Below are 144,179 nucleotides of genomic sequence, written 5' to 3'. Positions count from 1 at the left end.
ACTGCACCCATTCTGAAAATATTTCAGAAGGGCATTTCCTTAGCATCTCTCTGTACCTCTCCCAGGCATTATAAAGAAATTCATTATCCTCTTATTTAAAGCCTTGGATGTCCAGCCTTAGCTGTGTCATCCTTTTTGGAGGGAAATATTGATTCAGGAATTTGTCTGATAACTGTTTCCATGTTCTTATGCTTGCTGTGGGTTGGTTATTTAACCACCTCTTAGCTTAGTCCTTTACAGCAAATGAAAACAGTAATAATCTGTAGACATCCTGATCTACTTTTTTTATCACGCACTGTGTCAGTAATTTGTAAGAACTGTGCCAGAAACTCAGTAGGTTCTTCCTGTGGAAGACCGGAATACTGGAAATTTTGCTACACGATCATAATGAGCTGAGGGTTTAGCTCAAAATTGCTGGCCCTAATGGGGGGTATACAGATACTACTCCCATATGAAGCAGTAGTGGGGTTAGCATATGACCCTAGAGTCCTTCTGAACTGTTCATTTCCACTTGGGTCCATGATGGAGAAAGGGAAATAATGTGGATGAAGGATTATGTTTTGAAAAATAAAACTAGAATAAAAGAAAAATTAAAATATTTTTGTTTTTATTTTATTTATTTAATGCTAAGTTGAAATTAAAGAAATTAAAATAAAGTAAATGGGAAAAATGGTATAAGTTTCGAAGATTAAAAGAAGAGAAATAAAAGAAAATTGAAAACTAAAATAATTAATTAATTAAAAATTTGAAAAATTTTGAGTGTGATTTTTGAAAAATGAAGAGAGAGAAAGTGGTTAGGAAGTTTTGAAAAGGATATGTCTTAAAATTAAAGATACTTGTAAGAAAATAAATAAATAAAAGAAAATATTTGAAAAAGATATGATTTTAAAATTTTAAAGGTTGAAACTTTCTTAACAAGAAAACACCAAACTTAAAATTTTTCAATCAAACTAATAAAATAGGACAAGTAATTCGAAACTTAAAAGAAAGAAAAAGATTTTGAAAAATTTTATAAAATATTTTCGAAAAATATAAAAAGAAAATTGAAAAAAAAATTGTTTTGAAAAAAGATTTAAAAAGATAAATTCTTAAAATTGAAATTTTAACTTGACTAACAAGAAACTACCAAATTTTAAAAGTTTTAACTAAGTCAACCTAAGAAATTCGAAAATGATGAGTAAATAAGGGAAAAGCTATTTTTTTTAATTTAATGAGGAAAGAGAAAAATAATAAAATGACACCAAACTTAGAATTTTTAGATCAAAACAAAGAAAACAAACAAGAAAATTTTGAATGTCAAGATGAACACCAAGAACACTTTGAAGATCAAGATGAACACCAAGAACAAATTTTGAAAATTTTAAAGAAAATAAAAACACAAAGGACACCAAACTTAAAAATTTTTATACTCTAGACACTAATAATTCGAAAATGTATAAGATAAACAGCAATAGATACCAAACAAGAAAATTTAAAGATCAAATAAGGAAAACTATCAAGAACAATTTGAAGATCAATAAAGAACTAAGAACATGTAATTAAAAAAAATATGAATAAAAATAAAAACATGCAATTAACACCAAACTTAAAATATGAGACTAAACTCAAACAAAAGATTCAATTATTAGTTTATTGGTTTTCATTATTTATATGGAAAATTTTGAAAAAAAAATCTAAAAAATGGAAAACAAGGATTTTAAAATTTTTAACCAAAAATAATAATAGAAGACGCAATTTTAGTGACTCTAAACCAAAAAGATGAATTTTTCCTAATCTAAGCAACAAAATGAACCGTCAGTTCTCCAAACTCGAAAAATCCCCGGTAACGGCGCCAAAAACTTGGTGCACGAAATTGTGATTAAACTTTTCACAAATCCGCACAACAAACCAGCAAGTGCACTTGGTCGTCCAAGTAATACCTTACGTGAGTAAGGGTCGATCCCACGGAGATTGTCGGCTTGAAGCAAGCTATGGTTATCTTGTAAATCTTAGTCAGGAGATTAATGATAAAAATAATTTTGTTTATGAAAAGTAAATAACATGAAATAAATGGTACTTGTGATTCAGTAATAAGAAACAGGTTGAGGTTCCGGAGATCTTCTGTCGTCTGAATCTTTGCTTTCCTACTATCTTCTTCCAATCATGCGTGCTCCCTTTCATGGCAAGCTGTATGATCCTCTCGGATGAAAAATACCAGGTACGGTCTCTGCATGGCTAATCAACTGTCGGATTTCTCATCTCGGATGAAAAATACCAGGTACAGCTACCGCACGGCTAATCATCTGTCGGTTCTCACTAGCGTCGGAATAGGATCTCTCTATCCTTTTGCACACTGTCACTACGCCCAACATTCGTGAGTTTGAAGCTCGTCACAGTCATCCCTTCCCAGATCCTACTCGGAATACCACAGACAAGGTTTATACTTTTCGGATCCCGGGAATGCTGCCAATTGGTTCTAGCCTCTACCACGAATATTCTAATCCCACGAACTCAGTCTAAGGAATAGAGACCCAAGAGATACGCACTCAAGCTGTCGCCCAATGACTACGTTGAGCTCAGGTAGAACGGGAGTGGTTGTCAAGCACGCGTTCATAAGTTCGAGAATGATGATGAGTGTCACGGATCATCATATTCTCTATATTGAAGTACGAGTTAGTATCTTAGAATAGAATCAAGCGTGATTGAATAGAAAACAATAGTAATTGCATTAATCCATTGAGACACAGCAGAGCTCCTCACCCCCACCTATAGGGTTTAGAGACTCATGCCGTAGAAAATACAATATGAGATATAAAATGTCATGAGTTACAAAATGAATCTCTAAAAGTAGTTTTTATACTAAACTAGTAACTTAGGTTTATAGAAAATGAGTAACTAAGTGCAGATAATGCAGAAATCCACTTCTGGGGTCCACTTGGTGTGTGCTTGGGCTGAGCATTGAAGCTTTCACGTGAATAGGCCATTCTTGGAGTTAAACGCCAGCTTGGGTGCCAGTTTGGGCGTTTAACTCCAGTTTTGGTGCCAGTTCTGGCGTTTTACTCCAGAAAATGTTCACTGGCTGGCATTTAACGCCAGTTTGGGCCATCAAATCTCAGGCAAAGTATGGACAATTATATATTGATGAAAAGCCCAAGATGTCTACTTTCCAACGAAATTGAGAGCTTGCCAGTTGGGCTTCTTTAACTCCAGAAAATCTATTTCGAGTGCAAGAAGGTCAGAATCCAACAGCATCTGCAGTTCTTTCTCAGCCTCTGAATCATATTTTTGCTCAGGTCCCTCAATTTCAGCCAGAAAATACCTGAAATTACAAAAAAAGACACAAACTCATAGTAAAATTTAAAAATGTGATTTTTGCATAAAAACTAATAGAAATATAATAAAAAGTAACTAAAACATACTAAAAACTACCTAAAAACAATGCCAAAAAGGGTATAAATTATCCGCTCATCACATCCCCACGTCCAATTTGATTCCCATTGACGTGCATTGGAAAAGAGTAGTTGAGGAATTATTTAGCGGTTTTCTATGTCAAATAGCCCTCACTTCGCTCATTTGAACCTTTTTGAGGCTTTACTTTTCAAAATAAGTCAAATGCTTTTTTATTCGAACTAAACTTTACATTTGACTTTAACCTGCAACCTCTCTAAAAGGCTCATTCATTTCCAATAATTGGTGATTTTCACTAGTGTGATATTCTTGATTCAAATTGTTTCAACTCGCTCTTTGTTACACATAGTGTATATTCCATATACTTACACCAATTATTGCAAACCTAATGACCATGGCATTGTTTGATGACTTGCTTTCAATTAATTGCTTCTTTTGCAATTTCATATTTTATCATCAATGACTGCACTTCCCTCATGATTATGAGCATGCTTGTTTTCTTTGCTTTGTGAACTTCTCTTGATTGAGACCATGACCATCATACTCCTAACCTTTGAACTCGATTTTCTAACTTCTAACTTGTTTTACCTTACTAACCTTCCTTTTTGGCTTAGGCTAACTCATTGACCATTCTTTTGGGTATGATGCTCATTGAACTTAATAAACAAGCATGATGTGTTTAATGTTGAAATTCTTGGTTTGTGACTTATCTTCTTCTCTGGTTGTGATTACTTGCATTCCAAGTTTTCATTCTTTTAACTCCCTTCATGAATGTATAATTCCATGCTTGCTACACCTCTACTTGGCTAAGTGCTTATATATCATATTTGCTTTCAGGATGGCCGATAGAGGAAAAGCAAAGGCTACTACCTCGAAAAAGAGGACGAAATCTTAAGCCTCCACCCTCTCTCCTTATGCTAACTATGCAAAGAATCCACTTAATGAAGTGGATAAACAGAATCAGCTGCTACCGCCCATTGACACATACACATTCCCTAATCTTTACTGTGAGCTGCATTTCCCCACCTATCGAAAGACAAAGCTGAACATTGAGAAGAAACTAGCCCTTCCTAACGACCTGAGGCACTCCATTAATGCTCGTGATTGGGCTTAGGGTTTGTTGATAGAGATTTGGGAAAGATAAACATTTCATGGGTTAAAGAGTTTTAATGCAACCTCTTTGGCACGACTCTTGAGTCAGTCCACCTACGGGGTGGGCAGGTTTTAGTGACTGAGGCTGCCATTGAGGGTGTTTTGCATTGTCTACCCCAGACCGGTGACGCATGTGCTTATCAGCAGGCTGAGATAGCAATAAATGCTATGACCTTTGACTATGAGGCGCTAAAGTGCGTTATTGCCACACCGGAAGCCCCTTGGGTGATGGACTCTAACAACTAAAGGCCCAAAGGGATGCTATTTGCTTATTTGTCTAGGGAGGCTAGGACTTGGCGGCAGATATTCGCCCACTATGTCCTTCCTACTACCCATTTTTCTGAGATTCCGATGGATATGCTTCTTCTGATTGGCTGTGTCATGGAGGGGAAGGAGGTTTATTACCCTCGATTGATCAGGAGAGGCATGTGGCGAGCACACATCCGTGGCCTTCTACCATTTCCCACCAAGGTCACTACGATGATTGAGTTAGCCAGTGTCTCATGGAAAGACGATGATGTGATACCACCACCCCCAGACGATGACAAGAAGGAAGTTACTATTCCGTGGGGTACGTGGGTGCACGAGAAGCCCCCTTTCAGGCACCGCTCTCGAGCTCGAGCAGTAGTAGAAGCAGCTAGACCTTCATCTTCCACAGCAGCAGCAGGACCCTCTTCTTCTTCAGCAGGAGGCTCCCCCACAGACGCAGGCTACTCAGGAGACTCAGTAGCCTCCTGAGGAGCCAGTGCCTCAGATAGTGCCCCAGCCAGAGCCAGATACGACTGTTGACCCTCACCATGAGCCTGACCACTAGCATCAAGGATGATGCTTCATCTTAAGCGTGGGGAGGTCACCGTCGTAGCCGTCGGTGGACTTGGTGAACATTTTCAAACACTATCACTTAGTTTATCTTATTTTACTTTATTTTGCACTATTTTGAGATTATTGTATATATTTGCTATTGTGGATACTTCTATTTTGGTTATTGCACACTCTTATTATATATATATATTGCATTTTAACCTTGTGGTTGTGATTTGAAAAATGTTTTAAATTGTTGAAACCTTAGTTAAAACCCTTTGTGCATAAAAGAATTTGTTTTTGATAAAAAGGGTAAACTAAGGAAATTTAGAAATTCTTAATCACAACATTGCATTTAGAATAAGCTTAATCAAAACAATGATTTTTTCCAAAGAATTTATAAAGAAAGGGCACCACCCCAATTGAGTGAAAAATTTTTTGTGGAACTTGCATGGATTTATACCTTTGTGGATCATGTTTTGAGCTAAGAACACAAGATTGTGAGTTTTGAGCCTATTGTGTGGTGACATTTTATAACCACTTATTTTCCTTCTTGTGTGAAATTATTCTTTTCTTATGATTGTGATCATTAATTTGTTTAATTCTTTATGTCCAATTATTCCTTGTATTCATGTATTTATATGAATGAGGCCATTATTTTATTAGCTCACTTACCCAAATAGCCTACCTTTTACTCTCCATTGTCAACCAATTTTGAGCCTACGCTTAACCTAATTTTTCTTTATTTTAGCACATTACAAGCCTAAAGCGGAAAAATAATAAAGTCCCTTGTTTGGATCTTTGATTAGCTTAGGCTAGTGAGAGTATTTTATATTCGAGTTTGGGGAGGTTGGGAACATTGGTTGGGATAAAAGGGTGCTTTGTAATTGTATATTTGGGAATTGGGTGCATACTCATGTATTGATGAAATGTATAGACCTTATGCATTAATGTTCTTGTATGTAGCTTGAAAGAAAGAAAAAAATGAAAAAAAAGAGACAAAAGAAAAAATAAAAGAAAAAAAGAAAAGAATAAATATATAGAAAAAAAAAGAAAGAAAAAGAAGAAAAACAATAAAAAGGGGACAAAATGTCCCAAAGTAAAGTCCAATAAGAGTTAATGCATAAGTGTTGGGAAAATCAACGGAAAATGCATGAGTATGTGAAAAGTGAAGGATGGGTAGCTAGGTTAGAACTTAATTGTATAGGTCATTACATTGGTTAGGTGAAAAAGTTTAAGTTGATAAAAGATTCAAATTCTAATTCACTTGACCATATATGCAATCCTACCTTGACCCTAGTCCCATTACAACCTTATGGAAAAGACCTCATGATATTTGTATGCATGCATTGAATAATTGTTGATTGTTAGATGAAGAAAAAATTTTGGAAAGCATGATTAGGGAAGAATTGAGTGAATAAACCCCTAAACACTTGAGTGAATAGAGCGGATACACATCCGGTGAGGGTTCGATTGCTCAATTACATGTATTCACCACTATCATCTATATTCATGCAAGTTTGTAAATCCTTTTGGTAATTCAATACAATTGTGGGTTGGATTTGATTTCCATTGTTTGAGCCCTTGTGCTTACATATGTTCTCTTGGAAGTTGATTTGTTTTGATCAAGCATTTGCATTCATATAGTTGGTTGCATTTAGATAGTTTGCATTGAGATAGTTTGGTTGCATTGAATAAATGTCATACCTTTTGCTTCATTCTTAGTTTAGCATGAGGACATGCTAAGGTTTAAGTGTGGGGAGGTTGATAAACCCCTTTTTTAGGATTTATCTTGTGTTGAATTTAGAGCATTTTGATAACCTTTCCTCACATTTATTCAATAAATTAGCATAGTTTTGTGATTGTCTCCTTATTAATGCTTAAATGTGAAAACATGCTTTTTAGACTGATGGTTAAAATTCACACCCCATTCAAAAATTGGTGAATTAGTTTTTTTGGCAAGCGCACCAAAATTATTGTCAAGTAATAACCCACAGTGGAGTGGGATCGTATCCACAGAGATTGGCAAATTCGAGCAGTTTTAATTAATTGATGAATTAGTCAAGCGGATCAATAAGATTGTGAAGTGCACAATTGTAAATGACATAAATATAAATGACTAGAATATAAAGAAGGGCAATAAAATGTAGAAATAGAAATGGCAGAATGTAAATTGCAGAATCATAAATGACTTGAATGTAAATGGGAATGGGGAATTGCTGAATGTAAAATTAAGCTATAAAGAAATGGATAGATAAGAATGGGGAAATTCATTGAGATTGGGAGATGTTGTCTCTTTGGATCAAATCTACCTTATATCCTCTTCAATCATGCAACTCATTGACCTCTTGGTAATCATGATTGATTGAGCCTCAATCCCTTGGGGACTCAATCTCTCAGATCTTGATCAATAGCCAATTCCTTGGTCTAATTGCTCATGAAGAGAGATATGCTTGGTCCCTGATTATACCACACACCATCATAGGTCCAAGTAGAGGGAGGATTATATGTCACATATCCAAACACCAAAACCTAGATTCTACTCAAGTATGAGAAGGGATTTCAAGCATGGTTTCATGTTTCCTTTCCCAAGGATCCCATGAAACCCAATTGCATTCAATCTCTTTCCCAAGATAATTGAACACTAAGCATTAAGAACGAAATTCCTTCTAGCAAATCAAAGAGAAGATGAAGAGAAGAAGAATTTCACTATTATCAATCCATCAAGTACAATAGAGCTCCCTCTCTCAATGAGAGGGAAGTTAGCTACTCATAGCTCAAAAAGTACTCAAAAGTGAAGTGTAAAAGTGGATCTAAAACTGACTGCTTAACCCCCTTTCTTCAATACTCCTTGGGGGTATTTATACTACTCCTAGTAAAATAAAAGAATTACAAAAATGAAAAAGAAAAATTACATTTTGGAGGGAAAAGAAGCTCAATAAGTGTGATCTCCCAGCTGGCGTGTGATTGGCGCTCTAGTGGCGTGTCACGTGCCCTTTGCTTTTAGCTTGGCGTGCCACGCCCAGCCCTTCAAGTGGCACGCTCGTCTCTTTAACAACTTTGGCGTGCCACGCCTTCGAGCTCAAGTGGCACGCCTTAGCCTTTTTCCTTTTCTCTTGTCCTCTGGAAACCTGAACTAGCGTGGCAAGCCAAGGTTCTGTCGTGCCACGCCCCTTTATGAGTGAGTGGTTCCTCTGTTTGGCATGCCATGCCACAAACTCAAGTGGCACACTCCAATGCTTCTTTGCTCTCTGAATGGCACTGGCGTGCCACGCCTGGGATTCAAGTGGCACGCCTAAGTGAAGAATAGTGAGTGGCGTACCATGCCTTCGATACCAAGTGGCACACCCCATGTAATTGGCCTCCTTCATCCTCTCTGCAAACTTATACCAGCGTGCCACGCCTAAAGGTTGGCGTGCCACGCCCATGATTTTGTCTTGGTTCCAGTAGTTGGTGTGCCACGCCTCAGCCTTCAGGTGGCACGCCATAGTTACATGCTTGGGTTGGCGTGCCACGCCTTCGACACCAAGTGACATGCCCAGTCCTTGCTTTTGTTATCTTTGTGCATTGGCGTGCCACGCTTGGTTGCTCAAGTGGCACGCCTAAGTGAGGTTGAGAGGTTGGCGTGCCACGCCTTCGACTTCAAGTGGCACGCCCAGTCTTTAATTGCCTTCAGTCCCTTCTCTGGATAATTGTACCAGCGTGCCACGCCATGCTGTTCAAGTGGCACGCCCTTGGATTTGTGAACTCTTCAAGCTTGGCGTGCCATGCCTGGGTTCTCAAGTGGCACGCCCAAGTGACTTCTTGGAGCTGGCGTGCCACGCCTTCGATACCAAGTGGCACGCCATAGTGGAGGTTCTTCTTGGAATGGCGAGTTGGCGTGCCATGCCCCTTTGCTCAAGTGGCACTCCCATAGTAGTTGATGGGCTAGGCATGCCACGCCCAACCTGGCATGCCACGCCCCTTTCATTTCCTCCATTGTTGCTTTCTGGAACTTGGTACTAGCGAGCCACGCCCAGTCCCTGGCGTGCCACGCCCACATGCATGCTTGGATCTCCCCTCTGAAATTTAGTACTGGCGTGCCACGCCTAGCTCCTGTTTGTCTTCTACCCATTTTTGATGCGTTTTTCACCTGAAATTTAGCATAACTTATCTCAAAGTAGTGTACCATAATATTCATCAAATAATGCATGAATTGTATTGATCAAATGAGATTTATGCTCTTTTATGGTCTTCTTTATGCAAGAAACAAGGGTAGATGATGCAAGTCATCACAACACCAAACTTAAGCTTTGCTTGTCCCAAGCAAATCAATGTGAGTAAGTCTTTATAACTTGAGGCCTTGGCATTGAATGATTGCAATACAACTAAGAGTAAAACTAAGTGTTCAATTAGCACTCCCAAACCAGTTGGTTTTAGGGTACTAGGTGTTGAGACACCCCTAAGAATTTACTTGCCCAGGTCTCTTCTTGACACATCTTCACCACAAGCATCTACTAAGATCTTTAATTCTTTTTGAGCTTTTTAATGTTTCTTTTTCCATCCCAGTAGTTGATGCTCAGACCTTTGGGCCTTTATTGTTTACTACCTCTTGGTTCTATGGATATTCTAGGAACACCCCTTGACCTTCCCTTGTTACACCTTCTAGGACTAGTTGCTCTCCATGACTCATTTTCTTTTTAGTTCATCCAAGGTTCCACACTTAGTTTCTTATTTCTTAGTTTGTTTGATGATCTCTCTTGGCCTTGGTCCCTCTCATTGTTTTTGCAAAACTGACAGTAACTCTTATGGAGACAAGCTCTACTTTTATTTATGTTGAAATGAAGACTTGAAATACATGGCATTTTCTTTCTTGTAAAAAAACTCATAAAGACTTCAAATAGGAATTAAAACTAAGCAATAATCACAAACTATCCTAGCATGATTATTTATTCAAAAAGTAAATCAAACAAAAGCTTAAAACAGGATTTCAAAACTTAGAAAATGTCAACCATGGGACTCAACAACCTTGAGCAGCTTCATCTTTAGTTCATTGGCCCTTTCCCTTTGTCCTTCTTCTTGGAAGGAGAGGAGCCACCTTCATCTGGCTTGGAGGGTCCTTCTTGTGCTTTGGCATCCTTGGGCTTCCAAAATCCTAGCCTCCTTATGTAATTCCTTTCATCTTCCTTATGTTTGGCTAGGATTTCTTCTTTTCTTCCACTTAGCTCTTCTATTCCTTGCATGAAGGTTGGGTATCCTGGGTTTAGAGCGGCCACAGCATTGCACAAGTGATTCAGCTTCGCTTGTGTATTGATGTCATACTGCCTTCTGGATATGGTTCTAGCATCATAGAGATTTCTAAATTCAGCCAAGTTCCTCTGTTGCCACTTGTCTTGCTCTACTATTTTGTCCAGTACACTTCGTACTTCTCCCTAGTTAAATTGTTCTTGCTGCTCCTTGAGGTTCTCAAAACCTCCTTGGAGTTGTTGAATGTTCTGGTTGACTTGGCTCCATTGTTGTTGTTGAGTCTCCTTGAGTTGATTGACATCTTCCCTCAAGTAGTGTAAGTCTCCCTTCATTTGGTGTACATCTCCTTGCAATTGTTCCCAGTTGAATCCTTCTGGGAATTACTGATATTGGTATTGTAGTGGTGGTTGAAGTGCCAAGAAGTGGGGTTGCTCTTCTGTCTCTTCCTCTTCTTGTTGTTGTTGTGGTCAATGAGCATGAGCTCTTCGTTCTCTGGCCCTGTTGAGTGGGTAAATAGCCACCACTTTGGCCATCTTTTTGGCAGTTATAAATTTATCTTGCTTCACAAGCACCTCATCAATGATCTTTTCATCTCAAGCCTCATCACATAGCCTCTGTATGATGCTGGGGAAGACCAACCTTGTGTTGTCACTGGTGCTTTTCAGTACTTTGTTTATGTTGTTGGCGATCATCTCCCCCACGTTGATGTTCTCTCCTTTCATGATGCTGTAGATGAGCACAGCTCTCTCTTTGGTAACCTCTGAAGTGTTGGATGTGGGATTAGGGACCTCCTCACAAATTCTAACTACCCTCTAGCTTGGGGGTTCAAATATCTTCTCCTCAATTGGTTGGGCATCCCATCCTTATTATTTATCCATCGCACATTCAGCACACAAATTTCATTCAGGATCTCATCAAACCCAGGGTCTTGCTGCTTCATTCTTTCTTCATAGCTCCGAGTGGAGCTTGTCCTCTTCACCATTAGCATTCTTTCTATGCTAGAGGGGCTATAGTCAATGGACTTCCCCCTTACATAGCTAAAGTAGCCATATTGTTGCCCTGGTTGAGGTACTGCGTTAGCATAGAATTCCCTCACCAAGCTCTCTACCACTTTTCTTGGTGGATTGCATAGAAATGACCAACCCCTATTGTTGATCTCAATATTGATTTCAATATGCTCATTCCTCCCTAGTTGAAACCCAACTTCTGGAATGATCTCCCTCTCACTCACCCAACCATAGAATTAATTTTGGTTGAATGCGGAAAGGAACTTGTAGTCATTGAAAGAGCTTGAGGATCCAGATGTTGGTTCTTTGGTTTTTCTTTTCTTTGAGGCTGAGCTTTTTGGTGGTGCCATTAAGTTGAGAGAGTGTATTTGAGGTTGTTAAATGTGGGTTGCAAGAAAAAATGTAGGTTACAAGAGAGAGTAAGCAAAATAAGGTTTTGCTCCAACACTAAACTTTCGGTGGGGAAATCAACAAAATCACAACCAAGACCACAACAAATTGGTTAAAATTCACACCCCATTCAAAAATTGGTGAATTAGTTCTTTTGGCAAGCGCACCAAAATTATCGTCAAGTAATAACCCACAGTGGAGTGGGATCGTATCCACAGAGATTGGCAAATTCGAGCAGTTTTAATTAATTGATGAATTAGTCAAGCGGATCAATAAGATTGTGAAGTGCAGAACTGTAAATGACATAAATGTAAATGACTAGAATATAAAGAAGGGCAACAAAATGCAAAAATAGAAATGGTAGAATGTAAATTGCAGAATCATAAATGACTTGAATGTAAATGGAAATGGGGAATTGCTGAATGTAAAATTAAGCTATAAAGAAATGGATAGATAAGAATGGGAAAATTCATTGAGATTGGGAGATGTTGTCTCTTTGGATCAAATCTAGCTTATATCCTCTTCAAACATGCAACTCATTGACCTCTTGGCAATCGTGATTGATTGAGCCCCAATCCCTTGGTGGCTCAATCTCTCAGATCTTGATCGATAGCCAATTCCTTGGTCTAATTGCTCATGAAGAGAGATATGCTTGGTCCCTGATTATACCACACACCATCATAGGTCCAAGTAGAGGGAGGATTATATGTCACATATCCAAACACCAAAACCCAGATTCTACTCAAGTATGAGAAGGGATTTCAAGCATGGTTTCATGTTTCCTTTCCCAAGAATCCCATGAAACCCAATTGCATTCAATCTCTTTCCCAAGATAATTGAACACTAAGCATTAAGAACGAAATTCCTTCTAGCAAATCAAAGAGAAGATGAAGAGAAGAAGAATTTCACTATTATCAATCCATCAAGTACAATAGAGCTCCCTCTCTCAATGAGAGGGAAGTTAGCTACTCATAGCTCAAAAAGTACTCAAAAGTGAAGTGTAAAAGTGGATCTAAAACTGACTGCTTAACCCCCTTTCTTCAATACTCCTTGGGGGTATTTATACTACTCCTAGTAAAATAAAAGAATTACAAAAATGAAAAAGAAAAATTACATTTTGGAGGGAAAAGAAGCTCAATAAGTGTGATCTCCCAGCTGGCGTGTGATTGGTGCTCTAGTGGCGTGTCACGTGCCCTTTGCTTTTAGCTTGGCGTGCCACGCCCAGCCCTTCAAGTGGCACGCTCGTCTCTTTAACAACTTTGGCGTTCCACGCCTTCGAGCTCAAGTGGCACGCCTTAGCCTTTTTCCTTTTCTCTTGTCCTCTGGAAACCTGAACTAGCGTGGCAAGCCAAGGTTCTGTCGTGCCACGCCCCTTTATGAGTGAGTGGTTCCTCTGTTTGGCATGCCATGCCACAAACTCAAGTGGCACACTCCAATGCTTCTTTGCTCTCTGAATGGCACTGGCGTGCCACGCCTGGGATTCAAGTGGCACGCCTAAGTGAAGAATAGTGAGTGGCGTACCATGCCTTCGATACCAAGTGGCACACCCCATGTAATTGGCCTCCTTCATCCTCTCTGCAAACTTATACCAGCGTGCCACGCCTAAAGGTTGGCGTGCCACGCCCATGATTTTGTCTTGGTTCCAGTAGTTGGTGTGCCACGCCTCAGCCTTCAGGTGGCACGCCATAGTTACATGCTTGGGTTGGCGTGCCACGCCTTCGACACCAAGTGACATGCCCAGTCCTTGCTTTTGTTATCTTTGTGCATTGGCGTGCCACGCTTGGTTGCTCAAGTGGCACGCCTAAGTGAGGTTGAGAGGTTGGCGTGCCACGCCTTCGACTTCAAGTGGCACGCCCAGTCTTTAATTGCCTTCAGTCCCTTCTCTGGATAATTGTACCAGCGTGCCACGCCATGCTGTTCAAGTGGCACGCCCTTGGATTTGTGAACTCTTCAAGCTTGGCGTGCCATGCCTGGGTTCTCAAGTGGCACGCCCAAGTGACTTCTTGGAGCTGGCGTGCCACGCCTTCGATACCAAGTGGCACGCCATAGTGGAGGTTCTTCTTGGAATGGCGAGTTGGCGTGCCATGCCCCTTTGCTCAAGTGGCACTCCCATAGTAGTTGATGGGCTAGGCATGCCACGCCCAACCTGGCATGCCACGCCCCTTTCATTTCCTCCATTGTTGCTTTCTGGAACTTGGTACTAGCGAGCCACGCCCAGTCCCTGGCGTGCCACGCCCACATGCATGCTTGGATCTCCCCTCTGAAATTTAGTACTGGCGTGCCACGCCTAGCTCCTGTTTGTCTTCTACCCATTTTTGATGCGTTTTTCACCTGAAATTTAGCATAACTTATCTCAAAGTAGTGTACCATAATATTCATCAAATAATGCATGAATTGTATTGATCAAATGAGATTTATGCTCTTTTATGGTCTTCTTTATGCAAGAAAGAAGGGTAGATGATGCAAGTCATCACAACACCAAACTTAAGCTTTGCTTGTCCCAAGCAAATCAATGTGAGTAAGTCTTTATAACTTGAGGCCTTGGCATTGAATGATTGCAATACAACTAAGAGTAAAACTAAGTGTTCAATTAGCACTCCCAAACCAGTTGGTTTTAGGGTACTAGGTGTTGAGACACCCCTAAGAATTTACTTGCCCAGGTCTCTTCTTGACACATCTTCACCACAAGCATCTACTAAGATCTTTAATTCTTTTTGAGCTTTTTAATGTTTCTTTTTCCATCCCAGTAGTTGATGCTCAGACCTTTGGGCCTTTATTGTTTACTACCTCTTGGTTCTATAGATATTCTAGGAACACCCCTTGACCTTCCCTTGTTACACCTTCTAGGACTAGTTGCTCTCCATGACTCATTTTCTTTTTAGTTCATCCAAGGTTCCACACTTAGTTTCTTATTTCTTAGTTTGTTTGATGATCTCTCTTGGCCTTGGTCCCTCTCATTGTTTTTGCAAAACTGACAGTAACTCTTATGGAGACAAGCTCTACTTTTATTTATGTTGAAATGAAGACTCGAAATACATGGCATTTTCTTTCTTGTAAAAAAACTCATAAAGACTTCAAATAGGAATTAAAACTAAGCAATAATCACAAACTATCCTAGCATGATTATTTATTCAAAAAGTAAATCAAACAAAAGCTTAAAACAGGATTTCAAAACTTAGAAAATGTCAACCATGGGACTCAACAACCTTGAGAAGCTTCATCTTTAGTTCATTGGCCCTTTCCCTTTGTCCTTCTTCTTGGAAGGAGAGGAGCCACCTTCATCTGGCTTGGAGGGTCCTTCTTGTGCTTTGGCATCCTTGGGCTTCCAAAATCCTAGCCTCCTTATGTAATTCCTTTCATCTTCCTTATGTTTGGCTAGGATTTCCTCTTTTCTTCCACTTAGCTCTTCTATTCCTTGCATGAAGGTTGGGTATCCTGGGTTTAGAGCGGCCACAGCATTGCACAAGTGATTCAGCTTCGCTTGTGTATTGATGTCATACTGCCTTCTGGATATGGTTCTAGCATCATAGAGATTTCTAAATTCAGCCAAGTTCCTCTGTTGCCACTTGTCTTCCTCTACTATTTTGTCCAGTACACTTCGTACTTCTCCCTAGTTAAATTGTTCTTGCTGCTCCTTGAGGTTCTCAAAACCTCCTTGGAGTTGTTGAATGTTCTGGTTGACTTGGCTCCATTGTTGTTGTTGAGTCTCCTTGAGTTGATTGACATCTTCCCTCAAGTAGTGTAAGTCTCCCTTCATTTGGTGTACATCTCCTTGCAATTGTTCCCAGTTGAATCCTTCTGGGAATTACTGATATTGGTATTGTAGTGGTGGTTGAAGTGCCAAGAAGTGGGGTTGCTCTTCTGTCTCTTCCTCTTCTTGTTGTTGTTGTGGTCAATGAGCATGAGCTCTTCGTTCTCTGGCCCTGTTGAGTGGGTAAATAGCCACCACTTTGGCCATCTTTTTGGCAGTTATAAATTTATCTTGCTTCACAAGCACCTCATCAATGATCTTTTCATCTCAAGCCTCATCACATAGCCTCTGTATAATGCTGGGGAAGACCAACCTTGTGTTGTCACTGGTGCTTTTCAGCACTTTGTTTATGTTGTTGGCGATCATCTCCCCCACGTTGATGTTCTCTCCTTTCATGATGCTGTAGATGAGCACAGCTCTCTCTTTGGTAACCTCTGAAGTGTTGGATGTGGGATTAGGGACCTCCTCACAAATTCTAACTACCCTCTAGCTTGGGGGTTCAAATATCTTCTCCTCAATTGGTTGGGCATCCCATCCTTATTATTTATCCAACGCACATTCAGCACACAAATTTCATTCAGGATCTCATCAAACCCAGGGTCTTGCTGCTTCATTCTTTCTTCATAGCTCCGAGTGGAGCTTGTCCTCTTCACCATTAGCATTCTTTCTATGCTAGAGGGGCTATAGTCAATGGACTTCCCCCTTACATAGCTAAAGTAGCCATATTGTTGCCCTGGTTGAGGTACTGCGTTAGCATAGAATTCCCTCACCAAGCTCTCTACCACTTTTCTTGGTGGATTGCATAAAAATGACCAACCCCTATTGTTGATCTCAATATTGATTTCAATATGCTCATTCCTCCCTAGTTGAAACCCAACTTCTGGAATGATCTCCCTCTCACTCACCCAACCATAGAATTAATTTTGGTTGAATGCGGAAAGGAACTTGTAGTCATTGAAAGAGCTTGAGGATCCAGATGTTGGTTCTTTGGTTTTTCTTTTCTTTGAGGCTGAGCTTTTTGGTGGTGCCATTAAGTTGAGAGAGTGTATTTGAGGTTGTTAAATGTGGGTTGCAAGAAAAAATGTAGGTTACAAGAGAGAGTAAGCAAAATAAGGTTTTGCTCCAACACTAAACTTTCGGTGGGGAAATCAACAAAATCACAACCAAGACCACAACAAATTGGTTAAAATTCACACCCCATTCAAAAATTGGTGAATTAGTTCTTTTGGCAAGCGTACCAAAATTATCGTCAAGTAATAACCCACAGTGGAGTGGGATCGTATCCACAGAGATTGGCAAATTCGAGCAGTTTTAATTAATTGATGAATTAGTCAAGCGGATCAATAAGATTGTGAAGTGCAGAATTGTAAATGACATAAATGTAAATGACTAGAATATAAAGAAGGGCAACAAAATGCAAAAATAGAAATGGTAGAATGTAAATTGCAGAATCATAAATGACTTGAATGTAAATGGAAATGGGGAATTGCTGAATGTAAAATTAAGCTATAAAGAAATGGATAGATAAGAATGGGAAAATTCATTGAGATTGGGAGATGTTGTCTCTTTGGATCAAATCTAGCTTATATCCTCTTCAAACATGCAACTCATTGACCTCTTGGCAATCGTGATTGATTGAGCCCCAATCCCTTGGTGGCTCAATCTCTCAGATCTTGATCGATAGCCAATTCCTTGGTCTAATTGCTCATGAAGAGAGATATGCTTGGTCCCTGATTATACCACACACCATCATAGGTCCAAGTAGAGGGATGATTATATGTCACATATCCAAACACCAAAACCCAGATTCTACTCAAGTATGAGAAGGGATTTCAAGCATGGTTTCATGTTTCCTTTCCCAAGGTTCCCATGAAACCCAATTGCATTCAATCTCTTTCCCAAAATAATTGAACACTAAGCATTAAGAACGAAATTCCTTCTAGAAAATCAAAGAGAAGATGAAGAGAAGAAGAATTTCACTATTATCAATCCATCAAGTACAACAGAGCTCCCTCTCTCAATGAGAGGGAAGTTAGCTACTGATAGCTCAAAAAGTACTCAAAAGTGAAGTGTAAAAGTGGATCTAAAACTGGCTACATAACCCCCTTCTTCAGTACTCCTTGGGGGTATTTATACTACTCCTAGTAAAATAAAAGAATTACAAAAGTGAAAAAGGAAAATTATATTTTGGAGGGAAAAGAAGCTCAATAAGTGTGATCTCCCAGCTGGCGTGTGATTGGCACTCTAGTGGCGTGTCACGTGCCCTTTGCTTTTAGCTTGGCGTGCCACGCCCAGCCCTTCAAGTGGCACGCTCGTCTCTTTTACAACCTTGGCGTGCCACGCCTTCGAGCTCAAGTGGCACGCCCTAGCCTTTTTCCTTTTCCCTTGTCCTCTAGAAGCTTGAACTAGCGTGGCACGCCCAGGGTATGGCGTGCCACGCCCTTGCTCTTTGCTTGGCTAAGCTTCTCTGGAAAGTTAAACTAGCGTAGCATGCCCAGGGTCTGGCGTGCCACGCCCCTTTATGAGTGAGTGGTTCCTCTGTTTGGCGTGCGACACCACGAATTCAAGTGGCACGCCCCAATGCTTCTTTGCTCTCTGAATGGCACTGGCGTGCCACGCCTGGGATTCAAGTGGCATGCCTAAGTGAAGAATAGTGAGTGGCGTGCCACGCCTTTGATACCAAGTGGCACGCCCCATGTAATTGGCCTCCTTCATCCTCTCTGGAAACTTATACCAGCGTGCCACGCCCATGATCTTGTCTTGGTTCCAATAGTTGGCGTGCCATGCCTCAGCCTTCAAGTGGCATGCCATAGTGACATGCTTGGGTTGGCGGGCCACGCCTTCGACAGCAAGTGGCATGCCCAGTCCTTGCTTTTGTTATCTTTTTGCATTGGCGTGCCACGCCTAGTTGCTCAAGTGGCACGCCTAAGTGAGGTTGAGAGGTTGGCGTGCCATGCCTTCGACTTCAAGTGGCACGCCCAATCTTCAATTGCCTTCAGCTCTTTCTCTGGATAATTGTACCAGCGTACCATGCCATGCTGTTCAAGTGGCACGCCCCTGGATTTGTGAACTCTTCAAACTTGGCGTGCCACGCCTGGGTTCTCAAGTGGCACGCCCAAGTGACTTCTTGGAGCTGGCGTGCAACGCCTTCGATACCAAGTGGCACGCCATAGTGGAGGTTCTTCTTGGAATGGTGATTTGGCGTGCCACGTCCCTTTGCTCAAGTGGCACGCCCATAGTAGTTGATGGGTTAGGCGTGCCACGCCCCTTTCATTTCCTCCATTGTTGCTTCCTGGAACTTTGTACTAGCGTGCCACGCCCAGTCCCTGGCGTGCCACGCCCACATGCATGCTTGGATCTCCACTCTGAAATTTAGTATTGGTGTGCCACGCCTAGCTCCTGGCGTGCCATGCCAGTGCATTTTTGTGGCGTTTGCTCCCAAGTGGCACGCCAGTTTCACATGCCCAACTTCTTATTTGTCTTCTACCCATTTTTGATGCATTTTTCACCTGATATTCAGCATAACTCATCTCAATGTAGTGTACCATAATATTCATCAAATAATTCATGAATTGTACTGATCAAATGAGATTTATGCTCTTTTATGGTCTTCTTTATGCAAGAAAGAAGGGTAGATGTGATGCACGGAAAACTTGTCTCATAACAAATTTCCTTCGGCAAGTGTACCGAATTTGTCGTCAAGTAAAAACTCACAATAGAGTGAGGTCGAATCCCACAGGGATTGATTGATCAAGCAATTTTAACTAGAGGAATGTTCTAGTTGAGCGAATCAGAATTTGAGTTGAGAATTGCAGAAAATTAAATGGCGGGAAAGTAAATAACAGAAAAGTAAATGCTGGAAAAAAAGAGCTGAATGTAGATGACGGGAAGTGAATTGCAGAATCTTAAATGGGAATGGGGTAATTGCTCATAAAAGTAAATGACAGAAATTAAAGAGAATGGGTAAGATCAGAAATGGGGAGTTCATTGGGCTCAGGAGATGTTGCATTCTCCGGATCAATTTCATTTTCATCTCTTCCTCAATCAATGCACTCATTGATCTCCTTGGAAATCTTAAGTGATCGAATTACAATTCCTTGTAATTCAGTCTCTCAAATCTTGATCAATAGCCAATTTCTTGGTCAATTTCTCATGAGAAGAGATGAAGTATGGTCACTGATTATACCACATGCATTTCCCAAATCAAGTGTTGAGAAGATTATAGTCACATATCCATCCAAACCCAATTTGGTCCAGCATGAGAAAGCATTTCTAGCATGATCTCTTCATTCCTCTTTCAAGGTTCAGAAGAGATCCAAGTTTGAATAGCTTCTTTTCCAAGATAACTACCCAATTGGATGAAGATCAAAAGCTTTCAAGTAAAATCAAGAGAAAAGATAGAAGAAGAATAATGAAAACTAGTATTGATCCATCAAATTACAACAGAGCCCCCTAACCCAATGAAAAGGGTTTAGTTGTTCATAGCTCTAGAAAATGAAAACAAAGATGGAGAATACATTATGAAACTAGAAGGCCAGAGAAGGTAAAATACAGAGAGTAGTTCTATGCCAAGAGGCTCCCTATAATTTCCAACTCTCTTTTCAATTCAAAGCTACTACTATATATACTACTCTTCTAATCTTCTAGTTGGCTCTTCAAGTCTTGGGTATGGGCCTTTGGATCTTCAGTTTGAAGCAGTTATCTTCTTCATTGGGCTTGGCTTTACTTGCAGAGAGAAAGTGTGAAGTGGGCAGAGACTTTTAGCTCAGGACGTTAGTGGTGTTAACGTTCAGTGAAAATATGGGTTCGAGAACGTTAGTGACAATTACCTTTTTTACTAACGTTCCTCACCAAAGTAAGAGCCATGTTAACTTCAACATTAGTGGCACAAACATTGCCACTAACGTTGCCTCTATGTCCTTCGCACACGTTATTGGGACTCACCTTTCCCAGTAACGTTGAGAAGTCTCCCCCTTCCTTACTTTAGAGTCCACGTTAACTTAGTTAACGTGGCTCTTTTAACGTAGGCTTGCCAACCTTCGAGAACGTTAGTGACACTTACCTTTGTCACTAACATTCCAATGTGCCATTAGCTCCCACGTTAGAGTCCACGTTAACTAGGTTAACGTGGCCTCTAACGTGGCTGTGCTAGCCATCTCCAACGTTAGTGACAAAGGTGAAGGTCACTAACGTTGGCTCATCATCTCTCTTCCTCACATTAGCTTCCACGTTAACTAAGTTAACGTGGGAGTTAACGTGGCTCATTGTGGCTTGTGTGGGCTCCTTCCAACGTTAGTGACAATGTTAGGTGTCACTAACGTTGGCGATCACCTTCCTTCTTCACGTTAGCTTCCACGTTAACTAGGTTAACGTGGGAGTTAACGTGGCTTATTGGGACTTGTGTGGGTTAATCCCAATGTTAGTGATAATGTTTGGTGTCACTAACGTTGTCGACCACCTACTTTCTTCACGTTAGCTTCCACGTTAACTAGGTTAACGTGGGAGTTAACGTGGCTTATTGTGACTTGGCCAACGTTAGTGACAAAGTTGAATGTCACTAACTTTGGCTTCCCCTTTACTTCTTAACGTTAGAGGCCACGTTAACTAAGTTAACATGGCCACTTATGAGCTTGGTCCAACGTTAGTGATAATGTTAAGTGTCACTAACGTTGGCTCCCTTTCCTTTCTTCCACGTTAGAGTTCACGTTAACTTAGTTAACGTGACTCTTAACGTGGGCAATGATGGCTTCGAGAGCATTATTGGTGATTACTTTTCTCATTAACTTTGCAAGTTACTCCCATTCCACGTTAGTGCCCACGTTAGTGTAACTAACGTAGCCACTAATGTGGTTCTTCTTTGCTTCCTTTGTCCTGAAATCAAGCAATCAAGTGCATCAATGTTCTGGTCCAAGTCATGGGAAATTCAACATCAAATTTGTCATAAAATTCATGTAAAATCCTCATGAAATCATGTAAAGTGCACAATGTATGCTTGAATCAAGATGTAAGTGAATATCTATCCAAAACTAGCTTATTTTCTAAGGAAATGCATGAAACTACCCTAAAAATAATAAAGAAAAGGTCAGTGAAACTGGCCAAAATGCCCTGGCATCACAACACCAAACTTAAAGCTTGCTTGTCCCTAAGCAAGTATTGGAACAAGAGAATGATGAATGGAATGCCAAGAGAAATGAGTCATTCTTGTGCAGGTCATGCCCCTGGTTTTATGGTGGTTTCATGCATAGCAACTTAGGTTCATTCCTGGCTTTCAGACCTTTATCATGTCCTAGAATACTCACTGTGATTGCATCCCATGAGACTTTTATTCATTGATCCTTTTATTGTTATTTCAGGGCTTATTTGTGTTCTTAGGCTAAATGCTCTGTAAGGGGGCGACTTTTTAAGATAAGCTTTTAGCCAACACTCCCGAACCAGTTGGTTCAAGGTGCTAGGTGTTAAGACACCCCTAAGGACTTACTCCCTCAAGTCTCTTTCCCCCATACATACACACCACAGGCATATAGTTTATTTATTTTCTTTTCTTGAGACCTTGGTGTCCAGCACCTCTTTGGGTTACTAAATGCTCTGTAGTGAAGGTTACTCTTGATAGTGGACTTTCAGCTAATAATCCCGAGTTAGTTAACCCAAGTTACCAAGTGATAAGGCACCCCTAAGAGCTTATTCATCCAAGTAGATCCCTCACACAGGAGCACCACAGACACATGCCTCAAGATTAAAACCATTGGTGCCTAGCCTTATTGCTTACTCTTTTTCTTTTATTTTTCAACCTTTATTATTCTTTCTCTTTTTCTTATTAGGAGCTTCTTATTTAGCTAGTCTCATGGGGTGTATTCAAAGCATATGATTCAGGACAGATAGTTGTCTTCCCACCTTATGGTTGAACCAACTTAGCTAACTTATGACTATACCATAAACTCATGAACTTACTCCATAGTATGAACTCCTCTCTGGTCTTTTGAAACACTCATTCTCTTTTTCATTTGATTCAAAGGGACAAGCATACAAGTAAGCAAAGTACGGATGCAGTGACATAAAGACTAACAATCATAGACCTCTTCAACCAAAAATTTAAAAGACAGAATTGAAAAAGGTTCCAATTAACGAGTCACTATTGATCAAAAGTGCATTCGGACTTCCAATTTTCAACATTCTAAGTACAATGGAATTAAGTAACAATACAACCTTCGGGTGATGATTTCTAGTTGCCTTCTTTTTTTTTTGTCATCATCTTAGTCCTTGCTACCTCACTTCCTTGGGTGAAGGTGCACCATTTCCTCATAAGATTCTTGCAAAATTATTGGAAGTTGCTTGTTCCCAAAGCACTTGAGAAATAGTTAGCTTGCATGTATGCTTGTGACTTCTGAACTTAATTTGGTGTGTGAACACCAAACTTAGTTCCTTGCCCAGTGCAAAATATTGCATATATGCAGAGAACCTCATATCTTGTTATTAACAAACAATGATTACCTAAAGTCTAACTACATCTAAGTGGTTTCCCTTGATTGGTTGGAGCTAGCAATGTTCTTTGGGAGTGGAGTGTGATTCTAACTAATATCCTTTGGTGGAACACCAAACTTATAATTACACTTTCAGTCTTGGTTTGTGTTGGTGTGGAACACCAAACTTAGCTCCTCGCAATACAGGGGAAACAGCTTGTGACCTTTATTGAAATAAAGCTGAAAAGGAAACTACCTGAGGTTGGGTTGCCTCCCAACAGAGCGCTCTTTTACCGTCGCTAGCTCGACGATTCCTCCTTTACCTGAGATGATACTGTACTCTGGGGTTTTCCCCCATGTTGCCCAGATAATGCTTGAGTCTTTGTCCGTTCACTGTAAAAGTCCTCTCTGAACCTTCATCCATGATTTCGATGTGTCCATATGGCGAAACTTTTGTGATAAGAAAAGGGCCGGACCACCTTGATTTGAGTTTTCCTGGGAACAGTCTCAATTTGGAATTGTAAAGGAGTACTCGCTGCCCCTTTTCGAAACTCCTGGGTGCAAGATGCAGGTCATGTCTTCTCTTTGCCTTCTCTTTATACATCTTGGTATTTTCATAGGCTTGTGACCTGAATTCCTCCATCTCTTGCAACTACAAAATCCTCTTTGCACCAGCAGCAATGCTGTCAAAATTTAGTATCTTGATAGCCCAGAGAGCTTTGTGTTCCAGCTTCAGTGGTAAATGACAAGCTTTCCCATACACCAGTTGATATGGGGACATTCCAAGTGGTGTTTTGAATGCTGTTCTGTATGCCCAAAGAGCATCATCCAGCTTCTTCGACCAATCTTTTCTTGATGCACCCACAGTCTTTTCCAGGATCCTCTTAAGCTCTCTGTTGGATATCTCAGTTTGTCCACTTGTTTGGGGATGGTAAGGCGTGGCTACCTTGTGTTTTACCCCATATCGTAGGAGAAGAGCTTCTAGTGGTCTGTTACAAAAATGGCTCCCTCCATCACTGATGAGTGCTCGTGGGACTCCAAACTGACTAAAGATATTCTTCCTGAGGAAGTTCATGACCACCCTGTTATCATTCATTGGGGTTGCAATAGCCTCTACCCACTTGGAAACGTAATCTACTGCTACCAAGATGTACTTGTTTGCATATGAGGTTGGGAATAGTCCCATGAAATCGATTCCCCACACATCAAACAATTCCAGTTCCAAGATGAAGTTTTGTGGCATCTCATTTCTTTTGGGCAAGTTTCCTGATCTTTGGCATTCATTGTAGCTCTTTACTAGTTCTTTGGCATCCTTGAAAAGGGTGGGCCAGAAAAATTTGCTTTGTAACATCTTTGCTGCAGTTCTGTCCCCTCCAAAGTGGCCTCCATAGCATGAGCCGTGGCAATTCCATATGACCTCTCGTCCTTCTTCTTCCGAAACACATCTCCTAAGGATTCCATCTGAACACTTCTTGAAGAGATATGGCTCATCCCAGACAAAGTATTTTGCATCATTCATGAGCTTCCTTTTTTGATGTTTATTGATCTCTGGAGGTAAGGCCCCAGTTGCCTTGAAGATGGCAATGTCTGCGAACCATGGTGCTTTGTGAACTGTCATCAACTGCTCATCAGGGAAGAGCTCGTTCACACTCGTATCATGTGCTCCACCTTTATCCTGAGGAATCCTGGATAGGTGATCTGCTACCTTGTTCTCCACTCCTTTCTTATCTCTGATTTCAATATTGAATTCCTGCAGCAATAAGATCCATCTTATTAGTCTTGGTTTTGATTCTTGCTTGGCAAACAAATATTTAAGTGCTGTGTGATCTGTAAAAACAATCACTTTAGCACCAATGAGGTATGATCTAAACTTGTCAAATGCAAAAACTATTGCTAGTAACTCCTTTTCAGTAGTGGTATAATTTCTTTGAGTATCATTAAGGATTTTGCTAGCATAGTATATCACATGGACTAAGTTGTCTTTCCTTTGTCCTAACACTGCCCCAACTGCAAAATCAGATGCATCACACATCAATTCAAACGGTAATTTCCAATCAGGTGGGGAAATGATAGGAGCAGAGGACAACCTCATTTTCAAATTTTCAAAGGCTAACATGCATGTTTCATCGAAGATAAATGGTGTATCAGATACAAGGAGATTGCTTAAGGGTTTGGCTATCTTTGAAAAATCTTTAATAAACCTTCTGTAAAAACCAGCATGCCCCAAAAAGCTCCTAATTGCCCTGACATCACTGGGTGGAGGCAGTTTTTTAATAAGTTCTACTTTAGCTCTGTCAACCTCAATCCCTTGGTTAGAAACTTTGTGACCAAGGACTATTCCTCCTGTCACCATAAAGTGACATTTCTCCCAGTTCAAGACCAGATTGGTCTCTTGGCATCTTTTCAATACCAAGGCGAGGTGATGTAGGCAACTAGGGAAGGAATCTCCGAATACCGAGAAATCATCCATAAAAACTTCAATGAATTTTTCTATCATATCTGAAAAGATAGAAAGCATGCAGCGTTGGAAAGTCGCAGGTGCATTACATAGCCCAAATGGCATGCGCCTGTAGGCAAACACTCCATATGGGCAAGTGAATGAGGTTTTCTCTTGATCTCTGGGATCAACCACTATTTGGTTATATCCGGAATAACTGTCGAAAAAACAATAATATGTGTGCCCTGCAAGTCTTTCCAACATCTGATCCATGAATGGAAGGGGCAAATGATCTTTTCGTGTAGCCTCGTTGAGCTTCCTGTAGTCTATGCACATCTGCCATCCTGTGACTGTCCTTGTAGGAATTAGTTCATTCTTCTCATTGGGAACCACGGTAATTCCTCCCTTTTTGGGACGATATGCACGGGGCTAACCCAGGGACTGTCTGAGATTGGGTAAATTACCCCCCTTGCCATAACTTCATAACTTCCTTCTGTACCACTTCCTTCATGATTGGGTTCAACCTCTTTTGGGATTGAATGGATGGTTTGGCATCATCTTCTAGCAGTATCTTGTGCATGCATATGGCCGAACTTATCCGCTTCAGGTTAGCAAGTGTCCAACCAATGGCATCCTTGTGCTGTCGCAGTACTTTGATCAGTTCATCCTCTTGATCTTTGCTGAGGCATGAGCTTATGATCACTGGGTAATTTTTATTTTCTCCTAAGTATGCATATTTGAGAGTGGGTGGCAGTGCTTTGAGTTCAAGTTTAGGTGCTTCTGACTTTTCGTTCTCTTCCTTTGGTGCACCTGGTATGCCAATTTCTGTTGTTGCAACCTCTTCACTTGATGTACACTCTTCCTCTATTATTCTTTCGGGCTCTTCAGACTCTTCTTCTTCAAAACTCTCCTGCACCTCCTCTTCAAGTGAGTCCAACCTCATACATTTCCCCAGTTGTTCTTATGGGTAACTCATGGCCTTGAACACATTGATCGTCATCTTTTCATTGTGTAATCTCAGGGTGAGATCTCCTTTTTGTACATCAATGACAGCTCCAGCAGTGGCCAAGAATGGCCTTCCCAGGATGATGGAAGCCTTGGCTTCCTCCTGCATGTCCAGCACTACAAAGTCTGCTGGGAAGATAAAATCTCCCACTTTCACCAGCAAATCTTCTACGACGCCATGCGGGAACTTGAACGATCGGTCTGCCAATTGTAAGGCCATCTTTGTTGGTTTAGCCTCCTCAATCTTCATCTTTCTCATCATAGCTACCGACATCAAATTGATGCTAGCTCCTAAGTCACAAAGAGCCTTTTCCACTGTGATTAACCCTATAATATAAGGGATCTGAAAACTCCCGAGATCCTTCAATTTCTAGGGTAGTTTGTGCTGAATGATAGCACTACATTCTTCGGTTAATATTACAGTCTCGTTGTTCTTCCAGCTTCTCTTCTTAGTCATTAGCTCCTTTAAAAACTTGGCGTAGAGTGGCATTTGTTCTATTGCTTCAGCAAAGGGTATGTTGATTTGTAGTTTCTTGAAGATTTCCAAAAATCTCGAAAACTAGTTGTCATCCCCCTTCTTCTTTAATTACTGAGGATATGGGACTCTTGGTACGTCTGGCTTCAGTACTCCTTCCCCTTTTTGTGAACTCAGATTAGGAACTTGAGCTCCATCCTGCTCTTCTTCCTCTTTATCTGAGTCCTTTTCTTGTGGTTTCTGGGGGGTTTCCTTCAGTTCCTTCCCACTCCGAAGGGTGATAGCCTGACACTCCTCCCTTTGTGTTGAGCTAGTATTGCTACGAAGGTTGTGGCTGGAAATTTTATTGAATAAGTAGCCAATTTGTGTCTCAAGTTTCTTGATGGTAGCATCCTGATTCTGCATATTGGACATCACTTCTTCTCGGAATGCTTTACTATCTTGAATCTCTTTGCCTATGCCTTCAAGTAGATTCTCAATCCTTGAGAGTCTGTCATCAAATGATTGTAGATTGGGATTAGAGGTGGAAGGATGAGGTAAGTTATTTTGGTTTTGATATGGATGTGGAGAGGTGTTGTTATGGGAGTGTTGATATGGTCTAGATGTGAAATGTTGGTGAGCTGCATTGTTGGGATTTGGGCGTCTTTAATCAAGGCTTTGGTCTTGTTGATTTCCCCACCCAAAGTTTGGGTGATTCCTCCATCCAGGGTTGTAGGTCTTGGAGTATGGATCATGGTTTTGCCTAGGTGAATTCCCAATGTAGTTGACTTGCTCCTGACTTCCCTCTGCTTCTTCATTCACTCCTTCTTGGGTTGTTGATGAGTGGATATTGCTGCTACTTGGTTCCTCTCCATCTTCTTGGTGAGGTCAGCCAGCTGCTGGGTAATGAGCTTGTTTTGGGCCAGCAGAGCATCTACATTGTTTAGCTCCATTACTCCTCTAGTGTTGCCTTTTTCAGAAGCATAGAAATAATCATTCTCTGCTACTGTTTCAATGACATCTATGGCTTCCTCAATGGTCTTCTTCTTGTTCAAAGATCCTCCGGATGAATGGTCTACTGCCTTCTTTGATTCATAAGGTAGCCCTTCATAGAAAATGTGCAGCTGCACCCATTCGTTGAACATGTCAGGTGGACACCTCCTTGTCAGGTCCTTAAACCTCTCCCATGCTTCATACAGAGTCTCACCATCTTGTTGTCTGAAAGTTTGGACCTCAGCTCTCAGCCTATTGATTCGTTGAGGAGGGTAAAATCTTGCTAAGAATTTGTTCACCACATCTTCCCAAGTTGTCAAGTTCTCCCTTGGGAAAGACTCCAGCCACTTAGCTGCCTTATCATTGAGTGAGAATGGAAATAAGAGCAGTCTATAGGCGTCAGGATGAACACCATTAGACTTCACTGTGTCACAAATTCTCAGGAAGGTGGTTAGATGTTGATTGGGGTCTTCTTGGACACTTCCTCCGAACGAACAGTTGTTCTGAACAAGGGTGATGAGCTGTGGCTTCAGTTCAAAATTGTTGGCGTGGATGGTTGGCTTTTGAATGCTACTTCCACAGTTTCCTGGGTTTGGATTGATGTAAGAGCCTAAAACTCTTCTATCCTCCCCAGCATGATTTGCTCGACCTCCTCCGCCATGGTTGTGAGTCTCTTCTTCATGATGGTTTTCCATGTTTTCTTCCATGTTTGGTTCAAAGTATTCCTCCTCTTCCTCAGCACCAACTACTCTTTTTCCTCTTGCTTCCCTCCTTAATCTCAAGAAGGTCCTCTCAGGTTCAGAATCAAAGAAAGTTGAAGCCCCGCTTCTTCTCCCTGTCATACAACCAACAAGTACAAGCAAGGAAAATAGATGCTGAAAGTATTTCTGTCAGAATGACTGTTAGTGTGAGTGATGCAATATATCAAATAGTTAGTGGGTTAGTGAAATGAATGGTAAATAACTAAAAACGAAAAAGTAGGGGGAAGGGAAGAAATTAACTAAAACTGAAAGTAAATTACTCAAACAGAAAATTAAATCAAACAAAAATAAAATGCTCAATCTAGTGATCCTTGATAACAAGTCATCTTAGCTAGTTTCACTAGCCTTTTTCTTTTGTTTTCAATTGATTTTATGCACTTTCTTAAGCCATAAGCAAGCCAATTGGGTAGATTTCCATGTTTCCTTTGATTCAATCAACCATGTATGAATTCATGCACTTTCATGAGATTTTATGCTATAATTTCATATATTATGAAAGAAACACAATCTCATGATTTGGGGCATAGCTTTGATTATTTTGATTGATTGATGATAGGTGGAAAGAGTTTTGAAGAAGGTTGAAGGAAGAAGGAATGGCTAGGAGCAAGAGAGAACAAAAAGTTTGAGCCAAAGTTTGCCTCAAACTTTAGCTCAAAATTTTAGAAGAGTTGAAAACATGCCAGAGAAAAAAAGCTTGAGCCAAAGTTTGCCTCAAACTTTAGCTCAAACTTTTGGAAGAATTGAAAACACTCCAGAGGAAAAAAGCTTGAGAAAAAGTTTGCCTCAAACTTTAGCTCAAACTTTTGGAAGAATTGAAAACACTCCAGAGGAAAAAAGCTTGAGCAAAAGTTTGCCTCAAACTTTAGCTCAAACTTTTGGGAGAAAAGCTTGAGCCAACATTTGCCTCAAACTTTTTGGCAAACGTTGGCATCACAAAACCAACACCCTGGAGGAGAAAAGCTTGCGCCAACGTTTGCCTCAAACTTTTTGGCAAACGTTGGCGCCACACATATACACAAGGGGGCCAACGTTTGAGCAAAAGTTTGACCTCAAACTTTAGCCCAAACGTTGGTAGCAGCAAGTGAAGCCATCTGGTATAAAAAGTTTGAGTAAAAGTTTGCCTCAAACTTTTACTCAAACTTTCATGATTTCAACCCGGTTCACAATGGATCTTTCTCCAACTCCAAGAGCCATCAACCAAGGCCTTTATCAACCCAATTCTATCAAGAGCAAATGCCCAATTCAAAGCTTGAAGGCCATTTGAAGAAAGTGTATAAATAGCTTAGGATTTAAGTTTTAGGGGAGCTTTTCTTTTGGAGTTTTGCTGAGAGTTTTGGAGAGCTTTTAGTTTTGAATTATTTTGAGTTTCTGAGTTTCGGAGAGGAGAATTGAATTCTCTTCCTCTTAGTTTTCTTGTTTTCAATTTCAATTACACTTGTCTTGAGTCTTGGGTGTTGAGAATTGGGGAAATTCTGTCTCAATCTCACCTTGAGATCTCTTTCTGTTTCTTTTACTGCACCATTGGAGAATTGAGATTTACATTCAAGCTTTCTTCGGTTTTGATCTTTAATTTCTTGCAATCGAATTCTACATTTGGATCTAGGAAGGCATTGAGATCTAGACTCGGTTATCTAGTCTCTTGGGTCCTGAGATATGGAGTTTGCATTTTAAATTCTCTGTTTAAAGCTTTTCAAGTTCATTTACATTTCCGTTTGAGATTCGGTTCAATTCAAGTCACTTTCTACTTGTCTGATTTATGCAATTTACTTTTCCTTGTTTAATTTCTGCAAATCCACTTCCCGATTCCCTTTATAATTCAAGCCATTTACATTTCTTGCACTTTAAGATTTTACAATTTACATTTCTTGCAATCTAAGTTTCTGTAATTTACATTTCTTGTTCTTTAAGATTCAGCACTTTATTTTCTGTTCTCTTTAATTTCATGCAATTTACCCATTCCCTTTACTTTCCATGCAATTTAAATTCTGTTAATCACAAATCACTCAACCAAATCTTGATTCGCTTGACTAAATCAACCACTAAACTGAAATTGCTCAATCCTTCAATCCCTGTGGGATCGACCTCACTCACGTGAGTTATTATTACTTGATGCGACCCGATGCACTTGCCGGTTAGTTTTGTGTGTTTGGAATTCATTTTCTGAAAATACACATCAATCCTCCAATTTAATCATTGTTGATGCACAATCAATCCCCGGTAACGGCGCCATAAACTTGATGCACAGAAAACTTGTCTCATAACAAATTTCCTTCGGTAAGTGTACCGAATTTGTCGTCAAGTAAAAACTCACAATAGAGTGAGGTCGAGTCCCACAGGGATTGATTGATCAAGCAACTTTAACTAGAGGAATGTTCTAGTTGAGCGAATCAGAATTTGAGTTGAGAATTGCAGAAAATTAAATGGCGGAAAAGTAAATAACAGAAAAGTAAATGCTGGAAATAAAGAGCTGAATGTAGATGACGGAAAGTAAATTGCAGAATCTTAAATGGGAATGGGGTAATTGCTCATAAAAGTAAATGACAGAAATTAAAGAGAATGGGTAAGATCAGAAATGGGGAGTTCATTGGGCTCAGGAGATGTTGCATTCTCCGGATCAATTTCATTTTCATCTCTTCCTCAATCAATGCACTCATTGATCTCCTTGGCAATCTTAAGTGATCGAATTACAATTCCTTGTAATTCAATCTCTCAAATCTTGATCAATAGCCAATTCCTTGGTCAATTGTTCATGAGAAGAGATGAAGTATGGTCACTTATTATACCACATGCATTTCCCAAATCAAGTGTTGAGAGGATTATAGTCACATATCCATCCAAACCCAATTTGGTCCAGCATGAGAAAGCATTTCTAGCATGATCTCTTCATTCCTCTTTCAAGGATCAGAAGAGATCCAAGTTTGAATAGCTTCTTTTCCAAGATAACTACCCAATTGGATGAAGATCAAAAGCTTTCAAGTAAAATCAAGAGAAAAGATAGAAGAAGAATAATGAAAACTAGTATTGATCCATCAAATTACAACAGAGCTCCTTAACCCAATGAAAGGGGTTTAGTTGTTCATAGCTCTGGAAAATAAAAACAAAGATGGAGAATACATTATGAAACTAGAAGTGCAGAGAAGGTAAAATACAGAGAGTAGTTCTATGCCAAGAGGCTCCCTATAATTTCCAACTCTCTTTTCAATTCAAAGCTACTCCTATATATACTACTCTTCTGATCTTCTAGTTGGCTTTTCAAGTCTTGGGTATGGGCCTTTGGATCTTCAGTTTGAAGCAGTTATCTTCTTCATTGGGCTTGGCTTTACTTGCAGAGAGAAAGTGTGAAGTGGGTAGAGACTTTAGCTCAGAATTTTAGTGGTGTTAACGTTCAGTGAAAATATGGGTTCGAGAACGTTAGTGACAATTACCTTTTTCACTAACGTTCCTCACCAAAGTAAGAGCCACGTTAACTTCAACGTTAGTGGCACAAACGTTGCCACTAACGTTGCCTCTATGTCCTTCGCACACGTTATTGGGACTCACCTTTCCCAGTAATGTTGAGAAGTCTCCCCCTTCCTTACGTTAGGGTCCACATTAACTTAGTTAACGTGGCTCTTTTAACGTATGCTTGCCAACCTTCGAGAACGTTAGTGACACTTACCTTTGTCACTAACGTTCCAATGTGCCCTTAGCTCCCACATTAGAGTCCACGTTAACTAGGTTAACGTAGGTTAACGTGGCCTCTAACGTGGCTGTGCTACCCATCTCCAATGTTAGTGACAAAGGTGAATGTCACTAACGTTGGCTCATCATCTCTCCTCCTCACGTTAGCTTCCACATTAACTATGTTAAAGTGGGAGTTAACGTGGCTCATTGTGGCTTGTGTGGGCTCCTTCCAACGTTAGTGACAATGTTAGGTGTCACTAACGTTGGCGATCACCTTCCTTCTTCACGTTAGCTTCCACGTTAACTAGGTTAACGTGGGAGTTAACGTGGCTTATTGGGGCTTGTGTGGGTTAATCCCAACGTTAGTGATAATGTTTGGTGTCACTAATGTTGTCGACCACCTACTTTCTTCATGTTAGCTTCCACGTTAACTAGGTTAACGTGGCTTATTGTGACTTGGCCAACGTTAGTGACAAAGTTGAATGTCACTAACGTTGGCCTCCCCTTTATTTCTTAACGTTAGAGGCCACGTTAACTAAGTTAACGTGGCTCTTAACGTGGCCACTTATGACCTTGGTCCAACGTTAGTGATAATGTTAAGTGTCACTAACGTTGGCTCCCTTTCCTTTCTTCCACGTTAGAGTTCACGTTAACTTAGTTAACGTGACTCTTAACGTGGGCAATGATGGCTTCGAGAGCGTTATTGGCGATTACTTTTCTCATTAACTTTGCAAGTTACTCCGATTCCACGTTAGTCCCCACGTTAGTGTAACTAATGTAGCCACTAATGTGGTTCTTCTTTGCTTCCTTTGTCCTGAAATCAAGCAATCCAGTGCATCAAAGTTCTGGTCCAAGTCATGGGAAATGCAACATCAAATTTGTCATAAAATTCATGCAAAATCCTCATGAAATCATGTAAAGTGCACAATGTATGCTTGAATCAAGATGTAAGTGAATATCTACCCAAAACTAGCTTATTTTCTAAGGAAATGCATGAAACTACCCTAAAAACAGTAAAGAAAAGGTCAGTGAAACTGGCCAAAATGCCCTGGCATTAAGATGATGCAAGTCATCACAACACCAAACTTGAGGCCTTGGCTTTGAATGATTGCAATACAGCTAAGAGTAAAACTAAGTGTTCAACACATGTATGAATGTTTTAATGTCATGAAAAGTTCTTGGATCCTTGAGGGTTCTTTCAGGTATAGGCTTTAGGGGTCCTTTCTATTGATTGTCACCTTGAAGTAGTAAGGGTTGTTTTGCTTTCTTGACCACGACTCTAAATGTTTTGTCTCAAGACAACCCTTTAATTAAGCTTTCAATTAGCACTACCAAACCAGTTGGTTTTAGGTTACTAGGTGTTGAGACACCCCTAAGAATTTACTTGCCCAAGTCTCTTCTTGACACATCTTCACCACAAGCATCTACTAAGATCTTTAATTCCTTTTGAGCTTTTTAATGTTTCTTTTTCCATCCCAGTAGTTGATGCTCAGAGCCTTGGGCCTTTATTGCTTACTACCTCTTAGTTCTATGGATATTCTAGGAACACCCCTTGACCTTCCCTTGTTACACCTTCTAGGACTAGTTGCTCTCTATGACTCATTTTCTTTTTAGTTCATCCAAGGTTCCACACTTAGTTTCTTATTTCATAGTTTATTTGATGATCTCTCTTGGCCTTGGTCCCTCTCATTATTTTTGCACAACTCACAGTAACTCTTATGGAGATAAGCTCTACTTTTATTTATGTTGAAATGAAGACTTGAAATACATGGCATTTTCTTTCTTGTAAAAAAACTCATAAAGACTTCAAACAGGAATTAAAACTAAGCAATAATCATAAACTATCCTAGCATGATTATTTATTCAAAAAGTAAATCAAACAAAAGCTTAAAACAAGATTTCAGAAATTAGAAAGTGTCAACCATGGGACTCAACAACCTTGAGCAGCTTCATCTTTAGTTCATTGGCCCTTTCCCTTTGTCCTTCTTCTTGGAAGGAGAGGAGCCACCTTCATCTGGCTTGGAGGATCCTTCTTGTGCTTTGGCATTCTTGGGCTTCCAAAATCCTAGCCTCCTCATGTAGGATTTAACATTCTCCTTGTGTTGGTATGCTATTTCTTCTTGCCTTGAGCTGAGTTCCTCCAATTTCTGCATATAGGTGGGGTAATTGGTGTTCATGTTAGCTATTGCATTGCATAGGTAGCTCAAATTTGTTTGTGCATGGCAATCATATTCCCCTCTGGCTACAGTCATTGCTTTCTAACGGTGTCTGAATTCAGCAAGACTTTTCATTTGTTGAAATTGTCATTCCAGAATCATTCCTAAGCTGCCTTGCATCTCTCCCCAGTTAGATCGTTCTTGCTGCTCTTTGAGCTTCTCAAAACCCCCTTGGAGTTGTTGAATATTCTGGTTGACTTGGCTCCATTGTTGTTGTTGAGTCTCCTTGAGTTGATTGACATCTTCCCTCAAGTGGTCTAAGTCTCCCTTCATTTGGTGTACATCTCCTTGCAATTGTTCCCAGTTGAATCCTGATGGGAATTGCTGATATTGGTATTGTGGTGGTGGTTGAAGTGCCAAGAAGTGGGGTTGCTCTTCTGCTTCTTCCTTTTCTTGTTGTTGTTGTGGTCCATGAGCATGAGCTCTTCGTTCGCTGGTCCTATTGAGTGGGTGAACAGCCACCACTTTGGCAATCTTTTTGGCAGTTATGAATTTATCTTGCTTCACAAGCACCTCATCAATGATCTTTTCAACTCCAGCCTCATCACATAGCTTCTGTATAATGGTGGGGAAGGCTAACCTTGTGTTGTCACTGGTGCTTTTCAGCACTTTGCTGATGTTGTTGGCGATCATCTCCCCCACGTTGATGTTCTCTCCTTTCATGATGTTGTAGATGAGCACAGCTCTCTCTTTGGTCACCTCAGAAGTGTTGGATGTGGGGATTAGGGACCTCCTCATAAATTCTAACCACCCTCTAGCTTGGGGGGTTCAAATCTCTTTTCCTCAATTGGTTGGGTATCCCATCCTTATCATTTATCCAATGCACATTCAGCACACAAATTTCATTCAGGATCTCATCAAACCCAGGGTCTTGTTGCTTCATTCTTTCTTCATAGCTCTGAGTGGAGCTTGTCCTATTCACAATTAGCATTCTTTCTATGCTAGAGGGCTGTAGTCAATGGACTTCCCCCTTACATAGCTAATGTAGCCATATTGTTGCCCTGGTTGAGGTACTGTGTTAGCATAGAATTTCCTTACCAAGCTCTCTACCACTTTTCTTGGTGGGTTGCATAGAAGTGACCAACCCCTATTGTTGATCTTAATATTGATTTCAATATGCTCATTCCTCCCTAGTTAAAACCCAACTTCTGGAATGATCTTCATCTCACTCACTCAACCATTGAATTGATTTTGGTTGAATGCGGAGAGGAACTTGTAGTCATTGAAAGAGCTTGAGGATCCAGAGGTTGGTTCTTTGGTTTTTCTTTTCTTTGAGGCTGAGCTTTTTGGTGGTACCATTAGGTTGAGAAAGTGTGTTTGAGGTTGTAAAATATGGGTTGCAAGAAAGAGTAAGCAAAACAAGGTTTTGCTTCAACACCAAACTTAGGACTTGATTGTCCCAATCAAGAAAAAGAAGAAAGAAAGTTGGGGAAGAGAGATAGTAGAAAAATAAAAGAAGATGAGGGGTGTATGCTCTTTGTGTGTGATTGGGGATTGCTAAAGTGGGAGAGGAGATGGGGAGGTGAGGCTTTTATAATGGGTGAATTGTGTGGTCGAAAGGTGGGAAATAAAAAGGGTTAAATGTTTTCCCACTTGGGGAGTGGCGCCTAGCGTGGGAAGAGGCACCAACTCTTTTCTCACAGAGTCTTCTGCATGTGTTGAGTTCCAAAGTGCAAGTACACTTTGACTTCCTTGCTTTGTGAGTTATTTACTGACGTGGCAGAAATTGGCGGGTTAAGAAATTCTTATAAGAGATGTGTTGCAAGTACAGTTCTTAACCAACAAAAATCCGCTTATCAATTTAGAAGGGTTGTCACAAAATTAGAATTAAAATACTGGGAGTATGAATCCCAGGTCGTCTCCCAACGAGTTGCAGAAAGGTGTGCTATTTTATTAATTAGATGTTTTCAAAAATGGTTTTGAGTTGGTAAATAGGAAATTAAATCAGAGAATTTATGTAATTTAAATAAAAACCTTGACCGGGAGTAGATTAGTTGGAAGTCCTATCCTTGTTGGAGTTCTCCCAAGATTAATTGATAATTGAAGGTTGTCTGCTCAGTTATCCCTTACCGGATAAAGGAAAGTTAAGCAAGTTGGAAGTCAGTTTCTACTCAGAAGTTCTAATCCTCTCCCTTGGAAAGGACTAGTGTCAGTGACTAGAGGGCGACCCAACGCTAAACCCAACTATAATTTTACTCTTGAGCATTCCAACTCAAGGTCTTCCTTTCAACCAACTCCCAATCAAGTTATGGAACTACTCGCTCATTATGAATGTAAACTTCGCAAAATAAGAAAAGGGAATAAAGAAAGACATGATGAATAATAATCAAAAGGATCAATTAAAAATAAAAATAGTTCTTGTATTAAGAAATTCTAAAAATAATCCAATAGTAACTCTGAATAAATTAAGGATATGGAAGAGTAAGTGACAAGTAAGAAAACAAACTAGAATGACGAAGTCTTGACAGAGGTAACAACTCTTCTCAATATCCCAATCCAAGAAGCAATAGAATCAAAATCCTAAGAACTATGAATGTGTAGTGAAAAAACCTAGAGGAGGAGTAAAATCAGATCTAAAACTAAAATTTTGTGGAATGAATATTGTTTTTGGTCTCTACATGTTCCCTGGCTCTAATCTGCTTTTCTTGGCCGAAAACTGGGTCAAAACAAGGCCGAAAATCGTCCCCAGCGAATTCTGCAGATTCTGCAGATCGCGCAAATCACGCGATCGCGTCATCCATGCGTTCGCGTCATCCAGCGTTTTGCCTTGCCACGCGTGCGCGTTGTCCACGCATTCACGTCACTTGTGCAGTTTCCTATCCATGCGTTCACGTCAGGCACGCGAGCGCGTCACTGCAATTTCCTCTAATTCACACGGTCGCGTGAGCCATGCGTCCGCGTCGCTTCTCGCTGGTCATCTCCTCAATTTATTGTGTTCCTTCCATTTTTGCAAGCCTCCTTTCCAATCTCCAAGTCATTCATGCCCTATAAAGCCTGAAACACTTAACACACGGATCACGGCATCGAATGGAATAATGGAAAATTAAAATACATAGTTAAAAATCTCTAGGACGCAATTTTTCAACCATGGAGTAATTTTGGGATGGAATTGTAAATACATGCTAATTTAATGAATAAGTGGGTAAAGATTTGATAAAACCACACAACTAAACACAATATAAACCATAAAATAATGGTTTATCATCCTCCCCACACTTAAATATTAGCATGTCCTCATGCTTAGTTGAAGGAGATAATATAAATGAGTAGGAACATGTAAAACTCATGCAATACAATGCAACCTATATATGTGAATGCAACTATATGATTCTTGTCCACTTGGTCAAAAGTAAATAAGCTCTTCAACACAATCACAAATCAAATTCAACTAATTCAATTCTTATACAGTAACAACAGATAAAAATACAAGAAGGTAGCTCATGAAAGCGGGGAACATAGAATTTAAGCATTGAACCCTCACTGATGATGTATGTATGCTCTAGTCTCTCTAGTGTATAGGGTAATCACTCTATCCTTCTCTAATCATGCTTTCTAATTTTTGTTCTTCACCTAACCAATCAACAGCATTTAATGTACCAATGCAAACATCATGAGGTCTTTTCAAGGTTGTAGTGGGGCCAAGGTAAGGGTAAGGGCATATATATGGCTAAGTAAGCTTATAAATTGAATCTTTAATTAACCCAAGCTTTCACCTAACACACATATATATTCTTTATAACTCAAATCTCATACCTAGCTACCCAAAATTTCCTTTTCACATTCCATACTCATGTATCAACTTTTATTTTTTTATTCAATCGTATATGCATTGATCCTTGAATTTTAACTTAGCATTGGGGTAATTGTTGTCCCCTTATTTATTGACATTTTTTTTAAACATGAAAATAAACATAGCTTATCAATGCATATAGAATTTTAATTTTCTTTTATAGTTTCACATGAGTAGGTACCCAAATTCCCATTATACTATCATGACACATTCTCTTATTATCTTTTGTTCCCACAATCTTCCCATACTCAATTAACACACAATTCTATCTTAAGCTAACCAAAGATTCAATTGGGATATATAATTATTTTTCTGCTTAAGGCTAGTGATGTGGTGAAATAAAGAACAAATGGGATTTAAAGGCTCAAAGTGGCTAACAAAGGTAATTGAAAGGGTAGGCTTAATTTGGATAAGTGAGCTAAACAAATAATGGCCTCAATCATATGCAAGCATATAAATATATTAAACATTGGACATATAGGATGAAACAAAATATAGATTACAATCATAGAGAAGTAAACACACAAGAATAAAATAATTATGGTTAAATAATGTAACCATGTATCTAGGCTCAAAGTCTCACAGGTTGTGTGTTCTTTAGCTCAAAAACCATGTTCCAAATACAACTTTAGGCAAATTTAACATAAAAGTTTTGATTAAAATTAGTGAAATTTTGTTCTAAAAATAGAGTCTTAGGAGAAACTTATTATCTTTTCAATCAAGTAGAACATGCATGTAACTAACCTATTACTATGCAATTTATCCTATTTTACAAAGAAAAACTAACTAAATATCCTATTTTATTGGTGTTAAGGAAGAGAAATTACCTCCGAAAGTCAGGTACTGACCGACCTCCCCACACTTAAGGCTTTGCACCGTCCTCGGTGCCATCTGTCAGGAACAAAGGTGGGCTGGTAGCAGTATCTCCACAGTCGGGACCGTCATGGCTCCCTGTGCTGGTAAACGAAGTGGAGTCCGAGGTGTCTGAGTCTCGGTATTTTCCCTTAAGTGGCTCCTTGAGGTACGTGAATCGGTGCTTGTTACGGCGCTCTCTTAGCTTTGCTTTGTGTTCCTGCCGATCCAACCTCTCGAGTATCTGATGGAGCAGTTGGGTTGTTGTAGGTGCTTGTGGTGTTGAAGGTGGAATGTCTTCAGCCGGTTCAGTAGGCTGTCTTATAGTGGCTGTTGGAGGTCTGATATATTTCCTGTTGGGGACGTATTGATCAGCCCGTGGGAGCATGTCTTTGGTGTCACCAGCTCTGTAGGAGACTCCGGCTGCTGAGACAAGATCTGAGACCAAGGTGGGAAAAGGCATGACCTCAAACCAGTGGCTAGGGGATGGCTAGAGTTCATTCAACGCTCAATCATTCCTACTAGTAACCGGTTTGAAGTTACTATAGACCGGGCCATCATGATCTATAGTATCATGATTGGAGAGGAGGTAGAAGTTCATGAGATTATACCTCAAGAACTTTACAAGGTGGCTGACAAGTCCTCCACTTGGGCAAGGTTAGCCTTTCCTCACCTCATATGCCACCTCTGCAATTCAGCTGGAATTGACATAGAGGGAGATATCCTCATTGAACAGGATAAGCCCATCACTAAGAAAAGGATGGAGCAAACAAGAGATCATGGACCTCAACATGAGCATGAGGAGATTCCTCACCATGAAATCCCTGAGATGCCTCAAGGGATGCACTTCCCTCCACAAAACTATTGGGAACAAATCAACACTTCCCTAGGAGAATTAAGTTCCAACATGGGACAACTAAGGGGGGAGCACCAAGAGCACTCCATCATCCTCCATGAAATTAGAGAAGATCAAAGAGCTATGAGGGAGGAGCAAGAAAGACAAGGAAGAGACATAAAGGAGCTCAAGAGCACCATTGGTTCTTCAAGAAGAGGAAGACGCCACCCTCACTAAGGTGGACTCATTCCTTAATCTCCTTGTTTATTTATTTTCCTGTTTTTCGATTTTTTGAGCTTTATGTTTATTTATATTTGTGTCTTATTACATGATCATTAGTGTCTAAGAGTCTATGCCTTAAACCTATGAATATGAATCCACCACCTCTCTTAAATGAAAACTGTTTTAAAAACAAAAGAACAAGAAGTACAGGGTTTCGAATTCATCCTTGAAACTAGTTTAATTATTTTGATGTGGTGACAATACTTTTTGTTTTCTGAATGAATGCTTGAACAGTGCATATGTCTTTTGAAGTTGATGTTTATGAATGTTAAATATGTTGGCTCTTGAAGAGTAAGGAAAAAGGAGACATGTTATTTGATAATCTGAAAAATCATAAAAATGATTCTTGAAGCAAGAAAAAGCAGTGAATACAAAATCTTGCAGAAAAAAAAAGCGAAAAAGAAAAAAAGGGGAAAGAAAAAGGAAAAGCAAGCAGAAAAAGTCAAAAGCTCTTAAAACCAAAAGACAAGAACGAAAAGCCAATAGCCCTTAAAACCAAGAGGCAAGGGTAATAAAAAGGATCAAAGGCTTTGAGCATCAGTGGATAGGAGGGCCTAAAGGAATAAAATCCTGGCCTAAGCGGCTAAACCAAGCTGTCCCTAACCATGTGCTTGTGGCGTGAAGGTGTCAAGTGAAAACTTGATACTGAGCGGTTAAAGTCAAGGTCCAAAGCAAAAAGAAGAGTGTGCTTAAGAACCCTGGACACCTCTAATTGGGAACTTTAGCAAAGCTGAGTCACAATCTGAAAAGGTTCACCCGGTTATGTGTTTGTGGCATTTATGTATCCGGTGGTAATACTGAAAAACAAAGTGCTTAGGGCCACGACCAAGACTCATAAAGTAGCTGTGTTCAAGAATCAACATACTGAACTAGGAGAATCAATAACACTATCTGAATTCTAAGTTCCTATAGATGCCAATCATTCTGAACCTCAATGGATAAAGCGAGATGCCAAAACTATTCAAGAGGCAAAAAGCTACAAGTCCCGATCATTTGATTGGAGCTAAGTTTCATTGATATTTTGGAATTTATAGTATATTCTGTTCTTTTTATCCTATTTGATTTTCAGTTGCTTGGGGACAAGCAACAATTTAAGTTTGGTGTTGTGATGAGCGGATAATTTATACGCTTTTTGGCATTGTTTTTACATAGTTTTCAGTATGATTTAGTTAGTTTTTAGTATATTTTTATTAGTTTTTAATTAAAATTCACATTTCTGGACTTTACTATGAGTTTGTGTGTTTTTCTGTGATTTCAGGTATTTTCTGGCTGAAATTGAGAGACTTGAGCAAAAATCAGATTCAGAGGTTGAAGAAGGACTGCAGATGCTGTTGGATTCTGACCTCCCTGCACTCAAAGTGGATTTTCTGGATCTACAGAACTCCAAATGGCACGCTCTCAATTGCGTTGGAAAGTAGACATCCAGGGCTTTCCATAAATATATAATAGTCCATACTTTGATTAAGGATAGATGACGTAAACTGGCGTTGAACGCCAGTTTCATGCTGCATTCTGGAGTCAAACGCCACAAACAGGTTGCAAAGTGGAGTTAAACGCCAGAAATAGGTTACAAACTGGCGTTCAACTGCAAGAAAGACCTCTACATGTGTAAAGCTCAATGCTCAGCCCAAGCACACACCAAGTGGGCCCCGGAAGTGGATTTGTGCATCATTTACTCATTTCTGTAAACCCTAGTAACTAGTTTAGTATAAATAGGACTTTTTACTATCTTTGTAGGAGATCTTTGATTAGTTTTATGCTATCTTAGACTTTCATGGGGGCTGGCCATTCGGCCATGCCTAGACCGTTATCACTTATGTATTTTCAAACAGTAGAGTTTCTACACACCATAGATTAAGGTGCGGAGCTCTGCTGTTCCTCATGAATTAATACAAAGTACTACTGTTTTTCTATTCAATTCAAGCTTATTCCTATTATAAGATATCCATTCGTACCCAAGAACATGATGAATGTGATGATTATGTGACGCTCATCATCATTCTCACTTATGAACGCGTGCCTGACAAACACTTCCGTTCTACATGCAAACAAGCTAGAATGAATATCTCTTAGATATCAAATACAGAGGACCGAGTCCGAGATATTAGAATCTTCGTGGTATATGTTAGAACCCATGGATGGCCATTCTTGAGATCCGGAAAGTCTAAACCTTGTCTGTGGTATTCTGAGTAGGATCTGGGAAGGGATGGCTGTGACGAGCTTCAAACTCGCGAGTGCTGGGTGTAGTGATAGATGCAAAAGGATAGTAAATCCTATTCCAGTATGATCGAGAACCGACAGATGATTAGCCTTGCAGTGACAGCGCATTGGACCATTTTCATAGAGAGGATGGGATGTAGCCATTGACAACGGTGATGCCCTACATAAAGCTTGCCATGGAAAGGAGTAGGAATGGTTGGATGAAGACAGCAGGAAAGCAGAGGTTCAGAGGAACGAAAGCATCTCTATACTCTTATCTGAAATTCTCACCAATGAATTACATAAGTATCTCTATCCTAGTTCATATTTTAATTATCTATTTAATTATTAAAACTCTATAACCATTTGAATCCGCCTGACTGAGATTTACAAGGAGATCATAACTTGCTTCAAGCCGACAATCTCCGTGGGATCAACCCTTACTCATGTAAGGTTTATTACTTGGACGACCCAGTGCACTTGCTGGTCAGTTGTGCGAAGTTGTGACAAAGAATTAAGATTATGAACATGCGTATAAAGTTTTCAGCGCCGTTACCAAGGAATGGAACCGTCTCAATTTCTGCGCACCAAGTTTTTGGCGCCGTTGCCGGGGATTGTTCGAGTTTGGACAACTGACGGTTCATCTTGTTGCTCAGATTAGGTAATTTTCTTCTTGTTCCAACTTTTGTTTTGTTTTCAAAAGGTTTTCAAAAAATTTTCAAAAATATATTTCTTCTTTTTCGTTTTTCCCAAAATAATTTTCGAAAAAAACCAAAAAAAAAAAATAAAATCATAAAAAAAATATTTTGTGTTTCTTGTTTGAGTCTAGAGTTAAGTTTTAAGTTTGGTGTCAATTGCATCTTTTTAATTTTCTAAAAATTATTTTCGAAAATTTCATGCATTGCATTCTTCATGATCTTAAAGTTGTTCTTGGCCAGTCTTCTTGTTTGATCTTCATATTTTCTTGTTTTGTGTCTTTTCTTGTTTTTCATATGCATTTTCAATTTGTTAGTGTCTAAAGTTTGATAATTTCTAAGCTTAGTGTCTTGTATGTTTTTCTTTTCTTGAAAATTATCAAAAATAAGTCTTGATGTTCATCTTGATCTTCAAAGTGTTCTTGGTGTTCATCTTGACATTCAAAGTGTTCTTGCATGCATTGTGTGTTTTGATTCATAATTTTTATGTTATGTGTCATTTTTGTGTTTTTTTTCTCTTTCATCATTTAAATTCAAAAATAAAAAAATTATCTTTCCCCTTTTTTTTTCTTTTCTCATAAAATTTTTCGAAAATTTGAGTTGAATTTTTCAAAAATTTTAAAATCAAGTTGTTTCTTATGAGTCAAATCAAATTTTCAATTTAAAAATTCTATCTTTTTCAAATCTTTTTCAAAAATAAAATCTTTCTCATTTTTCCTTTCATAATTTTCGAAAATTCCAAAATGATTTTCAAAAATCTTTTTCTTATTTCTATTTCAAATTTTCAAAATTAATGGTAACAATTAATGTGATTGATTCAAAAATTTTAAGTTTGTTACTTGCCTAGTAAGAAAGGTTCAATCTTTAAACTCTAGAATCATATCTTTTTAGTTTCTTGTTAGTCAAGTAATCAACTTTAATTTTCAAAATCAAATTTTTTTAAATTTCTTTTTTCAAATCTTTTTCAAAATAAATTTCAATCACATCTTTTTCAAAATCAATTTCAAAATCTTTTCTAACTTCTTTTCTAACCTCTTATCTTTTTAATTTGATTTTCAAATCTTTTTCAATCAATATTATCTTTTTGTTTCAATCATATCTTTTTCAAAACTACCTAACTAATTCTCTCTCTAATTTTCGAAAATCCCATCCCTCTTTTTCAAAAAAAAAAATTCCTTTTTAATTAATTAATTGTTTTAAAAATTTAATTTAATTTGATTTCAATTTTAATTTTCAAAATTTAACTTTAAATTTTAATTTTAATTTAATTAATTTTCGAAAATCCCTCTCTCTCATCTCCTTCTAATTATTTATTTATTTATTTATTTACTAACACTTCTCTTCATCTCAAAATTCGAACCCTCTCTTCCTCTTGGTGTTCGAATTTCTCTTCTTTTATTCTTATCTTCTTCTACTCACATAAAGGAATCTCTATACTGTGACATACAGGATTCCATATTTTCTTTTCTGTTTTCTTCTTTTTTATATGAGCAGGAACAAGGATAAGAACATTCTTGTTGGGGCTGATCCTGAACCTGAAAGGACTCTTAAGAGGAAGCTAAGGGAAGCTAAAGCACAACTCTCTGGAGAAAATATGACAGAAATTTTCGAAAAAGAAGGAGACATGGCCGAAAATAATAACAATGCAAGGAAGATGCTTGGTGACTTTACTGCACCAAACTCCAATTTACATGGAAGAAGCATCTCAATCCCTGCCATTGGAGCAAACAATTTTGAGCTTATGCCTCAATTAGTTTCTCTGATGCAACAGAATTGCAAGTTTCATGGACTTCCATCAGAAGATCCTTTTCAGTTCTTAACTGAATTCTTGCAGATCTGTGATACTGTTAAGACCAATGGGGTTGATCCCGAGGTCTACAGGCTTATGCTTTTCCCGTTTGCTGTAAGAGACAGAGCTAGAGTATGGTTGGACTCTCAACCTAAAGACAGCCTGAACTCTTGGGATAAGCTGGTCACGACTTTCTTAGCCAAGTTCTTTCCTCCTCAAAAGCTTAGCAAGCTTAGAGTGGATGTTCAAACCTTCAGACAGAAAGAAGGAGAATCCCTCTATGAAGCTTGGGAGAGATACAAGGAACTGACCAAAAAGTGTCCTTCTGACATGCTTTCAGAATGGACCATCCTGGATATATTCTATGATGGTCTATTTGAGTTATCAAAGATGTCACTGGACCATTCTACAGGTGGATCCATCCACCTAAAGAAAATGTCTGCAGAAGCTCAAGAACTCATTGACATGGTTGCAAATAACCAGTTTATATACACTTCTGAAAGGAATCCTGTGAGTAATGGGACGCCTATGAGGAAGGGAGTTCTTGAAATTGATACTCTGAATGCCATATTGGCTCAGAATAAAATATTGACTCAGCAAGTCAATATGATATCTCAGAGTCTGAATGGATTGAAGGAATCATCCAACAGTACTAAAGAGGCATCTTCTGAAGAAGAAGCTTATGATCCTGAGAACCCTACAATAGCAGAGGTGAATTACATGGGTGAACCCTATGGAAACACCTATAATCCCTCATGGAGAAATCATCCAAATTTCTCATGGAAGGATCAACAAAAGCCTCAACAAGGCTTTAATAATGGTGAAAGAAACAGGTTTAGCAATAGCAAATCTTTTCCATCATCCACTCAGTAATAGACAGAGAATTCTGAGCAGAATCCATCTAGCTTAGCAAATATAGTCTCTGATCTATCTAAGACCACTGTGAGTTTCATGAATGAAACAAGGTCCTCCATTAGAAATTTGGAGGCACAAGTAGGCCAGCTGAGTAAAAGGGTCACTGAAACTCCTCCTAGTACTCTTCCAAGCAATACAGAAGAGAATCCAAAAAGAGAGTACAAGGCCGTTGATTTAACCGTCATGGCCAAACCTACAAGGGAGGGAGAGGACATGAATCCCAGTGAGGAAGACCTTCTGGGACGTCCAGTGATCAACAAGGAGTTTCCCTCTGAGGAACCAAAGGAATCTGAGACTCATTTAGAGACTATAGAGAATCTATTGAACCTCCTTATGCCATTCATGAGCTCTGATGAGTATTCTTCTTCTGAAGAGAGTGAAGATGTCACTGAAGAGCAAGTTGCCAAGTACCTTGGTGCAATCATGAAGCTGAATGCTAAATTATTTGGTAATGAGACTTGGGAAGATGAACCTCCCTTGCTCATCAATGAACTAAGTGATCTGGATCAACTGAGATTGCCTCAGAAGAAATAGGATCCTAGAAAGTTCTTAATACCTTGAATCATAGGCACCATGACCTTTGAGAAGGCTCTATGTGACCTTGGATCAGGGATAAACCTCATGCCACTCTCTGTAATGGAGAAACTGGGAATCTTTGAGGTGCAAGTTGCCAGAATCTCATTAGAGATGGCAGACAACTCAAGAAAATAGGCTTATGGACAAGTAGAGGACGTGCTAGTAAAGGTTAAAGGCCTTTACATCCCTGCTAATTTCATAATCCTAGACACTGGGAAGGATGAGGATGAATCCATCATACTTGGAAGACCCTTCCTAGCTACAGCAAGAGCTGTGATTGATGTGGACAGAGGAGAATTGATCCTTCAACTGCATGAGGACAACCTTGTGTTTAAAACTCAAGGATCTCATTCTGTAACCATGGAGAGGAAGCATGAAAAGCTCCTCTCACTGCAGAGTCAACCAAAGCCCCCACAGTCAAACACTAAGTTTGGTGTTGGGAGGCCACAACCAAACTCTAAGTTTGGTGTTGAACCACCACATTCAAACTCTAAGTTTGGTATTGGGAGGTTCCAACCTTGCTCTGAACATCTGTGAGGCTCCATGAGAGCTCAGTGTCAAGCTATTGACATTAAAGAAGCGCTTGTTGGGAGGCAACCCAATGTTATCTAATTATATTTATTTATTTTCTAGTGTTATTTTATGTTTTCTTTAGGAGGAGTAAAATCATATCTAAAACTAAAATTATGCAGAATGAATGTTGTTTTTGGTCTCTGCATGTTCCCTGGCTCTAATATGCTTTTCTGGGCCAAAAACTGGGTCAAAACAGGGCCCAAAATCGCCCCAGCGAATTCTGCAGATTCTGCAAATCGCACACGTCATGCGATCGCGTCATCCACGTGTTCGCGTCATCCAGCGTTTTGCCTTGCCACGCGTGCACGTCATCCATGCATTCGCGTCACCTGTGCAGTTTCCAATCCATGCGTTCGCGTAAGGCACGTGAGCGCGTCACTGCAATTTTTTCTAATTCGCGCGGTCGTGTGAGCCATGCGTCCGCATCATTTTTTGCTGGTCATCTCCTCAATTTCTTGTGTTCCTTCTATTTTTGCAAGCCTCCTTTCCAATCTCCAAGTCATTCATGCCCTGTAAAGCCTGAAACACTTAACACACGGATCACGACATCGAATGAAATAAAGGAGAATTAAAATACATAATTAAAAATCTCTAGGAAGCAAGTTTTCAACCATGGAGTAATTTTGGGAAGGAATTGTAAATACATGCTAATTTAATGAATAAGTGGATAAAGATTTGATAAAACCACACAACTAAATACAATATAAACCATAAAATAATGGTTTATCATTTACCATGTGGGCCCCATCTTCTCTCCTAAAATTGAAACTGAACCCATTAGTAATGACAAAAGAACCCCTTCTTATTCCTTCTCATCAAGAGTGATTTGAATTGGAACTGATGGGTGTCCCTTGGGACACCAAACTTAATCCTTTGGCATCTTAATAAATTGGTTCCATCATTGTGTATTTAATGTGTTCATAAGAGTGGAGTAACATAAATCCTTTCATTTTCTCTTGATTCCAATTCCTCTAAACTCATTAAGTCACATTGATGTTCTTACCCAAAACATTAAGTTCTTTCAAATTGGGTGACTTGGGCTGCTATGTGATCCTTGGTGGTGGCCACACCGAACTTAATCTCTGGGCTTACTCTTCAAAATCAAGCTATTAAGTGTTTATAAGCCTAGATTAAGTGGGTGAGAGGCCACACCAAACTTAGCAATTCAGCTAGTTCTCAGCCCATTCACTCCTCACTAGTTGTGCCTTCATCAAGTTGCAATTCCAGAATAGAAAGAAATAAAAGAGTGTAAAAAAAATCTAGCTACCAAAGCTAATATCAAACTTTCTAATCTACAATTGTAAACTAATCCTAATTTGGCAATGTAACACAAATGTGAGATTGAAAATTAAACTATCTAAAGCAATAGATTTTAAACTACTTCTAAGAAAAGCAATTAAATCAAAAAGGATAAAGTGTTGGGGTGCCTCCCAACTAGCGCTTCTTTATTGTCATTAGCTTGACATTCCTTCATCATTAGGTGAGCTTGTAGCTTACTCTCTGCTCTTCTAAGGGGCCTTCCAAGTAGTGTTTGAGTCTAGGGCCATTGACAGTAAAAGTTCTCTGAGTCTTCTCCTCCATGAGCTCCACATGACCATAAGGAAACACCTTGAGTATGGTGAAAGGTCCTGACCATCGAGACTTAAGTTTCCCAGGGAAGAACTTGAGTCTTGAGTTGTAGAGTAACACCTTCTGTCCTTCAGTGAACTCCCTTCTTGCTATCATTTGGTCATGCCACCTTTTTGTGTTCTCTTTGTAGATTTTTGAATTCTCATATGCTTGATTTCTAAACTCCTCCAGCTCATTGAATTGCATTAATCTCTTTTCTCCAGTAGCTTGCTCATCATAGTTTAACATTTTTAGAGCCCAAAATGCTCTATGCTCAAGTTCAACTGGTAAGTGACAAGCCTTGCCATATACCAGTTGGTATGGAGACATCCCAATGAGAGTTTTATAGGCTATTCTATAGGCCCATAGTGCATCATCCAACTTCTTAGACCAATCCTTTCTTGAGCTTCCAATAGTTTTTTCAAGGATTCGTTTCAGCTCTCTGTTGGAGATTTTAACTTGCCCGTTGGTCTGTGGGTGGTATGGAGTTGCCACTTTGTGCTTGACTCCATATCTGAGAAGGAGTGTCTCGAGTTGTTTATTGCAGAAGTGTCTCCCTCCATCACTAATGAGAGTTCTGGGAACTCCAAATCTGCTAAAGATATTCCTTCTCAAGAAGCTTATCACAACTTTGTTGTCATTTGTTGCAGTGGCTATGGCTTCTACCCATCTTGAGACATAATCAACAGCCACCAATATGTAGCTATTTGAGTAGGAGGTTGGGAAGGGTCCCATGAAATCAATCCCCATACATCAAATAGCTCCAGCTCTAGTATGAATTACTGTGGCATCTCATTTCTCTTGGTTAGATTACCAGCTCTTTGGCATTCATCACACCTTGACACCATTTCCTTGGCATCCTTAAACATTGTTGGCCAGTAAAATCCGAATTGAAGCACTTTTGCTGTTGTTCTTTCTCCACTGAAGTGACCTCCATATGCGGATCCATGGCACTACCATAACACTTCCTGCCCTTCTTCATGGGATATACACCTCCTTAGGATTCCATCAGCACACTTTTTGAACAAATAAGGGTCATCCCAGATGTAGTGTTTGGCATCCTTGATTAGCTTCCTCCTCATGTGCTTATTGATGTTAGTTGTTAGTTCCCCAATAGCCTTGAAGTTAGCTATGTCTGCAAACCAAGGGGCTACTCGAATTATCATTAATTGTTCGTCAGGGAAGCTTTCATTTACTGCTACTTGCTGCATTTTTTCTTCTTGTGGGATCCTTGAGAGGTGGTCAGCTACCTTGTTCTCTACTCCACTCCTATCTTTAACCTCAATATCAAATTCTTAGAGCAGCAGAATCCACCTTATTAGTCTGGGCTTAGATTCTTGTTTGGTAAGCAAGTACTTGAGTGCTGCATGATCAGTGAACACAATTACTTTTGAGCCAATAAGATATGATCTAAACTTATCAAAAGCAAAAACTATGGCTAAAAGTTCTTTCTCCGTGGTAGTATAGTTCCTTTGATTCTCATTAAGGACCTTGCTAGCATAGTAAATAACATGTACTAGCTTGTCTTTCCTCTGTCCTAGAACAGCACCAACAGCAAAATCAGATGCATCACACATTAGTTCAAATGGAAGATCCCAGCTTGGTGGTGCTATAATAGGTGCAGATGAGAGTTTCCTTTTTAAGTTCATCAAAGGCTACCATGCACTTTCTGTCAAAAACAAAGGGAGTATTTGAGACAAGGAGGTTGCTAAGGGGTTTTGCAATCTTTGAAAAGTCTTTAATAAACCTCCTATAGAACCCAGCGTGTCCCAAAGAACTTCTGATTGCTTTGACATTGCAAGGTAGAGGTAATTTTTCAATTACTTTCACTTTTGCCTTGTCCACTTCTATGCCATCTTTTGAAATTTTATGACCAAGAACTACCCCTTCAGTCACCATAAAATGGCACTTCTCCCAGTTTAAAACCAGGTTGGTTTCTTGACACCTTTTTAGCACAAGAGCAAGATGGTATAGGCAATCAGAATATGAGTTCCCAAATACAGAGAAGTCGTCCATGAATACTTCTATGAACTTCTCAATCATGTCTAAAAAAATGGAGAGCATATACCTTTGGGATGTTGCGGGTGCATTGCACAATCCAAAGGGCATTCTCCTATAAGCAAAGACACCATATGGACAAGTAAATTAAATTTTTTCCCTGATGTTTGGGGTCTACAACAATTTGATTGTAGCCCGAATAACCATCCAGGAAGCAATAATACTCATGTCCTGCCAATCTTTCAAGCAACTAGTCCATGAAAGGTAGGGGAAAGTGGTCTTTCTGGGTGGCTTCATTAAGTTTCCGGTAGTCAATGCACATACGCCATCCGGTCACTGTTCTTGTGGGTATCAATTCATTATTCTCATTTGTCACAACAGTGATCCCTCCCTTCTTAGGGACTACTTGCACCGGGCTTACCCAAGGGCTGTCTAAGATGGGGGTAGATCACCCCTGCTTTCCACAATTTTAACACTTCTTTCTGAACCACTTCATTCATAGTTGGGTTCATCCTCCTTTGTTGTTGTCTTGAAGGTTTGGCATCTTCTTCAGGTAAGATTTTATGCATACACATTGAAGGACTGATCCCTTTTAAATTTGCAAGTGTCTAGCCTATGGCATCCTTGTGTTGTCTCAGCACTTGGATAAGCTCCTCTTTTTGTTCCTTACTCAAACTTGAATTTATGATCACTGGGTGAGTGTTGTTAGCACCCAGATATGCATATTTCAAGCTGGGTAGTAAGGTTTTCAGCTCTAGTTTTGGAGACTCTTCATCTTTGTTGTCAGTAGTGGTTGGCATGATTAAGTTTCTCATGGTTGCGTGTGGTGGTTCTCCATCTAGTGCTTGTTCCAGCTCAATGGTTTCTCCACATTGTTCTTCTTCCAAGACTTCTTGAACTATCTGTTCCATGGTGTCTACCAGCATGCATTCTCCTATGGATTCCATGGGGTAACTCATTGCTTTAAAGACGTTGAAGACCATTTTCTCTTCATGCAACCTCAAGACTAGTTCCCCTTTTTGCACATCAATGATGGCTCCAGCAGTAGCTAGAAATGGTCTTCCTAGGATAATTGACGTGTTGGCCTCTTCTTCCATGTCCAATACAACGAAATCAGCAGGAAAAATGAATTCTCCTACTTTCACTAGCAAGTCTTCCACCACCCCATGTGGAAACTTAAATATTCTGTCAGCCAATTAGAGTGCCATTCTTGTTGGCTTGGCTTCCTCAATCCTCATCCTTCTCATCATGGTTAGGGACATAAGATTTATGCTAGCTCCCAAGTCACACAGCTTTCTCAATAGTGATATCTCCTATGATGCAGGGGATTTGAAAACTCCCTGGGTCTTTCAGCTTTTGAGACAGCTTCTTCTGTATGATGGCGCTACACTCCTCAATTAATACTATGGTCTCCTTTGCTTCCCAGTTCTTCTTTTTTGTTATAAGCTCCTTCAAAAATTTGGCATAGAGTGGCATTTGTTCTAATGCCTCAGCAAATGGTATGTTGATTTGGAGCTTCTTGAAGATCTCTAGGAACTTAGAGAACTGACCATCCTTCCCATCTTTTCCCAGTATTTGTGGGTATGGTGCTTTTGGTACATAAGGCTTCAAGACTGGTTTTGGTGGAGGTGGAGCAGGGATCTCTCCTTCATCTTTGTTCTCATGCTTTTCTGCAACTTCTTCATGATTGTCTTTGCTTGGGGTTCCTTCCTCTACAACCTTCCCACTTCTTAGAGTAACGGCTTTGCATTCTCCTCTTGGATTAGCCATGGTGTCACTGGGAAATGTTTGTATGGAAAGTGAGATTTGCTTGGATAAAATCCCCACTTGTGCTTCCAACTTTGAGATTGCTGCACCTTGATTTTTCAGATTTGATCTGTATTCTTCTTGATTAGCGTCTATTCTTCTTTCAGTTTATGCTTGTCTGTCCATGAGGGTGGAGACTGCCCCTGTAATCTATGATGACAGTTGTGCTATTGCAGCCTCCATCCTCTCAAAGTTGCTCTTGATTTCACATGGTTGCATAGTTGAGGATAGTGCATCTTGATTGAGGTTGTTGTGTATGGGTTGGTTGCTATGGTATGATGTGTTTTGTGAGTTATGATAGGGTCTATGGTTCCCTGCTTGATGGTTGGGGTTGTGGTTGAAATGCTGATTTGATGAATAAGGTTTGTTGTGGTCTTGGTTGTGACTTTGTTGATTTCCCCACCCAAAGTTTGGGTGGTTCCTCCAACCTGGGTTGTAAGTCTTAGAGTGTGGGTCGTATGGTGGTCTGGATGAATTGTTCACATAATTAGCTTGTTCCTAGTCACCTTCAAATTCTGGTGTATTCCCTTCTTGTTGAGGAGTTTGGTCTTGAATGACTGCGCATCATGTATCCTTTTTCTTATCTAAAATGGCCATAAAAAGGGCATAATCTCATTAATTCAATTCAATTTCATGAGCCAAATGATATATATTATGGTACATTGCTTTGAAATGGGTTTGTGCTAAATTTCAAGTGAAAAGAGCAATAAAAGAGGAAGGAAATCAACAAATAAGGATGGGCGTGCCACTTGAAGCTCTGGGCGTGGCACGCCAAGCTTTTGAACCAACTCTTAACAATGGGCATGGCACTTGGAGCTCTGGCCGTGGCACGCCAAGATTGTGAAGCCAACCATCAACATGGGTGTGCCACTTGATGTTGAAGGCGTGGCACGCCAACCTTAATTGTGACTTGGGCGTGCCACTTGGGTTCTAGGCGTGGCACGCCAAGCTTGAAAGAATGAAGACCAACATGGGCGTGCCACTTAGTGCTATGGGCATGGCACGCCAAGTTGAGAAGCCAGGATCTCAAAGAGGGCATGCCACTTGGTGTTTTGGGCATGGCACGCCAGGCTTAAGTTCCAGAGGAGTAATTTTGAGCCCCACTATGGGCGTGGCACGCCAAGAAGTGGGCGTGGCACGCCGAGGCATATGCAAGCCTGACCTCCTCTCATTCAAATGAAAATATCTTGAGCTACACAACTCCAAATGAGTTGATTTCAAAAGCGTTGGAAAGCTAACATCTAGGGCTTTCCAACAATATATAATAATTTATGATAGACATTCAATTTGAGGCCCAAACAACTCCATCAATTCAGCATTGTAAAGTGGGTCATACTCTAAAGGGCAAAATCAAGTGGTAGTGGCACTTGGAACCATACGCCAACTTCTCCCTGCAGCCCCCAACCTTCAATCAAGCCCACTCCAACTCTCATTCAAGCCACACTCATCAATTAATCAAGGCCACAAGAAGCATCTAGAATAGTTTATTTTCATTTCATTGTAATTTGCTTTTAATTTCATTTAAGTTTGTAATTTAGGAGAGCCTATATAAAGGCATTAGTTTCAAAGAATTACTCATGGCTGGATGGGGGGAAGTCTTCAGACCCTCTCTATTCACCATCAGTTTCCTTTCTTTTCTTATTTACTTTTGTAAATATCTTTTAGTTATGAATTACTAACTCTTTCCATTGGGAAAGAGAGCTCTATTGTTTTTCAATGGATTGATTGTTTTTATTCTTCTTCTTCTCTTCATCTCTCTTTGATTTACTAGGAAGAATTTCGTTCTTTATGATAGCATTCAATTATCTTGGAAAAGTGATTGAATGTAATTGGGTTTTATGGGAACCTTGGAAGAGGAAACATAAAACCATGCTTGAAATTCTTTCTCACACTTGAATAGGATTTGGGTTTTGGTGTTTGGATATGGTGACATATAATCCTCCCTCTACTTGGACCTAGGAAAGAGTGTGGTATAATCAGAAAAGAAGCTTCATCTCTTCTCATGAGCAATTAGACCAAGGAATTGGCTATTGATCAAGATTTAAGAGATTGAGTCACCAAAGGATTGGAGCTCAATCAATCATGATTGCCAAGAGGTCAATGAGTTGCATGATTGAAGATGAGATGAAATCAATTAATCCGGAGAATGCAATATCTCTTGATCCCAATGCTTATTTTATCTTTCTTTCTTTGATTTACTTTATGGTTATTTACATTTTCTGCACTTTACATTTCTAGCACTTTACTTTCTTGTACTTTACTTTCCTTGCCATTTACTTTCTTGCACTTTATTGAATTCCTTTACTTTTATGTCATTTACATTTCTTGTTACTCATTATCACAATTATGAATAGTCTAACTAGGATAATCAATTAACTATTGTTTACCTTATTCCGTTAATCTCTGTGGATACGATCCCACTCCATTGTGGGTTATTACTTGACGATATTTGGTGCGCTTGCCAAAAGAATGGATTCATCACTCATTTTATAATGGGGTGTGAATTCCGGCTCATCAAGTTTTATGGCGCCGTTGCCGGGGATTAATTGTGATTAACAAACTACCGGTTGGTTGATTACCTAGATTAGACACTTTTTTTTTGTTTTCGTCATTTAATTTCTTTTAATTTTCTCTTGCTAGTAAGGTTTTTGTGTTATTGCCTCACAAAGAATCCCTCATTTGTGACAATGGGGATTCCAATTTCTTTTGGTGATTATTGTTTGAGACAGAGCATTTTACAAGTAAGAATGGAGTCTACCTCATCTTTTGATCAATCATGTCATATGGGATATTGCCCACCACCACAAAATGATTCTAGTCATTTTTCTAATGGTGGCTAGGAATATCACCAAAGAATGATAGAGTATGAGCAACCAAATGAAATGGAATACCTTCCAGAGCCACAAAATAGTTCATATTGTTATAACAACTATAGAAATTTTGGCCTTGGAAGGAATTTTAATGCTGCATACCCCATTCTTCAAAGACTATCATCCCATAATTGTCCAACCTATGCACCTTGACAAAATCTTCTAGAATTTGCAATGGAAGAACTCTCCAAGAGATATCTCTTCATTGCCCAACTCAGTGAGTTTTTAAGGCAAAATGTAAGAGAGGTGATTGAAGATATAGAAATCTTAAGGAGAAATCAAGAAGAGCAAATGAGACAATTGGCACAACATTTTGTTGATGAACCAACCAATGACTTTTCTTGGCCAGGGGAAGAATATCATGCCATCAGTCTAAGGAGTGGAGAAGTGCTTAATGAGGATGAAAATGAGGAATTAGTAGAGCAAGAGAAAGAGATCCTTGTACCAAGTGAGCCACTATTCTAAGATGTTCTTGATAAAGAGGATACTCCAACCATCTCACAACACCCAAGTTCTAAAAATAAAGAAGTGAAGGCAATCAACCAAAACACTAGAATGAGGATTGTGACCAAGATACAATTGACAACATTCATAAAGAAGAAAAGGCCAATTGCAAACAATCCAACCCCTGCCCCAACAAAAAAAGCAAATCAAGCTAACAACAAAAGAGAGCTTGTTGGGAAGAGGCCAACACAGGGGACCTCAACTTACTCTTCTTTCCCCTTGAGGTCCTTACTTTTAACAAACTGGAAGAAGAGGAAGAAAGTTGAGAACAACATGTCAAGCTAATGACACTAAAAGAGTGCTTGCTGGGAGGCAACCCAAACATAGGTAACATTTTCATTCTTTTCTTTGTTTATTTTCAATAATTTGACATATGATTGCATTCTAAGTTTGGTGTTGCCATGCAACAATTTGAGTTTGAATCTTCACTGGGTACTTACAACATTCTAAAATGAGGATGTCACACTAAGTTTGGTGTTGCCACTTATTTTTCATTCAAAGTACCATGCATACACCACTTATTAATGCAATCACTTGTCTCTGTTTTTACTTCTTTTGCCTTTATTGTATCCTTAATTTTTGCTTGCCTAAACCATATGTATTACTAACACTCTATTGTTTAAGACATTCATGAACTATCATAAACCCTATCACCACTGTTTTATTTGTTGCTTGAGGACAAGCAATCATTCTAAGTTTGGTGTGGGAAGGGGAAGAATAAGAGGAAAGTGATAACAACAATGAAGATGAACTACAATGTGGTAAAGTTTTTTTTTCCTCTTATTTGTTTCTAGTATATTTAAATTGTATGATTATCTTCTATTTCCTTTGTATACATGTGTGTTGTGAATAAGCATAGCTTGATTGTTGAATTGGAACATGTTGCTGTGATATTATGACTACCATCTTGAGCTTTGTGAGTTCAAAAGCAATTTAGTTTCATGATCATAAACAAACAAGGTCATTAAAGAAGAACTTAGCATGGGCATATAAGTATTGGAAGGCTAGCATGATTATTGTTCTTCAATTACATTTGAATTTGTTTGATTGAAGTTTTCATCTAGGACATTTTATGAAGTTTTTGAAATCATGAAAACCTTGAAGAAGCAAATGCAAATAAGGCAAGAAAGAGAAAAGGGAAAGAATGAGAAAGCTGAAGGCTCTGAGTACCAATGATAATTTATTTGTTAAGTACTTGTGGTGTTTATGTATCAAGCAAAAAGCTTGAAAACAAAACACTTAGAGTCAAGGCTAGGCTCAAGTGCAAAAGCACTCCCTCAAAGCTCAAGGCTCTGAGCATCAATAATTAGAGAGTAAAGAAAAGAAACAAATGAGCTTAAAGAGTCCTCTAATTAAATGCTTGTGGTTCTTATGTATCAAGTGGTAATACTTGAAAACAAAGCATTTAGAGTCATAGCTTTCAACACATGGTGCAAAGCACCCAAAAAGTTAAGCTAAGAAAAGAATAAAAAGCTTGTTTCAAGGAAGGAACATAAAGAAAAAGATTTCATAAAATGAGCTAGATAGAAGTATCAATCATTTGAATGTCTTTTGTGATTGTAGCATGCATAAAAAACTAGCCAACCATGAGCATAAAAATTGCTACTCTTCTTACCTTAGTTTGCCAAACTTTATTGCATGATTCTTTATTTGCTTGAGGACAAGCAAAGTTTAAGTTTAGGTTATTGAGATTAAAGATAGGAGTAGAGCAGAGAACAAGGTAGCTGACCACCTCTCAAGGATCCCACAAGAAGAAGAAATGCAGCAAGTAGCAGTAAATGAAAGCTTCCCTGACGAACAATTGATGATGATTCGAGTAGCCCCTTGGTTTGCAGACATAGCTACCTTCAAGGCAATTGAGGACCTAGCAACTAACATCAATAAGCACATAAGGAGGAAGCTAATCAAGGATGCCAAACACTACATCTGGGATGACCCCTATTTGTTCAAAAAGTGTGCTGATGGAATCCTAAGAAGGTGTATATCCCATGAAGAAAGGCAGGAAGTGTTATGGCAGTTCTATGGATCCGCATATGGAGGTCACTTTAATGGAGAAAGAACAGCAGCAAAAGTGCTTCAATCTGGATTTTACTGGCCAACAATGTTTAAAGATGCCAAGGAAATGGTGTCAAGGTGTGATGAATGCCAAAGAGCTGGTAATCTAACCAAGAGAAATGAGATGCCACAGCAATTCATACTAGAGTTGGAGCTATTTGATGTATGGGGGATTGATTTCATGGGAACCTTCCCAACCTCCTACTCAAATAGCTACATATTGGTGGCTGTTGATTATGTCTCAAGATGGGTAAAAGCCATAGCCACTGCAACAAATGACAACAAAGTTGTGATAAGCTTCTTGAGAAGGAACATCTTCAGCAGATTTAGAGTTCCCAGAACTCTCATTAGTTATGGAGGGACACACTTCTGCAACAAACAACTCGAGACACTCCTTCTCAGATATGGAGTAAAGCACAAAGTGGCAACTCCATACCATCCACAGACTAACGGGCAAGCTGAAATCTCCAACAGAGAGCTGAAAAGAATCCTTGAAAAAACTGTTGGAAGCTCAAGAAAGGATTGGTCTAAGAAGCTGGATGATGCACTATGGGCCTACAGAACAGCCTATAAGACTCCCATTGGGATGTCTCCATACCAACTGGTATATGGCAAGGCTTGTCACTTACTAGTTGAACTTGAGCATAGAGCATTTTGGGCTCTAAAAATGTTAAACTATGATGAGTAAGCTACTGGAGAAAATAGATTAATGCAACTCAATGAGCTGGAGGAGTCTAGAAATTAAGCATATGAGAATGCAAAAATCTACAAAGAGAATACAAAAAGGTGGCATGACCAAAAGATAGCAAGAAGGGAGTTCTCTGAAGGACAGAAGGTGTTACTCTACAACTCAAGACTCAAATTCTTCCCTTGGAAACTTAAGTCTTAATGGTCAGGACCTTTCACCATACTCAAGGTGTTTCCCTATGGTCATGTGGTGCTCTTGGAGGACAAGACTCATCAAGTTCATCAAGTTCATCAACTACTATGGGGCGTGCCACTTGGTATCACTTGGTCTGAAAACTTGGGCTCAATCAACTACTATGTCTTGCCAAAAGAACTATTCCACTATGGCTGGATTGGGGAAAGTCTTCGGACCCTCTCTATTCACCATCAATTTCTTCTCTTTTCTTTCTTACTTTGTAAATAATTTAGTTATGAATTACTAACTCTTTTCATTGGGAAAGAGAGCTCTATTGTTTTTCAATGGATTGATTATTTTTATTCTTCTTCTTCTCTTCATCTCTCTTTGATTTACTAGAAAGAATTTTGTTCTTCATGATAGCATTCAATTATCTTGGAAAAGAGATTGAATGTAATTGGATTTTATGGGAACCTTGGAAGAGGAAACATAAAACCATGCTTGAGATTCTTTCTCACACTTGAATAGGATTTGGGTTTTGGTGTTTGGATATGGTGACATATAATCCTCCCTCTACTTGGACCTATAATGGTGTGTGGTATAATCAGAGACCAAGCATATCTCTCTTCATGAGCAATTAGACCAAGGAATTGGCTATTGATCAAGATATGAGAGATTGAGTCACCAAGGGATTGGGGCTCAATCAATCATGATTGCCAAGAGGTCAATAAGTTGCATGATTGAAGATGAGATGAAATCAATTAATCCAGAGAATGCAATATCTCTTGATCCCAATGCTTATTTTATCTTTCTTTCTTTTATTTACTTTATGGTTATTTACATTTTCTGCACTTTACATTTCTAGCACTTTACTTTCGTATACTTTACTTTCTTGCACTTGATTGCTTTCCTTTACTTTCATGTCATTTACATTTCTTGTTGATTATCTCTTCTTAATGAATAGTCTAACTAGGATAATCAATTAACTATTGTTTGCCTTAGTTCGTTAATCTCTATGGATACGATCCCACTCCATTGTGGGTTATTACTTGATGATACTTTGGTGCGCTTGCCAAAAGAATGGATTCACCATCCATTTTTGAATGGGGTGTGAATTCAGATTCATCAAGTCTTATGGCGCCATTGCCGGGGATTGGCTTAAATTTGACAGTGATTAAATTAATTGGAGAGCTAGATTAAGCAACTTAAATTCCTTGTTATTTTAATTTCTTTTATTTAGCACCTTTTAATTTTTTTTCTACCCTAAGTCCTATTTCTTTTTTCTTTGATATTTCCACTCTTCTAACTATTTGATTGATTGCACCACTCACACTAACAATCACTCTAACAAGAGTAATTTCTTCATTCATTTTCTTTCTTGCTTTTTGCCTTGTTGGTTGTATGACAGGTAGAAGAAGCGGGGCTTCAACTTCCTTTAATTCTGAACCTGAGAGGACCTTCCTTAGATTAAGGAGGGAAGCAAGAGGGAAGGGAGTCGTTGGTGCTGAGGAAGAGGAAGAGTATTTTGAAACAGACATGGAGGAGAATATAGAGAACCACCATGAAGAAGAAGCTCACAACCATGCTAGAGAAGGCCCAGTGAATCATGTTGGGCAAGAAAGGAGAGTCTTAGGCTCCTACATCAACCCAAACCCAGGAAATTATGGTAGCAGCATCCTAAAGCCAACATTTCACGCAAATAATTTTGAGCTGAAGCCTCAGCTCATCACACTTGTTCAGAATAATTGCTCATATGGAGGAAGTGCCCAAGAAGACCCTAATCAACATCTTAGCACATTCTTGAGGATATGTGATACTGTAAAGTCCAACGGGGTACACCCCGACATCTACAAACTACTCTTGTTTCTTTTCTCACTCAGAGATAAGGCAGCAAAGTGGTTAGAATCATTCCCCAAGGAGAGCCTAACTACATGGGAGGAGGTCGTGAATAGATTCCTTGCAAGATTTTACCCTCCACAAAGAATCAACAAGCTGAGAGCTGAGGTGCAAACCTTCAGACAACAAGATGGAGAAACACTCTATGAGGCATGGGAGAGATTCAAAGATCTGACAAGAAGATGCCCACCAGAAATATTCAATGAGTGGGTACAACTACATATCTTTTATGAGGGGCTGTCCTATGAAGCAAAGAAGGCAGTGGATCATTCTTCAGGAGGCTCACTCAACAAAAAGAAAACCATTGAAGAGGCCATAGATGTCATTGAGACTGTAGCGGAAAATGAGTATTTCTATACTTCAGAAAGGACTCAGAAGAAGGGAGTGCTAGAACTCAACTCTGTAGATGCTTTGTTAGCTCAGAACAAAGCAATTGCAGCTCAAATAGCAGCTCTAACTAAGAGGATGGAGGCCAATCAAGCCTCAGTCATTCAAGACCAAACTCCTCAACAAGAAGGGAATGCACCAGAATTTAAAGTGACTGGGAACAAGCTAATTATGTGAACAATTCATCCAGACCACCATATGACCCACACTCTAAGACTTACAACCCATGTTGGAGGAACCACCCAAACTTTGGGTGGGAAAATCAACAAAATCACAACCAAGACAACAACAAACCTTATTCATCAAATCAGCATTCCAACCATAACCCCAACCATCAAGCAGGGAACCATAGACCCTATCATAACTCACAAAACACATCATACCATAGCAACCAACCCATACACAACAACCTCAATCAAGATGCACCATCCTCAACTATGAAACCATGTGAAATTGATGAGCGGATAATTTATACACTTTTTGGCATTGTTTTTAGTATATTTTTAGTAGGATCTAGTTACTTTTTGGGATGTTTTTATTAGTTTTTATGCTAAATTCACATTTCTGGACTTTACTATGAGTTTGTGTATTTTTCTGTGATTTCAGGTATTTTCTGGCTGAAATTGAGGGACTTGAGCAAAAATCAGATTCAGAGGTTGAAGAAGGATTGCTGATGCTGTTGGATTCTGACCTCCCTGCACTCAAAGTGGATTTTCTGGAGCTACAGAACTCCAAATGGCGCGCTCTCAATTGCGTTGGAAAGTAGACATCCCGGCATTTCCAGCAATATATAATAGTCTATACTTTGATTAAGGATAGATGACGTAAACTGGCGTTGAACGCCAGTTCCATGCTGCATTCTGGAGTCAAACGCCAGAAACAGGTTGCAAAGTGGAGTTATACGCCAGAAATAGGTTACAAACTGGCGTTCAACTCCAAGAAAGACCTCTACACGTGTAAAGCCCAATGCTCAGCCCAAGCACACACCAAGTAGGCCCCGGAAGTGGATTTCTGCATCAATTACTTATCTCTGTAAACCCTAGTAACTAGTTTTTATAAATAGGACTTTTTACTATTGATTTACATCTTTAGTTTCATCTTTAGATCACGTTTGGGGGCTGGCCATTCGGCCATGCCTGAACCTTCATCACTTGTGTATTTTCAACCGTAGAGTTTCTACACACCATAGATTAAGGTGTGGAGCTCTGCTGTTCCTCATGAATTAATACAACGTACTACTGTTTTTCTATTCAATTCAACTTATTCCGCTTCTAAGATGTTCATTCGCACCCAAGAACATGATGAATGTGATGATTATGTGACGCTCATCATCATTCTCACTTATGAACGCGTGCCTGACAAACACTTCCGTTCTACATGCAAACAAGCTAGAATGAGTATCTCTTGGATATCTAATACAGGGGACCGAGTCCGATTTATTAGTGTCTTCGTGGTATAAGTTAGAACCCATGGACGGCCATTCTTGAGATTCGGAAAGTCTAAACCTTGTCTGTGGTATTCCGAGTAGGATCTGGGAAGGGATGGCTGTGACGAGCTTCAAACTCGCGAGTGCTGGGCGTAGTGACAGACGCAAAAGGATAGTAAATCCTATTCCAGTATGATCGAGAACCGACAGATGATTAGCCATGCAGTGACAGCACATTGGACCATTTTTACTGAGAGGACAGGTGGCCATTGACAACAGTGATGCCTAACATACAGCTTGCCATGGAAAGGAGTAGGACTGATTGGATGAAGACAGCAGGAAAGCAGAGGTTCAGAGGAACGAAAGCATCTCTATACTCTTATCTGAAATTCTCACCAATGAATTACATAAGTATCTCTATCCTATTTTAATTATCTTTTGGTACACTATAATCTCTTAATACATTTGAATCCGCCTGACTGAGATTTACAAGGTAACCATAGCTTGCTTCAAGCCGACAATCTCCGTGGGATCGACCCTTACTCACGTAAGGTTTATTACTTGGACGACCCAGTGAACTTGCTGGTTAGTTGTACGAAGTTGTGAAACAGAATTAAGAACATGAACGTGCGTATTAAGTTTTTCGCGCCGTTACCAAGGAAGGAACGATCACGATTTCGCACACCAAGTTTTTGGCGCCATTGCCGGGGATTGTTCGAGTTTGGACAACTGACGGTTCATCTTGTTGCTCAGATTAGGTAATTTTATTTTAATTTTAAGATTTTTATTTCTTATTTTTGAAAAAAAAATTTACAAAAAAAAATTTCTTCTTTTTCGTTTTTCCCAATTAATTTCGAAAAAATCCAAAAAAATTTTTATAAAATCATAAAATCAAAAATATTTTTCTGTTTCTTGTTTGAGTCTAGAGTCAAGTTTCAAGTTTGGTGTCAATTGCATCTTTCTAATTTTCTAAAAAAAAAATTTTTTTTTCAAAAATTTCATGCATTGCATTCTTCATGATCTTCAAGTTGTTCCTGACCAGTCTTCTTGTTTGATCTTCATATTTTTTTGTTTTGTGTCTTTTCTTGTTTTTCATATGCATTCTTGAATTATTAATGTCTAAAGAATAAAAATTTTTTAAGTTTGGTGTCTTGCATGTTTTCTTTTCTTGATAATTTTTCAAAAATAAGTTCTTGGTGTTCATCTTGACATTCATAGTGTTCTTGCATGCATCACATGTTTTGATCCAAAATTTTCATGCATTGAGTCTTTTTGATGTTTTTCTCTTTCATCATTAAAAATTCAAAAATCAAAAAAATATCTTTCCCTTTTTTCTTCACTCATAAATTTTCGAAAATTTGAGTTGACTTTTTCAAAACTTTTTAAAATTTAGTTGTTTCTTATGAGTCAAATCAAATTTTTAATTTAAAAATCTTATCTTTTCAAAATCTTTTTCAAAAAATCAAATCTTTTGCATTTTTCTTATTTATTTTCGAAAATTTTAAAAATATTTTTCAAAAATCTTTTTCTTAATTTTACCTCATAATTTTCAAAAATATTATCAACAATTAATATTTTGATTCAAAAATTTCAAGTTTGTTACTTTCTTGTTAAGAAAGATTCAAACTTTAAGTTCTAGAATCATATCTTGTGATTACTTGTGAGTCAAGTCATTAATTTTGATTTTAAAATTCAATTCTTTTTCAAAACTAATTTTAATCATATCTTTCTATCATATCTTTTTAAATCATATCTTTTTCAAAAAAAAATTGATTTTAAAATATCTTTTCTAACTTCTTATCTTCTTATCTTTTCAAAATTGATTTTCAAATCTTTTTCAACTAACTAATTGATTTTTTGTTTGTTTTTTATCTTTTTCAAAACCACCTAACTACTCTTCCCTCTCTAATTTTCGAAAATACCTCCCACTTTTTCAAAAATTCTTTTTAATTAATTAATTATTTTAAATTTTAATTTTAATTTTATTTCCCCTTTAATTTTCGAAAATCATCAATTCCTTTTCAAAAATTATTTTCAAAAATTTCTCTCTCTCATCTTCTTCTATTTATTTAATTACTTACTAACACTTCTCTTCATCTCATATCTCTGCTCATATCCTCGCCCTTGTGTTTGGATTATCCATTCTTCTTCACTCTTATTCCCTTTCTTCTTCTACTAACAATAAGGAGCCTCTTTACTGTAACATAGAGGATTCCTATTCTTTTCTTGTTCTCTTCTCTTTCATATGAGCAGGGACAAGGAAAAGGGCATTCTTGTTGAAGCTGATCCAGAACCTGAAAGGACTCTGAAGAGGAAACTAAGAGAAGCTAAAATACAACAATCCAGAGACAACCTTACCGAAATTTTTGAACAAGAAAAGGAGATGGCAGCCGAACCTAACAACAACAATGCAAGGAGGATGCTTGGTGACTTTACTGCACCTAATTCCAATTTATATGGAAGGAGCATCTCAATCCCTGCCATTGGAGCAAATTTGAGCTTAAACCTCAATTAGTTTCTCTAATGCAATAGAACTGCAAGTTTCATGGACTTCCATCTGAAGATCCTTTTCAGTTCTTAACTGAGTTCTTGCATATCTGTGATACTATTAAGACCAATGGGGTTGACCCCGAGGTCTACAAGCTTATGCTTTTCCCGTTTGCTGTAAGAGACAGAGCTAGAGTATGGTTGGACTCTCAACCTAAAGATAGCCTGAAATCTTGGGACAAGCTGGTCACGGCTTTCTTAGCCAAGTTCTTTCCTCCTCAAAAGTTTAGTAAGCTTAGAGTGGATGTTCAAACCTTCAGACAGAAAGAAGGTGAATCCCTCTATGAAGCTTGGGAGAGATACAAGCAACTGACCAAAAAGTGTCCTTCTGACATGCTTTCAGAATGGACCATCCTGGATATATTCTATGATGGTCTGTCTGAATTAGTTATGATGTCGTTGGATACTTCTGCAGGTGGATCCATTCACCTAAAGAAAACACCTGCAGAAGCTCAAGAACTCATTGACATGGTTGCTAGTAACCAGTTCATGTACACTTCTGAGAGGAATCCTGTGAGTAATGGGACGCCTCAAAAGAAGGGAGTTCTTGAAATTGATACTCTGAATGCCATACTGGCTCAGAACAAAATATTGACTCAGCAAGTCAATATGATTTCTCAGAGTCTGAATGGAAAGCAAGCTGCATCCAACAGTACTCAAGAGGTATCTTCTGAGGAAGAAGCTTATGATCCTGAGAACCCTGCAATAGCAGAGGTGAATTACATGGGTAAACCTATGGAAACACCTATAATCTCTCATGGAGAAATCACCCAAATCTCTCATGGAAGGATCAACAAAAGCCTCAACAAGAGATGGCAGACAAATCCATGAAAATGGCTTATGGACTAGTAGAGGACGTGTTAGTAAAGGTTGAAAGCCTTTACATCCCTGTTGATTTCATAATCCTAGATACCGGGAAGGATGAGGATGAATCCATCATCCTTGGAAGACCCTTCCTAGCCACAGCAAGAGCTGTGATTGATGTGGACAGAGGAGAGTTGGTCCTTCAACTAAATGAGGACAACCTTGTGTTTAAGGCCCAAGGCTATCCTTCTGTAACAATGGAGAGGAAGCATGAAAAGCTTCTCTCAATACAGAGTCAAACAAAGCCCCCACAATTAAATTCTAAGTTTGGTGTTGGGAGGCCCCAGCCAAACTCTACGTTTGGTGTTGAATCCCCACATCCAAACTCTAAGTTTGATGTTGGGAGTCTATAAAATTGACCTGATCACCTGTGTGGCTCCGTGAGAGCCCACTGTCAAGCTTTAAAGAAGCGCTTGTTGGGAGGCAACACAATTTTTATTTATTGAATTATACTTTTATTTTTATTGTTCTTTTATATTTTATTAGGTTCATAATCATGTGGAGTCATAAAATAAATACAAAAATTAAAAACAGAATCAAAAACAGCAGAAGAAAAATCACACCCTGAAGGAAGGACTTACATGCATTTAAACACCATTAAGGAGCATTTGGCTGGCGTTCAACACCAGAACAGAGCATGGATCTGACGTTGAACGCCAGAAACAAGCAACATCCTGGCGTTTAAATGCCAGGAATACACCCTGAGAAGAGCTGGCGCTGAACGCCAGAAACAAGCATGAAGCTAGCGTTCAACGCCAGAAACATGCTGCACATGGGCGTTGAACGCCCAGAACAAGCATCACTTCGGCGTTTAAACGCCAGAAATGCATGCAAAGGCATTTTGCATGCCTAATTGGTGCAAGGATGTAAATCCTTGACACTTCAAGATCTGTGGACCCCACAGGATCACTTCAGGATTTGTGGACCCCACAGGATCCCCACCTACCTCCACTCATATTCTCCCCTCTTCTCATTCATCCTCTCTTCCCAATAAACACCCTTCCCCAAAACCCTTCACCAATCACCTCAATCTCTCTTCCCTATTACCACCTACCACCACTCACATCCATCCACTCTTCCCCATAGCCCCACCTACCTTCAAAATTCAAAATCACTTTCCCACCCAAACCCACCCACTATGGCCGAACCTACTCCCTCTCCCCTCACTATATAAACCCCTCCATCCCTCCTTCATTTTCACACCACACAACCCTATCCCCTCTATCTTGGCCGAATACACCTCCCCCTCACTCTCCTCCATATCTTCTCTTCTTCTTCTTCTTCTTTTCTTTCTTCTCTTGTTCGAGGGCGAGCAATATTCTAAGTTTGGTGTGGTAACAGCATACGCTTTTTGTTTTTCCATTACCATTGATGGCACCTAAGACCGGAGAAACCTCTAGAAAGGGAAAGGGAAGACAAAAGCTTCCACCTCCGAGTCATGGGAGATGGAAAGATTCATCTCCAAAGCCCATCAAGACTACTTCTATGATGTTGTGGCCAAGAAGAAGGTGATCCCCGAGGCCCCTTTCAAACTCAAGAAAAATGAGTATCCGGAGATCCGACATGAGATCTAAAGAAGAGGTTGGAAAGTCCTAACCAACCCCATTCAACAAGTCGGAATCCTAATGGTTCAAGAGTTCTATGCAAACGCATGGATCACTAGGAACCATGATCAAAGCGTGAACCCGAATCCAAAGCATTGGCTCACCATGGTTCGGGGGAAATACTTAGATTTTAGTCCGGAAAATGTAAGGCTGGCGTTCAAGCTACCAATGATGGAAGAAAACACATGTCCCTACACAAGAAGAGTCAACTTTGATCAAAGTTTGGACCAAGTCCTCATGGACATATGTGTGGAAGGAGCTCAATGGAAGATTCACTCAAAAGGCAAATCGGTTCAGCTGAGAAGATTGGACCTTAAGCCTGTAGCTAGAGGATGGTTGGAGTTCATTCAATGCTCAATCATTCCCACTAGCAACTGGTCTGAAGTTACTGTAGACCGGGCCATCATGATCCATAGTATCATGATTGGGGAGGAAGTAAAAGTTCATGAGATTATACCTCAAGAACTCTACAAGGTGGCTGATAAATCCTCCACTATGGCAAGGTTGGCCTTTCCTCACCTCATTTCCCATCTATGCAATTCGGCTGGGATTGACATAGAGGGAGATATCCTCATTGATGAGGACAAGCCCATCACTAAGAAAAGGATGGAGCAAACAAGAGAGCCTATTCATGGATCTCAAGAGACGCATGAAGGAGCTCATCACCAAGAAATCCCTGAGATGCCTCAAGGGATGCACTTTCTTCCACAGAATTTTTGGGAGCAAATCAACACCTCCCTAGGAGAATTAAGTTCCAACTTGGGACAACTAAGGGTGGAACATCAAGAGCACTCCATCATCCTCCATGAAATTAGAGAAGATCAAAGAGCAATAAGGGAGGAGCAACAAAGACAAGGAAGAGACATAGAAAAGCTCAAGGACATCATTGGTTCTTCAAGAAGAAAACGCCACCATCACTAAGGTGGACTCATTCCTTGTTCTTAAATTTTCTGTTTTTCATTTTTTATGTTAAATGTTTATTTATGTTTGTGTCTTCATTACATGATCATTAGTATTTAAGTGTCTATGCCTTAAAGCTATGAATGTCCTATGAATCCATTACCTCTCTTAAATGAAAAATATTTTTAATTCAAAAGAACAAGAAGTACATGAGTTTCGAATTTATCCTTGAATTTAGTTTAATTATATTGATGTGGTGTCAATACTTTTTGTTCTCTGAATGAATGCTTGAACAGTGCATATGTCTTTTTGAAGTTGATGTTTATGAATGTTAAATATGTTAGCTCTTGAAGAATAAGGAAAAAGGAGACATGTTATTTGATAATCTGAAAAATCATAAAAATGATTCTTAAAGCAAGAAAAAGCAGTGAATACAAAAGCTTGCAGAAAAAAAAAGAAAGAAAAATGGAAAAAAAAATAGAAAAAAAGAAAGAAAAATAAAAAGCAAGCAGAAATAGCCAAAAGCTCTTAAAACCAAAAGGCAAGGGTAATAAAAAGGATCCAAGGCTTTGAGCATCAGTGGATAGGAGGGCCTAAAGGAATAAAATCCTGGCCTAAGCAGCTAAACCAAGCTGTCCCTAACCATGTGCTTGTGGCGTGAAGGTGTCAAGTGAAAACTTGAGACTGAGCGGTTAAAGTCAAGGTCCAAAGCAAAAACAGAGTGTGCTTAAGAACCCTGGACACCTCTAATTGGGGACTTTAGCAAAGCTGAGTCACAATCTAAAAAGGTTCACCCAGTTATGTGTCTGTGGCATTTATGTATCCAGTGGTAATACTGGAAAACAAAGTGCTTAGGGCCACGGCCAAGACTCATAAAGTAGCTGTGTTCAAGAATCAACATACTGAACTAGGAGAATCAATAACACTATCTGAACTCTGAGTTCCTATAGATGCCAATCATTCTGAACTTCAATGGATAAAGTGAGATGCCAAAACTATTCAAGAGGCAAAAAGCTACAAGTCCCGCTGATCTGATTGGAGCTAAGTTTCATTGATAGTTTGGAATTTATAGTATATTCTCTTCTTTTTATCCTATTTGATTTTCAGTTGCTTGGGGACAAGCAACAATTTAAGTTTGGTGTTGTGATGAGCGGATAATTTATACACTTTTTGGCATTGTTTTTAGTATATTTTTAGTAGGATCTAGTTACTTATAGGGATGTTTTTATTAGTTTTTATGCTAAATTCACATTTTTGGACTTTACTACGAGTTTGTGTGTTTTTCTGTGATTTCAGGTATTTTCTGGCTGAAATTGAGGGACTTGAGCAAAAATCAGATTCAACGATTGAAGAAGGACTGCAGATGTTGTTGGATTCTGACCTCCCTGCACTCAAAGTGGATTTTCTGGAGCTACAAAACTCCAAATGGTGCGCTCTCAATTGAGTTGGAAAGTAGACATCTAGGGCTTTCCAGAAATATATAATAGTCCATACTTTAATTAAGGATAGACGTTGTAAACTGGCGTTGAACACCAGTTCCATGCTGCATTCTGGAGTCAAACGCCAGAAACAGGTTCCAAAGTGGAGTTAAACGCCAGAAACAGGTTACACGTTGGCGTTCAACTCCAAGAAAGACCTCTACACGTGTAAAGCTTAATGCTCAGCCCAAGCACACTCCAAGTGGGCCCCAAAAGTGGATTTCTGCATCAATTACTTATCTCTGTAAACCCTAGTAACTAATTTTTAAAAATAGGACTTTTTACTATTGTATTTACATCTTTAGTTTCATCTTTAGATCACGTTTGGGGGCTGGCCATTCGGCCATACCTGAACCATCATCACTTGTGTATTTTCAACGGTAGAGTTTCTACACACCATAGATTAAGGTGTGGAGCTCTACTGTTCCTCATGAATTAATACAAAGTACTACTGTTTTTCTATTCAATTCAACTTATTCCGCTTCTAAGATGTTCATTCGCACCCTAGAACATGATGAATGTGATGATTATGTGACGCTCATCATCATTCTCACTTATGAATGCGTGCCTGACAAACACTTCCGTTCTACATGCAAACAAGCTAGAATGAGTATCTCTTGGATATCTAATACAGGGGACCGAGTCCGAGTTATTAGTGTCTTCGTGGTATAAGTTAGAACCCATGGACGGCCATTCTTGAGATCCGGAAAGTCTAAACCTTTTCTGTGGTATTCCGAGTAGGATCTGGGAAGGGATGGCTGTGACGAGCTTCAAACTCGCGAGTGCTGGGCGTAGTGACAGACGCAAAAGGATAGTAAATCCTATTCCAGTATGATCGAGAACCGACAGATGATTAGCCATGCAGTGACAACGCATTGGACTATTTTTACTGAGAGGACAGGTGGCCATTGACAACGGTGATGCCTAACATACAGCTTGCCATGGAAAGGAGTAGGACTGATTGGATGAAGACAGCAGAAAAGTAGAGGTTCAGAGGAATGAAAGCATCTCTATACTCTTATCTGAAATTCTCACCAATGAATTACATAAGTATCTCTATCCTATTTTAATTATCTTTTGGTACACTATAATCTCTTAATACATTTGAATCCGCCTGACTGAGATTTACAAGGTAACCATAGCTTGCTTTAAGCCGACAATCTCCGTGGGATTGACCCTTACTCACGTAAGGTTTATTACTTGGACGACCCAGTGCACTTGCTGGTTAGTTGTACGAAGTTGTGAAACAGAATTAAGAACATGAACGTGCGTATTAAGTTTTTCGCGCCGTTACCAAGGAAGGAACGATCATAATTTCGCACACCAGAAATCAAGAGCAACTTTGAGAGGATGGAGGTTGCAATAGCACAACTGTCATCACAGATTACAGGGGCAGTCTCCGCCCTCATAGACAGACAAGCACAAACTGAAAGAAGGATAGACGCTAATCAGGAAGAATACAGGTCAAATCTGAAAAATCAAGGCACATCAATCTCAAAGTTGGAAGCACAAGTGGGGATTTTATCCAAGCAAATCCCACTTCCCACACACACATTTCTCAGTGACACCATGGCTAACCCAAGAGGGGAATGCAAAGCCATTACTCTAAGAAGTGGGAAGGTTGTAGAGGAAGGAACCCCAAGCAAAGACAATCATGAAGAAGTTGCAGAAAAGCATGGGAACAATGATGAATGAAAGATCCCAGCTCCACCTCCACCAAAACCAATCTTGAAGCCTTATGTACCAAAAGCACCATACCCACAAAGACTGGGAAAAGATGGGAAGGATGGCCAGTTCTCTAAGTTCCTAGAGATCTTCAAGAAGCTCCAAATCAACATACCATTTGCTGAGGCATTAGAACAAATGCCACTCCATGCCAAATTTTTGAAGGAGCTTATAACCAAAAAGAGGAACTGGGAAGCAAAGGAGACCATAGTATTAACTGAGGAGTGTAGTGCCATCACACAGAAGAAGCTGCCTCAAAAGCTGAAAGACCCAGGGAGTTTTTAAATCCCCTGCATCATAGGGGATATCACTATTGAGAAAGCTTTATGTGACTTGGGAGCTAACATAAATCTTATGTCCCTAACCATGATGAGAAGGATGAGGATTGAGGAAGCCAAGCCAACAAGAATGGCACTCCAATTGGCTGATAGAACATTTAAGTTTCCACATGGGGTGGTGGAAGACTTGTTAGTAAAAATAGGAGAATTCATTTTCCCTGCTGATTTCGTTGTACTGGACATGAAAGAAGAGGCCAACACGTCAATTATCCTAGGAAGACCATTTCTAGCTACTGCTGGAGCCATCATTGATGTGCAAAAAGGGGAACTAGTCTTGAGGTTGCATGAAGAGAAAATGGTCTTCAACATCTTTAAAGCAATGAGTTACCCCAGGGAATCCATAGGAGAATGCATGCTGGTAGACACCATGGAACAGATAGTTTAAGAAGTCTTGGAAGAAGAACAATGTGGAGGAACCATTGAGATAGAACAAGCACCAGATGGAGAACCACCACACACAACCATGAGAAACTTAATCATGTCAACCACTACTGACAACAAAGATGCAGAGTCACCAAAACTAGAGCTGAAAACCTTACCACCCAGCTTGAAATATGCATATCTGGGTGCTAACAACACTCACCCAGAGATCATAAATACAAGTTTGAGTAAGGAACAAGAAGAGGAGCTTATCCAAGTGCTGAGACAACACAAGGATGCCATAGGCTGGACACTTGCAGATTTAAAATGGATCCGTCCTTCAATGTATATGCATAAAATCTTACTTGAAGAAGATGCCAAACCTTCAAGACAACAACAAAGGAGGCTAAACCCAACTATGAATGAAGTGGTTCAGAAAGAAGTGTTGAAATTATGGCAAGCAGGGGTGATCTACCCCATCTCAGACAGCCCTTGGGTAAGCCCGGTGCAAGTAGTCCCTAAGAAGGGAGGGATCAACGTTGTGACAAATGAGAAGAATGAATTGATACCCATAACAACAGTGACCGGATGGCGTATGTGCATTGACTACCGGAAACTTCATGAAGCCACCCGGAAGGACCACTTTCCCCTACCTTTCATGGACCAGATGCTTGAAAGATTGGCAGGACATGAGTATTATTGCTTCCTGGATGGGTATTCGGGCTACAATTAAATTGTTGTAGACCCCAAGGATCAGGAAAAAGCTTCATTTACTTGTCCATATGGTGTCTTTGCTTATAGGAGAATGCCCTTTGGATTGTGCAATGCACCCGGAACATTCCAAAGGTGCATGCTCTCCATTTTTTCAGACATGATTGAGAAGTTTATAGAAGTATTCATGGACGACTTCTCTGTATTTGGGAACTTATATTCTGATTGCCTATACTATCTTGCTCTTATGCTAAAAAGGTGTCAAGAAACTAACCTGGTTTTAAACTGTGAGAAGTGCCATTTTATGGTGACTGAAGGGTGGTTCTTGGTCATAAAATTTCAAAAGATGGCATAGAAGTGGACAAGGCAAAAGTTGAAGTAATTGAAAAATTACCTCCACCTTGCAATGTCAAAGCAATCAGAAGTTTTTTGGGACACGCTGGGTTCTATAAGAGGTTTATCAAAGACTTTTCAAAGATTGCAAAACCCCTTAGCAACTTACTTGTCTCAAATTCTCCCTTTGTTTTTGATAGAGAGTGCATGGTAGCCTTTGATGAACTTAAAAAGAAACTTCCCTCTGCACTTATTATAGCACCACCAAGTTAGATCTTCTCTTTGAACTAATGTGTGATGCATCTGATTTTGCTGTTGGTGCTGTTCTAGGACAGAGGAAAGACAAGCTAATACATGTTATTTACTATGCTAGCAAGGTCCTTAATGAGAATCAAAGGAACTATACTACCACGGAGAAAGAACTTTTAGCCATAGTTTTTGCTTTTGATAAGTTTAGATCATATCTTATTGGCTCAAAAGTAATTGTGTTCACTGATCATGCAGCACTCAAGTACTTGCTTACGAAACAAGAATCTAAGCCCAGACTAATAAGGTGGATTCTGCTGCTCCAAGAATTTGATATTGAGATTAAATATAGGAGTGGAGCAGAGAACAAGGTAGCTGACCACCTCTCTAGGATCCCACAAGAAGAAGAAATGCAGCAAGTAGCAGTAAATGAAAACTTCCCTGACGAACAATTGATGATGATTCGAGTAGCCCCTTGGTTTGCAGACATAGCTAACTTCAAGGCTATTGGGGAACTACCAACAAACATCAATAAGCACATGAGGAGGAATCTAATCAAGGATGCCAAACACTACATCTGGGATGACCCCTATTTGTTCAAAAAGTGTGCTGATGGAATCCTAAGAAGGTGTATATCCCATGAAGAAGGGAAGGAAGTGTTATGGCCGTGCCAAGGATCCGTATATAGAGGTCACTTCAATGGAGAAAGAACAGCAGCAAAAGTTCTTCAATCCGGATTTTACTGGCCAACAATGTTTAAGGATGCCAAGGAAATGGTGTCAAGGTGTGATGAATGCCAAAGAGCTGGTAATCTAACCAAGAGAAATGAGATGCCACAGCAATTCATACTAGAGCTGGAGCTATTTGATGTATGGGGATTGATTTCATGGGACCCTTCCCAACCTCCTACTCAAATAGCTACATATTGGTGGCTGTTGATTATGTCTCAAGATGGGTAGAAGCCATAGCCACTGCAATAAACGACAACAAAGTTGTGATAAGCTTCTTGAGAAGGAACATCTTCAGCAGATTTGGAGTTCCCAGAACTCTCATTAGTGATGGAGGGACACACTTCTGCAACAAACAACTCGAGACACTCCATCTCAGATATGGAGTAAAGCACAAAGTGGCAACTTCATACCACCCACAGACCAACGGGCAAGCTGAAATCTCCAACAGAGAGCTGAAAAGAATCGTTGAAAAAACTATTGGAAGCTCAAGAAAGGATTGGTCTAAGAAGCTGGATGATGCACTATGGGCCTACAGAACAGCCTATAAGACTCCCATTGGGATGTCTCCATACCAACTGGTATATGGCAAGGCTTGTCACTTACCAGTTGAAATTGAGCATAGAGCATTTTGGGCTCTAAAAATGTTAAACTATAATGAGCAAGCTGCTGGAGAAAAGAGATTAATACAACTCAATGAGCTGGAGGAGTTTAGAAATCAAGGATATGAGAATGCAAAAATCTACAAAGAGAATACAAAAAGGTGGCATGACCAAAAAATAGCAAGAAGGGGGTTTACTGAAGGACAGAAGGTGTTACTCTACAACTCAAGACTCAAGTTCTTCCCTGGGAAACTTAAGTCTCGATGGTCAGGACCTTTCACCATACTCAAGGTGTTTCCCTATGGTCATGTGGAGCTCATGGAGGACAAGACTCAGAGAACTTTTAATGTCAATGGCCATAGACTCAAACACTACTTAGGAGGCCCCTTAGAGGAGCAGAAAGTATGCTACAAGCTCAGCTAAAGATGAAGGAATGTCAAGCTAATGACAATAAAGAAGCGCTAGTTGGGAGGCACCCCAACACTTTATCCTTTTTTATTTAATTGCCTTTCTTAGAAGTAGTTTAAAATCTATTGCTTTAGATAGTTTAATTTTCAATCTCACATTTGTGTTACATTGCCAAATTAGGATTAGTTTACAATTGTAGATTAGAAAGTTTGATATTAACTTTGGTAGCTAGATTTTCTTTACACTCTTTTATTTCTTTCTATTCTGGAATTGCAACTTGATGAAGGCACAACTAGTGAGCAGTGAATGGGCTGAGAACTAGCTAAATTGCTAAGTTTGGTATGGCCTCTCACCCACTTAATCTAGGCTTACAAATACTTAATAGCTTGATTTTGAAGAGTAAGCCCAGAGATTAAGTTTGGTGTGGCCACCACCAAGGATCACATAGCAGCCCAAGTCACCCAATTTGAAAGCACTTAATGTTTTGGGTAAGAACATCAATGTGGCTTAATAAGTTCAGAGAAATTGGAATCAAAAGAAAATGAAAGGATTTATGTTGCTCCACTCTTATGAACACATTAAATACACAATGATGGAACCAATTTATTAACATGCCAAAGGATTAAGTTTGGTGTCCCAAGGGACACCCATCAGTTGCAATTCAAATCACTCTTGATGAGAAGGAATGAGAATGAGTTCTTTTCTCATTACTAATGGGTTTAGTTTCAATTTTAGGAGAGAAGATGGGGCCCACATGGTAAACAACTTACAAAGCAAGGAAGTCAAAGTGTACTTGCACTTTGGAACTCAACACATGTAGAAGACTCTGTGAGAAAAGAGTTGGCGCCTCTTCCCATGCTAGGCGCCACTCCCCAACTGGGAAAACATTTAACCCTTTTTATTTTCCACCTTTCGACCACACCATTCACCCATTATAAAAGCCTCACCTCCCCATCTCCTCTCCCACTTCAGCAATCCCCAATCATACACGAAGAGCATACACCCCTCATCTTCTTTTCTCTTTCTACTATCTTTCTTCCCCAACTTTCTTTCTTCTTTTTCTTGATTGGGACAATCAAGTCCTAAGTTTGGTGTTGGAGCAAAACCTTATTTCGCTTACTCTTTCTTGCAACCCACATTTCACAACCTCAAACACACTCTCTCAACCTAATGCCACCACCAAAAAGCTCAGCCTCAAAGAAAAGAAAAACTAAAGAACCAACCTCTGGATCCTCAAGCTCTTTCAATGACTACAAGTTCCTCTCCGCATTCAACCAAAATTAATTCTATGGTTGGGGGAGTGAGAGGGAGATCATTCCAGAAGTGGGGTTTCAAATGGGGAGGAATGAGCATATTAAAATCAATATTGAGATCAATAATAGGGGTTGATCACTTCTATGCAACCCACCAAGGAAAGTGGTAGAGAGCTTGGTGAGGGAATTCTATGCTAATGTAGTACCTCAACCAGGGCAACAATATGGATACATTAGCTATGTAAGGAGGAAATCCATTGACTACAGCCCCTCTAGCATAGAAAGAATGCTAATGGTGAGGAGGACAAGCTCCACTCGGAGCTGTGAAGAAAGAATGAAGTAGCATGACCCTGGATTTGATGAGATCCTGAATGAAATTTGTGTGCTGAATGTGCGTTGGATAAATGAGGCTGGAGTTGAAAAGATCATTGATGAGGTACTTGTAAAGCAAGATAAATTTATAACTGCCAAAAAGATGGCCAAAGTGATGGCTATTCACCCACTCTACAGGGCCAGAGAACGAATAGCTCATGCTCATGGACCACAACAACAACAAGAAGAGGAAGAGGCAGAAGAGCAACCCCACTTCTTAGCACTTCAACCACCACCACCACACTACCAGTATCAATAATTTCTAGAGGGATTCAATTGGGAACAATTACAAGGAAATGTACACCAAATGAAAGGAGACCTACACCACTTGAGGGAAGATGTCAATCAACTCAAGGAAACTCAGCAACAACAATGGAGCCAAGTCAACCAGAACATTCAACAACTCCAAGGGGGTTTTGAGAACCTCAAGGAGCAGCAAGAACAATTTGACTGGGGAGAAGTGCGAAGTGCACTGGACAAAATAGTAGAGCAAGGCAAGTGGCAACAGAGGAACTTGACTGAATTCAGAAATCTCTATGATGCCAGAATCATATCCAAGAGGCAGTATGACATCAATACACAAGCAAAGCTGAATCACTTGTGCAACGCTGTGGCCGCTCTAAACCCAGGATACCCAACCTTCATGCAAGGAATGGAAGAGCTAAGTGCAAGACAAGAGGAAATCCTAGCCAAACATAAGAAAGATGAAAGGAATTACATGAGGAGGCTAGGATTTTGGAAGCCCAAGGATGCCAAAGCACAAGAAGGATCCTCCAAGCCAGATGAAGGTGGCTCCTCTCCTTCCAAGAAGAAGGACAAAGAGAAAGGGCCAATGAACTAAAGTTGAAGCTGCTCAAGGTTGTTGAGTCCCATGGTTGACACTTTCTAATTTCTGAAATCCTGTTTTAAGCTTTTGTTTGATTTACTTTTTGAATAAATAATCATGCTAGGATAGTTTATGATTATTGCTTAGTTTTAATTCCTATTTGAAGTCTTTATGAGTTTTTTTTTTACAAGAAAGAAAATGCCATGTATTTCAAGTCTTCATTTCAACATAAATAAAAGTAGAGCTGCCTCCATAAGAGTTACTGTGAGTTGTGCAAAAATAATGAGAGGGACCAAGGCCAAGAGAGATTATCAAACAAACTAAGAAATAAGAAACTAAGTGTGAAACCTTGGATGAACTAAAAAAATGAGTCATGGAGAGCAACTAGTCCTAGAAGGTGTAACAAGGGAAGGTCAAGGGGTGTTCCTAGAATATCCATAGAACCAAGAGGTAGTAAGCAATAAAGGCCCAAGGCTCTGAGCATCAACTACTGGAATGAAAAAAGAAACATTAAAAAGCTCAAAAGGAATTAAAGATCTTAGTAGATGCTTGTGGTGAAGATGTGTCAAGAAGAGACCTGGAAAAGTAAATTCTTAGGGGTGTCTCAACACCTAGTACCCTAAAACCAACTAGTTTGGGAGTGCTAATTGAAAGCTTAATTAAAGGATTATCTTGAGACAAAACACTTAGAGTCGTGATCAAGAAAGCAAAATAACCCTTACTACTTCAAGGTGACAATCAATAGAAAGGATCCCTAAAGCCTATACCTGAAAGAACCCTCAAGGATCCAAGAATTTTTCATGACATTAAAACATTCATACATATGTTGAACACTTAGTTTTACTCTTAGTTGTATTGCGATCATTCAAAGCTAAGGCCTCAAGTTATAAAGGCTTACTCACATTGATTTGCTTGGGACAAGTAAAGCTAAAGTTTGGTGTTGTCATGATTTGCATCATCTACCCTTCTTTCTTGCATAAAGAAGACCATAAAAGAGCATAAATCTCATTTGATTAGTACAATTCATGCATTATTTGATGAATATTATGGTACACTACTTTGAGATGAGTTACGCTGAATTTCAGGTGAAAAAGGCATCAAAAATGGGTAGAAGACAAACAAGAAGCTGGGCGTGTGAAACTGGCGTAGCACTTGGGAGCAAACGCCACAAAAATGCACTGGCATGGCACGCCAGGAGCTAGGCGTGGCACGCCAGTACTAAATTCCAGAGGGGAGATCCAAGCATGCATGTGGGCGTGGCATGCCAGGGACTGGGCGTGGCACGCTAGTACAAAGTTCCAGGAAGCAACAATGGAGGAAATGAAAGGGGCGTCGCACGCCAGGTTGGGCGTGGCACGCCTAACCCATCAACTACTATGGGCGTGCCACTTGAGCAAAGGGGCGTGGCATGCCAACTCGCCGTTCCAAGAAGAACCTCCACTATGGCGTGCCACTTGGTATCGAAGGCGTCGCACGCCAGCTCCAAGAAGTCACTTGGGCGTGCCACTTGAGAACCCAGGCATGGCACGCCAAGCTTGAAGAATTCACAAATCTAGGGGCGTGCCACTTGAACAGCATGGCGTGGCACGCTGGTACAATTATCTAGAGAAGGGGCTGAAGGCAATTGAAGATTGGGCGTGCCACTTGAAGTCGAAGGCGTGGCACACCAACCTTTCAACCTCACTTAGGCGTGCCACTTGAGCAACCAGGCGTGGCACGCCAATGCACAAAGATAACAAAAGCAAGGATTGGGCGTGCCACTTGGTGTCGAAGGCGTGGCACGCCAACCCAAGCATGTCACTATGGCGTGCCACTTGAAGGCTGAGGCGTGGCATGCCAACTACTGGAACCAAGACAAGATCATGGGCGTGGCACGCCAACCTTTAGGCGTGGTATGCTGGTATAAGTTTCCAGAGAGGATGAAGGAGGCCAATTAAAGGGGGCGTGCCACTTGGTATCGAAGGCGTGGCACGCCACTCACTATTCTTCACTTAGGCGTGCCACTTGAATCCCAGGCGTGGCACGTCAGTGCCATTCAGAGAGCAAAGAAGCATTGGGGTGTGCCACTTGAGCTTGTGGCGTGGCACGCCAAACGGAGGAACCACTCACTCATAAAGGGGCGTGGCATGCTAGAACCTGGGCGTGCCACGCTAGTTCAAATTTCCAGAGGACAACAGAAAAGGAAAAAGGCTAAGGCGTGCCACTTGAGCTCGAAGGCGTGGCACGCCAAGGTTGTTAAAGAGACGAGCATGCCACTTGAAGGGTTAGGCGTGGCACACCAAGCTAAAAGCAAAGAGCACGTGACACGCCACTAAAGCGCCAATCACACGCCAACTGGGAGATCACACTTATTGAGCTTATTTTCCCTCCAAAATGTAATTTTCCTTTTTCACTTTTGTAATTCTTTTATTTTACTTGGATTAGTATAAATACCCCCAAGGAATACTGAAGAAAGGAGGTTAAGCAGTCAGTTTTAGATCCACTTTTACACTTCACTTTTGAGTATTTTTTGAGCTATGAGTAGCTAACTTCCCTCTCATTGAGAGAGGGAGCTCTGTTGTACTTGATGGATTGATAATAGTGAAATTCTTCTTCTCTTCATCTTCTCTTTGATTTGCTAGAAGGAATTTCGTTCTTAATGCTTAGTGTTCAATTATCTTGGGAAAGAGATTGAATGCAATTGGGTTTCATGGGAACCTTGGGAAAGGAAACATGAAACCATTCTTGAAATCCCTTCTCACACTTGAGTAGAATCTGGGTTTTAGTGTTTGGATATGTGACATATAATCGTCCCTCTACTTGGATCTATGATGGTGTGTGGTATAATCAGGGACCAAGCATATCTCTCTTCATGAGCAATTAGACCAAGAAATTGGCTATTGATCAAGATCTGAGAGATTGAGTCACCAAGGGATTGGGACTCAATCAATCATGATTGCAAAGAGGTCAATGAGCAGCATGATTGAAGAGGATATAAGCTAGATTTGATCCAAAGAGACAACATCTCACAATCTCAATGAATTTCGCCATTCTTATCTATCCATTTCTTTATAGCTTAATTTTACATTCAGTAATTCCCCATTCCCATTTACATTTATGTCATTTATGATTCTGTAATTTACATTCTGCCATTTCTATTTCTCCATTTTGTTGCCCTTCTTTATATTCTAGTCATTTACATTTATGTCATTTACAATTCTGCACTTCACAATCTTATCGATCCGCTTGAATAATTCATCAATTAATTAAAACTGCTCGAATTTGCCAATCTCTGTGGATACGATCCCACTCTACTGTGGGTTATTACTTGACAATAAATTTGGTGCGTTTGCCAAAAGAACTAATTCAGCAATTTTTGAATGGGGTGTGAATTTTAACCATCAAGTTTTATACCTGAAAGAACCCTCAAGGATCCAAGAACTTTTCATGACATTAAAACATTCATACATGTGTTGAAAACTTAGTTTTACTCTTAGTTGTATTGCAATCATTCAAAGCCAAGGCCTCAAGTTATAAAGGCTTACTCACATTGATTTGCTTGGGACAAGCAAAGCTTAAGTTTGGTGTTGTGATGACTTGCATCATCTACCCTTCTTTCTTGCATAAAGAAGACCATAAAAGAACATAAATCTCATTTGATCAGTACAATTCATGCATTTTTTGATGAATATTATGGTACACTACTTTGAGATGAGTTATGCTGAATTTCAGGTGAAAAAGGCATCAAAAATGGGTAGAAGACAAACAAGAAGCTGGGCGTGTGAAACTGGCGTGCCACTTGGGAGAAAACGCCACAAAAATGCACTGGCGTGGCACGCCAGGAGCTAGGCATGGCACGCTAGTACTAAATTCCAGAGGGGAGATCCAAGCATGCATGTGGGCGTGGCACGCCAGGGACTGGGCGTGGCATGCTAGTACAAAGTTCCAGGAAGCAACAATGGAGGAAATGAAAGGGGCGTGGCACGTCAGCTTGGGCGTGGCACACCTAACCCATCAACACTTGTGCAAAGGGGCATGGCATGCCAACTCGTCATTCCAAGAAGAACCTCCACTATGGCGTGCCACTTGGTATCACTGGTCCATAGTAGTTCATCAAGTTTTCAGACATGAAGTCCCATGATCTTGTCTTGGTTCCAATAGTTAGCATGCCACGCCTCAGCCTTCAAGTGGCATGCCATAGTGACATGCTTGGGTTGGCATGCCACGCCTTCGACACCAAGTGGCATGCCCAGTCCTTGCTTTTGTTATCTTTGTGCATTGGTGTGCCACGCCTGGTTGCTCAAGTGGCACGCCTAACTGAGGTTGAGAGGTTGACGTGCCACGCTTTTGACTTCAAGTGGCACGCCCAATCTTCAATTGCCTTCATCCCCTTCTATGGATAATTGTACCAGCGTGTCACGCCATGTTATTCAAGTGGCACGCCCCTGGATTTGTGAACTCTTCAAGCTTGGCGTGCCACGCCTGGGTTCTCAAGTGGCACGCCCAAGTGACTTCTTGGAGCTGGCGTGCCATGCCTTTGATACCAAGTGGCACGCCATAGTGGAGGTTCTTCTTGGAATGGCGAGTTGATGGGTTAGGCGTGCCACGCCCAACCTGGCGTGCCACGCCCCTTTCATTTCCTCCATTGTTGCTTCCTGGAACTTTGTACTAGCGTGCCACGCCCAGTCCCTGGCGTGCCACGCCCACATGCATGCTTGGATTTCCCCTCTGGAATTTAGTACTAGCGTGCCATGCCTAGCTCCTGGCGTGCCACGCTAGTGCATTTTTGTGGCGTTTTCTCCCAAGTGGCACGCCAGTTTCACTCGGCCAGCTTCTTGTTTGTCTTCTACCCATTTTTGATGCCTTTTTCACCTGAAATTCAGCATAACTCATCTCAAAGTAGTGTACCATAATATTCATCAAATAATGCATGAATTGTCCTGATCAAATGAGATTTATGCTCTTTTATGGTCTTCTTTATGCAAGAAAGAAGGGTAGATGATGCAAGTCATCACAACACCAAACTTAAGCTTTGCTTTTCCCAAGCAAATCAATGTGAGTAAGCCTTTATAACTTGAGGCCTTGGCTTTGAATGATTGCAATACAACTAAGAGTACAACTAAGTGTTCAACACATGTATGAATATTTTAATGTCATGAAAAGTTCTTGGATCCTTGAGGGTTCTTTCAGGTATAGGCTTTAAGGGTCCTTTCTATTGATTGTCACTTTGAAGTAGTAAGGGTTGTTTTGCTTTCTTGACCACGACTCTAAGTGTTTTGTCTCAAGAAAACCCTTTAATTAAGCTTTCAATTAGCACTCCCAAACTAGTTGGTTTTAGGGTACTAGGTGTTGAGACACCCTTAAAAATTTACTTGCCCAGGTGACGTTAGGAATTGAAAAAAGGGTGGCGTTCGGTGGAACCTGGTAGGCGTATGAATGAAAGTGGGGCAGAGAGATGGCTGGGGGATGGTGGTGGTGGCGCCTGACACGGCGATTGAGGGTGGTTGGTGCGACGGTGGTTGTTCGGAGGCAGGGGGTTTCGGGTAGGTTAATGGGGGTAGGGGTTAAGGGGGAATGATGGGAGGGGTTGAGTATGGTGGTGGAAGGCGCGGTGGTGACGGTGGCGCGGTGGGGGTGGTGGTCGCGGAGAGGGGCAGGAGTGGTGGAGGGAAGAAGAGGAGAGAAGAAGAAGAAAGAGAGGGAAAGGAGAAGGGGGTGGCGTTGCGGTGGGGTCTGGGTGGTTGACGGTGGTGCGGCGGCGTAGGGTGGCGCGGGTGGTGGAGGAGCAGCAAGGGTTGCAGAGAAGAGGAAGAAGAAAGGGGTTGGGGGGGCGCGATGGGGTAGGGTTCGCATCACAGGGGGTTAATAAATTTGAATCCACGCGATCGCGTGGGGCACGCGGTCGCGTGGCTAGGGTGGAATAGTGGTTGACGCGATTGCGTGGGTGGTGCGATCGCATGGAATGGGTAAATAATGAATGATGCGATCTCGTGAGGCATGCGATCGCGTCCCTGGAAATCGTGCAAAACGCACAATTCCAGCGTCATTTCAGCGCAACTCTCTGTCTCCTTTGGGGTGGTGTGCAATCTACACGGCGCGATCGCGTCGCTCACGCTGTTGCGTGGGATTGGTGTTGTGCAAGTGACGCGATCGCGTCAAGGACGTGCTTGACGCGACCGCGTGGGTCGTTTTATGCGAAACGCACAACAGCCGCACGATTCCAGCCTAATTTTCTGGGCGTTGGATCCTTACGCCAATTTCCAGATCACGCGGCCGCGTGAATGATGCGGACGCGTGGGAAGTGTTTTTCACAACTGACGCGACCGTATGAGTGATGCGGTCGCGTCGCGCGCCCTTTCTTTTTTTTTTATGCAGGTATGCAATTATGTAGTATGCAATTTTAGTGAATAATATTCAGGTTCAATTGAAAAGGAAATAAAAATAAATAACACAAAATAAAACTGAAAAAGAAACGACCATACCATGGTGGGTTGTCTCCCACCTAGCACTTTTAGTTAAAGTCCTTAAGTTGCACATTGGATGAGCTTCCTGTTATGGCGGCTTATGTTTAAATTAATCCAGAAATCTCCACCAATGCTTGGAATGCCAATAGCCTCCGAGGTACCAAACTAGGCATGTAAAGCTTCTGAGCAGCTTCAATCAGATTCTCAGGCTCCCGGGGTGACGAATGTCAGAATAGATTCCAGGATCCCAAATTTTGCTTTTAAATCCGCCTTTGTTTTGATCTATATTTTTCCATTCGGGCGGTTTAAAAATAAGATTCTCACCAAGATGACCAAACATTTTCTGAGATCCATTCGATTGATCATGATGCCAATCCGTGCACTTCGAGTTTAAGCGTGGAACCTTATTGAACCTTGTGCACCAGCTCTGAGTACGAGCCATTTCCCTCTAACTCTTAAAGCCGCAGAGAGCTCTAAGTTGGCCATCTGTTTCAAGCAACCCATATTCAAGTGGAAAAATAAAGCTAAAGGTTAAGGATTGTACCCACTTGAAGCTTGTATTGGGTGGTAATGGCCTTGGGATAGGTGTTTCCAGTGGTTCTGTAAGTTCTACTCCCTTGTGCTCTTCTGTGAATTTCTCCACTTCCTTGCAGACTTCTTCAAATGCATCCATGTCCTGATCAAAGCCTTCTATGTCTTCCTCGTCACTTAAGTCATAAACGGGAGGTTGAGAGAAATCTACCTCTGCATCATCTTCGTATTCATTTAGGGAAGATTCTTCGATCTCAGAGAATTCACTTGTGGATGCAAGTTCATTACTAGGAGAACTTGACTTGAGATTATCATCATCAAGGAAACTTGCTTCTTGGATTATTCTGTCTAGTTCTTCATAAAAGACTTGCTTTGGGAGTTGTGCACTATCCTCCTTAGCATCAATTGTAACGTCCTTGACAGAATTTTCCACAATTCTAGATTCCCATGGAAGTTCAGCTTCTCCTAAGTCTTCAACCAACTCTTCTTCTTTTACAATGATAGTTTCCTCTACTTGTTCCAGTACGAAGTCATGCCCTATTCTATCCACTAGAGTTTCTAGTATCTCCTTCATACTACGCTCTTCATTAGATTGTCCACATGGGGCTGTGGGAGTTCCTTGAATGTTCGAACGTCTAGAAGATAATTGACTTATTGCTTGCTCCAGTTGATGAAGGGTTGTTTGAAGTTGATTTACTGTTTCCTTGAGGCGAACCTCTAATTCTCGGGGTGATGGATTTGGACGTGGTACATGGGGAAGTGGTGGTGTTTGGGAGTAATTGGATTGAAACTGGGGTAAATGAGGATCATATGGTGGTGAATGGTGAAAAGGGGCTTGTGAGTATAGTGGTCCAAAGTCATGTTGAGGAGAGAGTTTATAGGCATATGGTGGTGGTTGTTGATAGTCCATTGGAGGTGGTTGTTGCCATGAGGGTTGATCAAATCCTTGTGGCTCCTCCCATCTTTGATTGTTCCAACCTTGATGCCTGTTCTCATTGTAATTTCCTCTTCCTGCAACATAATTGTAACCAGACTCATAGCCAAAGGGGTGAGAGTTCATAGTAACAAATATAAATTAGAAACAAAAATAAAAACAATTTTAAATTAAAAGGTTATTTAAATTTTGAATTCGAAAATTAAATTTTGAATTTTGAAATTTGAAATTTGAAATTTGAATTTTGAAATTTAAATTTTGAAAAAGTCAACAATATAAGATAAAAATTTGAAAAAGATTTAAATTTTGAAAAGGTTTGATTTTTAAAATTTTAAATTTGGATTTTGAATTTTGGAATTTAAATATTGAAATTTGAAATTTGATTTTAAAATAAGATAAGATAAGATTTTGAAAAAGATATGATTTTTGAAAAAGATTTGAATTTTGAAATTTAAAACTAAGATAAGATAAGATAAAAAATTTTAAAATAGAAATCTAAATTTTTTTTAATGGAAATTTCGAAAATTCAATAAAAATAAAGAGAAAAGATATTTTTGAATTAAATGAGGAAAGAGAAAAACAATAAAATGACACCAAACTTAAAATTTTTAGATCAAAGCAAAGAAAACAACTAAGAACAAGTTGAAGGTCAAGATGAACACGAAGAACAAATTTTTGAAAAAATTTTTTAATAACTAAATAAAAACCAATAACCTCTTAATTTATAAAAAAGCAAAAATAAAAACGAAAATAAAAACAAATAAACAAGCAAAAAGCAAATATTTACAATAACCAATAATAAGGCACACGTTTGCAATTCCCCGGCAACAGCGCCATTTTGACGTTAGGATTTTTGCTGGTAAAGAATTTTATAAAAACAGTCGCGTTGTAGATATAGTTTCTAAACCGACAGAAATCCCTTCGTACAAACCTTTTGGTTGTCACAAGTAACAAACCCCTTAAAAATTCATAACCGAAGTATTTAAACCTCGGGTCGTCTTCTCAAGGAACTGCAGGGAAGTATGTTCTTATTATTGGTTATGAAGATTGTAAATTGGGGTTTTGAAGATGAGGAACAAGTAATTTAAATGGCAAGTAAAATAAATAAATAACTGTAAAATAAACTTTTGGCAAGGTATGAGAAATTGAAAGTCCTATCCTAGTTATCCTTATCAATGATGATGAAAATTGAATCTTAATTCCACTTAGTTAACCTTTACTTAAAGCAAAGGAAGGTCAAGCGACTAATTAGTTTAATCTTTAAATCCTAGTTACTTCCTAAGAAAAGATTGGGATTATTGAAGTTCAATTCAATTAGCAAAAATAACAATTATCAATCATGTTGAGTTTGATAACCCCTGAGTTACTGATTTCTTAACCATGACCGAAAGGGAAAAAGTAAATCTATTCGAATAAAAAATATCTTCAAATTGGAAGCAACAGTAACATAAATAAAAGAAAGCAATCATAAACTGAAATACCTCAAATAACATTAATTCAAAGAATAATCTGTAACATAGAAGAATTCATAAATTAAATTGAGAAAATAAATGAAAAGGAATATTGAACCTGATAAAAAGATATAATCCTGAAAGCAAAAGAAATCCTAATTCTAAATCCTAAAAGAGAGAGGAGAGAACCTCTCCCTCAAAACTACATCTAAATCATGAAAAGTAACTAAAATTGGAGACTCCCTTTTGAATGGATGCATTTCCCCACTTCATAACCTCTGATCTGTGCCTTCTGGACTTGGATTTGGCCAAAAAGGGCTTCAGAAATCGCTAGGAGCGTTTTCTGTAATTTCTGGTGCGTGGCCTCTGTCACGCGTCCGTGTGGGTCACGCGGTCATGCCATCTGGAGTTTTCCTTATCACACGGTCGCTTCAGTCATGCGTCCGCGTCATATGCGTTTCGCTTAAGGCGCGCGATCGCATCAATTACGCGGTCGCATCACTGCCATTTCGCGCTGGCATGCGACCGCGTCGTCCATGTGATCGCGTCGCTGCCAGTTTCTTCAAAAACTCTGTTTTATGCTTTCCTTCCATTTTTGTATGTTTTCTTTTCAACCTTTAAGTCATTCCTGCCTTAGAAGATCTGAAATTACTCAACACATGAATCACGGCATCGAATGGTAATAAAAGGGGTAATTAAAATAATTATTTTTAAAGCATAAGAAACATGTTTTCACATACATCACATAATAAGGAAGGAAAAGTAAAATCATGCAATTTATATGAATAAGTGAGTGAAGGATTGAATAAATCACTTAAATTGGGCACAAAATATATCATAAAATATGCGTTTATCACCAGGTCTCTTCTTAACACATCTTCACCACAAGCATCAACTAAGATCTTTAATTCTTTCTGGGCTTTTTAATGTTTCTTTTTCCATCCCAGTAGTTGATGCTCAGAGCCTTGGGCCTTTATTGCTTACTACCTCTTGGTTCTATGGATATTCTAGGAACACCCCGTGACCTTCCCTTGTTACACCTTCTAGGACTAGTTGCTCTCCATGACTCATTTTCTTTTTAGTTCATCCAAGGTTCCACACTTAGTTTCTTATTTCTTAGTTTGTTTGATGATCTCTCTTGGCCTTGGTCCCTCTCATTGTTTTTGCAGACCACAGTAACTCTTATGGAGACAAGCTCTACTTTTATTTATGTTGAAATGAAGACTTGAAATACATGGCATTTTCTTTCTTGTAAAAAAAACTCATAAAGACTTCAAACAGGAATTAAAACTAAGCAATAATCATAAACTATCCTAGCATGATTATTTATTCAAAAAGTAAATCAAACAAAAGCTTAAAACAGGATTTCAAAAATTAGAAAGTGTCAACCATGGGACTCAACAACCTTGAGCAGCTTCATCTTTAGTTCATTGGCCCTTTCCCTTTGTCCTTCTTCTTGGAAGGAGAGGAGCCACCTTCATCTGGCTTGGAGGATCCTTCTTGTGCTTTGGCATCCTTGGGCTTCCAAAATCCTAGCCTCCTCATGTAGGATTTCACATTTTCCCTGTGTTGGTATGCTATTTCTTTTTGTCTTGAGCTGAGTTCCTCCAATTTCTGCATATAGGTGGGGTAATTAGGGTTTATGTTAGCTACTGCATTGCACAGGTAGCTCAAATTTGTTTGTGTATAGCAATCATATTTCCCTCTGGCTACAGTCCTTGCTTCATAAAGGTGTTTGAATTCAGCAAGACTTTCTATTTGTTGTAATTGTCCCTCAGAATCGTTCCTAAGCTGCCTTGCATCTCTCCCCAGTTAGATCGTTCTTACTGCTCCTTGAGGTTCTCAAAACCGCCTTGGAGTTGTTGAATGTTTTGGTTGACTTGGCTCCATTGTTGTTGTTGAGTCTCCTTGAGTTGATTGACATCTTCCCTCAAGTGGTGTAAGTCTCCCTTCATTTGGTGTACATCTCCTTTCAATTGTTTCCAGTTGAATCCTTCTGGGAATTGCTGATATTGGTATGTGGTGGTAGTTGAAGTGCCAAGAAGTGGGGTTGCTCTTCTGCCTCTTCCTCTTCTTGTTGTTGTTGTGGTCCATGAGCATGAGCTCTTCGTTCTCTGGCCCTGTTGAGTGGGTGAACAGCCACCACTTTGGCCATCTTTTTGGCAGTTATAAATTTATCTTGCTTCACAAGCACCTCATCAATGATCTTTTCAACTCCATCCGCATCACATAGCCTCTGTATAATGCTGGGGAAGGCCAATCTTGTGTTGTCACTGGTGCTTTTCAGCACTTTGTTGATATTGTTGGCGATCATCTCCCCCACGTTGATGTTCTCTCCTTTCATGATGCTGTAGATGAGCACAGCTCTCTCTTTGGTCACCTCTGAAGTGTTGGATGTGGGGATTAGGGACCTCCTCACAAATTCTAACCACCCTCTAGCTTGGGGGTTCAAATCTCTTCTCCTCAATTGGTTGGGTATCCCATCCTTATCATTTATCCAACACACATTCAGCACACAAATTTCATTCAGGATCTCATCAAACCCAGAGTCTTGCTGCTTCATTCTTTCTTCATAGCTCCGAGTGAAGCTTATCCTCTTCACCATTAGCATTCTTTCTATGCTAGAGGGGCTGTAGTCAATGGATTTCCCCCTTACATAGCTAATGTAGCCATATTGTTGCCCTGGTTGAGGTACTGTATTAGTATAGAATTCCCTCACCAAGCTCTCTACCACTTTCCTTGGTGGGTTGCATAGAAGTGACCAACCCCTATTGTTGATCTCAATATTAATTTCAATATGCTCATTCCTCCCTAGTTGAAACCCAACTTCTGGAATGATCTCCCTCTCACTCACCCAACCATAGAATTAATTTTGGTTGAATGCAAAGAGGAACTTGTAGTCATTGAAAAAGCTTGAGGATCCAGAGGTTGGTTCTTTGGTTTTTCGTTTCTTTGAGGCTGAGCTTTTTGGTTGTGCCATTAGGTTGAGAGAGTGTGTTTGAGGTTGTGAAATGTGGGTTGCAAGAAAAAAATGTGGGTTGCAAGAAAGAGTAAGCAAAACAAGGTTTTGCTCCAACACCAAACTTAGGACTTGATTGTCCCAATCAAGAAAAAGAAGAAAGAAAGTTGGGGAAGAGAGATAGTAGAAAGAGAAAAGAAGATGAGGGGTGTATGCTCTTCGTGTGGATTGCTGAAGTGGGAGAGGAATAGGGAGGTGAGGCTTTTATAATGGGTGAATGGTGTGGTCGAAAGGTGGGAAATAAAAAGGGTTAAATGTTTTCCCACTTGGGGAGTGGCGCCTAGCGTGGGAAGAGGTGCCAACTTTTTTTTCACAGAGTCTTCTGCATGTGTTGAGTTTCAAAGTGCAAGTACACTTTGATTTCCTTGCTTTGTGAGTTGTTTACCATGTGGGCCATCTTCTCTCCTAAAATTGAAACTGAACCCATTAGTAATGACGAAAGAACCCCTTCTCATTCCTTCTCATCAAGAGTGATTTGAATTGCAACTGATGGGTGTCCCTTGGACCACCAAACTTAATCCTTTGGCATCTTAATAAATTGGTTCCATCATTGTGTATTTAATGTGTTCATAAGAGTGGAGTAACATAAATCCTTTCATTTTCTTTTGATTCCAATTCCTCTGAACTCATTAAGCCACATTGATGTTCTTACCCAAAATATTAAGTGCTTTCAAATTGGGTGACTTGGGCTGCTATGTGATCCTTGGTGGTGGCCACACCAAACTTAATCTCTGGGCTTACTCTTCAAAATCAAGCTATTAAGTATTTGTAAGCCTAGATTAAGCGGGTGAGAGGCCACACCAAACTTAGCAATTTAGCTAGTTCTCAGCCCATTCACTCCTCACTAGTTGTGCCTTCATCAAGTTGCAATTCTAGAATAGAAAGAAATAAAAGAGTGTAAAGAAAATCTAGCTACCAAAGCTAATATCAAACTTTATAATCTACAATTGTAAACTAATCCTAATTTGGCAATGTAACACAAATGTGATATTGAAAATTAAACTATCCAAAGCAATAGATTTTAAACTACTTCTAAGAAAGGCAATTAAATAAAAAAGGATAAAGTGTTGGGGTGCCTGGTGCACGAAATCGTGATTGTTCATTCCTTGGTAATGGTGGCAAAAACTTTATACGCACGTTCATAATCTTAGTTCTTTGTCACAACTTCGCACAACTAACCAACAAGTGCACTGGGTCGTCTTGAAGCAAGTTATGGTCACCTTGTAAATCTCAGTCAAGCGGATTCAAATGGTTATGGAGATTCGATAATTCAAATATAAGTAAAATATAAAATAGGATAGAAATACTTATGTAATTCATTGGTGAGAATTTCAGATAAGCATATGGAGTAGCTTTTGTTCCTTCTGAACCTCTGCTTTCCTACTGCTTTCATCCAATCATTCGTACTCCTTTCCATGGCAAGCTGTATGTTGGGCATCACCGTTGTCAATGGCTACATTCCGTCCTCTCAGTGAAAATGGTCCAAATGCCCTGTCACCGCACAGCTAATCATCTGTCGGTTCTCGATCATGCTAGAATAGGATTCAGTAATCCTTTTGCGTCTGTCACTACGCCAAGCACTCGCGAGTTTGAAGCTCGTCATAGCCATCCCCTCCCAGATCCTACTCGGAATACCACAGACAAGGTTTAGAATTTCCAGATCTCAAGAATGGCCGCCAATAATTCTAGCATGTACCACGAAGACTCTAATCGTAGATCAGGAGACTAAGAGATATGCATTCAAGCTTGCTTTCATGTAGAATGGAAGTGTTTGTCAGGCACGCGTTCATAAGTGAGAATGGTGATGAGCGTCACATAATCATCACATTTATCATGTTCTTGTGTGTGAATGAATATCTTAGAGAAGAAATAGGCTTGAGTTGAATAGAAAAACAATAGTACTTTGCATTAATTCATGAGGAACAGCAGAGCTCCACACCTTAATCTATGGTGTGTAGAAACTCTACCGTTGAAAATACATAAGAATAGGGTCCAAGCATGGCTGAATGGCCAGCCCCCTAAACGTGATCAAAGGATCAAAAGATAATCCACCGATCGCTGTAAATACAATAGTAAAAAGTCCTATTTATATTAAACTAGTTACTAGGGTTTACAGAGATAAGTAAATGATGCAGAAATCCACTTCCTGGCCCACTTGGTGTGTGCTTGGGCTGAGCATTGAGCTTTCATATGTAGAGGTCTTCCTTAGAGTTGAACGCCAGTTTGTAACTTGTTTCTGGCGTTTAACTCTGCTTTGCAACTTGTTTCTGGCGTTTAACGCCAGAATAGGGCAGAAAGTTGGCGTTGAACGCCAGTTTGCATCTTCTAAACTTGGGCAAAGTATAGACTATTATATATTTCTGAAAAGCCATGGATGTCTACTTTCCAACGCAATTGAGAGCACGCCATTTGGGTTTCTGTAGCTCCAGAAAATCCACTTTGAGTTCAGAGAGGTCAGAATCCAATTGCAGTCCTTTTTCACCTCAGAATTAGATTTTTGCTCAGGTCCCTCAATTTCAGCCAGAAATTACCTGAAATCACAGAAAAATACACAAACTCATAGTAAAGTCCAGAAATGTGATTTTTATTTAAAAACTAATAAAAATATATTAAAAACTAACTAAATTATACTAAAAACTATGTAAAAACAATGCCAAAAAGCGTATAAATTATCCGCTCATCACAACACCAAACTTAAATAGTTGCTTGTCCCCAAGCAACTAAAAATCAAATAGGATAAAAAGAAGAGAATATACTATAAATTTCAAATATCAATGAAACTTAGCTCCAATCAGATGAGCGGGACTAGTAGCTTTTGGCCTCTGAATAGTTTTGGCATCTCACTTTATCCTTTGAAGTTCAGAATGATTGGCATCTATAGGAACTCAGAATTCAGATAGTATTATTGATTCTCCTAGTTCAGTATGTTGATTCTTGAACACAGCTACTTTATGAGTCTTGGCCATGGCCCTAAGCACTTTTTTTTCCAGTGTTACCACCGGATACAAAAATGCCACAGACACATAATTGGGTGAACCTTTTCAGATTGTGACTCAGCTTTGCTAAAGTCCCCAATTAGAGGTGTCCAGGGTTCTTAAGCACACTCTGTTTTTGCTTTGGACCTCGACTTTAACCGCTCAGTCTCAAGCTTTTCACTTGACACCTTCACGCCACAAGCACATGGTTAGGGACATCTTGGTTTAGCCGCTTAGGCAAGGATTTTATTCCTTTGGGCCCTCCTATCCACTGATGCTCAAAGCCTTGGATCCTTTTTATTACCCTTGCCTTTTGGTTTTAAGGGCTATTGGCTTTTTTTGCTTGCTTTTTCTTTTTTTTTTCTTTTTTTTTTTTGCCATTTTTTTCTGCAAGCTTTTGTATTCACTGCTTTTTCTTGCTTCAAGAATCAATTTTATGATTTTTCAAATTATCAATAACATTTCTCCTTTCCCATTATTCTTTCAAGAGCCAAAAATTTTATCATTCATAAACAACAAATTCAAAAGGCATATGCACTGTTCAAGCATTCTTTCAGAAAACAAAAAGTATTGTCACCACATCAAAATAATTAAACTAATTTCAAGGATGAATTCGAAATCATGTACTTCTTGTTCTTTTGTGATTAAAAGCATTTTTCATTTAAGAGAGGTAATGGATTCATAGGACATTCATAGCTTTAAGACATAGACACTTAAATACTAATGATCATGTAATCAAGACACGAACATAAATAAAACATAAGGCTCAAAAACCGAAAAACAGAAAAATAAGAACAAGGAGATTAAGGAGCGGGTCCACCTTAGTGAGGGTGGCATCTTCTTCCTCTTGAAGAACCAATGGTGTTCTTGAGCTCCTCTATGTCTCTTCCTTGCCTTTGTTGTTCCTCCCTCATAGCTCTTTGATCTTCTCTAATCTCATGGAGAATGATGGAGTGCTCTTGGTGCTCCATTCTTAGTTGTCCCATGTTGAAACTTAATTCTCCTAGGGAGGTGTTGATTTTCTCCCAATAGTTTTGTGGAGGAAAGTGCATCCCTTGAGGTATCTCAGGGATTTCATGGTGAGAAATTTCCTCATGCTCTTGTTGAGGTCCATGATCTCTTGTTTGCTCCATCCTTTTCTTAGTGATGGGCTTATCCTCATCAATGAGGATGTCTTCCTCTATGTCAATTCCAGCTGAATTACAGAGGTGACAAATGAGGTGAGGAAAGACTAACCTTGCCAAAGTGGATGACTTGTCAGCCACCTTGTAGAGTTCTTGAAGTAATCTTATGAACTTCCACTTCCTCCCCAATCATGATACTATGGATCATGATGGCCCGGTCTATAGTAACTTCAGACCGGTTGCTAGTAGGAATAATTGAGCGTTGAATGAACTCCAACCATCCTCTAGCTACAAGCTTAAGGTCCGGTCTTCTCAATTGAACCGGCTTACCTCTTGAGTCAACTTTCCATTGAGCTCCTTCCACACATATATCCATGAGGACTTGGTCCAACCTTTGATCAAAGTTGACCCTTCTAGTGTATGGGCGTGCGTTTTCTTGCATCATTGGAAAGTTGAACGCCAACCTTACATTTTCCGGACTGAAATCTAAGTATTTCCCCCAAACCATTGTAAGCCAATTTTTTGGATTCGGGTTCCTACTTTGATCATGGTTCCTAGTGATCCATGTGTTTGCATAGAACTCTTGAACCATTAAGATCCCGACTTGTTGAATAGGATTAGAGAGAACTTCCCATCCTATTCTTCTAATATCTTGTCAGATCTCCAGATATTCGCTCTTTTTGAGCTTAAAAGGGACCTCAAGGATCACCTTTTTCTTGGCCACAACTTCATAGAAGTGGTCTTGATGGACCTTTGAGATGAATCTCTCCATCTCCCATGACTCAGAGGTGGAAGAAATTGCCTTCCCTTTCCTCTCTCTTGAGGTTTCTCTGGCCTTAGGTGCCATTAATGGTTATGGAAAAACAAAAAGCAATGCTTTTACCACACCAAACTTAAAAGGTTTGCTCATCCCCGAGCAAAAGAAGAAAGAAAGTAGTAGAAGAAGAAAAAAATGGAGGAGATGGAGGGAGAAGGTGTATTCGGCCAAGGGGGAGAAGTGGTGGTTGTAATGTGTGAAAATGGAGTAGGGTTGAGGGGTTTATATAGGGGTGGGGGGAGTGTAGGTTTCGACCATTAGGGTTGGGTTTGGGAGGGAAAAGAATTTGAATTTTGGAGGTAGGTGGGGTTTATGGGGAAGAGTGGATAGATGTGAGTGGTTAAGGGTATTTAGGGAAGAGGTATGGAGGTGATTGGTGAAGGGTATTTAGGGAAGAGGTATGGAGTTGATTGGTGAAAGGTATTTAGGGGAGAGAGTTATGAAAAGGTGTGAAGAGGAGAGAAGAAGAGGTGGGGTAGGTAGGGATCCTGTGGGGTCCACAGATCCAGAGGGGTCAAGGACTTAACATTCCTGCTCCATTTAGGCGTGTAAAACGCCATTAGTGTGCAATCCTGGCGTTTATTGCCAGACTGCTGTTTGTTTCTGGCGTTAAACGCCAATTCCATGCTCTGTTCTGGCGATAAACGCCAGTCTGGTGTTTGTTTCTGGCGTTTAACGCCAGCTTGATGCTTCTTTCTGGCGTTAAACGCTAGTTTGATGCTTCTTACTGGCGTTTAAACGCCAGTAAGCTCTTCCTCCAGGGTGAGCTATTTTTTTATGCTGTTTTTCATTCTGTTTTTGATTTTTCAGTAGTTTTTGTGACTTCACATGATCATCAACCTAAAGAAAACATAAAATAACAATAGATATAATTAAATAACATTGGGTTGCCTCCCAACAAGCGCTTCTTTAATGTCATTAGCTTGACAGTGAGCTCTCATGGAGCTTCACAGATAATCAGAGCAAGGTTGGGGCCTCTTAACACCAAACTTAGAGTTTGGTTGTGGCTTCCCAACACCAAACTTAGAGTTTGGCTGTGGCCTCCCAACACCAAACTTAGAGTTTGACTGTGGGAGCTTTGGTTGACTCTGAAGTGAGAGAAGCTTTTCATGCTTCCTCTCCATGGTTACAGAAGGAGAACCTTGAGTCTTAAATACAAGGTAGTCCTCATTCAGTTGAAGGACCAACTCTCCTCTGTCCACATCAATCACAGCTTTTGCTGTGGCTAGGAAGGGTCTTCCAAGGATGATGGATTCATCCTCATCCTTCCCAGTGTCTAGGATTATGAAATCAGCAAGGATGTAAAGGCCTTCAACCTTTACTAGCACGTCCTCTACTAGTCCATAAGCTTTTTTCATTGATTTGTCTGCCATCTCTAATGAGATTCTTGCAGCTTGTACCTCAAAGATTCCCAGTTTCTCCATTACAGAGAGTGGCATTAAGTTTATGCCTGATCCCAGGTCACACAGAGCCTTCTCAAAGGTCATGGTGCCAATGTTACAGGTAATTAGGAATTTACCAGGATCCTATTTCTTTTGAGGTAAAGTGTGCTGAACCCAGATATTCAGTTCATTAATGAGCAATGGAGGCTCGTCCTCCCAAGTCTCATTACCAAATAGCTTGGCATTCAGCTTCATGATTGCTCCTAAATACTGGGCAACTTGCCCTTGACAAATGTCTTCATCTTCTTCAGAAGATGAATAGTCATCAGAGCTCATGAGTGGTAAAAGGAGGTTTAATGGAATCTCTATGGTCTCTAGATGAGCCTCAGATTTCTTTGGTTTCTCAAAGGAAAACTCCTTATTGGTCAGTGAACGTCCCAGGAGGTCTTCCTCACTAGGATTCACGTCCTCCTTCTCCTCTCTGGGTTCGGCCACACCAAGTAAGGTTATGGCCTTGCACTCTCTTTTTGGATTCTCTTTTGTATTGCTCGGGAGAGTACTAGGAGGAGTTTCAATGACTCTTTTGCCTCCAAATTTCTAATGGAGGACCTTGTTTCATTCATGAAACTTAGAGTGGCCTTAGATAGATCAGAGACTATATTTGCTAAGCTAGATGGATTTTGCTTAGAATTCTCTGTCTGTTGCTGAGAAGATGGTGGAAAAGGCTTGCTATTGCTAAACCTGTTTCTTCCACCATTATTAAAGCCTTGTTGAGGCTTTTGTTGATCCTTCCATGAGAAATTTTGATGATTTCTCCATGAGGGATTATAGGTGTTTCCATAGGATTCTCCCATGTAATTCACCTCTGCTATTGCAGGGTTCTCAAGATCATAAGCTTCTTCTTCAGAAGATGCTTCTTTAGTACTATTGGATGCATCTTGCAATCTATTCAGACTCTGAGAAATCATATTGACTTGCTGAGTCAATATTTTATTCTGAGCCAATATGGCATTCAGAGTATCAATTTCAAGAACTCCCTTCCTCTAAGGCGTCCCATTACTCACAGGATTTCTTTCAGAAGTGTACATGAACTGGTTATTTGTAACTATGTCAATGAGTTCCTGAGCTTCTGCAGGCATTTTCTTTAGGTGAATGGATCCACCTGCAGAATGGTCCAATGACATCTTAGATAATTCAGACAGACCATCATAGAATATATCCAGGATGGTCCATTCTGAAAGCATGTCAGAAGGACACTTTTTGGTCAGTTGCTTGTATCTCTCCCAAGCTTTATAAAGGGATTCACCTTCTTTCTCTCTGAAGGTTTGAACATCCACTCTAAGCTTGCTAAGCTTTTGAGGAGGAAAGAACTTGGCTAAGAAAGCCGTGACCAGCTTATCCCAAGAGTTCAGGCTATCTTTAGGTTGAGAGTCCTACAATATTCTAGCTCTATCTCTTACAGCAAAAAAAAAGGCATAAGCCTGTAGACCTCGGGATTAACCCCATTGGTCTTAACAGTATTACAGATCTACAAGAATTTAGTTAAGAATTGAAAAGGATTTTCTGATGGAAGTCCATGAAACTTGCAATTCTGTTGCATCAGAGAAACTAATTGAGGCTTTAGCTCAAAATTGTTTGCTCCAATGGCAAGGATTGAGATGCTTCTTCCATGGAAGTTGGAATTTGGTGCAGTAAAGTCACCAAGCATCTTCCTTGCACCTCCACCATTGTTATTGGTTTCGGCCATCTCTACTTCTTTTTCGAAAATTTCAGTAAAGTCCTCTTCAGAGTGTTGTGTTTTGGCTTCTCTTAGCTTCCTCTTCAGAGTCCTTTCAGGTTCCAGATCAGCTTCAACAAGAATGTTCTTATCCTTGTTCCTGCTCATGTGAAAAAGAAGAGAACAGAAAAGAAGAGGAATCCTCTATGTCACAGTATAGAGATTCCTTTATGTGAGTAGAAGAAGAAAAGAATAGAATGAAGAAAAGAGAAGATGAAGAATTCGAACACAGAGAGGGAGAGAGGGTTCGAATTTTAAATTAAAATAAAAGGAAAATATTTTTGTTTTTATTTTAAATATTAGTTAAAATTCGAAATTAAGAAGGAAAATAAAATTAAAATGAAATTTAAAACAATTAGTTAATGAAAAGTAATTTTGAAAAAGAGGTTAGTAATTTTTTAAAATTGGAGAGAGAAAGGTAGTTAGGTGGTTTTGAAAAAGATAAGATTGAAACAGAAAACTTTTAAAATCAAACAGAAAGTCAAGTAGTTAATTGAAAAAGATTTGAAAATCAATTTTGAAAAGATAAGAAGTTAGAAAAGGATTTTGAAATTAAAATTGAAAAAGATATGATTGAAAGATATTTTGAAAAAGATTTGAAAAGGAAATTTAAAAAGATTTGATTTTGAAAATTAAAGTTGATTACTTGACTAACAAGAAACAAAAAGATATGATTTTAAAATTTTAAAGATTGAACCTTTCTTAATAGGCAAGTAACAACTTGAAATTTTTGAATCAAAATATTAAATGTTAGTAATAAATTCGAAAATCTGAAGTAAAAATAAGAAAAAGATTTTGAAAATTAATTTTAAAAATTTTTGAAAATATATAAAAAAATTGAAAAAGATTTGATTTTTGAAAAAGATTTGAAAAGGGTATAATTTTTAAATTGAAATTTTGACTTGATTAGCAAGAAACAACTAAATTTTAAAACTTTTTGACTAAATCAAACCAAAATTTCGAAATTTATGAGAAGAAAAAGGAAAAGATATTTTTTTTATTTTTGAATTTTTAATGATGAAAGAGAAAAAGAATGAAAAGACTCAAAACATGAGAATTCAAGATCAAAACACATGATGCGTGCAAGAACACTTTGAATGTCAAGATGAACACCAAGAACACTTTGAATGTCAAGATGAACACCAAGAACACTTTGAATGTCAAGATGAACACCAAGAACTTATTTTTGAAAATTTTTAAGAAAAGAAAAAATGCAAGACACCAAACTTAGAAATTTTCAAACTTTAGACACTAACAAATTGAAAATTCATATGAAAAACAAGAAAAGACACAAAACATAAAAATGCAAAGATCAAACAAAGCAAATCATCAAGAACAACTTGAAGATTATGAAGAACACCATGCATGAGTTTTCGAAAATTTTAATGAAAATTAAAAAGATGCAATTGACACTAAACTTACAAATTGACACAAGACTCAAACAAGAAACATCAAATTATTTTTGGTTTTTATGATTTTGTAAATTTTTTTTATTTTTCAAAAATTATTTAAAAAAAAGAAAAATAAGGATTTCAAAATTTTTAATGAGAATTCTAGGAATCATGCAATGTTAGTCTAAAGCTCTAGTCCAGGAATTAGACATGGCTTACTAGCCAGCCAAGCTTTTAGTGAAAGCTCCGTTCCAAAACACTAGACATGGCCAATGGCCAGCCAAGCTTCAGCATACATAGTTCAAGCATGTGAAGAGGAAGCCTCAGTCCAAAAGAATTTAGACATGGCTTTACAGCCAGCCAGGCTTCAACAGATCATGATGAAACTCTAGAATTCATTTTTAAAAATTCTGAAGAACATAGAATAAATTAAAATTTTTTTTTTTGAAAATTTTTTCGAACATAAAAAAAATAAAAACAAAAACTTAAAATTAAAATAAAATTACCTAATCTGAGCAACAAGATGAACCGTCAGTTGTCCAAACTCGAATAATCCCCGGCAATGGCGCCAAAAACTTGGTGCACGAAATCGTGATTGTTCATTCCTTGATAACGGCGCCAAAAAGTTTATACGCATGATCATAATCTTAGTTCTTTGTCACAACTTCACACAACTAACCAGCAAGTGCACTGGGTCGTCCAAGTAATAAACCTTACGTGAGTAAGGGTCGATCCCACGGAGATTGTCGGCTTGAAGCAAGCTATGGTCACCTTGTAAATCTCAGTCAGGCGGATTCAAATGGTTATGGAGATTTGATAATTAAAATATAAGTAAAATATAAAATAGGATAGAAATACTTATGTAATTCATTGGTGAGAATTTCAGAAAAGCGTATGGAGTTGCTTTTGTTCCTTCTGAACCTCTGCTTTCCTACTGCTTTCACCCAATCATTCGTACTCCTTTCCATGGCATGTTGTATGTTGGGCATCACCATTGTCAATGGCTACATCCCGTCCTCTCAGTGAAAATGGTCCAAATGTACTGTCACCGCACAGCTAATCATCTGTCGGTTCTCGATCATGCAAGAATAGGATTCAGTAATCCTTTTGCGTCTGTCACTATGCCTAGAACTCACGAGTTTGAAGCTCGTCACAGCCATCCCCTCCCAGATCCTACTCGAAATACCACAGACAAGGTTTAGCTTTTCGGATCTCAAGAATGGCCGCCAATAATTCTAGCCTATACCACGAAGACTCTGATCGTAGATCAGGAGACTAAGAGATATGCATTCAAGCTTGCTTTCATCTAGAACGGAAGTGTTTGTCAGGCACGCGTTCATAAGTGAGAATGGTGATGAGCATCACATAATCATCACATTCATCATGTTCTTGTGTGCGAATGAATATCTTAGAGAAGAAATAGGCTTGAGTTGAATAGAAAATCAAAAGTACTTTGCATTAATTCATGAGGAACAGCAGAGCTCCACACCTTAATCTATGGTGTGTAGAAACTCTACCGTTGAAAATACATAAGAACAGGGTCCAGGCATGGCCGAATGGCCAGCCCCCTAAACGTGATCAAAGGATTAAAAGATAATCCCCCGATCATTGTAAATACAATAGTAAAAAGTCCTATTTATACTAAACTAGTTACTAGGGTTTACAGAGATAAGTAAATGATGCAGAAATCCACTTCCTGGCCCACTTGGTGTGTGCTTAGGCTAAGCATTGAGCTTTCATGTGTAGAGGTCTTCCTTGGAGTTGAACGCCAGTTTGTAACTTGTTTCTGGCGTTTAACTCTGCTTTGCAACTTGTTTCTGGCGTTTAACGCCAGAATAGGGCAGAAAGCTGGCGTTGAATGCCAGTTTGCGTCATCTAAACTTGGGCAAAGTATGAACTATTATATATTTATGGAAAGCCCTGGATTTCTACTTTCCAACGCAATTGAGAGCGCGCTATTTAAGTTTCTGTAGCTCCAGAAAATCCACTTTGAGTGCAGGGAGGTCATAATCCAACAACATCTGCAGTCCTTCTTCAGCCTCAGAATAAGATTTTTGCTCAAGTCCCTCAATTTCAGCCAGAAATTATCTAAAATAACAGAAAAACACACAAACTCATAGTAATGTCCAGAAATGTAATTTTTATTTAAAAACTAATAAAAATATATTAAAAACTAACTAAATTATACTAAAAACTATGTAAAAACAATGCCAAAAAGCGTATAAATTATCCGCTCATCAGTGCCTCCCAACTAGCGCTTCTTTATTGTCATTAGCTTAACATTCCTTCATCTTTAGCTGAGTTATAGCTCACTCTCTGCTCCTCTAAGGGGCCTCCCAAGTAGTGTTTGAGTCTATGGCCATTGACAGTAAAAGTTCTCTGAGTCTTGTCCTCCATGAGCTCCACATGACCATAGGGAAATACCTTGAGTATGGTGAAAGGTCCTGACCATCGAGACTAAAGTTTCCCAGGGGAGAACTTGAGTCTTGAGTTGTAGAGTAACACCTTCTGTCCTTCAGTGAACTCCCTTCTTGCTATCCTTTGGTCATGCCACTTTTTTGGGTTCTCTTTGTAGATTTTTGCATTCTCATATGCTTGATTTCTAAACTCCTCCAACTCATTGAGTTGCATTAATCTCTTTCCTCCAGCAGCTTGCTCATCATAGTTTAACATTTTTAGAGCCCAAAATACTCTATGCTCAAGTTCAACTGGTAAGTGACAAGCCTTGCCATATACCAGTTGGTATGGAGACATCCCAATGGGAGTCTTATAGGCTATTCTGTAGGCCCAAAGTGCATCATCCAGCTTCTTAGACTAATCCTTTTTTGAGCTTCCAACAGTTTTTTCAAGGATTTTTTTCAGCTCTCTGTTGGAGATTTCAGTTTGCCCGTTGGTCTGTGGGTGGTATGGAGTTGCCACTTTGTGCTTTACTCCATATCTGAGAAGGAGTGTCTCGAGTTATTTGTTGCAGAAGTGTGTCCCTCTATCACTAATGAGAGTTCTGGGAACTCCAAATCTGCTGAAGATGTTCCTTCCCAAGAAGCTTATCACAACTTTGTTGTCATTTATTGCAGTGGCTATGGCTTCTACCCATCTTGAGACATAATCAACAACCATCAATATGTAGCTATTTGAGTAGGAGGTTGGGAAGGGTCCCATGAAATCAATCCCCCATTCATCAAATCGCTCCAACTCTAGTATGAATTGCTGTGGCATCTCATTTCTCTTGGTTAGATTACCAGCTCTTTGGCATTCATCACACCTTGACACCATTTCCTTGGCATCCTTAAACATTGTTGGCCAGTAAAATCCAGATTGAAGCACTTTTACTGCTATTATTTCTCCACTGAAGTGATCTCTATATGCGGATCCATGGCACTGCCATAACACTTCCTGCCTTTCTTCATGGGATATACACCTTCTTAGGATTCTATCAGCACAATTTTTGAATAAATAGGGGTCATCCCAAATATAGTGTTTGGCATCCTTGATTAGCTTCCTCCTCATGTGCTTATTGATGTTAGTTGGTAGTTCCCCAATAGCCTTAAAGTTAGCTATGTCTGCAAATCAAGGGGCTACTCGAATCATCATCAATTGTTTATCAGGGAAGCTTTCATTTACTGCTACTTGCTGCATTTCTTCTTCTTGTGGAATCCTTGAGAGGTGGTCAGCTACCGTGTTCTCTGCTCCACTCCTATCTTTAACCTCAATATCAAATTCTTGGAGCAGCAGAATCTACCTTATTAGTCTGGGCTTAGATTCTTGTTTGGTAAGCAAGTACTTGAGTGCTGCATGATCAGTGAACACAATTACTTTTGAGAAAATAAGATATGATCTAAACTTATCAAAAGTAAAAACTATGGCTAAAAGTTCTTTCTCTGTGGTAGTATAGTTCCTTTGATTCTCATTAAGGACCTTGCTAGCATAGTAAATAACATGTACTAGCTTATCTTTCTTCTATCCTAGAACAGTACCAACAGCAAAATCAGATGCATCACACATTAGTTCAAAGGGAAGATCCCAGCTTGGTGGTGCTATAATAGGTGCAGAGAAAAGTTTCTTTTTAAGTTCATCAAAGGCTACCATGCACTCTCTATCAAAAACAAAGGGAGTATTTGAGACAAGTAGGTTGCTAAGGGATTTTGCAATCTTTGAAAAGTCTTTGATAAACCTCCTATAGAACCCAGCGTGTCCCAAAAAACTTCTGATTGCTTTGACATTGCAAGGTGGAGGTAATTTTTCAATTACTTCCACTTTTGCCTTGTCCACTTCTATGCCATCTTTTGAAATTTTATGACCAAGAACCACCCTTTCAATCACCATAAAATGGCACTTCTCCCAGTTTAAAACCAGGTTGGTTTCTTAACACCTTTTTAGCACAAGAGCAAGATGGTATAGGCAATCAGAATATGAGTTCCCAAATACATAGAAGTCATCCATGAATACTTCTATGAACTTCTCAATCATGTCTGAAAAAATGGAGAGCATGCACCTTTGGAATGTTGCGGGTGCATTACACAATCTAAAGGGCATTCTCCTATAAGCAAAGACACCATATGGACAAGTAAATGAAGTTTTTTCCTGATCCTTGGGGTCTACAACAATTTGATTGTAGCCCAAATACCCATCCAAGAAGCAATAATACTCATGTCCTGCCAATCTTTCAAGCATCTGGTCCATGAAAAGTAGGGAAAAGTGGTCCTTCCGGGTGGCTTCATTAAGTTTCCGGTAGTCAATGCACATACGCCATCCGATCACTGTTCTTGTGGGTATCAATTCATCCTTTTCATTTGTCACAACAGTGATCCCTCTCTTCTTAGGGACTACTTGCACCGGGCTTACCCAAGGGCTGTATGAGATGGGGTAGATCACCCCTGCTTGCCACAATTTCAACACTTCTTTCTGAACCACTTCATTCATAGTTGGGTTCATCCTCCTTTATTGTTGTCTTGAAGGTTTGGCATCTTTTTCAAGTAAGATTTTATGCATACACATTGAAGGACTGATCCCTTTTAAATCTGCAAGCGTCCAGCCTATGGCATCCTTGTATTGTCTCAGCACTTGGATAAGCTCTTCTTCTTGTTCCTTACTCCAACTTGAATTTATGATCACTGGGTGAGTGTTATTAGCACCCAGATATGCATATTTCAAGCTGGGTGGTAAGGTTTTCAGCTCTAGTTTTGGTGACTCTGCATCTTTGTTGTCAATAGTGGTTGGCATGATTAAGTTTCTCATGGTTGCATGTGGTGATGCTCCATATGGTGCTTGTTCCAGCTCAATAGTTCCTCCACATTGTTCTTCTTCCAAGATTTTTTGAACTATCTATTCCATGGTGTCTACCAGCATGCATTTTCTTATGGATTCCTTGGGGTAACTCATTGCTTTAAAGATGTTGAAGACCATTTTCTCTTCATGCAACCTCAAGACTAGTTTCCCTTTTTGCACATCAATGATGGCTCCAACAGTAGCTAGAAATGGTCTTCCTAGGATAATTGACGTGTTGGCCTCTTCTTCTATGTCCAGTACAACAAAATCAGCAGGAAAAATGAATTCTCCTACTTTCACTAGCAAGTCTTCCACCACCCCATGTGGAAACTTAAATGTTCTGTCAGCCAATTGGAGTGCCATTCTTGTTGGCTTGGCTTCCTCAATCCTCATTCTTCTCATCATAGTTAGGGACATAAGATTTATGCTAGCTCCCACGTCACACAAAGCTTTCTTAATAGTGATATCCCCTATGATGCAGGGGATTTGAAAACTCCCTGGGTCTTTCTGCTTTTGAGGCAGCTTCTTCTGTATGATGGCGCTACACTCCTCAATTAATACTATGGTCTCCTTTGCTTCCCATTTCCTCTTTTTGGATATAAGCTCCTTCAAAAATTTGGCATAGAGTGGCATTTGTTCTAATGCCTCAGCAAATGGTATGTTGATTTGGAGCTTCTTGAAGATCTCTAGGAACTTAGAGAACTGGCCATCCTTCCCATCTTTTTCCAGTCTTTGTGGGTATGGTGCTTTTGGTACATAAGGCTTCAAGACTGATTTTGGTGGAGGTGGAGCAGGGATCTCTCCTTCATCCTTGTTCCCATGCTTTTCTGCAACTTCTTTATGATTGTCTTTGCTTGGGGTTCCTTCCTCTATAACCTTTCCACCTCTTAGAGTAATGGCTTTGCATTCCCCTCTTGGGTTAGCCATGGTGTCACTGGAAAATGTGTGTGTGGGAAGTGGGATTTGCTTGGATAAAATCCCCACTTGTGCTTCCAACTTTGAGATTGTTGCGCCTTGATTTTTCATATTTGACCTGTATTCTTCTTTATTAGCGTCTATCCTTCTTTCAGTTTGTGCTTGTCTGTCCATGAGGGTGGAGACTGCCCCTGTAATCTGTGATGACAGTTGTGCTATTGCAGCCTCCATCCTCTCAAAGTTGCTCTTGATTTCACATGGTTGCATAGTTGAGGATGGTGCATCTTGATTGAGGTTGTTGTCTATGGGTTGGTTGCTCTGGTATGATGATGTGTTTTGTGAGTTATGATAGGGTCTATGGTTCCATGCTTGATGGTTGGGGTTGTGGCTGGAATGCTGATTTGATGAATAAGGTTTGTTGTGGTCTTGGTTGTAATTTTGTTGATTTCCCCACCCAAAGTTTGGGTGGTTCCTCCAACCTGGGTTGTAAGTCTTAGAGTGTGGGTCATATGGTGGTCTGGATGAATTGCTCACATAATTAGCTTGTTCCCAGTCACCTTCAGATTCTGGTGCATTCCCTTCTTGTTGAGGAGTTTGGTCTTGAATGACTGAGGCTTGATTGGCCTCCATCCTCTTAGTTAGAGCTGCTATTTGAGGTGCAATTGCCTTGTTCTGAGCTAACAAAGCATCTACAGAGTTGAGTTCTAGCACTCCCTTCTTCTGAGTCCTTTCTGAAGCATAGAAATACTCATTTTTCACTACAGTCTCAATGACATCTATGGCCTCTTCAATGGTTTTCTTTTTGTTGAGTGAGCCTCCTAAAGAATGATCCATTGCCTTCTTTGCTTCATAGGACAGCCCCTCATAAAAGATATGTAGTTGTACCCACTCATTGAACATTTCTGGTGGGCATTTTCTTGTCAGATCTTTGAATCTCTCCCATGCCTCATAGAGTGTTTCTCCATCTTGTTGTCTGAAGGTTTGCACCTCAGCTTTCAGCCTGTTGATTCTTTGTGGAGGGTAAAATCTTACAAAGAATCTGTTCACGACCTCCTCCCATGTAGTTAGCCACTCCTTGGGGAATGATTCCAACCACTTTGCTGCCTTATCTCTAAGTGAGAAAGGGAACAAGAGTAGTTTGTAGATGTCGGGGTGTACCCCGTTGGACTTTACAGTATCACATATCCTCAAGAATGTGCTGAGATGTTGATTAGGGTCTTCTTAGGCACTTCCTCCATATGAGCAATTATTCTGAACAAGTGTGATGAGCTGATGCTTCAGCTCAAAATTATTGGCGTGAATTATTGGCTTTAGGATGCTGCTGCCACAATTTCCTGGGTTTGGGTTGATGTAGGAGCCTAAGACTCTCCTTTCTTGCCCAACATAATTCACTGGGCCTTCTCTAGCATGGTTGTGAGCTTTTTCTTCATGGTGGTTCTCCATATTCTCCTCCATATCTGTTTCAAAATACTCTTCCTCTTCCTCAGCACCAATGACTTCCTTCCCTCTTGCTTCCCTCCTTAATCTAAGGAAGGTCCTCTCAGGTTCAGAATCAAAGGAAGTTGAAGCCCCGCTTCTTCTACCTGTCATGCAACCAACAAGGTAAAAAGTAAGAAAGAAAATGAATGAAGAAATTACTCTTGTTAGAGTGGTTGTTAGTGTGAGTGGTGCAATTAATCAAACAGTTAGAAGAGTGAAAATATCAAAGAAAAAAAGAAATAGGACTCAAGGCAGAAAAAATTGTTGGAAGCTTAAGAAAGGATTGGTCTAAGAAGCTGGATGATGCACTATGGGCCTACAGAACAGCCTAGAAGACTCCCATTAGGATGTCTCCATACCAACTGGTATATGACAAGGCTTGTCAGTTACCAGTTGAACTTGATCATAGAGCATTTTGGGCTCTAAAAATGTTAAACTATGATGAGCAAGCTATTGGAGAAAAGAGATTAATGCAACTCAATGAGCTGGAGGAGTCTAGAAATCAAGAATATGAGAATGCAAAAATCTACAAAGAGAACACAAAAAGGTGGCATGACCAAAAGATAGCAAGAAGGGATTTCACTGAAGGACAGAAGGTGTTACTCTACAACTCAAGACTCAAGTTCTTCCCTGGGAAACTTAAGTCTCGATGGTCAGGACCTTTCACCATACTCAAGGTGTTTCCCTATGGTCATGTGGAGCTCATGGAGGACAAGACTCAGAGAACTTTTACTGTCAATGGCCATAGACTCAAACACTACTTGGGAGGCCCCTTAGAGGAGCAGAGAGTGAGCTATAAGTTCAGCTAAAGATGAAGGAATGTCAAGCTAATGACAATAAAGAAGTGCTAGTTGGGAGGCACCCCAAAACTTTATCCTTTTTTATTTAATTGCCTTTCTTAGAAGTAGTTTAAAATCTATTGCTTTAGATAGTTTAATTTTCAGTCTCACATTTGTGTTACATTACCAAATTAGGATTAGTTTACAATTGTAGATTAGAAAGTTTTATATTAGCTTTGGCAGTTAGATTTTCGTTACACTCTTTTATTTCTTTCTATTCTGGAATTGCAACTTGATGAAGGCATAACTAATGAGGAGTGAATGGGTTGAAAACTAGCTAAATTGCTAAGTTTGGTGTGGCCACCACCAAGGATCACATAGCAGCCCAAGTCACCCAATTTTAAAGCACTTAATATTTTGGGTAAGAACATCAATGTGGCTTAATGAGTTTAGAGGAATTGGAATCAAAAGAAAATGAAAGGATTTATGTTACTCCACTCCTATGAACACATTAAATACACAATGATGGAAACAATTTATTAACATGCCAAAGGATTAAGTTTGGTGTCCCAAGGGACACCGATCAGTTGCAATTCAAATCACTCTTGATGAGAAGGAATGAGAAGGAGTTCTTTTGTCATTACTAATGCGTTCAGTTTCAATTTTAGGAGAGAAGATGCGGCCCACATGGTAAACAACTCACAAAGCAAGGAAGTCAAAGTGTACTTGCACTTTGGAACTCAACACATGCAGAAGACTCTGTGAGAAAAGAGTTGGTGCCTCTTCCCATGCTAGGCGCCACTCCCCAAGTGGGAAAACATTTAACCTTTTTTATTTTCCACCTTTCGACCACACCATTCACCCATTATAAAAGCCTCACCTCCCCATCTCCTCTCCCACTTCAGCAATCCCCAATCACACATGAAGAGCATACACCCCTCATCTTCTTTTCTCTTTCTACTATCTCTCTTCGCCAACTTTCTTTCTTCTTTTTCTTGATTGGGACAATCAAGTCCTAAGTTTGGTGTTGCCAAAACCTTGTTTTGCTTACTCTTTCTTGCAACCTATATTTTTTTCTTGCAACCCACATTTCACAATCTCAAACACACTCTCTCAACCTAATGGCACCACCAAATAGCTCAGCCTCAAAGAAAAGAAAAACCAAAGAACCAACCTCTGGATCCTCAAGCTCTTTCAATGACTATAAGTTCCTCTCCGTATTCAACCAAAATCAATTCTATGGTTGGGTGAGTGAGAGGGAGATCATTCCAGAAGTTGGGTTTCAACTAGGGAGGAATGAGCATATTGAAATCAATATTGAGATCAACAATAGGGGTTGGTCACTTCTATGCAACCCACCAAGGAAAGTGGTAGAGAGCTTGGTGAGGAAATTCTATGCTAATGCAGTACCTCAACCAGGGCAACAATATGGCTACATTAGCTATGTAAGGGGGAAGTCCATTGACTACAGCCCCTCTAGCATAGAAAGAATGCTAATGGTGAGGAGGACAAGCTCCACTCGGAGCTATGAAGAAAGAATGAAGCAGCAAGACCCTGGGTTTGATGAGATCCTGAATGAAATTTGTATGCTGAATGTGCATTGGATAAATGATAAGGATGGGATACCCAACTGATGAGCGGATATTTTATACGCTTTTTGGGGTTAATTTCATGTAGTTTTTATGATGTTTTAGTTAAGTTTTTAGTATATTTTCATTAGTTTCTAGGAAATATTCATATTTCTGGACTTTACTATGAGCTTGTGTGCTTTTCTGTAATTTCAGGTATTTTCTGGCTGAAATTGAGGGAGCTTAGCAAAAATCTGATTCGGGCTGAAAAAGGATTGCTGATGCTGTTGGATTCTGACCTCTCTGCACTCGGAATAGATTTTCTGGAGCTAGAGGAGTTCAATTGGCGCGCTTCTAATTGCGTTGGAAAGTAGACATCCAGGGCTTTCCAGCAATATATAATAGTTCATACTTTGCTCAAGGATAGATGACATAAACTGGCATTCAACGCCAGTTCCATGTTGCAGTCTGGCGTCCAGCGCCAGAAACAGGTTACAAGTTGGAGTTCAACGCTGGAAATAGGTTGCAACCTGGCGTTGAACACCCAAAACAGCCCAGGCACGTGAGAAGCTTTACTCTTAGCCCCAGCACACACCAAGTGGGCCCCAGAAGTGGATTTCTGCACTATCTATCATAGTTTACTCATTTTCTGTAAACCTAGGTTACTAGTTTAGTATTTAAACAACTTTTAGAGATTTATTTTGTATCTCATGACATTTTTAGATCTGAACTTTGTACTCTTTGATGGCATGAGTCTCTAAACTCCATTGTTGGGGGTGAGGAGCTCTGCTGTGTTTCGATGAATTAATGCAATTACTTCTGTTTTCTATTCAAACACGCTTGTTCCTATCTAAGATGTTCATTCGTGCTTCATTATGATGAATGTGATGATCCGTGACACTCATCACCATTCTCAACCTATGAATGTGTGCCTGACAACCACTTCCGTTCTACATTAGATTGAATGAGTATCTCTTAGATTCCTTAATCAGAATCTCCGTGGTATAAGCTAGAATCCATTGGCAGCATCCTTGAGAATCCGGAAAGTCTAAACCTTGTCTGTGGTATTCCGAGTAAGATTCTTGGATTGGATGACTGTGACGAGCTTCAAACTCGTGAGTGCTGGGCGTAGTGACAGACGCAACAGGATAGTAAATCCTATTCCGGTATGATCGAGAACCTACAGATGATTAGCCGTGCGGTGACAGCGCACCTGGACCATTTTCACTGAGAGGAAGGATGGTAGCCATTGACAACGGTGATCCACAAACACACAGCTTGCCATAGTAGGGACGTGCGTGAGTGAAGAAGAAGACAGGGAGAAAGCAGAGATTCAAAAAACAAAGCATCTCCAAAACTCCAACATATTCTCCATTACTGCATAACAAGTATTTATTTCATGCTCTTTTATTCCTCGCAATTCAATTTGATAAGTGAATTGTTTTCTTGACTAAGAGTTACAAGGTAACCCTAGATTGTTTCAAGCCAACAATCTCCGTGGGATTCGACCCTTACTCACGTAAGGTATTACTTGGACGACCCAGTGCACTTGCTAGTTAGTTGTGCGAATTTGTGAAAAATAGTAATATTGACATTGACATGTAACAAATTCGTGCACCAAGTTTTTGGCGCCGTTGTCGGGGATTGTTCGAGTTTGAACAACTGACGGTGAATCTTGTTGCTTAGATTAGGAAAATTTTGTCTTTTGGGTCAGAGTCTTTTATATTCTTTTCAAAAAAAATATTTTTTTTTCAAAAATATTATTTTTCTTTAATAATTTATTTCGTGAGTTTAGTGTCATGTTCTAAGTTTGGTGTCAATTGCATGGTTGTCCTTGTCTTTTAATTTTCGAAATTTGTGTTCTTTATTCTTTCTTCATCTTCAAGTTGTTCTTGTTTATTTTTCTTGTTTGATCTTTAGTTTTTCTTGTTCTGTTTCTTTTCTTGTTTTTCTTGTGCCTTTTCAAAACATTAGTTTTTAAAAAAAAAGTATTTCATTCTTAGTTATTTAAAAATACTTCTTCAAAACAAGTGTTACATTCATAACTCAGTTGGCTAGAGCGTTAGTCTGTGTTCTTGGTAATTGGGTATATTCTTTTCAAAATCTTCTTTTTCAAAAATAATTTTTCTATTCAATCTTGTGCCAAACTTTAAGTTTGGTATTTTCTTGTTGATTTTTCTTTGGTTTTCGAAAATTTTGTTTTGGTTTTCTAAAAATTTTAAGTTTGGTGTTCTACCTTCATGTTCTTGTTGTTCTTGTGATTCTTCAAAGTGTTCTTGAGTCTTCCTTGTGTTTTGATCATAAAATTTTTAAGTTTGGTATTCCTTGGTGTTTTCCCTCCAAAATTTTCGAAAACAAGGAGCATTAGATCTAAAAATTTTAAGTTGTGTGTCTTTTGTGTGTTTTTCTCTTTCATCATAAAATTCAAAAATCAAAAAAATATCTTTTCTTTATTATACTCATAATTTTCGAAAAATTAGCATTAAATTAGTCATCAGATTTAAAAATCATATCTTTTTTAAATCATATCTTTTCCAATCAAATCCTTTCAATCATATCTTTTTCAAAACTTCCTAACCATTTTTTTCTTTCTCTTTCTCTATTTTTTGAAAATCTTCACCCATTTTTATTTATTTTATTTTAATTTATGTTATTTTCGAAATAAATAAATAAATAAATAAATAAAAATATTTTTTCTCTATTTTACATCATCTCCCTTTCTCCATCATGGATCTAAGTGGAAATGAACAGTCTAGAAGGACTCTGGGGTCATATGCTAACCCTACCACTGCTTCATATGGGAGTAGTATCAGTATACCCTCCATTGGAGTCAGTAGCTTTGAGTTGAATCCTCAGCTCATTATCATGGTTCAGCAAAGTTGCCAGTATTCCGGTCTTCTACAGGAAGAACCTACAGAATTTCTGGCACAGTTTTTACAAATTGCTGACACAGTACATGATAAGGAAGTAGATCAGGATGTCTACAGATTATTACTGTTCCCATTTGCTGTAAAAGACCAAGCTAAGAGGTGGTTAAATAACCAACCTAAGGCTAGCATAAAGACATGGAAATAGCTGACAGAAAAATTCCTGAATCAATACTTTCCTCCAAAACGAATGACACAGCTAAGGCTGGACATCCAAGGCTTTAAACAAGGAGATAATGAATCTCTTTATGATGCCTGGGAGAGATACAGAGAGATGCTAAGAAAATGCCCCTCTAAAATGTTTTCAGAGTGGGTTCAGCTAGACATCTTCTATTATGGGCTTACAGAAAGAGCTCAGATGTCTCTAGACTACTCAGCTGGTGGATCTATCCACATGAGGAAGACAATTGAAGAAGCTCAAGAGCTTATTGATACAGTTGCCAGAAATCAGCATCTGTACTTAAGCAGCGAACCTTCCATGAAAGAAGAGGCTAAAACAGTGACTACTGAACTCAGTCTTGCTGAACAAGCTACTGAATTCAATCAGCAATTGGATTTTCTAACAAAACAGTTAGCCGAATTCAAGGAGAGACTACAAAAGACAAGGATGGCTAATATAAATATGGAAGAACAATTAAAGCAAACAAAGCAGCAGCTGTTAAAACAAATAACAGAAGAATGCCAAGCAGTTCAATTAAGAAGTAGGAAAACATTAAATACCCCACCTCAAGGCAGCAGGAAGCCAAGAAATGAGCAAACTACCCAAATTCCATCTGAGGATAGTAAGAGCCCGGGAAAAAATAATTCTGGCGCTAAAACGCCAGAAATTGGGTGGAAGGCTGGCGCTGAACGCCCAAACCATGCTCAGGACTGGCGTTCAACGCCAGAAACAAGCAAGGAACTGGCGTTGAACGCCCAAAGGAAGCACAGTTCTGGCGTTCAGACGCCAGAAACAGATGAGGAGTTGGCGTCTAACGTCACTCCAGCTTCCAACCCTGGCACTCAATTGCCAGTGAGGGATCAGACACACACAAGTGCTGATGACAACCCCTCTAAAAGGGCTTCTTCAACTACTTCTGTAGGAAATAAACCTGCAGCAACCAAAGTTAAGGAATATAAAGCCAAGATACCTTATCCTCAAAAACTCCGCCAAGAGGAGTAGGATAAGCAATTTGCTCACTTTGCAGATTATCTCAGGACTCTTGAAATAAAGATTCCGTTTGCAGAAGCACTTGAGCAAATACCTTCTAATGCCAAGTTCATGAAAGAGATCTTAAGTCATAAGAAGGATTGGAGAGAAACTGAAAAAGTTCTCCTCACTGAAGAATGCAGTGCAGTCATTCTGAAAAGCTTCCCTGAAAAGCTTAAAGATCCCTGAAGCTTTCTGATACCATGCATATCAGAGGGTAATTGTACCAAGATAGCCTTATGTGATCTTAGGGCAAGCATCAACCTAATACATGCATCCACTATCAGAAAGCTTGGTTTAACTGAAGAAGTTAAACCAACCCGGATATGTTTCCAACTTGCTAATGGCTCCATTAAATACCCATCAGGCGTGATTAAGGACATGATTGTCAGGGTTGGGCCATTCGCCTTTCCCACTAACTTCGTAGTGCTGGAGATAGAGGAGCACAAGAGTGCTACTCTCATTCTAGGAAGACCTTTCCTAGCAACTGGACGAACTCTCATTGATGTTCAAAAGGGGGAAGTCACCCTGAGAGTCAATGAGTATGAGTTTAAGTTGAATGCTGTCAATGCCATGCAGCATCCAGACACACCAAAAGACTGTATGAAAGTTGATCTTATTGACTCTTTGGTGGAGGAGATCAACATGGCTGAGAGTCTCGAATTAGAGCTGGAAAACATCTTTAAAGATGTTCCGCCTAATCTAGAGGATTCAGAGGAATTGAAAGATTCTCTGAAATTTCCTCAGGAAGAGAAAAAACCTCATAAACCCGAGCTCAAACCATTACCACCATCCCTGAAATATGCGTTTCTGGGAGAAGGTGATACTTTTCCAGTGATCATAAGTTCTGCTTTAAATCCACAGGAAGAGGAAGCACTAATTCAAGTGCTAAGGACACACAAGACAGCTCTTGGGTGGTCCATAAGTGACTTTAAGGGCATAAGCCCAGCTAGATGCATGCACAAGATCTTATTGGAGGACAATGCTAAGCCAGTGGTTCAACCACAGAGGCGGCTAAATCCTGCAATGAAGGAAGTGGTGCAGAAAGAGGTCACCAAATTACTAGAGGCTGGGATTATTTATCCTATTTCTGATAGCCCTTGGGTGAGCCCTGTTCAAGTTGTCCCCAAAAAGGGAGGCATGACAGTGCTTCATAATGAAAAAAATGAACTGGTTCCTACAAGAACAGTTACAGGGTGGCGCATGTGTATTGACTACAGAAGGCTCAATATAGCCACCAGGAAGGATCATTTTCCTTTACCATTCATAGACCAGATGCTAGAGAGACTAGCAGGTCATGATTATTACTGCTTTTTGGACGGCTATTCAGGCTACAACCAAATTGCAGTAGATCCCCAGGATCAAGAGAAAACAACATTCACATGTCCATCTGGAGTATTTGCTTACAGAAGGATGCCATTTGGGCTGTGTAATGCACTTGTAACCTTTCAGAGATGCATGCTCTCTAATTTCTCTGATATGGTGGAAAAATTTCTGAAAGTCTTCATGGATGACTTCTCAGTATATGGAGACTCATTCAGCTCCTGTCTTGATCACCTGACACTGGTTTTGAAAAGATGCCAAGAGACCAACCTGGTTTTAAACTGGGAAAAATGTCACTTTATGGTGACTAAAGGGATTATCCTTGGGCATAAAATTTCAAACAAGGGAATAGAGGTGGATCAAGCTAAAATAGAAGTAATTGAAAAATTACCACCACCTGCCAATGTTAAGGCAATCAGAAGCTTTCAGGGGCATGCAGGATTCTATAGGAGGTTTATAAAGGATTTTTCAAAAATTGCAAAACCTCTAAGTAACCTGCTAGCTGCTGACACGCCATTCGTGTTTGACACAGAGTGCCTGCAGGCGTTTAAAACTCTGAAAGCTAAGCTGGTCACAGCACCAGTTATCTCTACACCAGACTGGACATTACCATTCGAATTAATGTGTGATGCCAGTGATCACGCCATTGGTGCAGTACTGGGGCAGAGGCATGACAAGCTTCTGCATGTCATTTATTATGCTAGCCGTGTTTTAAATGACGCCCAAAAAGTTTACACAACCACAGAAAAGGAATTACTTGCAGTGGTCTATGCCATTGACAAGTTTAGATCATACATAGTAGGATCAAAAGTGATTGTGTACACTGACCAATGTGCTCTTAAATATCTACTCACAAAGCAGGATTCAAAACCCAGGCTCATAAGATGGGTGTTGCTTCTGCAAGAGTTTGATATAGAAATAAGAGACAGAAAAGGAACAGAGAACCAAGTGGCTGATCATCTGTCCCAGATAGAGCCAGTAGAAGGGACGTCCTTCCCCTCTCTTGAAATCTCTGAAACCTTTCTGGATGAGCATTTGTTTGCCATTCAGGAAACACCATGGTTTGCAGACATTGCAAACTATAAAGCTGCAAGGTTCATACCTAAGGAGTATAGCAGGCAACAAAAGAAAAAATTAATTACTGATGCAAAGTACTACTTGTGGGATGAACCCTATCTCTTTAAGAGATGTGCAGACGGAATAATCCGTAGGTGTGTGCCTAGAGAAGAAGCACAGAGGATCTTATGGCATTGCCATGGATCACAATATGGAGGCCATTTCGGAGGTGAGCGAACAGCCACCAAGGTCCTCCAATGTGGCTTCTACTGGCCTACCCTATATAGAGATTCCCGAGAGTTTGTACGTAACTGTGACAGCTGCCAAAGAGCTGGTAATCTGCCTCATGGTTACGCCATGCCTCAACAAGGGATCTTGGAGATTGAGTTGTTTGATGTATGGGGAATCGACTTCATGGGACCTTTCCCACCATCATACTCAAACACTTATATTCTGGTGGCAGTTGATTATGTATCAAAATGGGTAGAGGCCATTGCCACACCCACTAATGATACTAAGACAGTGCTGAAGTTCCTCCAGAAAAATATCTTCAGTAGGTTTGGTATCCCTAGAGTACTAATCAGTGATGGGGGCACTCACTTCTGCAACAAACAGCTTTACTCTGCCATGGTCCGGTATGGGATTAGCCAGAAGGTGGCCACTCCATATCATCCACAGACAAATGGGCAAGCTGAAATTTCTAATAGAGAACTAAAAAGAATCCTGGAACGGACTGTAAGTACCCGTAGAAAGGACTGGGCAAGAGGCTTGGATGATGCTCTGTGGGCTTACAGAACAGCATTCAAAACTCCTATAGGAACCTCTCCATACCAGCTTGTATATGGTAAGGCCTGTCATCTGCCCGTGGAACTGGAACATAAGGCCTACTGGGCAACCAGATTCCTGAACTTTGATGCCAAACTAGCTGGAGAAAAAAGATTGCTCCAGCTGAATGAGCTAGAGGAATTCAGATTCACTGCTTTCGAAAATGCCAAGCTTTATAAAGAGAAATCTAAAAGGTGGCATGACAGAAAGCTGTCATCTAGAATCTTTGAACCAGGACAAAAGGTTCTGTTGTTTAACTCTAGGCTCAGGCTATTCCCCGGGAAACTGAAATTCCGGTGGAGGGGACCATATATGATTACAAGTGTATCACCATATGGTTATGTGGAGCTTTAAGACATTGATTCTGATAAGAAGTTCATTGTTAATGGACAGAGAATCAAGCACTATCTTGAAGGCAATGTTGAGCAAGAGTGCTCAAGGCTGAGGCTAGATTAAAAAGCTCAGCAAGGTCCAGCTAAAGACAATAAAGAAGCACTTGCTGGGAGGCAACCCAGCCATTGGCATCACTTTTTCTGGAATTTTCCCTATTCTTGATTTTATTTGTTTATATAAAGTTCATTGTTAATAAGGTAAATAGTCCATTGCATAAGTTCACAGGGTTACAGAAGGATTCAGCACGCAAAACAGAGAGAAAAAGCTCACTGGCAAGAAAACGCCAGTAAGAGGCACAATTGGGCGTTCAATGCCCAAAAGAAGCATCCACTGGGCGTTGAACGCCAGTAAGGATAGCTATCTGGGCGTTAAACGCCAGAAAGAAGCTCCTTCTGGGCGTTTAACGTCAGATTTACAGCGTCCTGGGCGTTCAGAAAAATGCCCAGTGACAAAGGAGTTCCTGGCGTTCAACGCCAGAAAGAAGCAACAGCTGGGCGTTGAACGCCTAGGAGAAGCAGCAATTGGGCGTTAAACGCCCAAAACATGCAGCATTTGGGCGTTTAACGCCAGGATGGTGGGGAGGAGGTAAATTCGTTTTTACTTCATATTTTTCATTTTAATTTTAATTTTCATGTTTCAATTCATGATTTCCTGCATAAACATGTTACAAACCCTGATTTCTAAGAACCCTATTTTCTAAAAACCCTACTTTAAAAATATCAAATGTATCTTAATCCATAAACACAAATTCTTTTTTTCAATCCAATCCAACTCTTTTTCAAATTTTCCAAAACAAATCTATCTCTTTTCCTTCTAAAATCTTTTTCAAATCTCCACATTATCTTTTTCAAAATCCAAATTTATCTTTTTCAAATATCTTTCTTATCTTTTCAATCTTAATTCACATCTTTTCATATCATACTTTTTTAAATCATATCTTCTATCTTATCTTTTTAATATTTTTGAAAAACCCACCCCCTCCCTTTTAAATCCACATTCGGCCTCCCTCCTCTCATCCACCATTCTACACTAGCTCTCCTTCTATCCCTCTCCTTTCTTTTCTTTTGCTTGAGGACAAGCAAACCTCTAAGTTTGGTGTGTTTATCCGTGATCACTAAATTATACCCACTAAGATCATGGCTCCTAAAGGAAAATAAACCACTCCAAGAGGCAAGAAAGAGAGTATTCCAAAACCATTTTGGAATCAAGGGAAGTTCTTAACCAAAGAATATTCAGACCATTACTACAAAATAATGGGTCTAAGATCAGTGATTCCAGAAGTCAAGTTTGATCTGAAGGAAGATGAATATCCGGAGATCCAAGAGCAGATTCAAAACAGGAACTGGGAAGTCCTAGCTAATCCTGAAACAAAAGTGGGAAGGAATATGGTTCAGGAGTTCTACGCTAATCTGTGGCAAACAGACAGGCAGAGAATATCTGGAACTGCCCTCTATGACTATCGGACTATGGTCAGAGGAAAAATTGTTCACATCTACCCTGACAAAATCAGGGAGATCTTTAAGCTACCTCAGCTGAAAGATGACCCAGACTCCTTCAATAGGAGAATGATGAGAACAAACAAGAAGAGCAAGGGTGTGACTTAAAGGAACTGAAGCGTCAGAAGTTATCTTTTGAAGGACCAAGCACTCCACAGACTAGAAGAACATCCACATCCCAAACTCAAGGTTGTTGAGCTCTAATCTTAACCTTAACTCTGTGATAATTGTTCTTATTTAAGTTTTACCTTAGAAGTTATAGTAGTAATTAGTAGTTATTTTATCTCCAATTAAGCTATAATTTATTTTTCTCATCATCATTAAACATGAATAAAATAGAAGATTTTATTTAGAATAAGAAGGCAATATTTTTCGAATTTTTAATAAAACAAATTCTAATTGTTTACATGTGGTGGCAATGCTTTCTGCCTTCTGAATGAATGCCTGAACAGAGCATATGTCTTTGGAATTTGATGTTCTTGAATGTTAAATATGTTGGCTCTTGAAAGAATAATGAACATGAGACATGTTATTGATAATCTAAAAAATCATAAAAATGATTCTTGAAGCAAGAAAAAGCAGTGAATACAAAGCTTGCAAAAAAAAAAGCAAGCAGAAAAAGCCAATAGCCCTTAAAACCAAAAGGCAAGGGTAATAAAAAGGATCCAAGGCTTTAAGCATCAGTGGATAGGAGGGCCTAAGGGAATCAAATCCTGGTCTAAGCGGCTAAACCAAGCTGTCCCTAACCATGTGCTTGTGGCGTGAAGGTGTCAAGTGAAAACTTGAGACTGAGCGGTTAAAGTCAAGGTCCAAAGAAAAAAGAAGAGTGTGCTTAAGAACCCTGGACACCTCTAATTGGGGACTTTAGCAAAGCTGAGTCACAATCTGAAAAGGTTCACCCAATTATGTGTCTGTGGCATTTATGTATCCGGTGGTAATACTGGAAAACAAAGTGCTTAGGGCCACAGCCAAGACTCATAAAAGTAGCTGTGTTCAAGAATTAACATACTGAACTAGGAGAATCAATAACACTATCTGAATTCTAAGTTCCTATAGATGCCAATCATTCTGAGCTTCAATGGATAAAGTGAGATGCCAAAACTATTCAGAAGCAAAAAGCTACTAGTCACGCTCATTTAATTAGAATCTGAGCTTCACTCAAAAACTCTGAGATATTATTGCTTCGTGACTTATTTGTATTCTATTTTATTTGTCTAGTTGCTTGGGGACAAGCAACAGTTTAAGTTTGGTGTTGTGATGAGCGGATATTTTATACGCTTTTTGGAGTTAATTTCATGTAGTTTTTATGATGTTTTAGTTAAGTTTTTAGTATATTTTCATTAGTTTCTAGGAAAAATTCATATTTCTAGACTTTACTATGAGTTTGTGTGCTTTTCTGTAATTTCAGGTATTTTCTGGCTGAAATTGAGGGAGCTGAGAAAAAATCTGATTCGGGCTGAAAAAGGATTGCTGATGTTGTTGGATTCTGACCTCTCTGCACTCGGAATGGATTTTCTGGAGCTACAGGAGTCCAATTGGTGCGCTTCTAATTGCATTGAAAAGTAGACATCCAGGGCTTTCCAGAAATATATAATAGTTTATACTTTGCTCAAGGATAGACAATGTAAACTGGCGTTCAACGCCAGTTCCATGTTGCAGTCTGGCGTTGAGCGCCAGAAACAGTTTACAAGTTGGACTTCAACGCCAGAAATAGGTTGCAACCTGGCGTTGAACGCCCAAAACAGCCCATGCACGTGAGAAGCTTTAGTCTCAGTCCCAGCACACACCAAGTGGGCCCCAGAAGTGGATTTCTCCACTATCTATCATAGTTTACTCATTTTCTATAAACCTAGGTTACTAGTTTAGTATTTAAACAACTTTTAGAGATTTATTTTGTATCTCATGACATTTTTAGATCTGAACTTTGTACTCTTTGACGGCATGAGTCTCTAAACTCCATTGTTAGGGGTGAGGAGCTCTGCTGTGTTTCGATGAATTAATGCAATTACTTCTATTTTCTATTCAAACACGCTTGTTCCTATATAAGATGTTCATTTGTGCTTCATTATGATGAATGTGATGATCCGTGACACTCATCACCATTCTCAACCTATGAACGTGTGCCTGACAACCACTTCCGTTCTACATTAGATTGGATGAGTATCTCTTAGATTCCTTAATCAGAATCTCTGTGGTATAAGCTAGAATCCATTGGCAGCATCCTTGAGAATCCGGAAAGTCTAAACCTTGTCTGTGGTATTCCGAGTAGGATTCTGGGATTGGATGACTGTGATGAGCTTCAAACTCGAGAGTGCTGGGCGTAGTGACAGACGCAAAAGGATAGTAAATCCTATTCCGGTATGATCGAGAACCTACAGATGATTAGCCGTGCAGTGACAGCGCACCTAGACCATTTTCACTGAGATGAAGGATGGTAGCCATTGACAACGGTGATCCACCAACACACAGCTTGCCATAGGAGGGACGTGCGTGCGTGAAGAAGAAGACAGGGAGAAAGCAGAGATTCAAAAGACAAAGCATCTCCAAAATTCGAACATATTCTCCATTACTGCATAATAAGTATTTATTTCGTGCTCTTTTATTCCTCGCAATTCAATTTGATAAGTGAATTGTTTTCCTGACTAAGAGTTACAAGGTAACCATAGATTGCTTCAAGCCAACAATCTCCGTGGGATTCGACCCTTACTCACGTAAGGTATTACTTGGATGACCCAGTGCACTTGCTAGTTAGTTGTGCAAATTTGTGAAAAATAGTAATATTGACATTGACATGTAACAAATTCGTGCACCACCAACCAATTGAGGAGAAGAGATTTGAACCCCCAAGAAAGAGGGTGGTTAGAATTTGTGAGGAGGTCCCTAATCCCCACATCTAACACTTCAGAGGTGTCCAAAGAGAGAGCTGTGCTCATCTACAGCATCATGAAAGGAGAGAACATCAACGTGGGGGAGATGATCGCCAACAACATCAACAAAGTGCTGAAAAGCACCAGTGACAACACAAGGTTGGCCTTTTCTAGCATTATACAGAGGCTATGTGATGAGACTAGAGTTGAAAAGATCATTGATGAGGTACTTGTGAAGCAAGATAAATTCATAACTGCCAAAAAGATGGCCAAAGTGGTGGCTATTCACCCACTCAACAGGGCCAGAGAACAAAGAGCTCATGCTCATGGACCACAACAACAACAAGAAGAGGAAGAGGCAGAAGAGCAACCCCACTTCTTATCACTTCAACCACCACCACAATACCAATATCAGCAATTCCCAGAAGGATTCAACTGGGAACAATTGCAAGGATATGTACACCAAATGAAGGGAGACTTACACCACTTGAGGGAAGATGTCAATCAACTCAAGGAGACTCAACAACAACAATTGAGCCAAGTCAACCAGAACATTCAACAACTCCATGAGGGTTTTGAGAACCTCAAGGAGTAGCAAGAACAATTTGACTAGGGAGAAGTGCGAAGTGCACTGGACAAAATAGTAGAGCAAGGCAAGTGGTAACAGAGGAACTTGGTTGAATTCATAAATCTCTATGATGCTAGAACCAAATCCAGGAGGCAGTATGACATCAATACACAAGCGAAGCTGAATAACTTGTGCAACACCATGGCCGCTCTAAACCCAGGATACCAAACCTTCATGCAAGGAATGGAAGAGCTAAGTGTAAGACAAGAGGAAATTCTAGCCAGACATAAGGAAGATGAAAGGAATTACATGAGGAGGCTAGGATTTTGGAAGCCCAAGGATGCCAAAGCACAAGAAGGATCCTCCAAGCCAGATGAAGGTGGCTCCTCTCCTTCCAAGAAGAAGGACAAAGGAAAAGGGCCAATGAACTAAAGATGAAACTGCTCAAGGTTGTTGAGTCCCATGGTTGACACTTTCTAATTTCTGAAATCATGTTTTAAGCTTTTGTTTGATTTACTTTTTGAATAAATAATCATGCTAGGATAGTTTATGATTATTGCTTAGTTTTAATTCCTGTTTGAAGTATTGATGAGTTTTTTTTTTACAAGAAAGAAAATGCCATGTATTTCAAGTCTTCATTTCAACATAAATAAAAGTAGAGCTTGTCTCCATAAGAGTTACTGTGAGTTGTGCAAAAATAATGAGAGGGACCAAGGCCAAGAGAGATCATCAAACAAACTAAGAAATAAGAAACTAAGTGTGGAATCTTGGATGAACTAAAAAGAAAATGAGTCATGGAGAGCAACTTGTCCTAGAAGGTGTAACAAGGGAAGGTCAAGGGGTGTTCCTAGAATATCCATAGAACCAAGAGGTAGTAAGGAATAAAGGCCTAAGGCTCTGAGCATCAACTACTGGGATGGAAAAAGAAACATTAAAAAGCTCAAAAAGAATTAAAGATCTTAGTAGATGCTTGTGGTGAAGATGTGTCAAGAAGAGACCTGGGCAAGTAAATTCTTAGGGGTGTCTCAACACCTAGTACCCTAAAACCAACTGGTTTGGGAGTGCTAATTGAAAGCATAATTAAAGGGTTGTCTTGAGACAAAACACTTAGAGTCGTGGTCAAAAAAGCAAAACAACCCTTAATACTTCAAGGTGACAATCAATAGAAAGGACCCCTAAAGCCTATACCTGAATGAACCCTCAAGGATCCAAGAACTTTTCATGACATTAAAACATTCATACATGTGTTGAACACTTAGTTTTACTCTTAGCTGTATTGCAATCATTCAAAGCCAAGGCCTCAAGTTATAAAGGCTTACTCACATTGATTTGCTTGGGACAAGCAAAGCTTAAGTTTGGTGTTGTGATGACTTGCATCATCTACCCTTCTTTCTTGCATAAAGAATACCATAAAAGAGCATAAATCTCATTTGATCAGTACAATTTATGCATTATTTGATGAATATTATGGTACACTACTTTGAGATGAGTTATGCTGAATTTCAGGTGAAAAAGGCATAAAAAATGGGTAGAAGACAAACAAGAAGCTGGGCGTGTGAAACTGGCGTGACACTTGGGAGCAAACGCCACAAAAATGCACTGGCGTGGCACGCCACTACTAAATTCTAGAGGGGAGATCCAAGCATGCATGTGGGCGTGGCACGCTAGTACAAAGTTCTAGGAAGCAACAATGGAGGAAATGAAAGGGGCGTGGCACGCCTAACCCATCAACTACTATGGGCGTGCCACCTGAGCAAAGGGGCATGGCACGCCAACTTGACATTCCAAGAAGAACCTCCACTATGGCGTGCCACTTGGTATCGAAGGCGTGGCACGCCAGCTCCAAGAAGTCACTTGGGCGTGCCACTTGAGAACCCAGGTGTGGCACACCAAGCTTGAAGAGTTCACAAATCCAGGGGCGTGCCACTTGAATAGCATGGTGTGGCACGCTGGTACAATTATCCAGAGAAGGGCCTGAAGGCAATTGAAGATTGGTCGTGCCATTTGAAGTCGAAGGCGTGGCACGCCAACCTCTCAACCTCACTAAGGCGTGCCACTTGAGAAACCAGGCGGGGCACGCCAATGCACAAAGATAACAAAAGCAAGGACTGGGTGTGCCACTTGGTGTCGAAAGCGTGGCACACCAACCCAAGCATGTCACTATGGCGTGCCACTTGAAGGCTGAGGCGTGGCACGCCAACTACTGGAACCAAGACAAGATCATGGGCGTGGCACGCCAACCTTTAGGCGTGGCACGCTGGTATAAGTTTTCAGAGAGGATGAAGGAGGCCAATTACATGGGGCGTGCCACTTGGTATCGAAGGCGTGGCACGCCACTCACTATTCTTTACTTAGGCGTGCCACTTGAATCCCAGGCGTGGCACTCCAGTGCCATTCAGAGAACAAAGAAGCATTGAGGTGTGCCACTTGAGTTCGTGGCGTGGCACGCCAAACAGAGGAACCACTCACTCATAAAGGGGCGTGGCACACCAGACCCTGGGCGTGCCACACTAGTTCAACTTTCCAGAGAAGATTAGCTAAGCATAGAGCAAGGGCGTGGCACGCCAGACCCTGGGCGTGCCATGCTAGTTCAAGTTTCCAGAGGACAAGGGAAAAGGAAAAAGGCTAGGGCGTGCCACTTGAGCTCGAAGGCGTGGCACACCAAGGTTGTTAAAGAGACGAGCGTGCCACTTGAAGGGCTGGGCGTGGCACGCCAAGCTAAAAGCAAAGGGCACGTGACACGCCACTAGAGCGCCAATCACACGCCAGCTGGGAGATCACACTTATTGAGCTTCTTTTTCCTCCAAAATGTAATTTTCCTTTTTCACTTTTGTAATTTTTTTTATTTTACTAGGAGTAGTATAAATACCCCCAAGGAGTACTGAAGAAGGGGGTTAAGTAGTCAGTTTTAGATCCACTTTTACACGTCACTTTTGAGTACTTTTTGAGCTATGAGTAGCTAACTTCCCTCTCATTGAGAGAGGGAGCTCTGTTGTACTTAATGGATTGATAATAGTGAAATTCTTCTTCTCTTCATCTTCTTTTTGATTTGCTAGAAGGAATTTTGTTCTTAATGCTTAGTGTTCAATTATCTTGGGAAAGAGATTGAATGCAATTGGGTTTCATGGGAACCTTGGGAAAGGAAATATGAAACCATGCTTGAAATCCCTTCTCACACTTGAGTAGACTCTGAGTTTTGGTGTTTGGATATGTGACATATAATCCTCCCTCTACTTAGACCTATGATGGTGTGTGGTATAATCAGGGACCAAACATATCTCTCTTCATGAGCAATTAGACCAAGGAATTGGCTATTGATCAAGATCTGAGAGATTGAGTCACCAAGGGATTGGGGATCAATCAATCATGATTGCCAAGAGGTCAATGAGTAGCATGATTGAAGAAGATATAAGCTAGATTTGATCCAAAGAGACAACATCTCCAAATCTCAATGAATTTCCCCATTCTTATCTATCCATTTCTTTATAGCTTAATTTTACATTCAGCAATTTCCCATTCCCATTTACATTCAAGTCATTTATGATTCTGCAATTTACATTCTGCCATTTCTATTTCTACATTTTATTGCCCTTTTTTTATTCTAGTCATTTACATTTATGTCATTTACAATTCTGCACTTCACAATCTTATTGATCCGCTTGACTAATTTATCAATTAATTAAAACTGCTCGAATTTGCCAATCTCTGTGGATACGATCCCACTCTACTGTGGGTTATTACTTGACGATAATTTTGCTGTGCTTGCCAAAAGAATCCACCAGATGCTTGAAAGATTGGTAGGACATGAGTATTATTACTTCCTGGATGGGTATTCGGGCTACAATCAAATTTTTGTAGACCCCAAAGATCAGGAAAAAACTTCATTTACTTGTCCATATGGTGTCTTTGCTTATAGGAGAATGCCCTTTGGATTGTGCAATGCACCTGCAACATTCCAAAGGTGCATGCTCTCCATTTTTTCAGACATGATTGAGAAGTTCATAAAAGTATTCATGAAGTCTTTAAGCGGCAATTACATGAAGTGTTATTCACAGTAAAGTACATAGTAAAAGATCTCAAAGTACAAGAAAGTAAAGTGCTAGAAAGAAAGTTTGTGAAGCCAAGATCTCAAAGAGGGCGTGCCACTTGGTGTTATGGGCGTGGCACGCGAGGCTTAAGTTCCAGAGGAGTGATTTTGAGCCCTACTATGGGTGTGGCACGCCAAGAAGTGGGCGTGGCACGCCGGGGCATATGCCAGCCTGACCTCTTCTCATTCAAATAAATATATCTTGAGCTACACAACTCCAAATGAGATGATTCCAGTGCCATTAGAAAGTAGACATCTAGATATTTCCAACCATATATAACACTTTATAATGGACACTGGAATTGAGAAAGATATTGACCCTGAAAATACAGGGAGAAAAACACATCACTGCAGAGTTACCAACCTGACTTCTTCATCTTCAAAGGAACATAACTTGGGTTGTAGAGGTCCAAATGATGTGATCTTGGTGGCATTGGAATGCTTACATCAAGAACTTTCCAACGATATATAACACTTTAGGGTGGACGTTAAAACTGGAGGTGAAAAATGGCATTATTTTAGCGTTGCAAAATCTGGGCGTGCCACTTGACATCAAAGGCATGGCACGCCAGCTTTATTTTCATAATGGGCGTGCCACTTGAAATTCAAGGTGTGGCACACTAGTTCTAATGGCCAGCGAGTATCATTGAAGGCGTGGCACATCAAAGAGTGGGCGTGGTAGGCCAGTTTCATAATATATGGGCGTGGCACGCCAAAGAGTGGGCGTGGCACGCCGGGCTACCTGACAGACTGACCTATTCACCTTCAAATGGGCATAACTTGAGCTACAGAGGTCCAAATGAGTTGATTCAAATAGCGTTGGAAAGCTAACATCTAGAGATTTCCAACAATATTTAATACTTTAAGGTGGACATTCAATTTGAGGCCGAAACAAATCCATCAATTCAGCATTGCAAAGTGGGTCATACTCCAAAGGGCAAAATCAAGTGGGAGTGGCACTTGGAACCACACGCCAACTTCTCCCTGCAGCCCCCAACCTTCAATCAAGCCCACTCCAACTCTCATTCAAGACACAATTATCAATCAATCAAGGCAACAAGAAGCATATAGAATACTTTGTTTTCATTTCATTGTAATTTGCTTTTAATTTCATTTAAGTTTGTAATTTAGGAGAGCCTATATAAAGGCATTAGTTTCATAGAATTACTCATGGCTGGATTAGGGGAAATCTTCGGACCCTCTCTATTCACCATCAATTTCTTCTCTTTTCTTTCTTACTTTATAAATAATTTAGTTATGAATTACTAACTCTTTCCATTGGGAAAGAGAGCTCTATTATTTTTTAATGGATTGATTGTTTTTATTCTTCTTCTTCTCTTTATCTCTCTTTGATTTACTAGAAAAAATTTTGTTCTTCATGATAGCATTCAATTATCTTGGAAAAAAGATTGAATATAATTAGGTTTTATGGGAACCTTGGAAGAGGAAACATAAAACCATGCTTGAGATTCTTTCTCACACTTGAATAGGATTTGGGTTTTGGTGTTTGGATATGGTAAGATATAATCCTCCCTCTACTTGGACCTATAATGGTGTGTGGTATAATCAGGGACCAAGCATATCTCTCTTCATGAGCAATTAGACCAAGGAATTGGCTATTGATCAAGATCTGAGAGATTGAGTCACCAAGGGATTGGGACTCAATCAATCATGATTGCCAAGAGGTCAATGAGTTGCATGATTGAAGATGAGATGAAATCAATTAATCCGGAGAATGCAATATCTCTTGATCCCAATACTTATTTTATCTTTCTTTCTTTTATTTACTTTATGGTTATTTACATTTTCTGCACTTTACATTTCTAGCACTTTACTTTCTTGTACTTTACTTTCTTGCACTTGATTGCTTTCCTTTACTTTCATGTCATTTACATTTCTTGTTGATTATCTCTCCTTAATGAATAGTCTAACTAGGATAATCAATTAACTATTATTTGCCTTAGTTCGTTAATCTCTATGGATACGATCCCACTCCATTGTGGGTTATTACTTGACGATACTTTGGTGCGCTTGCCAAAATAACAGATTCACCATCCATTTTTGAATGGGGTGTGAATTCAGATTCATCAAGTTTTATGGCGCCGTTGCCGGGGATTAATTGTGATTAACAAACTATCGGTTGGTTGATTACCTAGATTAGACACTTTTTTTTGTCATTTAATTTCTTTTTATTTTCTCTTGCTACTATGGTGTTTGTGTTATTGCCTTACTAAGAATCCCTCATCTGTGACAATGGGGATTCCAATTTCTTTTGGTGATTATTGTTTGAGACAGAGCATTTTAAAAGTAAGAATGGAGTCTACCTCATCTTTTAATCAATCATGTCATATGGGATATTGCCCACCACCACAAAATGATTCTAGTCATTTTTCTAATGGTGGCTGGAAATATCACCAAGGAATGATAGAGTATGAGCAATCAAATAAAATGGAATACCTCCCAAAGCCACAAAATAGTTCATATTGTTATGATAACTACCAAAATTTTGGCTGGGATTTTAATGTTGCATACCCCATTCATCAAGGACTATCATCCAATAATTGTCCAACCTATGCACCTCCACAAAATCTTCTAGAATTTGCAATAGAAGAACTCTCCAAGAGATATCTCTTCATTGCCCAACTCAGTGAGTTTTTAAGGCAAAATGTAAAAGAGGTAATTGAAGATATGGAAATCTCAAGGAGAAATCAAGAAGAGCAAATGAGACAATTAGCACAATATTTTGTTGCTGAACCAACCAATGTCTTCCCTTGGCCAGGGAAAGAATATCATGCCATCAGTCTAAGGAGTGGAGAAGTGCTTAATAAGGGTGAAAATGAGGAATTGGTAGAGCAAGAGAAAGAGATCCTTGTACCAAGTGAGCCACCATTCCAAGAAGTTCTTGATAAAGAGGATACTCCAACCATCTCACAACACCTAAGTTTTGAAAACAAAGAAGTGAAGACAATCAACAAAAGCACCAAAGAGAGGATGGTGACCAAGAAAAGAAGGATAATATCCATGAAGAAGAGGTCAACCAAAAGCCATCCCACTCCTACCCCAACAAGCAAGTTTACTCAAGCTAACAACAAAAGAGAGCTTGTTGGGAAGAGGCCTACACAGGGGACATCAACTTGCTCTTCTCTCCCCGTGAGGTCATTCCTCTTAACAAACTAGAAGAAGAGGAAGAAAATTGAGAACAACATGTCAAACTAATGACACTAAAAGAGCACTTGTTGGGAGGCAACCCAACCATAGGTAACATTTTCATTCTTTGCTTTGTTTATTTTCAATAATTTGACATATGATTGTATTCTAAGTTTGGTGTTGCCATGTAACAATTTGAGTTTGAATCTTCACTGGGTACTTGCAACATTCTAAAATGAGGGTGTCATACTAAGTTTGGTATTGCCACTTATTTTTCATTCAAAGTACCATGCATACACCACTTATTAATGCAATCACATTGTCTCTGTTTTTACTTCTTGTGCCTTTATTGTATCCTTAATTTTTGCTTGCCTAAACCACATGTATTACTAACACTCTATTGTTTAAGACATTCATGAACTATCATAAACTCCATCACCACTGTTTTATTTGTTGCTTGAGGACAAGCAATCATTCTAAGTTTGGTGTGGGAAGGGGAAGAATAGGAGGAAAGTGACAACAACAATGAAGATGAACTACAAGGTGGTAAAGTTTCTTTTCCTCTTATTTGTTTTCAGTACATTTAAATTGCATGCTTGTCTTCTATTTTCTTTGTATACATGTGTGTTGTGAATAAGCATAGCTTGATTGTTGAATTGGAACATGTTGCTGTGATATTATGACTACCATCTTGAGCTTTGTGAGTTCAAAAGTAATTTAGTTTCATGATCATAAACAAACAAGGTCATTAAAGAAGAACTTAGCATGGGCATATAAGTATTGGAAGGCTAGCATGATTATTGTTCTTCAATTGCATTTGAATTTGTTTGATTGAAGTTTTCATCTAGGACATTTTATGAAATTTTTGAAATCATGAAAACCTTGAAGAAGCAAACGCAAATAAGTCAAGAAAAAGAAAAGGGAAAGAATGAGAAAGTTGAAGGCTTTGAGTACCAATGACAATTTATTTGTTAAGTACTTGTGGTGTTTATGTATCAAGCAAAAAGTTTGAAAACAAAACACTTAGAGTCAAGGCTAGGCTCAAGTGCAAAAGCACTCCCTCAAAGCTCAAGGCTCTGAGCATCAATGATTAGAGAGTAAAGAAAAGAAACAAATAAGCTTAAAGAGTCCTCTAATTAAATTCTTATGGTGCTTATGTATCAAGTGGTAATACTTGAAAACAAAGCATTTAGAGTCGTAACTTTCAACACATGGTGCAAAGCACCCAAAAAGTTAAGCTAAGAAAAGAATGAAAAGCTTATTTCAAGGAAGGAACATAAAGAAAAAGATTTCATAAAATGAGCTAGATAGAAGCATCAATCATTTGAATGTCTTTTGTGATTGTAGCATGCATAAGAAACTAGCCAACCATGAGAATAAAAATTGCTACTCTTCTCACCTTGGTTTGTCAAACTTTATTGCATGATTCTTTGTTTGCTTGAGGACAAGCAAAGTTTAAGTTTGGTGTTGTGATGACTGCGCATCATGTACCCTTTTTCTTATCTAAAAGGACCATAAAAAAGAGCATAATCTCATTTATCAATGAAATTTCATGAACCAAATGATATATATTATGGAATATTGCTTTGAAATGGGTTGTGTTGAATTTCAGGTGAAAAAGAGCAACAAAAGGGGAAGGAAAACAACAAATAAAAATGGGCGTGTGAAGCTGGGTGTGCCACTTGAAGCTTTGGGCATGGCATGCCAAGCTTTTGAACCAACTTTCAACAATGGGCGTGCCATTTGAAGCTCTGGGCGTGGCACGCCAGGCCAACATTCCAACAAAGAAGGTTGAAGAATTTTACATGGGCGTGCCACTTGGAGCTCCGGGCGTGGCATCCAAGTTTGTGAAGCCAAGATCTCAAAGAGGGCGTGCCACTTGGTGCTATGGGCATGGCACGCCAGGCTTAAGTTCCAGAGGAGTGATTTTGAGCCCCACTATGGGCATGGCACGCCCATGTAAAATTCTTCAACCTTCTTTGTTGGAATGTTGGCCTGGCATGCCACGCCCAGAGCTTCAAGTGGCATGCCCATTGTTGAAAGTTGGTTCAAAAGCTTGGCGTGCCATGCCCAGAGCTTCAAGTGGCACGCACAGCGTCACACGCCCATTTTTATTTGTTATTTTCCTTCCCCTTTTGTTGCTCTTTTTCACCTGAAATTTAACACAACCCATTTCAAAGCAATGTTCCATAATATATATCATTTGGTTCATGAAATTGCATTGATAAATGAGATTATGCTCTTTTTATGGTCCTTTTAGATAAGAAAAAGGGTACATGATACGCAGTCATCATAGACCTTTAATTTGATAGTTTTAATCTTTATTTGATCCCACTAGATGCCTTGATGTGTTTGCTAGTGATTTCAGATTGAAAAGGGATAGGAAAGGATCAAAGGAGTGAAAGGAAAGCATACAAAGTGGAGAAATCATGAAAAGCCAAAGATTTGGAGAAAGCCTATGGACGCGCGCACGCACGGTGCGCTTCCGCGCGGATTGCGAAAAGCTACAGGGGCACGCACGCGCGCTGTGCGCGTACGCGCCGAAGGCCGCACGTGATTTCTTTAGTCAAACACGTGTCTGGCGATTTTGGAGGGTTTCTGGCCCCATTTGGAGCTGAGTTTATGGCGGAGAAAGGCTAAATAGACCAAGGAATGAAGGGGAAGGCATCATTCACACATCATAGAACACACAAACACACTTGAGGTTTAGTTCTAGTTAGTTTTTAGAGAGAGAAGCTCTCACTTCTCTCTAGGATTAGGAGTATGATTAAGTTTAGGTCAATAATCTTAGATCTAGGTTTTAATTCATGCTTTCATCTTCTTCTACCCTTGAATTCTTTGTTGTTACATTCATCATTCTTCTATTGTTTGTTATAATTTCTTCTACCTTGTTCCTATGCTTTGTTGTGGATATACTTTTGTTCATTCTATTTTATTTCAATTCAATTTGAGGTAATTCATGGTAATTGTGTTTCCTTTGATTGTTGTTATTAATTCCTTGCAATACATGTTGTTAGATTTCATTGTTGTTGCCAATTTACTATGCTTCTCTTTTGTACCTTCCAAGTGTTTGATAAAATGCTTGGTTGGATTTTAGTATAGATTTTATTCCTCTTGGCCTAGGTGGAATAATTAGTGACGCTTGAGTTATCTAATTCCTTTGTTGATTGATAATTAGAAGTTGCTAATTGATTTGGATACCACTAAAGCTAGTCTTTCCCTTGGGAGTTGGCTAGGACTTGTGCAATCAAGTTAATTCATCCACTTGACTTTCCTCCATGGTTAGAGGTTAACTAAGTGGTAGCAATGGACAATTGTGGTCACAATTAAGGAGGATAACTAGTATAGGACTTCTAATCTCATTCCTTGTCAAGAGCTTTTATAGTTGTTAGTTTATTTTCATTGCCATTTACATTTCATGCCTCTTATCCCAAAAACCCCAAACATACCTCATAACCAATATCAAGACACTTTATCGTAGTTTCTAGGGAGAACGACCCGAGGTTTGAATACTTCGGTTTATAAATTTAGGGGTTTGTACTTGTGACAAACAATCTTTTGTATGAAAGGATTATTGTTTGGTTTAGAAACTATACTTGCAACGAGATTTCATTTGTGAATTCTATACCACACAAAAATATTATCATCAGTGGCCCACGCGTACGCGTGACCAAGCGAACGTTGGTGCCCCAACGTTGAGTCAAACGTTACTTGTAACACCCAGAACCCATTTTCTTTGAAGAAGGTTTGACCCAACGTTAGCTAGAAAATGTTGACTCCAACATTAATATCACAACTCTGCAATTGAGCACCTTTCTTCTCAACAAGCATGGGGAGCTAATTTAATCCACTTAAATAATGGCCAAAAACCCAATCCAGATACTTGAAGACCAATTGAAGAAAGTGAATAAATAGCTTAGAGTTTAAGTTAGTTAAGACAGATTGAGATCTGAGTATTTTCTGCATAATTTTACTTTCTCTGCAAATTTCAGTTTACTAGCAACGTACTTTTCATTTTCAATTTTCATTCCCAGAGCTATGAAAAACTAAACCCCTTTCATTGGGTTAGGGAGCTCTGTTGTAATTCAATGGATCAATAATAGTTTTTATTTTTCTTCTTCTATCTTTTCTCTTGATCTGCCTAGAAAGGTTTCGTTCTTCATTCAATCATTCAATTGTCTTGGAAAAGAAATTGAATGTAATTAGGTTCTGTGATAGGCTTAGAAGAAAAATCATAGAATCAGGCTTGAAACCTTTCTCACATTGGATTAGGTTGGGTTTTGATGAATATCGTGACATGTAATCCTACCAACATTGTGATCTATGAATATGTGTGGTATAATCAGTGACCATACTTGATAAACCACTATTTTATGGTTCATTTTGTGTTTAATTCAATGGTTTCATCAAGTCTTTACCCACTTATTCATACTAATTGCATGATTTTATAACTCCTTCCTAATATTATTTTATGATTGAAAACTTTCTTCCTAAAGACCTTTAATTAGTATATTTTAATTCTCCTTTATACCATTCGATGCCGTGATCCGTGTGTTAAGTGTTTCAGGCTTCATAGGGTAGGAATGGCTTAGAAAATAGAGAGGAAGCTTGCAAAAATGGAAGGAACACAAGAAATTAAGGAGATGACCAACGAACACTGACGCGAGCGCGTGCCTCACGTGAACACGCGGATTGGAGAAAATCGCAGCGACTCGAGCGCGTGCCTGACACGAACGCGTGGATTGGAGTCTACACAAATGACGAAAACACGTGGACGATGCGTACACGTGACAAGAAAAATCGCTGAATGACGCGAACGCGTGGACGACGCGTACGCGTGACCTGCGCGATCTGCAGAATTAACAGAAAATACTGGGGCGATTTCGGGCCGCGTTTTAACCCAGTTTTTGGCCTAGAAACACAGAACAAAGCCAGGGAACATACAGAGACTCAAGAGAAATCTTAGACAACATACATATTCACCTTAGGATAGTTTTTAGGTTTCTAGATCTGAATTTAGAGAGGATTACTTTCCCTCCAGGTTCACTTTACATTCATTGTTCATGCTTTTAGGAACTGAAGAATCATTACCTCCGTTGAAGACATTATTCTAGTTTGTTTACTTTGTCCCTTACTCTTCCATATACTTATTTATTTTATCTAGAATTCTAATTGGATTATTTTCATGGATTGTTGATAAAGAGGATTATTTTTACTTTTAATTAATTTTCAATCTCTATTTTATTTTAATTAATTTATTATGTCTTCTTATATTTTTCTGAGTATTATATTAATGTCAATGGAGTAGATTTCCCAAACTTGACATGGGGGTTGATTAAGAGGAGACACTTGAGTTGGAATGCTTAAGTGTTGGTTAAATTGGAAATTATTAGCTAGTTTTGTATTTACTAACGCTAGACCTTCCCAAGGGAGAGGACTAGGATTTGCGAATAAAGATTAGCTCAATCACTTGACTTTTCTTTATTTAGTAAAGGTTAACTAAGTGAAAACAACAACCTTTTGATAATACACTTAAGAGATCCCAACAAGGATAGAACTTCCAATTAATCATTCCCCCAGTCAAGGCCTTTTTATATTAATAATAATTCTTAGTTTTATTGCTTTCATTTATAATTATTGCTCATTATTCAAACTCAAACTCTTTCGAAAATTTCTAATTAATAAATTAGTACCCTTTCCTGCAACTCGTTGGGACACGACTTGGGACTCATACTCCCAGTATTTTTATTTCTAAATTTTGTGACAACTTTTCTAAATTGACAAGGCGTATCTTAGCTAGTTAAGAACTATACTTTCAATGCATTCTCTATATTGATTTCTTAATTAGCCGACCTCTGCCCGATCGTCAATACTTCATCTCTTCCCATGAGCACTTAAATCAAGGAATTGGACAATTGTTCATGCTTAGAGAGATTGGATTGCCAAGGAATTGGGATCCAATCACCTAAGATTGCCAAGGAGATCAATGAATGCATTGATTGAGGAAGAGATGAAAATGAATTTGATCTGGAGGATTATAACATCTCCTGATCCCAATGAGCTCTCCCACTTCTGATCTACCCATTCTCTTTACTTTCTATTACTACATTTATGCTTAACAATCCCCATTCCCATTTAATTTCTTGCAATTTAAGCTTCTGCACTTTAATTCCCTGCAATTTAAATTTCTTTCTCTTACATTTTAGTTATTTACATTTCTTACTCTTTAAGTTTCCCGCCAATTTACATTTTTGTAATCCTAAAGTCAAATCTGATTTAGTTCAACTAGAACAATAATCCAGTTAAAGTTGCTCAACCAACCAATCCCTGTGAGATTTGACCACACTCTATAGTGAGTTTTTACTTGACGACAATCCGGTGCACTTGCCGGTGGAAATTTGTTGAAAGACAAGTTTCCGTGTATCAGAGATAGGATCTTCAGCATCTTCAGCATCCTTAACACCAACATCATCATCATCATCATCATCATCATCATCACAACCACTGCCTGATTTGAGCTTAGCTGCATTTGATCCTGAAATTGAAAGAACTCTTTCACGTATTAGGCAAACTCGACGCAAGATAGCCTCTGAGGGTGGTGAAGTGATTGTTATCGATTCACCAGTCTCATCTGAGGGCGAATCTGAACCGCCATCTGAGAGGAAACAAGCTCCTTTACTACTAATTCAGTTAATTCTCGTGCAGATAGAATGGCAGCACCTAGGAGGATTACTCTCCAGGAGGCTGGAGCCCCAGATTTTACACTGCAGCCGTATCAAGTGCATCATCCAACTCTGGCTGCAGATTTCGAACTAAAAACTGCACTAATCAACTTGATGCCCAAGTTTCATGGCTTACCTGCTCAAGAGCCTATTAAGCACCTAAGGGATTTCCAGACAGCCTGTTCTACTGTTAGGGGTAATAGTGCAGATGAAACTTCTAATTTGTTAACTGCCTTCCCATTTTCTCTTGAGAAAAAGGTGAGGGAGTGGTACTACTCCCAACCTGAAGCGACTATTACCAACTGGGATATGCTCAGAAGAGAATTTTTGGAAAAATACTTTCTACCTGAAGTCACAGATAGACTGAGGAAAGAGATATACTGTATTGTTCAAGGAGAATTCAGAGACTCTTTATGAGTACTGGGAGCATTTTAAGAACCTTCTAGACACATGCCCCCATCACATGATTGACAGACTAGTGTTGATCAGCTACTTCACACAAGGCATGAAGCCTCAGGATAAAACTACACTAGATGGTGCTAGTAATGGTTCTATAAAAAAGTACAAGACCGCAGATGAAGCATGGCAACTGATCAGCGACTTAGCTGAGTCTACTAGGAATCACAGGCACAGGCATGGCCACTCAAAAGCTGTTGCAGAGGTTTTCTCTAGCATTGAAACTACTGCTCTTACACAGAGCATATGTGAAATGACCAACCTACTGAAGCAAATGCAGTTGAACTAACAACAACAAGCTCAGCCTCACCCACCACAACAGAGCCAACAGTTAGTCCCACAAAGAGTATGTGAAATATGTGCTGATTATAGTCATTACACTGATGAATGTTCGCAGCTTCAACAAGAAGACAACACTGTGACAGCTACTCATAACTTCTATGACCGCCCGAATCAAGGATATAATCAACAAGGCGGCAATTACAACCAAGGTGGAAACTATAACCAAGGATGGCAGGACAACTCCAACCAAGGTTGGAGAGATAATTCCAACCATGGCTGGAGAGACAACTATAACAGAGGAGGCAGAGATCACAATGGAAACCAGACGTAGAATAACAACAACAGACAGCAGAATCAGAACCAGCCTTACAGAGCACCTCACCTAAAACAATCTCAAGGATCCCAGCATAACCAACAACAAGTTTCTTAGATCACCTATCCAAATTCCTCATCAAATGACGAGATGCTTCGTTCTCTTGCACAAGGACAACAAGACATGCAGACACAGCTAAACTCTACTTTAAATGGTCTGAATGCCACTTTATAAGCTCTCGCCTCTAGGATAGATTCATTACCTAATTCCACTAACCAACCTTTAAGCTCCAGTGGAATTCCTTCTCAACCCTTACCTAATCCCAAAGGTGGCATCAATGCCATCACTTTGAGGTCCAGAGCCACACTGCCAGAGAGGAATTAGGAGGAGCCAAGCCCAATAGTACACGCCCCAGCTGAGGATGTGATAGAAGTAAAAGATGCTGAAATGGAAGATGCTGAAGAAGAAGATAAGGTAAAAGACATAGTTGAAGAAGAAGCAGTTCATCCAAGGAACAGAGAACCCAAGGAAGCTAAAGATGTACAGGACGCCACCCCATCCCATTTCCACACCTTGCAAAGAAATCCAGAAAGCAGATGGAACTTGATCCCAAAATGGTAGAAATATTCAAAAAGGTTGAGGTAACTGTTCCCCTTTTTGATGTCATTCAGCAGGTACCTAAATACGCAAAGTTTCTAAAAGATTTATGCATTCATAAAGATAAAATTAATGAGTTAGAAACTATTTCTTTAGGTAGTTCTATATCTGCCTTAATGGGAGGTATACTTGAAAAATGTAGTGATCCAGGTCCATGCATGGTTAACTGTACCATTGGAGGTGTAATGTTTTCTGATTACATGTGTGACTTAGGAGCATGTGTTAGTATAATGCCATTGTCTATATATGATACTTTGAGGCTCCCTCCCTTAAAAAGGTCGGTAGCTCGTTTTGTGTTAGCAGACAAAAGCATTATTACAGTAGTTGGAATTGCTGAATATGTATTAGTGAGCATTAAGGGGCTCACATTTCCTATTGACTTCTATATCTTGGAAATGCCCCCTAATAACTCAGGAAGACCATCATCAATCCTGCTTGGAAGACCATTCCTGAAGATTTCAAAGTTCAAGCTGGATGCATTCTCAGGAACTTACTCTTTTGAGATAGATGGCAGAACAGTGAATTTCAGTTTAAATGAAGCTATGAAGCACCCTCCAGAAGATCATTCTATCTTTCAGTGCGACATCATTGATGAAACTGTAGCTGAAGTTCAACAAGAAGAAATAGAAGAGGAGCACATGGAGCAAGGTCCAAGTATGGGGACACCCTCTGAACATAATGAAGATCCTTTACCATTATCACTAATCCCGAATGATCCATAGCCTAGCCAAGAGCCTAAATCAGAATTAAAGCCCCTCCCTCCATACCTCAAGTATGCTTACCTTGAGGATAATCAGAAGTTCCCAGTTATCATTGCAAGGGAACTCACTTCTCAACAAGAAGAGCAACTGCTCAGTGTGCTGAGAAAACATAAGAAAGCAATTGGATGGAGCTTGGCGGATATAATAGTTATCAGCCCTCAATTTTGTGAGCACAGAATATTCTTAGAAGAGGAAGCAAAGCCTGTTCGTCAACCCCAAAGAAGATTGAATCCCACCATCTTAGAAGTTGTCAAGAAAGAAGTGACCAGGCTACTTGAAGCAGATATCCTTTACCATATCTCAGACAGTGAATGGGTTAGTCTAGTACAAGTGGTGCCCAAGAAGTCTGGAGTCACAACAGTAAAGAATGAGCATGGAGAACTCCTGACAACTAGAGTGCAGAATTCGTGGAGAGTTTGCATTGACTATAGGCATATCAACCAAGCTACCCGCAAGGATCATTACCCCTTACCATTCATTAATCAGATGCTTGATCGCCTGTCAGGTAAATTCCATTATTGCTTTTTAGATGGTTATACAGGCTACCTTCAGATTTATATAGCTCCTGAGGATCAGGAGAAGACTACTTTTACATGTCCCTTTGGAACGTATGCTTACAAAAGGGTGCCTTTTGATTTGTGTAATGCACCGGCTATTTTCCAAAGATGCATGATGAGTATCTTTTCAGATCTTATTGAAAACTGTATGGAAATTTTTATGGATGATTTTAGCGTATATGGTGATTCATTTAGCCTTTGCTTGGATAGTTTGTCTAGAGTATTAGACAGGTGTGTAAGTACAAACCTTGTATTAAATTTTGAAAAATGTCACTTTATGGTAAAACAAGGAATTGTACTAGGACATGTTGTGTCTAATATTGGTATTTCTGTAGATCCAGCAAAGGTAGATGTCATTTCTAGTTTACCTTACCCCTCCTCTGTGAGGGAAGTCCATTCGTTCCTTGGCCACGTAGGTTTTTATAGGAGATTCATTAAGGACTTCAGTAAGGTAGCATTTCCTTTATCCAGATTGCTACAGAAGGATATTGAGTTCGAATTCAGTGAAGATTGCATGAAAGCGTTTGATAAGCTGAAAATCGCCCTGACCCAAGCCCCAATTGTGAGAGGACCAGACTGGAGCCAGCCATTTGAAATTATGTGTGATGCCTCCAACCATGCAGTAGGAGCAGCGCTGGCTCAATGCGAAGGTAAAGACCCTTTTGTAATTGCTTATGCATCTAAGACTTTAGATGCTACTCAGTCTAATTACACTACTACTGAAAAAGAACTCCTTGCTATTGTTTTTGCTCTGGATAAATTCCGAGCCTATTTACTTGGTACTAAGGTGGTAGTATACTCAGACCATGCAGCTCTAAAATATTTACTAGCTAAAAAAGAGTCCAAACCAAGGCTAATACATTAGATACTGTTGCTGCAAGAATTTGATTTAGAAATCAAGGATAGGAGTGGTAACTAGAATTTAGTGGCAGACCACTTGAGTCGCCTTGAGCACATTAAGAATGACTCCACCCCTATCAATGATACTTTTCCATTTGATAGTTTGCAAGCAGTATCTGAAGTAGTTCCTTGGTATGCACCTGTAGCTAATTATCTAGTTAGCCGTACTTTCCCTCCCAATTTTACTAAGCATCAAATGGACAAGCTGAAAAGCGAGTCTAAATATTTTATATGGGATGATCCATATTTGTGGAGGTGTGGTGCTGACCAGGTAATTAGAAAATGTGTACCACAATCAGAATTCCAGTCCATTTTAGAGGCATGCCATTCTTCTGAGAGTGGAGGACATTTTAGCCCTCAAAGAACAGCTAGAAAAATCTTAGACTGTGGATTCTGGTGGCCTACTCTTTTTAAAGATGCTGCTGAATTTTGTAAATCTTGTTCCCCATGCGAAAGGTTTGATAATATATCCAAGATGGATGAGATGCCTCAACAGATTATGCTTTTCTGTGAAATTTTTTATGTTTGGGGCATTGACTTCATGGATCCATTTCCAAACTCTAATGGTTACCTTTATATATTGTTAGCTGTAGATTATGTTTCTAAATGGGTGGAAGCAATTCCTACCCGTACTGATGATACTAACACTGTTGTTTCCTTTATTAGAAACCATATTATTTGTCGCTTTGGATCACCACGAGCAATCATGAGTGATCAAGGCACTCACTTTTGTAACAGGAGACTGACAGGGTTACTGAAAAAGCATGGGATTGTTCATAAAGTAGCAACAGCTTATCATCCCCAAACCAATGGACAAGCAGAAGTATCTAACAGAGAGATTAAATGCATTTTGGAGAAGATAATAAAGCCTCATAGGAAAGACTGGAGTCCCAGGCTACAAGATGCACTCTGGGCATATAGAACAGCATACAAGACACCCATTGGGATGAGCCCCTTCCGCTTGGTATACAGAAAGGCTTGCCACCTTCTAGTCGAAGTGGAACACAAGGCTTTCTAGGCTGTAAGGGAGTGCAACATGAATTTTGAAGAAGATGGTGCTGAAAGGAAGCTGCAACTAGCAAAATTGGAGAATCTTCACCTAGAAGCATATGACAACTCTAGACGATACAAGGAAAAGATGAAGGCTGTCCATGACAAGCACATAAAAAGGAGAGAATTCAGACCAGGAGAGTTAGTTCTTCTATATAACTCCAGGCTGAGGCTTATGGCAGGTAAACTGAGATCAAGATGGGAAGGTCCCTACAGAATAGAAAAGGCAGAGCCATACGGAGTTTTTCACCTGTGTCATCCTTCTAGCTCTAAATTCCTCAAGGTCAATGGACATTGCTTGAAACTTTATCATGGAGAAAAGATTAAGGATCACAAAGAATTAAAGGTTTTCCTCTTGGAAGACCCACCAACAGAAGTAGAATGAGCCTGAAGAGCGTCCAACTTAAGGACATAAAAGCAAAGTGCTAGGTGGGAGACAACCCACCATGGTATGATCATTCCGTTTCAGTCTTAGTTTTATTTTACTTTATTCTATTTTTATTTATGATGATGACTCTTCTCATAATCTCTGCATATAGTTGCATATAGTTTGCATTCTGCATAAAAAAATGCACGCGACGCGTAAGCATCGCTGACGCGTCCGCGTCATAGGTGCGTTCTGAAGAAAAGAGAATTGAACAGAAAGTCACGCGAAAGCGTGACTGGAGGCGTGCCTTAGGCACAAACATACCCACGCGACTACGTCAATGACGCGTTCGCATCATTCTGAAAAAGAGCCTCCCACGCGAATGCGTGGCCCTGTAAAATCGATGTAAAGAGGTGTATGGCAGAGAGTTATGATGGAGCTGGGTTGGAATGATGCTAGAAGCACAAGCCCTATCACGTGAATGCGTGCCTCACGCGTCCGCGTCTTTTTAACATATGGCCATTCACGCGATCGCGTCACCCACGCGAACGCGTCACCCTAAATTTTGGCAAAATGCATTCAAAACAGAAAGTTCAGCAAAATCGCACAAATCAGGCCACGCGATCGTGTGACTCACGCGTCCGCGTCACCTGAAAAATATCGCACACCATGCGACCGCGTGACCCACGCGTCCGCGTCACATGTGGCGCACAGCTTATCCAGATCAGCCTGATATCTTATCTTTTCTTCCCCAAATCCTAATTTTTCTTTTCCCTTCTTATTTCTTTCTTCTCCCTTCTTCCTTCTTTATTCTTTCTCACTTTTTACTTTCCCCTTCCTTATTTTTCACATCCATTATCAAGGTTCTTTTCTTTCTTTCTTTACTTTTTACTTCTCTTTTATTATTTTTATTTATGTTTTCTTTTTCTTTTCACTTTCTTTATCTATATTTTTCTTTTCTTTCTTTTCTTTTCTTTTTATTCCTTTAATTGGTGTTAGAAATCTAATTGGGTGACTATTTTCTTTTACATTTTGCTTGTGAATTATTGTGGTATTGTTTGAGAATTAATATTACTTCTTAAAGGGTTGCTTGCATGTTCAATTTAATCTTTTCAATAACATATTTACCATGCATGCTAAGTGTTTGTGAAAAAGTCCGTATGGCATTGTGCATATTTAATTATTTTATTTTTCTACTCTAATACGTATTTTTCACAAAATCCTTTTTATATTTTATTGATTAAATATAATTGTCAATATAAACAGGTTGTTAGTTTGAAAGGGTTGATAATCTAACTTGGACATTTAATGCTTGATCTATGCTACTCATGCCTTTGCCGGCATGCCAATAAACATCTTGGATTTAATTGTCATCACCTGCACTTGCTATATTTCCAGTGATAAACTTCTTACATGTAGTCATGACCATGTGTTAACGACATCCTTCTTTACCGTGCATTGATTATCACCTATACTATCCACTCCCTTGCTCGAACCCTTAGCTTTACATATTACTTTCTTTTTTCCCTTTTCAGGATGGCCACCAAGAAAGGTAAAGAGAAAGCTACTCCCAAACCACCAGCAAGGAAAGGAACAAAAAGGACACTAATAGCAGAGCCATCTTCAACAGCGGTAAAGCCCTCAACAAAATGAATCAAGAGGATCATCAAGGTCGATGAAAAAGAGAAGCTTTTCCAGCAAAGGACGCTGCGCGGTTCACTAACCGCTACTGTGGGCAGATGTTCCCCATCCTGGTAGAGAAGAATTATAACAATGAGTTCCTTCTTATCCTCCCGACCAACATTGTTAAATTTGTTGAGCCCCGCATTGAGCGTAGACAATGGAGATTCCTACGGAGACAGCCACGGCAGGTTAATCTATCATGGGTAGTAGAATTCTACTCCAATTTTCACATGCCAACCATGCAGCCTGTCTATGTCCATCAGAAGCAAGTCCATATAACTGAAGAGGCCATTCAACGAGCTTTAGATCTTCCCCCTGCTCCAGAAGGATTGGACGCATTCCAAGAAGCCTCATTCAAACACCAAACATACCAATTTGACTCGGACGTCGTTCTCAGAGTTATAGCACAACCTGGCAGCATATAGATCTACGGATACCATCGATCCCTACCTAAGAGCATATTGGCTTCAGCACTCACCTTAGAGGCTCGAGTATGGGTACAGATTATGTCCCATTACGTCTTTCCGAGCACTCATGAGTCCTCCTTCACTGTAGACATGGCTGTTTTACTCTGGTGTATCCTTACAGACCAGCACCTCAATTTACCAACACACATTCGGCATGCTATGGGACACGTACAGATTGCGGGTAACTTACCTTTCCCCGCCTTGGTTTCAGATCTAGTCTCAGCAGCTGGAGTCTCCTACAGAGCTGGGGACACCAAGGCTATGATTCTACGAGATGATCAATATGTCCCTAACGGGAAGTATATCAGACCTCGAGCAGCCAC

General features: G+C 39.6%; 1 protein-coding gene and 3 non-coding genes across 4 annotated transcripts; 2 read left to right on the top strand and 2 right to left on the bottom strand.

Moving 5' to 3' along the window:
- Positions 1-28,210: 28,210 nt before the first annotated feature.
- LOC148548489 (small nucleolar RNA R71) lies at positions 28,211-28,314 on the top strand. The gene has a single exon (XR_015898750.1). It is a non-coding gene; the product is annotated as a small nucleolar RNA R71 (small nucleolar RNA).
- A 17,056-nt stretch (positions 28,315-45,370) lies between these two features.
- LOC148548488 (small nucleolar RNA R71) lies at positions 45,371-45,478 on the bottom strand. The gene has a single exon (XR_015898918.1). It is a non-coding gene; the product is annotated as a small nucleolar RNA R71 (small nucleolar RNA).
- Positions 45,479-65,396: 19,918 nt separating this feature from the next.
- Positions 65,397-65,504, bottom strand: LOC148548487 (small nucleolar RNA R71). Its single transcript, XR_015897370.1, has one exon. It is a non-coding gene; the product is annotated as a small nucleolar RNA R71 (small nucleolar RNA).
- Positions 65,505-77,190: 11,686 nt separating this feature from the next.
- Positions 77,191-126,862, top strand: LOC148548486 (uncharacterized). The gene is made up of 3 exons (XM_088495629.1): positions 77,191-77,336; positions 114,071-115,445; positions 126,827-126,862. The coding sequence occupies exons 1-3, from the start codon at positions 77,191-77,193 to the stop codon at positions 126,860-126,862; spliced, it is 1,557 nt and encodes a 518-aa protein (XP_088351755.1).
- The last annotated feature ends 17,317 nt before the right edge of the window (positions 126,863-144,179 follow it).

The sequence above is a fragment of the Arachis ipaensis genome, chromosome B8 (genome assembly GCF_059453495.1).
Source record: "Arachis ipaensis isolate K30076 ecotype BB chromosome B8, ASM5945349v1, whole genome shotgun sequence".
Classification (NCBI taxonomy): domain Eukaryota; kingdom Viridiplantae; phylum Streptophyta; class Magnoliopsida; order Fabales; family Fabaceae; genus Arachis; species Arachis ipaensis.
Note: the sequence above shows the minus strand (reverse complement) of the source record. Positions and strands in the feature narration are given on the sequence as shown.

Excerpts from the sequence above, each read along its gene's own strand:
- LOC148548486 (XM_088495629.1), top strand. The coding sequence starts at position 77,191 with ATGGCCAAAGTGATGGCTATTCACCCACTCTACAGGGCCAGAGAACGA. Across the intron at positions 77,337-114,070 it reads CCACCACCACCACACTACCA|CTTTCTGATACCATGCATAT; the intron begins GTATCAATAATT and ends AGATCCCTGAAG. Across the intron at positions 115,446-126,826 it reads GTCTTGATCACCTGACACTG|GGAGAAAAACACATCACTGC; the intron begins GTTTTGAAAAGA and ends CTGAAAATACAG.